Source organism: Heptranchias perlo, chromosome 20 (genome assembly GCF_035084215.1).
Source record: "Heptranchias perlo isolate sHepPer1 chromosome 20, sHepPer1.hap1, whole genome shotgun sequence".
NCBI classification, from domain to species: Eukaryota; Metazoa; Chordata; class Chondrichthyes; order Hexanchiformes; family Hexanchidae; genus Heptranchias; species Heptranchias perlo.
The window spans coordinates 17,924,549-18,057,550 of NC_090344.1; the positions used below are offsets into that span (position 1 = coordinate 17,924,549).

General features: G+C 44.4%; 12 non-coding genes across 12 annotated transcripts; 1 reads left to right on the forward strand and 11 right to left on the reverse strand.

Annotated features, from left to right (window-relative positions):
- Positions 1-14,420: 14,420 nt before the first annotated feature.
- Positions 14,421-14,505, reverse strand: trnak-uuu (transfer RNA lysine (anticodon UUU)). The gene is given in 2 exon segments: positions 14,421-14,456; positions 14,469-14,505. It is a non-coding gene; the product is annotated as a tRNA-Lys (tRNA).
- A 19,728-nt stretch (positions 14,506-34,233) lies between these two features.
- On the reverse strand, positions 34,234-34,304 carry trnas-gcu (transfer RNA serine (anticodon GCU)). The gene has a single exon. It is a non-coding gene; the product is annotated as a tRNA-Ser (tRNA).
- A 7,395-nt stretch (positions 34,305-41,699) lies between these two features.
- Positions 41,700-41,773, reverse strand: trnat-ugu (transfer RNA threonine (anticodon UGU)). The gene has a single exon. It is a non-coding gene; the product is annotated as a tRNA-Thr (tRNA).
- Positions 41,774-47,075: 5,302 nt separating this feature from the next.
- On the reverse strand, positions 47,076-47,146 carry trnag-ccc (transfer RNA glycine (anticodon CCC)). The gene has a single exon. It is a non-coding gene; the product is annotated as a tRNA-Gly (tRNA).
- A 6,781-nt stretch (positions 47,147-53,927) lies between these two features.
- Positions 53,928-54,001, reverse strand: trnat-ugu (transfer RNA threonine (anticodon UGU)). Its single transcript has one exon. It is a non-coding gene; the product is annotated as a tRNA-Thr (tRNA).
- A 5,327-nt stretch (positions 54,002-59,328) lies between these two features.
- trnag-ccc (transfer RNA glycine (anticodon CCC)) lies at positions 59,329-59,399 on the reverse strand. The gene has a single exon. It is a non-coding gene; the product is annotated as a tRNA-Gly (tRNA).
- A 9,523-nt stretch (positions 59,400-68,922) lies between these two features.
- On the reverse strand, positions 68,923-68,995 carry trnav-cac (transfer RNA valine (anticodon CAC)). The gene has a single exon. It is a non-coding gene; the product is annotated as a tRNA-Val (tRNA).
- A 969-nt stretch (positions 68,996-69,964) lies between these two features.
- trnag-acc (transfer RNA glycine (anticodon ACC)) lies at positions 69,965-70,037 on the reverse strand. The gene has a single exon. It is a non-coding gene; the product is annotated as a tRNA-Gly (tRNA).
- A 445-nt stretch (positions 70,038-70,482) lies between these two features.
- On the reverse strand, positions 70,483-70,555 carry trnag-acc (transfer RNA glycine (anticodon ACC)). The gene has a single exon. It is a non-coding gene; the product is annotated as a tRNA-Gly (tRNA).
- Positions 70,556-71,329: 774 nt separating this feature from the next.
- trnav-aac (transfer RNA valine (anticodon AAC)) lies at positions 71,330-71,402 on the reverse strand. The gene has a single exon. It is a non-coding gene; the product is annotated as a tRNA-Val (tRNA).
- A 1,484-nt stretch (positions 71,403-72,886) lies between these two features.
- Positions 72,887-72,959, reverse strand: trnav-aac (transfer RNA valine (anticodon AAC)). The gene has a single exon. It is a non-coding gene; the product is annotated as a tRNA-Val (tRNA).
- A 16,928-nt stretch (positions 72,960-89,887) lies between these two features.
- trnar-ucu (transfer RNA arginine (anticodon UCU)) lies at positions 89,888-89,979 on the forward strand. The gene is given in 2 exon segments: positions 89,888-89,924; positions 89,944-89,979. It is a non-coding gene; the product is annotated as a tRNA-Arg (tRNA).
- The last annotated feature ends 43,023 nt before the right edge of the window (positions 89,980-133,002 follow it).

Here is a 133,002-nt window from a genome sequence, read left to right on the forward strand (position 1 = left end):
TCGGCAAATTTCTGAGTGCAAAAACAAGAGGGCAATAATAGTCGGGGACTTCAACTATCCTAACATCAACTGGGATTCAAACAGCGTGAGGGGCACAGAGGGCGCAAAATTCTTGATCGGTGTCCAGGAGAACTTTTTTAGCCAGTACGTGACAAGCCCAACAAGAGGGGATGCAATTCTAGATTTAGTCTAGATGGGAAATGAAGATGGACAAGTGGGTGAAGTGACAGTGGGTGACTATATTGGGGATAGTGACCATAATTCAGGTAGTTTTAGCATTATTATGGAAAAGGACAAAGTTAAATCAGGAGTAAACGTTTTAAATTTGGGGAAGGCAAATTTTACAGCTCTAAGAGGTGATTTGGCAGAAGTGGACTGGACACAACTACTTGAGGAGAAATCAGTGGCAAGCCAGTGGGAGGCACTAAAAAGTGAAATTCTATGGGTGCAATGCAGACACGTCCCCTCAAAGAAAAGGGTGACACTGCCAAATTTAGAGCCCCCTGGTTGTCTAGAAGTATACAGGGCAAGATAAAGCAGAAAAAGAAAGCATATGACTGTCACAGAAAACAAAATACTACAGAAAGCCTAGGGGAGTATGGAAAGTACAGGGATGACGTAAAAAAGGAAATAAGGAAAGCAAAGGGAGGGCATGAAAAAATATTAGCTGGTAAGATTAAAGAAAACCCAAAGATGTTTTATCAGTACATTAAGAACAAGAGGATAGCGAAGGAAAAGGTGGGACCTATCAGGGATGATAAGGGTAACTTGTGTGTAGAAGCAGAGGATGTGGGTAGGGATTTAAATGAATATTTTGTCTCCGTATTCACAAAGGAACAGGATGATCTGGACGTAGTAGTTGAAGAGGAGAGTTGTGAAATATTGGATAAGGTAAACATAACGAGAGAGGAAGTACTAGAGGGACTGGAATCCTTGAAAGTTGATAAGTCACCAGGGCCGGATGGATTGTTTCCTCGGCTATTGAAGGAAGCCAGGGAGGAAATAGCGGATGCTCTGAGGATCATTTTCCAATCCTCACTAGATACAGGGGAGGTACCGGAGGACTGGAAGACTGCAAACGTAGTACCATGGTTTAAAAAGGATACGAGGGAAAGGCTGAACAATTATTGGCCGGTCAGTCTTACCTCGGTGGTGGGCAAACTATTCGAATCAATACTGAGAGATGGGATAAACTGTCACTTGGAAAGGCATGGTTTAATCAGGGATAGTCAGCATGGATTTGTTCAGGGAAGGTCATGCCTTACAAATCTGATTGAATTCTTTGAGGAAGTGACAAGGAGGATTGATGAGGGTAGTGCTGTTGGATGTTGTCGACATGGATTGTAGTAAGGCATTTGACAAGGTCCCACGTGGCAGACTGGTCAGAAAAGTAAAAGCCCATTGGATACAGGGAAATGTGGTGAATTAGATCCAAAATTGGCTCAGTAACAGGAAACAAAGCTTATAATTCGATGGATGTCTTTGCGAATGGAAGTCCATTTCCAGTGGTGTGCCGCAGGGCACAGTGTTGGGTCCCTTGCTGTTTGTGGTGCACATTAATGATTTGGACTTGAATGTAGGGGGCATGATTAGCAAATTGCAGACGACACACAAATTGACCGTGTAGCTGATAGTGAAGAGGATAGCTGCAGACTCCAAGAAGATATGAATGGGTTAGTGGAATGGGCGGAAAAGTGGCAAATGCAGTTCAACCCGGAGAAGTGTGAGATAATGCACTTAGGGAGGGCAAACAGTAAAAGGGAATACGCAGTAAACGGGAATATATTGAGAGGGGGAGAGGAAGTGAGATACCATGGAGTGCATGTGCACAGGTCCCTGAATGCGGCAGTACAGGTAGATAAGGTTGTGAAGAAGGCATATGGAATGCTCTCCGTTATCAGCCAAGGTATAGAATACATAAGCAGGGATGTAATGATGGAATTGTATAAAATGCTGGTAAGGCCACAGCTGGAATATTGTGAGACGTTCTGGTCACCACAGTACAGGAAGGATGTAATTGCTCTGGAGAGAGTGCAGGGAAGATTTAGAAGAATGTTGCCAGGGTTTGTAAATTGCAGCTATGAGGAGAGATTGGATAGGCTGGGGTTGTTTTTCTTGGAGCAAAGGAGGCTGAGGGGAGACTTGATTGAGTTTTACAAAATGATGAGGGGACTGGATTGAGTCGACAGGAAGTATCTGTTTCCCCTAGTGGAGAGGTCAAGAACTAGAGGACATAGATTTAAGATGATTGGCAGAAGGATTAGAGGGGACATGAGGAAAAACTTTTTTACCCAGAGGGTGGTGGGTGTTTGGAATTCCCTGCCTGAATTGGTGGTAGAGGCAGGGACCCTCAACTCTTTTAAAAAGTACCTGTACCTGCACCGAAAGTGCTGTAAGCTGCAGGGCTATGGACCAGGTGCTGGAAGGTGGGATTAGAATGGGCAACTGGTTGTTCTTCGAGCCGACGCGGACACGATGGGCCGAATGGCCCCCTTCTGTGCTGTATCTTTTCCATGGTTCTCTGGTTACCCTATATCCAGTAATACCAGGTTTTGGCTGTTGTCAGAAATAGTCCCTTCGTGGTCGTCAATTGTAGGATTTAAACCACTATTTTCAGGATTATAATCTAATCCAATCTAAGGACTGGTTCCTGACAACAGCAAGATCACCACTGGTACTGGTATTGTGAATGAAGGCAAAACAGATTTATTAAGCACATCACAATTAGTACAAAAAAGGTGATACTTAAAAAAGAGAAAAAGTCACAGTCTGTTCCTTGAAACCTCGGAAGTATCCCTCCAAGTGACTACGGTGCGGTCTCTCTCTCTCTCTCGCTGTGATCTGTTGACTGAAGAGTTCTCTTCTTCCTTGCCAGAATCTTGTGCGCCTTCCTCAGATTTTGAGGTCTCTTCTTATCCCCATTTTCAGTCAATGTGGCAGTTCACTATCACATCCACATCTCTCAGCCTCACCATTATTCATGTCTCTCAACCTTCAGAAGTTACATTCCAAGCATAACTCCCGGTACCATCCGTGTCTTGTTGTTACAGACTTAACAGTACCTTATCTTAGAGTTTACATTGCCAGCCTTCACAGAACCGTTTGTATAAACAGACTTCTATTCACTAGCTTGTGGAGGCTCGAGATAGAGAGGCCTAAGCCGGCGTGACTCCTTGATTTAATTAACCTTCAGTCCCTTTATCGACATGTCTTTTAGACATTATGCTATTCCAGCACATCCTCCCTTAGTGCCTCTGATTTACCCATCGTCTGTTCATTCCCACTTTAATGTTATCAGCATTCTATTAGTTTTAACTGCAAACTTGACTATAATAACCATCATGCATCCTTCTCTGCCCACCAGCACTTTCTTATTGAATACACGTTACATGGTTCATACTATATTAATACACAGTACAGTTTACATTAAAAGACACACAGATTCATGGTACATTTCATTCTACTTCTCCTATTGATTATAATTATACTAAATTATATCTGTTAATGGGTTCATCCTTACACATTGTTCTTGTTCTTCCTGACTCGAAACACCATTGTACAGGAGCCTTCTGTTCCGTTCCGAGGAGCCCTGAACCATAAAAGGGAGCGGCTGGGACACATTTCTTACACGCCTCAAGATTAACCCGCACGGCGACTTTGCTGTCAGGGAAGAGAGACGAGAAAGACCAAAGTGCCATTTGCCCCTCTCAGTGTGGCCCTGAAGGACTGTGTCCAGGCTGAAGTTCTGTTCCCACCGGACGATCCTCCCCCCAGATTGTCCTTTCTGAGCTCCAGTCAGGTGATGCTAAACACTCAGGTGGGAAAGACCAAAATCTACAAGGTATTTGAAACTAAGCTGATTTATTTAACATGTATCAAGAAAATTAAACTCCAGCCCAGTTATAGGGGTTATTAACATCAGCAGAAACAAACCCCAACTGTCAGAATGAACATGGTTCAGTCCTGGATGTGATGAACAGCAGAATCCAACCCCTGCAGTCATATGTGAACTCGCTGGTGTCTCAGCACGTGTGATGACTGAGTGAATCCCTTCCCACACACGGAGCAGGTGAACAGTCTCTCCCCAATGGGCATGTGTTGATGTGTCAGCAGTTCATTTCTGCTTTTAAAGCTCTTCTCACAGTCAGTGAATTAAAAGGTCACTCAATAGTGTGAATAAGTTGATGTCTCAGAAGATGAGATGAATTAGTGAATCCCTTCCCACACACAGAGCAGGTGAACAGTCTCTCCCCAGTGTGAGTGTTGGTGTTTCAGGAGATCATTTGTGCTTTTAAAGCCCTTCTCACAGTCAGAACATTTAAAAAGTCTCTCCCCAGGGTGAGTACGTTGGTGTGTCAGCAGATTCCTTTTGCTTTTAAACCTCATCTCACAGTCAGAACATTTAAAAGGTCTCTTATCAGTGTGAACTCGCTGGTGTCTCAGCAGGGTGTATGAACGATTAAATCTCTTCTTACACACAGAGCAGGAGAATGGCCTCTCCCCAGTGTGAGTGCGTTGGTGTGTCAGCAGATTAATTTTGCTTTTAAACCTCTTCTCACAGACGGAACATTTAAAAGGTGTCTCATCTGAGTGAAGTCGCTGGTGTATCAGCAGGTTGGATGACTGAGTGAATCTCTTCCCACACACGGAGCAGGAGAACGGCCTCTCCCCAGTGTGAACTCGCTGGTGTCTCAACAGGTGGGATGACCGAGTAAATCTCTTCTGACACACGGAGCAGGAGAACGGCCTCTCCCCAGTGTGAGTGCGTTTGTGCGTCAGCAGATTAATTTTGCTTTTAAATCTCTTCTCACAGTCAGAACATTTAAAAGGTCTCTCGTCGGAGTGAAGTCGCTGGTGTATCAGCAGGTTGGATGACTGAGTGAATCTCTTCCCACACACACAGCAAGAGAACGGCCTCTCCCCAGTGTGAACTCGTTGGTGTATCAGCAGGGTGGAGGACTGAGTGAATCTCTTCCCACACACAGAGCAGGAGAACGGCCTCTCCTCAGTGTGAACTCGCTGGTGTGCCATCAGGTGGGATGACCGAGTAAATCTCTTCTTACACAAGGAACAGGAGAACGGCCTCTCCCCAGTGTGAGCGCTTTGATGTCTCAGCAGATTAATTTTGCTTTTAAAGCTCCTCTCACAGTCAGAACATTTAAAAGGTCTCTCATCAGTGTGAACTCGCTGGTGTCTCAGCAGGTTGGATGACTGAGTGAATCTTTTCTTACACACGGAGCAGGTGAATGGCCTCTCCCCAGTGTGACTGTGTCGATGAGTTTCCAGCTCTGACGGGTAATTGAATCCCTTCCCACAGTCCCCACATTTCCACGGTTTCTCCGTGGTCCGGGTGTCCTTGTGTCTCTCCAGGTTGGACGATCAGTCGAAGCCTCGTCCACACACAGAGCACGTGTACGGTTTCTCCCCGCTGTGAATGGTGCGGTGATTTTTCAGGCTGTGTCACTGGTTAAAGCTCTTTCCACAGTCAGTGCACTGGAACACTCTCACTCGGTGCTTTTCCACTCACACTGATGCTTGAAATCTCCCACAGACAGAACAGAGGCCGTTGATATTCAGGTCCTGATGAATCGAGTGACTGTCAGATTTGACGTGATCTTTGGTTTGAGTTTCCCTCTGCAAATCCTCCCCTTCTCATACCCTGTAAAAGGTTATAAAAGTTATCACTGTAAGTAGAGGATACAAATTCAGAACAGACAATTCTAGTTTCTATGGAACATTCTTTCCTCTCTTTTTCCTACAAAGATGTAAATCCCCGTCCCACACACTGTGGTGAAATCCAAACCCATCGCATCACCTTTCAGTGTCCCAAAACCATGAGCAAAAGGGTGAGAGAGCGTGAGAGAGTGAATGTGACAGTGGGTGAATGTGGGAATGTGAGAGTGAGCGTGAGAGTGAATGTGACAGAGGGTGAATGTGAATGTGAGAGAGTGAATGTGAGAGAGTGAATGTGAGAGGGTGAATGTGAGAGGGTGAATGTGAGAGGGTGAATGTGAGAGGGTGAATGTGAGAGAGCGAATGTGAGAGAGTGAATGTGAGAGAGTGAATGTGAGAGAGTGAATGTGAGAGAGTGAATGTGAGAGAGTGAATGTGAGAGAGTGAATGTGAGAGAGCGAATGTGAGTACAGCAGTGGGCTCGGTGTGGAGAATGAAGTGGGGCAGGTGGAGCATATTTCAGTGGGGCAGCAGTGATCATAATCTCATTAGGGTTAGAATAGTTACGGAAAAGGACAAGGAACAAACAAATGGGAAAATACTTAACTGGAGGAGGGCTAATTCCAGTGAGTTAAAAAGGGATCTTGTCCAGGTGGATTGGAATCAAAAATTGGCAACAAAACAGTAATTGAACAATGGGAGGCCTTGAAGGAGGAGTTGCTTTGGGTACAGAGCAGACAGATCCCCACGAGGAGGAATGGAACGGCCTCCAAAGCTAGAGCTCCCTGGATGCAGAGATCACCATTTCTCCTTCATTTACAGACTCTCCCTGACCGATCACCATTTCTGCTTCATTTACAGACTCTCCCTGACCGATCACCATTTCTGCTTCATTTACAGACTCTCCCTGACCGTTCACCATTTCTCCTTCATTTAAAGACGCTCCCTGACCGATCACCATTTCTCCTTCATTTACAGACGCTCCCTGAGAATTCCCAGTTTACACCGCGCATGCGCGGGTCCGCGGCCTTTTGTTGAGAGTTGGTCCGGAGCGAAACGGGAGAAACCGGAAACCGGCGGGTAGTGAGGGGGGATAATGTTCACTGTTTTATATTCAGGTCTGGGGCCGCACTCGGGGTTTGTGAAGCCTGAGCCCGGACCCGGGCCCCGGGGTTTATTGATCCTCTTGCTCCGATCCTCTCACCTGCACCGAACGCGCTCCTCCCGCAGCCTCGACTGGCCGCGCATGCTCAGGACACGCTGCCCGATAATGATACATACTGCGCCTGCGCACTGTGCTCCACTGATTCAGATAGGGCACAATCTGTACCGCGCAGCATGCTGGGTGATGCAGCCGCCATTGATGGTCTTAATATCTGGCCGAAAAGGAAATCGATTGGAAGCAGGGAGAGCGCGTTTGGACCAAGGATTAGAAAATAAACTGAAACCCCAGCCCTTCGTGCCATTTTAACCGGCACAAACACACAGCGTTGACGCGCCCACCCTCCCCACACTTTGGTGAACTCCAGAAAATATTTTTTTCGGTAACTTTTATCAAATTTGTTTTATTAAATATTGCAACTGACGGGTTCAATTAAGGTTTATTTTCCAACTGCACCTCAGGACCGCCAGTCTCACCATTAACCCCGTCCTGGTGGTAAATTTATAGGAATTTCCAATAACTAGTGAGGTGCCGCAGGGATCAGTGCTGGGGCCTCAACTATTTCCAATATGTATCAATGACTTGGATGAAGGAACAAAGTGTCTTGTGGCCAAATTTGCTGACGATACAAAGATAGGTGGAAAAGCAAGTTGCGATGAGGATACAAAGTGTCTGCGAAGGGATGCTGACAGGTTAAGCGAATGGGCAAAAATTTGTCAGATGGAATATAATGTGGGAAAATGTGAATTCATCCACTTTGGGAGGAAAAAATAAAAAAGCAAAATATTATTTGAATGGAGAAATACTCCAAAATGTTTCGGTACAGAGGGATCTGGTGGTCCTCTTGCATGAAACACAAAAAGTCAACATATAGGTGCAACAGGTAATCCGGAAGGCAAACAGAATATTGGCGTTTATTTCGAGGGGGTTGGAGTATAAAAGCAGGGAAGTCATGCTACAACTGTACAGGGTGCTGCTGAGACCACATCTGGAGTACTGCGTACAGTTCTGGTGACCTTATTTAAGGAAGGGTATACTTGCATTGGAGGCAGTTCAGATAAGGTTCACTCGGTTGATTCCGGGTATGGAAGGGTTGTCTTATGAGGAAAGATTGAACAGGCTGGGTCTATACTCAGTGGAGTTTTGAAGAAGGAGAGGAGATCTTATTGAAACATACAAGATTCTGATGGGACTCGATAGGGTAGATACTGAGAGGATGTTACCCCTCATGAGGGAATCTAAAACTAGGGGACATAGTCTCAGAATAAGGTTTCGCCCGTTTTAGACAGAAATTTCTTCTCCCAGAGGGCCGTGAATCTTTGGAATTCTTTACCCAATGAACTGTGGAGGCTGAGTCATTGAATACATTCAAGGCTAAGTTAGACAAATTTTTGATCAGCAAGGGAGTTAAAGGATATGGGGAACGGGCGGGAAAGTGGAGTTGAGGTAAAAATCAGATCAACCATGATCTCATTGAAAGGCTGAGCAGGCTCGAGGGGCCGAATGACCTATTCCTGCTTCTATCTCTAAGGTCTTATGGTAAATTGACTGGAGGGATGAGCGGACAGTTGGTCCTCCAACCAATCGGAGTGTGTGAGGGGCGTGAGTTGCGGCACCGAATGGGCGGGTCTAAGCCCAGATGTCCGTCATTGTCTGAAGCATCATTTTTAAAAATTAATTTATCTTAAGCTCCAGGAGAAAACTTGACCTTTCTGTTGTGGCTTGAAACAGATGAAACCAGATGAGGTGGAGCAAACATTTCAACATTTGTTAGAAAAACACATTAATTAAGAACAGCCATCATGGATTATTTTAGCTAACTCAAGTCCATTGATAAAGGGAATGTTGTGTCGATGGATTGTGAAAAGGTGTTTGATAAGATGCCGGACAAGAGGCTTGTTGATAAAAATAAGACTCACGGTATTAAAATGAATGAAGCAGTGTGGGTAGGAAGTTGTGTGAAGGGCAGAAAACAGAGAGTAGTTGTTAATGGATGTTCTTCAGACAGGACAGATATAAACAGTGGTGTCCCCCAGGGTCAGTGTTGGGACCATTGCTCTTCTCAATACAGAGAATGATCTCAGCTTGTGTATGTGGGACACACAGTGAAAATCTCTAGATGACGCCAAAATTGGCAGTGTGGGGAACTGTGAAGAGGAGTCAGTGACTTCATTATGACGTCCACAGGTTCGGAAACAGGCAGGTGAAGTTTAATGGAGAGAAATGTGACGTGATACATTTTGAGAGGAAGAAAAATGAGATTAAATGTAAATTAAATGGTCACAGTTTTAAAGTAGAGGAGCAGAGAGTCTTAGGGATGGAAGGTTCTAACTAATGCATTGTCTTATTAATTAACAAGTCTGAGAGTCAGCAACTTTAATACCTTATTAAGAAATATATGAGCAAATTCTCTTCCATCTACCGTACCAGAGTAAACATGTAAGTCCCCCTGTACACGAGATGATCCCGCTGGATGGAACCTCAGGCACCCTGAGCTTGATCTCCAGTGTCTCCAGTCCCGACTGCCCCTTACATCAGTATCCCGTCACTTTTATACACTGTAGTGACCAATCCCTGTCACTGGAGCTGGAACTTCCATAGTCTGCAGTTTACAAGAACACATTGCTTGGTTCCCAGCAGTTATTTTTCTTCAGAAGCGTCCCCATGACCCCTGAACTACCCTGCTTACTGTTAATTAGAATCATGGAATCAAAGGAATTTACGGCACAGAAAGAGGCCATCGTGTCTGTGCCAGCCGAAAAAGAGCTATCCAGCTGAATCCCACTTTCCAGCTCTTGGTCTGTCGCCTTATAGTTTACAGCACTTCAAATACATACCCACGTACTCTTTAAATGCGATGAGGGTGTCCGCCTCTACCATCCTTTCAGGCAGTGAGTTGCAGACCCCACAACCCTTGGGCGAAAGAATTTCTCCTCAGCTCCCCACTAATCCTCCTACCAATCACTTTAAATCTATGCCCCTGGTTATTATCCTCTCTGTGAAGGGAAATGGGTCCTTCCAATCCACACTAGGCCCCTCATAATTTTGTACAACTCAATTAAATCTGCATTCAGCCTCTTCTGTTCCAAAGAAAACATCCCCAGCCTATCCATTCTTTCCGCTTGGCTAAAATTCTACAGTCCAGGCAACATCCTTGCAAATCTTTCTTGCCTTGTACAAAATGTCTGCTATTTGAAAGTCGTGACATTGATCAAAGTCCGCGTTCCTTTTTCTTGCCATTTCTGTCAAGATTTGGAAAAGATCTGCTACCTGACACTTTAAATGTTGCCGACTTTAACTGTAGCTCACAGTGTCTGAACAGTTACTGTTATCATTGGCGTTTTATGTATCTTCTTGTGCTCCGTCTCCTTAACAACACGAGCTGATCACAGCAATGTTTTCATCAAATGGAATCCCAGTGTGAAAAAATGCACAATTTCAGAGCGAAGCAACATATGCAAGATTGGTGGGAGATGCGACTGGAGATAATGGGCCTGGGGCAGTGAGAACATCTCTTGAGCATTAAGATATTCAGTATCCGAAGAAGCTGGGAGATTAGGTCGTTGTGTCTATTTATCCAGGTATCTGCAAAATCCATCGTCTCTCAATGCGCAGCATCATTCTTCCCCTCTCCTGCTTTCCAGTTAAGGTTTTATTCTCGTTGAGTCGTAGTATTTGCTTTGAACATCTATTTCACCGGCATCTGGAGGAGCAGAGGAAGCTGGAGATAAAGTAGTGACAGAAACAGAAGGAGATGGCAGGTGATGGCAGAATCTTGTGTGTGTCAGTTGCTTCAAGTGAGACATGACAGCCCTGCGTTGCCTTGCACCTTTCCCAGGAGCTGCACTGATTCGGTGCGTGCGTTTCGGAAATGGAAACAGTTCCACCAGCAGCTTGTGGTAATATTTCCCCTCACTGTCCATTTCATGTACCTGCCGACCCGCACTTGGTGCTGTCGTTGTCTGAACAAGTCTTTCATGTTCTAACAGTAAATTCCATTTTGTGCGAGCAACTTGTCTAGGGCGAAAGTGACGTGAGTTTCAAAGGGACAAGTCGGAAAGACAGCGTTGGTCTGCTTGCTTGAATGAAAATTGCAGCAGATTCGCTGGTGGTCTCGTGCTGAGGATTCGGAGCTCTCGCCGCCGCGGTACCATATTTGATTCCCGATCAGGGAACTTGACTTTCCTGGTGTTGTGCAGAATAGCACCAACCAAATTCCCCCGACTGAGCGCAAAGCTCGCTCCTGATCAACATTAGCAATTTCACCGCTCCTGCCTGAACAGCCAGCAGCCCATCATTCTTCAATTTTACAACCCATAAGAGCGATACACAATGCACCTTCTTGCCTTCTGTAAAATACCTCCTGTTCGAAAGTCGTGCTGTTGATCAAAGTCTACATGAAATGTTCTTGCCATTTCTGTCATGATTTGGAAAAGATCTGCTGCCTGACACTTTAAATGTTGAAGAACTTTTAACTGTAGATCACAGTGTCCGAACAGTCACTGTTATCATTAGCCTTTTGTGTATCTTCTTTTACTCCATTTCCTGAACAACACCAGCTGATCACAGCATCGTTTTCTTCAAATTGAATCCCAGTGTGAAAAAATGCATAATTTCAAAGCTAAGCAACGTGTGCAAGATTGGAAGGAGAGTGCCAGTGGAGATAATTGGCTTGGATCAGTGATCTCTTGAGCATTAAGACATTCATTATCTGAAAGAAGCACGGAGATGATATTTTTGTCTCGATTTATCAGTGTGGAAAATAAGCAGGGAGTTGAGATCCTTTTGTCCATTCATCCTGCTATCTACAAAATCCTTCGCCTCTCAATGCCCAGCATCTTTCTTTCCAACTCCTTGCTCTGCAGGGAAGTCTTGGTTTCATTAATTCTCCGTGTTTGCAGCAAACATCTAATTCACCTGGCAGATCTGGCCTTGTCTTCCAGTCATAATACTTGCCATCGTGCTGACATCATGTTAGCAACTCAAGATAAGCTGACTTATGTTCATGGAATGCATTCGAGCCTGTTTTCTAGATCAATATGTCGAGGAACTAACAATGGAACAGGCTATTTTAGATCTAGTATTGTGTAATGAGACAGGGTTAATCAGTAATCTTATCGTAAATGATCCCATGGGGAAGAATGATCATAATATGATAGAATTTCAGATTGAGTTTGAGAATGATGTCGTCAAGTCCGAAACTAGGGTCTTAAATTTAAACAACACCAATAACGGAGTTATGAGGGGTGAGTTGGCTGAGACGGTTTGTGAAATTAGATTAAAAATATGATGGTAGATAATCAATGGCGAACATTTAAAGAAATAATTCATAATTTCTCAACAAAATTACATTCGCTTGAGGATTAAAAACACCACCGGAAAAGTGGTGAAATTAATAATGGAATTCGGTTAAAAGAGGCTGATATTTTTCCCAAAAAGAGTCGTAAGCCTGAGGATTAGGAGGGTTTTGGAAATCAGCAAAGGATGACCAAGAAATTGCTAAAATGGGAGAATATAGAAAGAGGATAAACCAGCAGGAAATGTAAACATGAATTGTAAGAGCTTCTACAAGGGAATTAGGGGTTACGGGGAGCGGGCAGGAAATTGGACATGAATTTAGATTTGAGGTTAGGATCAGATAAGCCATGATCTTATTGAATGGCGGAGCAGGCTCGAGGGGCCGATTGGCCTACTCCTGCTCCTATTTCTTATATTATTATGTTCTTAAGAATGTTTAAAGGAAGAGATTAGCGTATGTAAACATGGGTCCTTGGAGACAGAGACAGGAGAATTTATATTGGAGAATAAGGAAATGGCAGAGACGTTAAACAAGTATTTTGTATCTGTCGTCATAGTAGAAGACACAAAAATCATACCAGCACTATTGGGGAACCAAAGTTCTAATGAGAGTGAGGAACGTAAAGCAAATAAGATTAGTAATGAAAAAGTACTGGAGGAATTAATGGGACTAAAAGCTGACAAATTCATTGGCCCTGGTGGCCTACATCCAGGGTTTTAAAAGAGGTGGCTGCAGAGATAGTGGATGCATTGGTTTTATCTTCCAGAGTTCCCATAATTCTAGAAAGGTCCCCATGGATTGGAAGGTACCAAAAGTAACCCCGCTATTCAAGAAAGGAGGGAGAGAGGAAACAGGGAACGACAAGCTATTTAGCCTGACAATAGTAGGAGGGAAAATGTTCGAATCTATTACTAGGGACTTGATAACAGGACACTTCGATAATCATAACATGATTAGGCACATGCAACACGGTTTTGTGAAAGGGAAATCGTGTTTGACAACTCTATTAGAGGTTTTGAGGGTGTAGATAGCAGGGTAGATAAGGGAGAACCGGTGGATCTAGAATATTTGGATTTTCAAAAGGTAATCGATAAGGTGCCACACAAAAGTTTGTTAGACAAGATTAGGGCTCATGGGATAGTGGGTAATATATTAACATGGATTGAGGATTTGTTGATGTACATAAAATAGAAAGTCGGAATAAACAGGTCATTTTCGGGTTGGCAGGTTGTAACTAGTGGGGTGCCGTGAATATCAGTGCTTGGGCCTCAGATATTTACAATCGATATTAATGACTTAGATGAGGGGACCGAGTGTAATGTATCCAAGTTTGCTGACGATACAAAACTAGGTGGGAAAGTAAGCTGTGAGGAGGACGCAAAGAGGATGCAAAGTGATACAGACAGGTTAAGTGAGTGGGCGAGAAGTTGGCAGATGAATTATAACGTGGGGAAATGTGAGGTTATTCACTTTGTTCGGAAGAGTAGAAAAGCAGAATATCTTTTCAAAGGTGAGAGGCTGTGAAATGTTGGTATTCAGAGGGATTTGTGTGTCCTTGTACACGGATCACAGAAAGTTAACATGCAGATGCAGCAAGCAATTCGGAAAGCAAATGGTCTGTTGCCCTTTATTGCGAGGTGGTTGGATTACAAAGATAAGGAAGCCTTGCTGTAATTATATAGGGTTTGGTGAGACCGCATCTGGAGTACTGTGTACAGTTTTGATCTCCTTACCTGCGGAACGATACACTTGCCTGAGAGTGGGTGCAACAAAACATCACTGGATTGATTCCTGGGATGAGAGGGTTGTCTTGTGAGGAGAGATTGAGTGGAATGGGCTATATTCTCTGCAGTTTTCAATAATAAGGTGATCTCATTGAAACATATAACATTCTTAGAGGGCTTGACAGGTTAAATGCTGGGACGCTGTTTCCCCTAGCTGGAGAGTCTAAAACTAAGGGTCATAATCTCAAGATAATTGGCCGGCCATTTAGTGCAGAGATGAGGAATATTTTCTTCACTGAGAAGGTTGTGAACCATTGCAATTCTCTACCCCAGAGGGCTGTGGATGCTGAGCCATTGAATAGATTCAAAACTGAGATGGATAGAATGTTGGACACGAAGGAACTCAAGGGATATGGGGATAGGTCGGGAAAGTGGAGTTGAGGTCGAAGATCAGCGATTACCTTATCAAATTGGCGAAGCAGGCTCGAGGGACTGTGTGGCCAACTCTTGCTCCTTTCGGTCCGCTGGAAAAGCAGAACTTGCCAGCTGTTTTAAAACTTTTAGCCTGAACAGGGACTTGAACCCTGGACCCTCAGATCACTACCGGTTTTAAAAGTCTGATGCTCTGCCGACTGAGCTATTCAGGCGCGCTGCTTAATTCGTTTCCATCATACAGATTCATGGTAGGACTCAGAATTATCCCTGTCGATGTCCAATTCGGGTGAGGATCCCTTTTCTCCAATTTTCAGCAACGTGTTGAGGAGAATCCTTGTTTCTGTTGAACATGATGTCAGAAACATGGACAGTGAACTCGTGATTTTGCAATTCTTCTTGTTTGTACAAAATGTATTGTCATTCGTTAGCAGCAATTAAAAAAAAACCCACCTTACCCAATGGCTCAAAAGCCAAACTTGTTCCACACGGGAGCTGGAAAATGCCTCTCGACATTTCAGCCGATCAACAATTGAAAGCTGAATAATTTCACCCGATACACCGTGACAACGGGCAGCAGATTTGCCTCCCGAATTTTCCCTACACGACACTTCAAACCGATGAATACCTGCTTCACGGAAAGAAGAATTGTGTTTTTGGTTCTTTAGATTTAAAGATGTTGTGCCGGCCGCTTCACCATTTCAGCTGTCGCCAATCGCCCCCTCTCGCCTCATAAACAAATAAACTCTCGCCTGCTGTTGCAAGACGGGAGGCCAGAGGAGCCTCAGTGCCCACATGGGGACATGAAGAAGTCGATGCGTTATGGAACCGGTTGTATCTTGAACTCTGGTCAAAATGTTTGGAAGGTTCAACTATTGACATGGCGCTGGAACTCACAATCTCGGCATTTCTCGAGGGTATAATTATTGTAGAAATATCGCGCGCTGACCGATTGCACCACTGGAGCCGCGCACGGTCTGTGTCACCAGCGCTCCCATCAAACAGCTTCATCCTCGGTCTCTCAATTATCGCTTCGAGATCTTTCCCACACAGAAGCCTCCAACCAAGAGGCGAATCGTTTAACATCCGCAGCGACATTTAAAAGCCGTGGAATCTGAAACAAAACCCCAGACGATAAGAACTTTTAATTATATTATTATTATTAACTTAAGGACAATTATTTTCATGCTACTTTGAGGATTTGGGGAAATTGGGATCTGAAACTAAGAAACTCTCTCTGGGCTGTCATTGATTGAAGAGATGGGCGTTATTTCATTTGAAAACCGAGGTTCGGAACTTTCTGATGGAGAAGTGTGTCAGAAGATTGTGGTTAGTGACAGTTGTCGGGGAGATCCAGAGGAGAGGGAGAAATGTCAAAGTCACAGCTGTGACAGCTCAAGTGCTCCGCTTATCTGTAATATTTAAAAAGTATTGTACAGTACAGGGCAAACCGATTTAGTGTCGGTTATCAAAAATACTAAAAGACACGGGGTCAAAGGCGGATTTGTGAAGAGGGAACGGATTTAACCGCCAGACCGAAATCATTCCCCATGAATCTGAAGCGTCTTGGGGAAAACGGCAGTGCGAACTGTTATGTTCGTGCCAAGACTTGAAAGACCCTCCAATTACCGACAGTATCTTTGAACGAGTTGTGCAGCCAAACCGCGATAGAAGCCGCTTTGCATCCGTCAAACGTGAAGGTGACGATATTGGGGGTGATCAGGGTCGATTTCAATTATTTGAAATCTCACCATGTGACCCGAAGATTGATGGCAGAATCGAGTTTTTCCTGTAAGTCCTGGATTGAAGGGAAAGGCGCAACAAGCAGGTCGGAGAAATGAAGAGCAGAAAATGTGAATGAAGCTTAAAAATCCCTGTATGTTGGAAGACTCAGTCCCCAGTGGTGGAGAGGATTGGGATTTCAAGCTGTTTCACAGCTCACACACACATCATTGGCTCATTGAATCACCTTCAACAACTCGATTACATCATCACTTAATCTTCTATACACAAGGAAATACAAACTTTGTCCACGCAACCTGTTCGCATAATTTAAATATTTTAGCCCAGGTATCATTCTGGTCAATTCTGGTGAATCTGCAATGCACCCCCGCCAAAGCCAATATCTCCTCCCTCAGGCGTGGTGTCCAGAACTGAATGCAGTACTCTAAATGTGGTCTCAGCAGAATTTATGTAACTGTAAAAAAAAATTTATTCGTTCATGGGATGTGGGCGTCGCTGGCAAGGCCAGCATTTATTGCCCATCCCTAATTGCCCTTGAGAAGGTGGTGGTGAGCCGCCTTCATGAATCGATGCAGTCCGTGTCGTGAAGGTTCTCCCACAGTGCTGTTAGGAAGGGAGTTCCAGGATTTTGACCCAACAACGATGAAGGAACGGCGATATATTTCCAAGTCGGGATGGTGTGTGACTTGGAGGGGGACGTGCAAGTGGTGTTGTTCCCATGTGCCTGCAGCCCTTGTCCTTTTAGGTGGTAGAGGTTGCGGGTTTGGGAGGTGCTGTCGAAGAAGCCTTGGCGAGTTGCTGCAGTGCATCCTGTGGATGGTACACACTGCAGTCACAGTGCGCCGGTGGTGAAGGGAGTGAATGTTTAGGGTGGTGGATGGGGAGCGACTCAAGCGGGCTGTTTTGTCCTGGATGGTGTCGAGCTTCTTGAGTGTTGTTGGAGCTGCACTCATCCAGGCAAGTGGAGAGTATTCCATCACACTCCTGACTTGTGCCTTGTAGATGGCTTTGGTGAGTGAGGAGGTCATTCACTCGCGGCAGAATGCCCAGCCTCTGACCTGCTCTTGTAGCCACAGCATTTATGTGGATGGTCCAGTTACGTTTCTGGTCAATGGTGACTCCCAGGATGTTGATGGTGGGGGATTCGGCGATGGTAATGCCATTGAATGTCAAGGGGAGGTCGTTAGGCTCTCTCTTGTTGGAGATGGTCATTGCCTGGCACTTATCTGGCGCGAATGTTACTTGCCATTATCAGCCCCAGCCTGCATGTTGTCCAGGTCTTGCTGCATGCAGGCATGGACTGCTTCATTATCTGTGGGGTTGCGAATGGAACTGAACACTGTGCAATCATCAGCGAACGTCCCCATTTCTGACCTTATGATTGAGGGAAGGTCATTGATGAAGCAGCTGAAGATGGTTGGGCCCAGGACACTGCCCTGAGGAACTCCTGCAGCAATATCCTTTGGCTGAGATTATTGGCCTCCAACAACCGCCACCATCTTCCTTTTTGCTAAGTATGACACCAGCCACTGGAGAGTTTTCCCCCTAATTCCCATTGATTTCAATTTTACTAGGGCTCCTTGATGCCACACTCGGTCAAATGCTAGCTTGATGTCAAAGACAGTCACTCTCACCTCACCTCTGGAATTCAGCTCTTTTGTCCATGTTTGCTCTTAGGTTGTAATGTGCTCTGGAGCCGAGTGGTCCTGGCAGAACCCAAACTGAGCATCGGTGAGCAGGTTATTGGTGAGTAAGTGCCGCTTGATAGCACTGTCGACAACACCTTCCATCACTTTGCTGATGATTGAGAGTGGACTGATGGGGCGGTAATTGGCCGGATTGGATTTGTCCAGCTTTTTGTGGACAGGACATACCTGGGCAATTTTCTAATTTGTCGGGTAGATGCCAGTGTTGTAGCTGTACTGGAACAGCTTGGCTAGAGGCGCGGCTAGTTCTGGAGCACAAGTCTTCAGCACTACAGCCGGGATGTTGTTCGGGCCCATAGCCTTTGCTGTATCCAGTGCACTCAGCCGTTTCTTGATATCACGTGGAGTGAATCGAATTGGCTGAAAGCTGGCTTCTGTGATGGTGGGGATATCGGGAGGAGGCCGAGATGGATCATCCACTCGGCGTTTCTGGCTGAAGATGGTTGCAAACGCTTCAGCCTTGTCTTTTGCACTCACGTGCTGGACTCTGCCATCATTGAGGATGGAATTGTTTACAGAGCCTCCTCCTCCCGTTAGTTGTTTAAATGTACACCACCATTCACGACTGGATGTGGCAGGACTGCACCGCTTGGATCTCTTCCATTGTTTGTGGAATCGCTTAGCTCTGTCTACATCATGTTGCTTCTGCTGTTCAGCATGCATATAACTTCCACACCTTTGTATTCCAGCTCCCTTGAGATAAAGGCCCACATTCCATTATCCTTTTTGATTACTTTTGTACCTGTCCACTGATTTTTAGTGATTGCTGTACTTGGACCCCTAAATATCTCTGCTTCCCCACAGTTGCTTGCTTCTCTCCATTTAGAAAATGCTGTTCATGATCTTGCTTAGGTCCAAAGTGAATGACCTCACACTTTCCCATATTGAAAGTTTGAACACGCTGGGTGTCTTATCTATAGAAACGAGAAGGCTGAGGGTGACCTGATATAGTACTTTAAGATTATGCAAGGGTTTGATAGGTCAGATGTAGATAAGGTGTTTGTACTTTGGTGGTAGGGACTCCAAAACCTGGGGCTAATAATATAAGATAGTGTTTAATAAATCCAAAATAACATTCAAGAGAACCATATTTACGCAGAGAGTCGTTAGAATGTGCAACTCGCTCGCACAAGGAGTAGTTAAGGCGAAAAGCATGGATGCATTTAAGGGGAAGCGAAATAATCACATGGAGGAGAAAGGAATATTCGGGTTTGCTCATAGGGCTAGATGAAGAGGGGTTGGAGGTGGCTCGTCTGCAGCATAAACACCGGTATGCTCTAGTTGTGCCGAATTGCCTGTTTCTGAGATGTACATTCGATGTAATTCTATGTAAGCTCCATCTGACACAGCTTTACCAACTCACTTAATCCATCAATTTCCTTTTGCAACTTTATGCTCCCATCTGCACTACTCACGGTGCCACCAAACTTGGTGTCGTCGACAAACTTGGATATACGGCTCTCTATTCCTTCATCTACCTCATTTATACACATAGTAAAAAGCTGATGCCCCGGTACAGATCCCTGGGGAACTCCACAAATCACATCCTGTCAATTTGAGCGCAGATCCATTATCCCTACTCTCTGTCTGCTACCTCCAAACCAACTCCCTACCCATGTCAATAGGTTGCTTTAATTTCCATGCGCTCTCATTGTTTTTAACACTCTCTTATGTGGTACCTTATCGAATGCCTCTTGAAGTCAATGTACATATAACACCCATAGACACTGCATTATCTACCACGTTATTTACATCTTCAAAATCTTCAGCTTGTTTCGTTAGACTTGACTTACCCTTTACAAATCCATGCTGGCTCTGTCTGATCCATTCATATTAATCCAAGTGCTCAGTCATTCTTTCCCTAATAACAGATACGGGTAACTTCCCCACAACAGGCATCAGACTAATAGGTTTATAATTTCCTACTTTATCTCTCCTCCCCTTCCTAAATAATGGAGTGACATTGGCATTTTTTCAATCCATGGAACAAATCCTGAATCATGACAGTATGAAAGATCATGACCAAAGCTTGTAAAATTTCCTCACTTACTCCTTTTAATCCCCTGGGGTGGTAACCATCAGATCCTAGAGATATGACTATCTTTAGTCTCATTATTTTCTTCATTACCATTATTTTACTTACACTGAATCGCCTTGATTTATTTTCAGTTTTCCTCGTGTCTATGGTATATTATCCTCATCCTTTTCTGCGATTATTTCGCTGGTCTGCCATTTCCTGATTTTCAATTACAATATCACCGCCATTTGTCTTTAAGGGGCCCACATTACTCTTAGTCACCCTTCTTTCTCTTAATACACGTGTAAAAACCTTGAGACTTGTCCTTAATTTCCCTCACAAGTTTTTCTCTTTTACCCTTTTTTCACCTCTTATGATTTTTTTAGTTTCAGCATCACAATAAACAACACTTCGCTGTCAAATTTGCTTAATTAGTTCTTCAGTGTCAGAGCGAGAATTGTCTGATCCTCTAGTTTATTTAATGTAACAAACAAACACAAGCACAAATATTCATCCGTGCACCAACGCACTGATGGACACACAAAGATAAACATAGCCAGAAACGCAACCAGTATCTGGATTCACAAGTAAACGGGCAAGCGAAATAGACAAAGATAAAACAGTCTGAACCACCAACAGAATGTGCCGTGTAGGTGAAAAGGATCTCAACTCCCTGCTTCTTTTCTGTACTGATAAATGTAGACAAAAATCTCATCTCGGTGCTTTTTTCAGATAATGAATGTCTTAATGCTGAAGAGATCGCTGATCCAAGCCAATTATCCCCAGTCGCAATCTCCTTCCAATCTTGCACGTGTTGCTCAGCTTTGAATTTGTGCATTTTTTCACACTGGGATTTAATTTGAAGGAAACGATGCTGTGATCTGCTAATGTTGTTAAGGAGATGGAGCACAAGAAGATAGATAAATGGCCAATGATAACAGTGACTGTTTAGACACTGTGAGCTTCAGTTAAAGGTCAGCAACATTTAAAGTGTCAGGTAGCAGATCTTTTCCAAATCTTGACAGAAATGGCAAGAAAACTTAACGCAGATTTTGATCAATATCACAACTTTCAAATAGCGGACATTTTATACAAGGCAAGAAAGATTTACAAGGATGTTGCCTGGACTGTAGAATTTTAGCTAAGAGGAAAGATTGGATAGGCTGGGGTTGTTTTCTTTGGAACTAAGGAGGCTAAAGGCAGATTTAATTAACGTGTACAAAATTATGAGGGGAATTGATAGTGTAGATTGGAAGGACCTATTTCCCTGAACAGAGAGGTTAATAACCAGGGGTATAGATTTAAAGTGATTGGTAGAAGGATTAGTGGGGAGCTGAGGAGAAATACTTTCACCCAAGGGTTGTGGTGTCTGGAACACACTGCCTGAAAGGGTGGTCGAGGCGGACACCCTCATCGCATTTAAAGAGTTTTTTTTTATTCGTTCACGGGATGTGGGCGTCGCTGGCGAGGCCGGCATTTATTGCCCATCCCTAATTGCCCTCGAGAAGGTGGTGGTGAGCCGCCTTCTTGAACCGCTGCAGTCCGTGTGGTGACGGTTCTCCCACAATGCTGTTAGGAAGGGAGTTCCAGGATTTTGACCCAGCCACAATGAAGGAACGGCGATATATTTCCAAGTCGGGATGGTGTGTGACTTGGAGGGGAACGTGCAGGTGGTGTTGTTCCCATGTGCCTGCTGCCCTTGTCCTTCTAGGTGGTAGAGGTCGTGGGTTTGGGAGGTGCTGTCGAAGAAGCCTTGGCGAGTTGCTGCAGTGCATCCTGTGGATGGTGCACACTGCAGCCACAGTGCGCCGGTGGTGAAGGGAGTGAATGTTTAGGGTGGTGGATGGGGTGCCAATCAAGCGGGCTGCTTTATCTTGGATGGTGTCGAGCTTCTTGAGTGTTGCTGGAGCTGCACTCATCCAGGCAAGTGGAGAGTATTCCATCACACTCCTGACTTGTGCCTTGTAGATGGTGGAAAGGCTTTGGGGAGTCAGGCGGTAAGTCACTCGCTGCAGAATACCCAGCCTCTGACCTGCTCTCGTAGCCACAGTATTTATATGGCTGGTCCAGTTACGTTTCTGGTCAATGGTGACCCCCAGGATGTTGATGGTGGGGGATTCGGCTATGGTAATGCCGTTGAATGTCAAGGGGAGGTGGTTAGACTCTCTCTTGTTGGAGATGGTCATTGCCTGGCACTTATCCGGCGCGAATGTTACTTGCCACTTATCAGCCCAAGCCTGGATGTTGTCCAGGTCTTGCTGCATGCAGGCTCGGACTGCTTCATTATCTGAGGGGTTGCGAATGGAACTGAACACTGTGCAGTCATCAGCGAACATCCCCATTTCTGACCTTATGATGGAGGGAAGGTCATTGATGAAGCAGCTGAAGATGGTTGGGCCGAGGACACTGCCCTGAGGAACTCCTGCAGCAATGTCCTGGGGCTGAGATGATTGGCCTCCAACAACCACGACCATCTTCCTTTGTGCTAGGTATAAATCCAGCCACTCGAGAGTTTTCCCCCTGATTCCCATTGACTTCAATTTTACTAGGGCTCCTTGGTGCCACACTCGGTCAAATGCTGCCTTGATGTCAAGGGCAGTCACTCTCACCTCACCTCTGGAATTCTGCTCTTTTGTCCATGTTTGGACCAACGCTGTAATGAGGTCTGGAGCCGAGTGGTCCTGGCGGAACCCAAACTGGGCATCAGTGAGCAGGTTATTGGTGAGTAAGTGCCGCTTGATAGCACTGTCGACGACACCTTCCATCACTTTGCTGATGATTGAGATTTGTCCTGCTTTTTGTGGACAGGACATACCTGGGCAATTTTCCACATTGTCGGGTGGATGCCAGTGTTGTAGCTGTACTGGAACAGCTTGGCGAGAGGCGCAGCTAGTTCTGGAACACAAGACTTCAGCACTACAGCTGGGATGTTGTCAGGGCCCATAGCCTTTGCTGTATCCAGTGCACTCAGCCGTTTCTTGATATCACGTGGAGTGAATCGAGTTGGCCGAAGACTGGCTTCCGTGATGGTGGGGATATCGGGAGGAGGCTGAGATGGATTATCCACTCGGCACTTCTGGCTGAAGATGGTTGCAAATGCTTCAGCCTTGTCTTTTGCACTCACGTGCTGGACTCTGCCATCATTGAGAATGAGGATGTTTGCAGAGCCTCCTCCTCCCGTTAGTTGTTTAATTGTCCACCACCATTCACGACTGGATGTGGCAGGACTGCAGAGCTTTGATCTGATCCGTTGGTTGTGGAATCGCTCAGCTCTGTCGATAGCATGTGGCTTCCGCTGTTTAGCATGCATGTCGTCCTGAGTTGTAGCTTCACCAGGTTGGCACCTCATTTTTAGGTACGCCTGGTGCTGCTCCTGGCATGCTTTTCTGCACTCCTCATTGAACCAGGGTTGATCGCCTGGCTTGTTGGTAATGGTAGAGTGAGGAATATGCCGGGCCATGAGGTGACAGATTGTGCTGGAATACAATTCTGCTGCTGCTGATGGCCCACAGCGCCTCATGGATGCCCAGTTTTGAGCTGCTGGATCTGTTCTGAATCTATCCCATTTTGCACGGTGGTAGTGCCACACAACACGTTGGATGGTGTCCTCAGTGCGAAGACGGGATTTCATCTCCACGAGGACTATGCGGTGGTCACTCCTACCAATACTGTCATGGACAGATGCATTTGCGACAGGTGGATTGGTGAGGACGAGGTCAAGTCAGTTTTTCCCTCATGTTGGTTCGCTCACCACCTGCCGCAGGCCCAGTCTTGCAGCTATGTCCTTCAGGACTCGGCCAGTCGTGGTGCTGCCGAGCTCACTCTTGGTGATGAACATTTTGTGCACTTGCCACCCTCAGTGCTTCCTCCAAGTGGTGTTCAACATGGAGGTGGACTGATTCATCAGCTGAGGGAGGACAGTCGGTGGTAATCAGCAGGAGGTTTCCTTGCCCATGTTTGACCTGATGCCATGAGATTTCATGGGGTCCAGAGTCAATGTTGAGGACTCCCAGGGCCACTCCCTCCCGACTGTATATCACTGTACCGCCACCTCTGGTGGGTCTGTCCTGCCGGTGGGACAGGACATCCCCAGGGATGGTGATGGAAGAGTCTGGGACGTTGGCTGAAAGATATGATTCTGTGAGTATGGCTGTGTCAGGCTGTTGCTTGACTCGTCTGTGGGACAGCTCTCCCAATTTTGGCACAAGTCCCCAGATGTTCGTGAGGAGGACCTTGCAGGGTCGACTGTGCTTGGTGTTTTGCCGTTGTCGTGTCCTGTGCCTCGTGGTCCGTCCGGTTTTATTCTTATTGTGACTTTTCGTAGCGAGATTTTACAACTGAGTGGCTTGCTAGGCCATTTCAGAGGGCAATTATGAATCAGCACATTGCTGTGGGTCTGGAGTCACATCTCGGCCAGACCGGGTAAGGGCAGCAGGCTTCCTTCCCTGAAGGACATTAGTGAACCAGATGGGTTTTTACGACAATCCAGTAGTTTCATGACCATCGTTACTGATACTAGTATTTTAATTCCAGATTTTTATTTAATTGAATTTAATTTAAATTTTTCTCCATTAAATAGCTGCGGGATTTGAACTCATGACTCTGGATTTTAGTCCAGGCCTCTGGATTACTAGCCCAGTAACATAACCACTATGCTACCGTACCCTTGGTACGTGGGTATATACTCAAAGTGCCATAACATACAAGGTTACAGACCAAGAGCTGGGAAGTGGGATGAAGCTGGATAGCTCTATTTCGGCAGGAACAGACACGACGGGCCGAATGGCCTCTTTCTGTGCCGTAAATTTATTTGATTCTCTGATTCTAATTAACAGTAAGCAGGCTAGTTTAGGGGTCATAAAAATGCTACTGAAGAAAAGTAACTGATGGGAACCAAGCAATGTGCCCTTGTAAACCACAGATTTGGGAAGTTCCAGCTCCAGTGACAGAGATGGATCACTACAGGGTATAAAAGTGAAAGGATACTGATGTAAGGGGCAGTCGGGAGTGGAGACATTGGAGATCAAGCTCAGGGCGCCTGAGGTTCCATCCAGCGGGTTCATCTCGTGTACACGGGGGACTTGCATGTTTACTCTGGTGCGGTAGAGGAAAGAGAATTTGCTCATATATTTCTAAATAAGGTATTAAAGTTGCTGACTCTCAGAATTGTTAATTAATAAGACAATGCATTAGTTAGAACCTTCCACCCCGAAGTCTCTCTGCTCCTCTACTTTTAAACTTTGACCATTTAATCTCATTTTTCTTCCTCTCAAAATGTATGACGTCACATTTCTCTCCATTAAACTTCACCTGCCTGTTTACGAACCTGTGGACGTCACAATGACGTCACTGACACTCCTCTTCACAGTTCCCCACGCTGCCAATTTTGGCGTCATCTAGAGATTTTCACCTTGTGTCCCACATACCCAAGCTCAGATCATTCTCTGTATTGAGAAGAGCAATGGTCCCAACACTGACCCTGGGGGACACCACCATTTACATCCCTCCAGTCTGAAGGACATCCATTAACCACTACTCTCTGTTTTCTGCCCTTTACACAACTTCATTTCCACACTGCCCCATTCATTTTAATACCGTGAGTATTAATTTTATCAACAAGCCTCCTGTCCGACATCTTATCAAACACCTTTTCACAATCCATCTACACAACACCCAATACATTCCCTTTAACGGTAGACTCGAGTTATCTCAAATAATCCATGTTGGCTATTCTTAATTAATGTGTTTATCCAACAAATGTTGAAATGTTTGCTCCACCTCATCTGGTTTCATCTGTTTCAAGCGACAACAGAAAGGTCGAGTTTGCTCCTGGAGCTTAAGATAAATTATTTTTTTTAAATGATGCTTCAGACAATGGGGTCATCTGGGCTCAGACCCGCCCATTCGGTGCCGCAACTCACGCCCCTCACACACTCCGATTGGTTGGAGGACCAACTGTTCTCTCATCCCTCCAGCCAATTTACCATAAGACCATAAGATCATAAGGGATAGGATCAGGAGTAGGCCATTCGGCCCCTCAAGCCTACTCCGCCATTTAATGAGATCACGGCTGATCTGATGTTTACCTCAACTCCACTTACCCGCCCTTTCCCCATATCCTTTGACTCTCTTGCGAATCAAAAATTTGTCGAACTCAGCCTTGAATGTATTCAATGACTCAGCCTCCACAGCTTTTTGGGGTAAAGAATTCCAAAGATTCACAACCCTCTGGGAGAAGAAATTCCTCCTCATTTCCGTCTTAAACGGGCGACCACTTATTCTGAGACTATGCCTCCTAGTTTTAGATTTCCCCATGAGGGGTAACAACCTCTCAGTATCTATCCTGTCGAGTCCCCTCAGAATCTTGTATGTTTCAATAAGATCTCCTCTCATTCTTCTAAATTCCAATGAGTACAGACCCAACCTGTTCAATCTTTCCTCATAAGACAGCCCTTCCATACCCGGAATCAACCGAGTGAACCTTCTCTGAACTGCCTCCAATGCAAGTATGCCCTTCCTTAAATAAGGTCACCAGAACTGTACGCAGTACTCCAGATGTGGTCTCACCAGCACCCTGTACAGTTGTAGCATGTCTTCCCTGCTTTAACACTCCAACCCCCTCGAAATAAAGGACAATATTCCATTTGCCTTCCGGATTACCTGCTGCACTTGCATGTTGACTTTTTATGTTTCATGTACGAGGACACCCAGATTCCTCTGTACCGCAGCACTTTGTAGTATTTCTCCATTCAAATAATATTTTGCTTTTTTTGGTTTTCCTCCCAAAGTGCATGACTTCATATTTTCCCACATTATATTCCATCTACCAAATTTTTGCTCATCCGCTTAACCTGTCAATATCTCTTTACAGTCACTTTGAGTCCTTATCGCAACTTGCTTTTCCACCTATCTTTGTATCATCAACAAATTTGGCCACAAGACACTCTGTTCCTTCATCGAAGCCATTATTATATACTGTAAAAAGTTGAGGCCCCAGCAATGATCGCTGCGGCACCCCACTCGTTAAAGGAAATTCCGATAAATTCCGGTTGCTCCTTTTGGTCCGGATATCTCGTTAATCACCATGGCGGGATTAATGGAGAAACTGACGGTTCTGAGGTGCAGTTGGAAAATAAACATTAATTGAACCCGTCAGTTGCAACAATGAATAAAACGAAATTAATACAAGTTACCGAATAAAATATTTTCTGGAGTTCACCAAAGTGTGTGTGGGGGGGGGGGGGGGGCTTCTATGCCGTGTGTTTGTGCCGGTTTAAATGGCACGAAGGGCTTGGCTTTCAGTTTATTTCATTATCCTTGACCCAAACGCGCTCTCCCTGCTTCAAATGTTTTTGCTTTTCGTACAGATATTAAGATAAGCAATGGCGGCTGTACCACCCAGCATGCAGCGCGGTACAGATTGTGCCCTATCTGAATCAGAGGAGCACAGTGCGCAGGCGCATTAGTAACTCATGATAAGGCAGTGTGTCCTGAGCATGCGCGGTCAGTCGAGGCTGCGGGAGGAGCGCGTTCGGTGCAGGTGAGAGGATCGGAGCAAGAGGATCAATAAACCCCGGGGCCCGGGTCCGGGCTCAGGCCCAGGCTCAGGCTTCACAAACCCCGAGTGCGGCCCCAGACCCGAATATAAAACAGTGAACATTATCCCCCCTCACTACCCGCCGGTTTCCGGTTTCTCCCGTTTCGCTCCGGACCAACTCTGAACTAAAGGCCGCGGCCCCGCGCATGCGCGGTGTAAACTGGGAATTCTCAGGGAGCGTCTGTAAATGAAGGAGAAATGGTGATCGGTCAGGGAGCGTCCGTAAATGAAGGAGAAATGGTGATCGGTCAGGGAGCGTCCGTAAATGAAGGAGAAATGGTGATCGGTCAGGGAGTGTCTAAATGAAGGAGAAATAGTGATCGGTCAGGGAGCGTCTGTAAATGAAGGAGAAATGCTGATCCGTCAGGGAGTGTCTATAAATGAAGGAGAAATGATGGTGGGTCAGGGAGCGTCCGTAAATGAAGGAGAAATGGTGATCGGTCAAGGAGCGTCTGTAAATGAAGGAGAAATTGTGATCGGTCAGGGAGCGTCTAAAAATGAAGGAGAAATAGTGATCGGTCAGGGAGTGTCTGTAAATGAAGGAGAAATGTTGATCGGTCAGGGAGCGTCTGTAAATGAGTGAATAATAATGATCTCTGCACCTTGAGTCATCCAAGGATCTCGAGCTTTGGAGGCCGTTCCTTTCCTCCTCGTTGGAATCTTTCTGCTCTGTACTCAAACCAACTCCTCCTTCAAGGCCTCCCATTGTTCAATTACTGTTTTGTTGTCAATTTTTGATTCCAATCCACCTGGACAAGATCCCTTTTTAACTCACTGGAATTAGCCCTCCTCCAGTTACGAATTTTCACATTTGACTGTCCCTTGTCCTTTTCCATAACTGTTCTAAACCCAATGAGATTATGATCACTGCTGCCCCACTGAAACTTGATCCACCTGCCCCACTTCATTCTCCACACCGAGCCCACTGCTGTACTCACGCTCACTCTCTCACGCTCACTCTCTCACGCTCACTCTCTCACGCTCACTCTCTCACCCTTTCACTCATGGTTTAGCACCACTGAAAGATGATGCGATGGGTTTGGATTTCAGCACAGGGAGGAGGGAGAGTGTGTGGGATGGGGATTTATAGCTTTGAGGAAAAAGAGAGGAAAGAATGTTCCATAGAAACTAGAATTGTCTGTTCTCAATTTGTTTCCTGTACTTACAGTGATAACTTTTGTAAATCCCTTTTACAGGGTATTTGAAGGGGTGGATTTGCAGACAGGAAACTCAAACCAAAGACCACGTCAAGATCTGACAGAGTCACTCGATTAATCAGGACCTGAATATCATTGGCCTTTGAATGTGGAAGGAGAAATGTTTGTCTTTTCTGTTTTTGGGAAAAGATTTGAAACATCATTGTGAGTGGAAAAGCACCGAGACACACACACCCGAGTGAGAGTGTTCCAGTGCACTGACTGTGGAAAGAGCTTTAACCAGTTCCAAAGCCTGAAAAAACATTGCACCATTCAAAGCAGGGAGACACCGTACACGTGTTCTGTGTGTGGACGAGGCTTCAACTGATCGTCCAACCTGGAGAGACACAAGGACACCCGGACCACGGAGAAACCGTGGAAATGTGGGGACTGTGGGAAGGGATTCAATTACCCGTCACAGCTGGAAATTCATCGACGCAGTCACACTGGGGAGAGGCCGTTCACCTGCTCCGTGTGTCAGAAGGGATTCACTGAGTCATCCCACCTGCTGACACACCAACGAGTTCACTCTGATGAGAGACCTTTTACATGCTCTGACTGTGGGAAGAGCTTTAAAAGCAGCAATATACTTCTGAGCCATCAGCACAGTGACACTGGGGAGAGGCCGTTCATCTGCTCTGTGTGTAAGAAGAGATTTACTCGTTCATCCACCCTGCTGAGACACCAGCGAATTCACACTGGGGAGAGGCCATTCTCCTGTTCCGTGTGTAAGAAGAGATTCACTCAGTCATCCAACCTGCTGAAACACCAGCGAGTTCACACTGGGGAGAGGCCATTCTCCTGTTCCGTGTGTAAGAAGAGATTCACTCAGTCATCCACCCTGCTGATACACCAGCGAGTTCACACTGGGGAGAGGCCGTTCTCCTGCTCTGTGTGTGGGAAGAGATTCACTCAGTCATCCAACCTGCTGACACACCAGCGAGTTCACACTGATGAGAAACCTTTTAAATGTTCTGACTGTGAGAAGAGATATAAAATCAAAAGGAATCTGCTGACACACCAACGTACTCACACTGGGGAGAGACTTTTTAAATGTTCTGACTGTGAGAAGGGCTTTAAAAGCACAAATGATCTGCTGAAACACCAACGCACTCACACTGGGGAGAGACTGTTCACCTGCTCTGTGTGTGGGAAGGGATTCACTCAGTCATCACACGTGCTGAGACACCAGCGAGTTCACATATGACTGCAGGGGTTGGATTCTGCTGTTAATCCCATCCAGGACTGAACCATGTTCATTCTGACAGTTGGGGTTTGTTTCTGCTGATGTCAATAACCCCTATAACTGGGCTGGAGTTTAATATTCTGGATATCTATTAAATAAATTAGCTTTGTTTTAAACACTTTATTGTTGATTTTGGTCTTTCCCACCTGAGTGTTTAGCATCACCTGGCTGGATCCCAGAAAGGACAATCTGGGGGGAGGATCGTCCGGTGAGAACAGAACTTCAGCCTGGACACAGTCCTTCAGGGCCACACTGAGAGGGGCAAACGGCACTTTGGTCTTTCTCATCTCTCTTCACTGACAGTAAAGTCGCCGTGCGGGTTTATCTTGCGTGTAAGAAATGTGTCCCAGCCGCTCTCTTTCATGGTTCCGATCTCCTAGGCACGGAACAGAAGGGTCCTTTCCAATGGAGTCAAGAAGGACAATGGTGAATGCTGGAAAAGTGCTGTCAAATCAGAGATTGGTGTAAAACTGTGATCGATTCGTGACTGGAAGTGAAACGGCAGGTTTAAGTCTCCAGTCTAAAAATAACTGGTATTTATTCTATGAAGATTTAAATTGTTTGTGTGACAGTCCTGAGTCCACCAATTAAGGCAGGCGAAAATAAACCCATTTAAAATCAGTGGGTTAAAGCGTGCAATAAAATAGCAGAAGAGTTAATTCATAGGAGCCTGTTAACTGCTGGTACAATTATACAACAGGCATTTGATCTGTCGGCAAAGAAGGACCTGCAGTGTGTTTCCAGAACTCCCTGTTTTATTGATGTCTTTGTGTTCGACACCAGGATAATGAAAGATACACGACCCTGACCATTCACGGGGTGGGGGCGATCCCGACAGTTACTCTGGGATCACCCCCGCTGCGGACCTCCACCACTGACCCTGCTGAAGGTTGCAGGCTCAGGGAGTGGGGCCTCCAGGAGTGGACTGTGAGAAAGCTCGATTTCGGTATCTTGACAAATATATGCCGAGGAACCAGAGGAATCCTTACTAAGGAACCGTCTGGGGTTTTACCTCTCAGTGTGGGTCTAGCGGTGAATGATTCCTGACTCCCCGAACTGTCTTACATTTAACCCAGGTTTGATCAGGATGAATTCAGTTTACAGGAGAATTGGGACAAATATCACCCACAATCAAGGGAGACAAAAGCAGCCATTAGAGAAGCTAAGAGATCTTTGAAAAGAATTTGGTGCACAATTGTAATAATAGTAAAAGCTTTTCCAGCTGCGGCAGGAGTCAGAAGACCATGAAAGATGGTTTAGGGCCACTGAAAGGCAGTTCAGGGCTGATTCCCAGGCTATGGCAGAGCTGTTAAATGACTATTTCTCATCAGCCTACACTCCTGTGGATGTTGCTCAGATTCCAGCTGTGGGATGTGCTGTCGACAATCGCATCATAAATTTTAAAATAGAAAGGGATGTGATCTTGGATAAAATATGAAATCTCAAAATGGTTTGTGCTCCAGGTTCAAATGATATTCACCCCCGGGTGTTTAAAGAGATGGGACGGGTGCTCTGTGAGCCCCTTGCCTGTATCATCAATAGCTCAATAGAGTCAGGGATTGTCCCCTGAGATTGGAAGGTAGCTCACGTAGTTCCCATTTTCATTAACGGGGACAAATCAGAGCCGGGGAATGACAGGCCCATCAGTGTGACCTCGATCCGACGGAAGATGCTTGAAGGGATCCTAAGAGATGCTGTTTATGATCACGGGGAAAAAGAAGGAGCCATTCGAGATACTCAACACGGCTTCCGGGAAAGAAGGTCGTGTCACACAAACTTGCTTGAGTTTTTTGAAGAAGTTACCGGATTAGTGGATGAGGGTAATCCGGTTCACATTGTCTATCTCAGGGGTGCGAAACTCATTTTCTATGGTGGGCCTGATCCGATATCCTGGCACTTGGCCTGGGCCACATTCAACAAAAGTTGTAAACTAGAACTAGATGAAGATGAACTATATTGGTGCTTACTTGCACTTAGATTTAATTTACTGCTACTGCTGCTCCAGATACCTGGCACCTCTTAGCTTGAACCATTGCATCAACATTTGGAGTAAATGACTGGGCTGAGGCCTGTCTTGGATAAAAACATGAGGACCACTTGTCATTACAGTACTTTGTGCCCCAAACACTAACCGTGGAAGTGAATTTCACAGTCTCACAACTCTCTACGTAAAGAAGTTGCTCTTGATCACTGCTCTATAACAGATAGCAGGGGTTAAGGGTCGCTACTCAGACTGTATAAGGTGGAATGAGGTGTTCCACAAGGGTCGGTTCTGGGACATTGTTCATAATTTACGTAAATAATTTGGACTCGGGAATCGGAAGTACAATTTTAAAATTTACGGATGACACCAGATTAGCGGGGCGGGGGGCTATGGGTGGGTGGGGTATAGATAATATTGATGAAGCTTGCGACCAATTACAAGAAAACATTAATAAACTTGCAAAATGGGTGTATAATTAGCAAATGAATCTAAATGCAGATGAGGGTTAAGTGGAGCATTTTGGTTGCAAGAACAAGGAGGCCGCATGATACTTGGACAATAAGAGTCTAAATGTCCTTGGTTCCAAAGAAAACAACCCCAGCCTATCCAATCTTTCATCATAGCTAAAATTCTCAACTCCTGGCAACGTCGTCGTAAATCTCCTCTGTACCCTCTCTGGAGCAATCACATCTTTCCTGTAATGTGGTGACCAGAACTGTATGCAGTACTCGAGCTGTGGCCTTACTAGTGTTTTATGTAGTTGTAACATAACCTCCCTGCTATTATATCTTATGCCTAGGCTAATAAAGGAAAGTATCCCGAATGTCTTCTTAACCACCTTATCTACCTGTCCTGCTACCTTCAGTGATCTGTGGACATGCACTCCAAGGTCCCGCTGTTCGTCTCCACCTCTCAGTATCCTCTCAAGCAATGTTGTTTCAGAGCAACTAATTCTGGAACGTCTCACTTGATAATACATGTCGTAAGTCAAAACCAATTTGGTAAAGGGAGACTAATATTGGTGACTGGAAATAGTTAGTGTACAACTTGATATTGCTGCACACCGGAATAGAAAACGAGATTGGATGGACAGAAGAGGTCTGACAGGATGGCCGAGCAGTTGTCGGAGGCAGTGAACGTTTACACTGGCTGCACAGTGAGAGCGGCTCGTTGGTCTCGGGATATGATTCTCGCTTCGGGGGTTTTATTGATTGATATGCGAGAGATCCTGGGTTCAAATCGCGGACGAGCCCTGCTGTCTCGCTGCTTTTAGTGAAAAGTCTCCAATTGGCTTCTGATATCTTTCCAGTGTTGCTGTTGGTAGAATTGAATTACATCCAGAGGATGTTTGAGCTCCAGAGGACAGAGTTCGGAAGTTTCCAAGGCGCAACACACGGGAAGTAAATAAAATGTTTCAAGATGATGAGGAGATTGAAGCTGACTGTGAATTTATCTCAATTCAGACGTTCTCACTGATATTGGATGACGGGATAGAGAGCCACATATCCAAGTTTGCTGATGACAACAAGATGGGCAGCATTGGAAGCAGAGTAGATTGAGGCATAAAATTACAGAGAGACAGTAATATAATAAATGAATGGGCAAAACTGTGGCAAATGGATTTGAATTGACGCAAGTGTGAGGTCATCCACTTTGGACCTAAAAAGGATCGATCAGAATACCTTCTAAATAGAGAAAAACTCGAAACTGTGGAGTTCCAAAAGGACATAGGGTCCATGTACATAGATCATTAAATATCATGGACAGGTACAGAAAATAATCGAAAAGGCTAATGGAATGCTGGCCTTTATATCTAGAGGACTAGACGACAAGGGGATAGACATTATGCTACAGCTATACAAACCTCTTGTTAGACCACACCTGGAGTACTGTGTTCAGTTCTAGCACCGCATCTTAGGAAGGATACATTGGCCGTGAATGGAGTGCAGCGTAGATTTACTAGAATGATACCTGGACTCCAAGGGTTAAATTACGAGGAGAGATTATACAAACTGGGGCTATATTCCCCGAAATTTAGTAGATTAAGGGCTGATTTGATCGAAGTTTTCAAGATATTAATGAGAACTGATGGGGTTGATGGAGAGAAACCATTTCCGCTGGTTGGGGAGTCCAGGATGGGGGGACACGGCCGAAACATGAGAGTCAGGACTTTCAGGATTGAAGTTAGGAAATACTTCTATCAGCAAAAGGAGGTGGAAGTTTGAAAATCTTTTTCGCAAGCGGCAGTTGATGCGAGCTCAATTGTTGATTTTAAAGCTGAGATTGAAATTATTTTGTTCACCAAAGGTATTAAGAGATATGCGGCTAAGGCCCATATATGGAGTCACGTCACAGATCAGCCATGATCTCATTGAATTGTGAAACAGGCTCGAGGTGCCCAAATGACCCACTCCTGTTCCTCAGTTCCGCATGGTCCAGAATGCAAAAACTTGCTGCATTGGCCGGGAATCGAACCCGGGTCTCCAGCGTAGCAGGCGAGAATTCTACCCCTGAACCACCAATGCTCATAAAGGATGCCTTGATTGTTTCCATTTGAAATGATCTCTGAACGAACATGCCGTTTGCTGTTGGGATGGCCGAGTGATTGAAGCGTTGGTCTCAAAATTCCAATGGTGTTTTTCTCCCTCGATTTGAATTCTGCTCGCAGCGTCACTGTTTAAAGATCTCTTCAATGCTGAAATAGAAAAATTGGAGTTAGTTGACCGCATTTATTTCTCGCTCAGCATGACAGATATTTCAGCGTGGCCGGTGCTTTTGATTGGGTGCCCAAACTTCTCTTGAAAGATTTCAAGACCCGAGAAGGAATCTCTCCCAATCTGTAACTTAAATTCTGCTAGTTTACAAGACCTGACATTTATACTCTTTATTTTCTTTTCGTGCATCTCTCTATCTCCCCCTGTCTCTGACTCTTGTCTCTCTGTGTTGTCCCCGATGTAATTCTGATCTAAACTGCAAAACCAGCAGAGAAGGGGAAAGAATAAAAAGATTGAGGCGGTTGGACAAGTAAAGGTGGAACTCAGCTGATAAATTCGGAGCTAATGTACCCACATTTATGTCTCTTCGCCCTCATAGTGAATGGAAGCATCAATTTGAGTGAAGTATACTTATGGTGGAGTGTAAACTGTGACGATGCCGAGACAGATGACAATGTCGTTTCGGAGCAATTCGTTCTGTAAATTGTTACTTGAAAATACAAGTCGTACATTCAAAACGAATTTGATAAAGAGAGGCTAATATTGTCGATGTGAAATAATTCGTGTACAACCTGATGTTGCTCTACATCGTACATCGTACAAGAAAGCGAGATTGGAGGGACAGAGCGTTCTGAAAGGATGGTGGATCGGCTTCAAGGCAGCGAAATTTTACAGTGGCTGCACGGCTCTGTTGCCAGTTGGTCTTTGGGTCTGATTCTCGCTCAGGGAGTTTCACTGGTTCAAGTGCCGGATCAGCCCCGTGGTGTCCCCATTTTTGGTCAAAAATCACCAATTGGCTTCTCACAGCTTTTCAGCGGTTTTGACTTATCTCCATCAGAGAATGTTTGAGCGGCAGAGGACAGAATGCAGAGGGATTGTCCACGCAACACACTGAGACGAAATGAAGACAAGTTTTCTAGAAGTTGTACTGACTGAAGCCGGCAAATTAATTTATCCCAACTCAGGCGATCTCACGGGTACAGAATACAAAAGGTAAAGGATGCTGAATTGGACTGGAACCAAATCCCTGATTTCCCACCGGCAGGCGAAGATACTAACACTGAAATACTAATGCACACACAACTGCAGGCTGCACGTGTAGCGTTGGGTACATGTCCAGAACATGCAGTCTGGCAGAGTTCCCGTGATAACCCTACGCAGTCTGCTCCACTGCCATGCAGTTCCTGTGGGTTACGTAAGGAGTGGGTCAAACATAGCCGTGTAATTCAATGGGGGCTTGAAACCACCTCACATCGCCACTGTGAAATGGTCAAATAAATAAGAGCTGTAGTTACCAGGCAGTGTTTACTCCCTCAGAGCATAAAGGATAATCCAGCCCATTGTTCACCTAAAAGATTTCACGACATGAGACTGAATTTATTTTAACCTGTACTTTAAATTCTGCTCAATCACAGAATTTGGAGATTTATACTATTTTTCTTTGCATGCATCTCTCTATCTCTGTCTGTGTTTCTTCTTTCTCTCTATTTCCCCTGATGGACTTATCAGGCTTCCTTGAACGGCCAGGTCTGGAAACCCAGGATGGGACAAGGCTGTCGGATCTTCAGTCCAGTTGCTTTATTTCGACGGGATGAGCTTTGCTATTTTTCGTCTCCGCTTTCGGAAAATATAAACCCAGATGGAAATTCCCCTCCTCGGGTCCCGTCACCTCCCGGTAAAGGAAATGAACCCGATCTATCACTCGTCTTAATATCTGTATTCTCATTGCTTAAGAATAAAATTACGGGGCGACAGCTAGTCTCAGGACAGATTTTAGAAATTAACACATAACAGACTTATTCGGAAACGTGGGATTAAATGGCAGGTGATAACCTGGGCACATAATTGGCTAAAGGGAAGGAGGCAGAGAGCAGTGGTGAACGGATGTTTTTCTGACTGGAGAGAAATATGCAGTGTGATCCCCCAGGGGTCGGTATTAGGACTATTGCTTTTCTTGTTTTTATAAATGACTTGGATGTGGGAATAGGGAGTACGATTTCGAAGTTTGCGGATGATACAAAACTTGGCAACGTAGCAAATAGTGAGGAAGATAGTAGCAGATTTCAGGAGGACATGGACAGACTAGTGAAACGGGAAGTCACGTGACAGATTTAACGCAGATCGGTTTGAAGTGATGCACTTTTGGAAGAAGAACAATTTATGGCTGGTTGCAAGAGCAGAGGGACCTGGGGTGCATATTCACAAAACAGGGCAAGTTGATAAGGCGGTTAAGCAAGCGAATGGGGTACTTCGCTTTGTAAATAGGACATTGAATATAGAAACAAGGAAGTCATACTAAACCATTACAAATCATTGGTTCGGCTCAGCTGGAATATATTGTACGGTTCTGGGCACCACACTTTAGAATGAAAAGGCATTGAAGAGGATTCAGAGCAGGTTGACCTGGATAATACCAGGGTTGAGGAACTTCAGTTATGTGGAGAGATTGGAGAAGCTGGAATTATTCCACTTACAGCAGAGAAGGTTAAGGAGTGAATCTAATGGATGTATTCAAAGTAACGAGGGGTTTTGAAAGATCAAGTAGGTAGGAATTGCTTCCTCTGGCAAGTGGGTCAGTAACCAGAGGTCATAGATTTAAAATAATTGGCAAAAGAACGAGAGTTGAGGGGAATTTTAACCGTGAAATTCAGCTTTTCTATTCCCTTATGAATATCGCAGATTATAATGTCCAGGCGGGGTGGGACTGAATGGGGGATAGAGTGCGGAGATTGGAATGGAAGCTCATCAGAATGAACTTGGTCTCATCAGTTTTTGTTATTTTTCCTACCAGTTGCCCGAAGCAGGCGGTGAACCTTCTTCTCGAGAGAGGATCGTCATTTCAGTTCAGAAGGAAAAAGGTATCAAGAAAATCGGGTGACACAGACACGGAATGATCCGAGACTGACAGCAATTCCCATTTCAACTGACACAGACACGGAATGATCCGGGACTGACAGCACATCCCTTTTAAACAGACACAGGCACGGAATGATCCGGACATAAATCATCATTATGGAACATAAGTTTTTCTTACGTTGACCATAAGATTTGCTCCTTTTACAATGACTCCGCTTTTCTCTTTGATACTTCGCGACCATTCTCATTTCAACACGTTCGTGGAAGGAACTTTTGCTGATTTCAGCAAACAACGCAAAAACCTCTGCCCGCCGTTTCGAGAAGGATGGGACTTTAACCAGACCTGCTGGACATACTGAATGAGGGAAAGAAGACTTAAAACACAATAACGACGAGTGTGGGATTCGAACCCACGCGTGCAGAGCCTTAACCTCTCGGCCACCTCGCCACATGAGGCAACCTGCGAAATCCCTTTTATTCAAAATGAAAATACTGGTTATGTTGCCAATCTGAAATAAAAACAGGAAATGTGGATGTCCTCAGCAGGTCAGGCAGAATCTTTAGATATAGAAACAGAGTTAAAGTTTCAGGTCGATGACCATCACATGAGTATTACATCACACTCCTGACTTGCGCCTTGCAGATCGTAGAACAGCTTTGGAGAGTCACGAGGTCAGTCACTCACCGCAGAACATCCAGCCTCTGACCTGCTCTTCCAGCCACAGTGTCGATGTGGCTGGCCCAGTTAAGTTTCTGGTCAATGGTGATCCTCAGGATGTTACTCGGGGGGATTCGGCGATGGTAATGGTAATCTCCCACAGAAGAAATTTACTGGAAAGATTCCAGGGATGAGGGTCTTTCGTTACATGGATAGATTGGAGAAGCTGAGGTTGTTCTCCTTCGAACAGAGAAGGTTGCGAGGAGATTTGATAGAAGTATTCAAAATCATGAAGAGTGTAGATAGAGAGAAACTGATCCCGTTGGCGGAAGGGTCAAGGACCAGAGCACATAGATCTCAGGTCTTTGGCAAAAGAACCAAAGTTGAAGGAAAAACTTTTTTTTACACAGCGAGTGGTTATGATGTGGAATGCACCGTCCGAGGGGTTGTTGGTGGCAGATTCAATCATGGCCTTCAAAAGGGAACTGGATAAGTATTTGAAAGGAAAAAAATACAGGGCTACAGTGAAAGGGCGGGGGAGTGGGTCTTGCTGAATTGCTCTTGCAGAGAGCCGGCACGGACTCAATGTGCCGAATGGCCTCTTTCCGTGCTGTAACATTTCTATGCTTCTATTCTATTTGTAGGAGGCGATGCAAAACGACCGGAGCGTGACGTCAATCGACCTGGTCATGTACATTCCCTGATAATAAGTCCTAGTGTGAGGGAAAGAAGAAATTCATAATTATTGTACTTATTTTTTATCTTATGCTGACCACTAGAGATACTCGGTTTACCAGGGGACCATTGTGCACTTTGATTGATAATTCACCGAGATCACACCTTACAGTCCCAACACCTCCGTGCAAGAAACAGTTTAGGTGCTAATTTGACTTTGCTGATTTGAGCAAACAGATGTTCGCCAGCAATGCGGAAAGGCACTTCTTAGAAAAGAAGGATTTTTGGTGAAGAGACCAAACTGAACAGCGCCAGCAAATTCTTACAGCGGTGGAATTCGAACCTTGTAATTCAGAGATCAAATCTAACATTTTCGAAAACTAAGCCACTGTCCCACATGGCAATCGATTCGTTGCGGCTGAAAGATGTCATAGAGCTGAAACGTTACCTCTGGCTCTTTCTCCACAGGTTCTGCCTGACCTGCTGAGTGTTTTCAGCATTTTCTGGTTTCATTTTTATGATTTCAGAATGGCTGTTTTCCTGAAAACACCCAATTTGACCCAAGGACAAAGCTCGCACTTCACTTTCCCCACGCGCTTTAAAGTCTGCCGTTTCTGAACAAAATCCCCTCCGCGCCGGACATTCAAAGGACCTTTCGCTCACGGCCAACCTCCTGTAATCGACACTTTTTCGCCACTGCCGCTCTATGCATTTCTCCTCATTCCTTTTCAATCGGACATTTCCACAGACCTGTTAAAATCAAGTGGAACATTTCCGATCTTCCTGCACCGCCCAGATTGCCAAAAGTGCACATTTCAGCCGTCATTCGCAGCGATGCAGCGCCGCCCGTCTCTCCCACACATCAACTGCTCGGGGAAAAGCTCCAACGACCATGGAAACAAAACCCAGTTCTTCAGTTAACATCCCTCGTGTCACAAGATACCCCATGGAAATTTCACGGAAAAGTATGCCGCTGTCCTTCCGATTGCCAGCCCTGCTTTCTTCGTGCTTGTCTCTGGAGCAGTGTCGCAGGTGGGAATGTTTCAAGGCACAAATGAACATTGGTGCGAACGGGACATGTGCCCCCGAGTAACAGCGGTCGATGTGGAGCAAACTTAAAGACATAAGAATGTGAAAGTGAATGTTAGAGTCGGTAAGGCCGCAGTAAAGTCTCAATGAAATGGACCATGATTGTGGAAGGAAAAAAATCTGGAAGAAGCGGCGGGTCTGAATTTTGGATCTTTCAGCAGAGACACATGAGAGAACAAAGACAGGATACAGACAAAGGTGCTGGAGGCAGAAAGAAAAAGAACGAATTAAGAGGAATGAAAAGAGAGTGAAAGAAAGGATGGGATAGAAGGCGATGAAAGAAAGAAAGAAAGAAAGAAAGACGGGAGAGAGAAAGACAACCGTGCAATACTCACCCGGCAAACGGGCGCTGCTCCCAATCGGCTGCACTTCGCCCCACTGACCCTCGTCCCATTCACAACATCCTACAATACACTGTCAATGCTGTGCAGTGAAACAGAGAATTTAAAGGTATAAAGACACTCACACCGTCCTACAATACACTTTCAATACCTGTGCAGTGAGACAGCGAGTTTAAAGGTATAGAGACACTCACACACCGTCCTACGATACACTTTCAATACCTGTGCAGTGAGACAGCGAGTTTAAAGGTATAGAGACACTCACACACCGTCCTACGATACACTTTCAATACATGTGCAGTGAGACAGCGAGTTTCAAGGTATAGAGACATTCACACACAGTCCTACGATACACTTTCAATACATGTGCAGTGAGACAGCGAGTTTAAAGGTATAGAGACACTCACACACCGTCCTACAATACACTTTCAATACCTGTGCAGTGAGACAGCGAGTTTCAAGGTATAGAGACACTCACACCGTCCTACAATACACTTTCAATACCTGTGCAGTGAGACAGCGAGTTTCAAGGTATAGAGACACTCACACACCGTCCTACAATACACTTTCAATACCTGTGCAGTGAGACAGCGAGTTTCAAGGTATAGAGACACTCACACCGTCCTACAATACACTTTCAATACCTGTGCAGTGAGACAGCGAGTTTCAAGGTATAGAGACACTCACACACCGTCCTACGATACACTTTCAATACATGTGCAGTGAGACAGCGAGTTTCAAGGTATAGAGACACTCACACACAGTCCTACGATACACTTTCAATACCTGTGCAGTGAGACAGCGAGTTTAAAGGTATAGAGACTTTCACACACCGTCCTACGATACACTTTCAATACATGTGCAGTGAGACAGCGAGTTTAAAGGTATAGAGACACTCACCTTTTTGTTCAAAAGTAGCACATCCCAGGAATATTAGAGACCGAGGGTCAGTTTCCCTCTCCTGATGTAGCTGAGGCTTGTCAGTCAAGAGTCCCCTCCTCCCAGTATTGGCTGTGGAGGAAGTACAGTGTAGATTTAATGGAATACCTTCAGCCTGACCGAGGTTAGGCTGACTGGCCAGTAATTACTCGATCTTTCCCTTTCTCCCTTTTTAAACAACGGTACATCTTTATCAGTCCTCCAATCCTCCGGCATCACACCTGTAACCAGGGAGGATTGGAAAATGATGGTCAGAGCATCCGTTATTTCCTTTCTTGCTTCTATTAACAGCCTGGGATATATTTCATCCGGGCCTGGGGATTCAGGTGGAATGATTTGGGGACTTTCTATTTTCTGTTTGCAAAAGTTTGCACCGCAGGTCAAGATCACAAGTCTCGGTCAAAATTAGGACCACTTCTGGGTTTAAACCTCAAATCGTGAATTATGCCACAACCCCAACGAGCCCAAAAACAAATAAATTAACGTGTTACGGACACATTCTATGAGAGGTCTGTCTGTACAATGAAAGGGCGTTTTTGATCAGTCATTCTGTTATCCGTTTCCTCCTGAAGCTTGAACAAATACAAATTCCACACTCTTATTTTGTCGTTTAATTCCACAAATTAGGTGCAAATAATAAATTACAGAAGGCACTGCTGGGAGTTGAACCCAGGATCTCCTATTTACAAGACAGATGCTTTAACCAACTAAGCCACAGCGCCACTTGATACCATTGTTCGCCCACCTCCTCTCACTAATATCTATCAGTGACACGTTACTGTCTGTTTGGGGTTCAGACCGTTTTATCTTTGTCTATTTCGCTTGTCCGTTCACCTGTGCATCCCAATTTCGCCTGCATTTCTCTCTGTGTTCAACTTTGTGTATCCCTCAGTGCGTTGATATACGGATGATTATGTGTGCTTGTATTTGTTACATTAAATAAATTAGGGGTTCAGACAATTCTCGCTCTGACATTGGACAACTATTGACCCAAACTTTACAGCGAAGTGTTGTTTATCATGGTGCCGAAACTAAAAAATCGTAAGAGGTCCAAAAAGGGAAAAGGAGATAAACCTGTGAGGGAAAATATTGACAACAATCAAGGTTTTTTCACGTATATTAAGAGAAAGAAGGGTGACTAAGAGTAATGTGGGCCCCTTAAAGACAGATGGAGGTGATATTGTAATTGAAAATCAGGAAATGCCAGAGTTGCTAAATATTTACTTTTCATCGGTCTTCACAGAAATGGATGAGGCTAACATACCAGAGACACGAGGAAAACTGAAAATAAATCAAGGGGATTCGAATAAGTAAAATAATGGTAATGGAGATAATAATGAGACGAAAGATAGACAAATCTCCAGGACCTGATGGTTACCATCCCAGGGGACTAAGAGGAATAGGCGAGGAAATGGTACATGTTTTAGTCATGATCGTTCAAAAGTCTCTTGATTCAGGAATTGCTCCTTTGATTGAAACATTGTCACTCTCACTCCATTATTTAGGATGGGTAGGAGAGATAAAGTTAGAAATTAAAGACCCATTAGTCTGAAGTCTGTTGTGGGGGAGTTACCAGTATCTGTTATTAGGGAAATAATGACTGAACACTTGGATAAATATGAAGTCATCAGCGAGAGCCAGCATGGATTTGTAAAGGGTAAGTCAAGTCTAACAAAACTAGTTGAACTTTTTAAAGGTGTATCTAACGTGGTAGATAATGGAGTTTCCTTGGGTGTTGTATAATATTCACTTCCAGATGCATTCGATAAGGTACCATATAAGAAGCTGTGAACAACAATGAGAGTGCGTAGAATTTAAGGCAACCTAATGAAATGGGTTCGGAGTTGGTTAGAAGGTGGGAGACAGAGAGCCAGAATAATAAGGTATGTACTCAAATTGGCAGGATGTGATCAGTGCTGGGGCATTAGCTTTTGACTATATGTATAAATAACGTAGGTGAAGGTTTCGGAAGCCGTATCGCCACGTTTGTCGCTAACATCAAATTAGATATCACAGTGAGTAGCGTTTCTGGGTGTATAAGGTTGTGGTGCAATCGGTCAGCCTGCGGTAATTCGAGGGTTCTAGAAATACCCAGGTTATGAATTCGAGTCGAACCTTCCAATCCGAGCATTTTGACCGGAGTTCAAGGTGCAACTGGCATGTTCCATAACGCATCTACTTCTTAGTGTTCCGATGTCGGCACTTGTGGGTACTTGAGTTCCTCTGGCCGACCGTCTTGCAATAGCAGGTGCGAGTTTACTTGTTTATAAGGGAAGAGGGGGCGATTAGCGACAGCTGATAAAGCAAAGCGGCCGACACGATGTCCTTAAATCTAAAGAGCCAAACATACAATTCTTCTTTTCGTTGAGTGGATATTCGTCGATTGGAAGTTTCGTGTGAGGAAAATTTGGAAGGGAAATCTGCTGCCTGGTGTCACTGTGTAACGGGTGAAACTATTCAGTTTACAGATGTTAATACGCTGAAAGGTCGAGAGGTTATTTCCAACTCCCGTGTGGGACAAGTTTAGCTTTTGAGCCACTGGGTAAAGTGTTATTTTAATTGGTGCTAACGATTGACAAGACATTTGGCACAAACAAACAGAATTGTAAACTCACGAGTTCGCTCTCCACGTTTCTTACATCATGTTCAACAGAAACAAGGAATCCCCTCAACACGTCACTGAGAATTTTCAAAAAGGGATCCTCATCATGGTTCGACGTCAACGAGGGGTAATTCCGAGCACAGGAATCTGCATAATGGAAACATTTCTAATCGCGAGTCCGGTAGCTCAATCGGAAGAACATCGGACTTTAAAAACGGATAATGATCTGAAGGTTCAAAGTCTGGTTCAGGCTGTAAATTTTGAAACAGCTGGCAAGTTCTGTCTTTGCAGCGGAGCAACAACTGCGGGACAGACGATGCCTGCGATGTGCTGTCAAAGCTTCGGTGGTATCCTGTTTCCCAGGGATGGACAGAAATGCGCTTTCTTCGGCGGCATTCGCTGCTTTCCGCCAGCAACGTGTGATTGGAGAGAGCGGGGCCGGACAGGCGGCCTGAATGTTGTTGCTGTGGTGGCTTCACTCAATCCGGGAGCTGGGGAACATCGAAATCGAAAAACTGATGGATGGAGTGCTGTTCAGAACTGCAGTTATTAACCGAGGCAGCGCTGCAGGATTCTTTAATGATCTCTCACAAATCAACTGAAAACAGTCGCAATGTGCAGCTTTGAGAGGGGCTTTCTGCACCGTTAGGGCAGGGAACGGGAGTGAGGAAGAGACACTTTCGGTATCTCTGTCATGCTTGAGTTTGTGTAGAACTGTACAGAGCTTCGATGAGGTGTTGCGTTTTTTTCATATTTAACCACAGAGTGAATTCTTGCTTCATTTATATTCACTAATTGTTGGTGGATAACGTTTTCAAAATGTTTCCGCTCGGTTTCGAACCGGAGTTATTGAGTGTGTTCGGCGTGCGTGATAATTACTGCACGACGAAAAGTTCACTGTGTAAATGCATATTGGCATAACTCAGATGATAGCTGCCGTCTACAAATGCTCTCAGTGCGAGAGCCGGGTCAGATTCCCGTTCAGGGAATTAAGTTTTACAAAATAGTTTATTGTATTAATTTCGCAAAACTCATTAAACTCTGTAAAAAAGACGAATACTCGTTCTAATCGCCATTAATCAACCAGCAACATTCTGTTTCAGACTGAAGGAAATCCTAACATTTTTTTAATCATTCATGTAATGTCAGCGTCGGTGGAAAGGCCAGCACTTATTGCCCAATCCGAATTGCCCTTGAGAAGATGGAGGTGATCCGTCTTCTTGAACCGCTGCAGTCCGTGTGGTGAACGTTCTCCCACGGTGCTGCAATGTCGGGAGTTCCAGGATTTTGACCCAGTGACGATGAAGGAACGGCGATATATTTCCAAGTAACGATGGTGTGTGACTTGGAGGGGGCAGTGCAGGTTGCGGTGTTCATATGTGCCTTCTGCCCTTATCCTTCCAGATGGTAGAGGTCGCGGGTTTGGGAGGTGCATCTTGTGGATGGTACACACTGCAGCCACGGTGCGCTGGTGGTGGAGGGAGTGAATGTTTAAGGTGGTGGATGATGTGCCAATCAATTGGGCTGATTTTTCCTGGGTTGTGTCGAGCCTCTTGAGTGTTGTTGGAGCTGCACTCATCCAGGCAAGTGGAGATTATTCCATCACACTCCTGACTTATGCCTTGTAGATGTTAGAAAGGCTTTGGGGAGTCACGAGTCTCCAGTGCAATCACATCTTTCCTGTAATGTGATGACCACAACTGCACGCAGTACTCATGTTGTGGCCTAACTAATGTTATGTACAGTTCAAGCATAATCTCACTGCTATTACAGTCTATGCCTCGGCTAATTAAGAAAGTATCCTGTATGCCTTTTAACCACCTTATCTACCTGTCCATCTACATTCAGGGATCTGTGGACATGCACTCCAAGGTCCCTGTGTTCATCTACACCTCTCAGAATCCTCCCGAGCAAGGTAGTTTCAGAGCAACTAGTTCTGAAACGTCTTATTTGATCATACAGGTCGCACAGTCAAAACCATTTGGTAAAGGGAGACTAATATTGGTGACTGGAAATAATTAGTATACAAGTTGATATTGCTGTACACCAGAATAGAAAAAGAGATGGGATGGACAGAAGTGGTCTGAACGATGGCTGATCGGCTGTGGGAGGCAGCGGACATTTATACTGGCTGCACGATGTCAGCACCAGTGGTTTGTTGTTCTCGGGGTATGATTCTCACTTTGGGGACTTAACTGATTAATGAGACGACTGGTCCCGGGTTCAAATCCACGACGACCCTGACAACCGCAAGGCTTTTTATGAAAAGTCACCAATTGGCTTCTGATAACTTTTCAGTGTTGCTGTCGAATTGAATTATATCTCGAGCATTTTTAAGATCCAGAGGAGAGAGTGCGGAACTTTCTAAGGCGAAACACATGTGAAGGAAATAAATGTCTCAAGCTGATGAGGAGATTGAAGCTCGATGTGAATTTACCTTCAGGCGGCCTCATTGATATTAGATGACAGGATAGAAAGCCACATATCCAAATTAGCCCATAACACCAAGATGGGCAACATTGTAGGCAGTGCAGATGGATGAACAATATTACAGAGAGACATTAATAGAATAAATGAATGGGCAAAACTGTGACAAATGGATTTCAATTTAGTCCAGTGTGAGGTCATCCACTTTGGACCTGAGGAGGATATTTCAGAAGACTTTCTAAATGATGAAATGCTCGAAACTGTGGAGGTCCAAAGGGACTCAGGGGTCCAGCTACATAGTCATTAGAATGTCAGGTACAGGTGCAGAAAATAATCAAAAAGGTTAATGTAATGCTGGCCTTTATATTTAGAGGAATAGAATACTAGAGAATAGACATTATGCTACAGCTATTCAAAGCTCTGGTTTGACCACACCTGGAGTGCAGTGTTCAGTTCTGGGCAACGCACCTGAGGGAGGATATATTGACTGTGGAGGGAGTGCAGTGTAGATTTACTACAATGATACCTGGACTCCAAGGGTTAAATTCTGACGAGAGATTGCACAAACTAGAGTTGTTTACCCTGGAATTTGGTAGGTTAAGGACTGATTTTATCGAAGTTTTCAAGATATTAAGGGAAAAAGAGAGAAACTATTTCTGCTCGTTGGGTGCCTGAGACGAGGGGACATAGCATAGACATTCGAGTCAGGACTTTCAGGAGTGAAGTTGGGAAACACTTCCACAAGCAAAGGGAGGTAGAAGTTTGGAACTCTCTTTCGCAAACAGCAGTTGATGCGAGCTTAATTGTTAATATTAAAACTGAGATTGATAGGTTTTTGTGAACCAAAGGAATTGAGGTATATGATGCTCAGGCGGTTTTATGGAGGGAGGTCACAGATCAGCCATAATCTCATTCAATTGCGGAACAGTCTCGAGGGGCAAAATGGCCGACTCTCGTTCCCAAGTTGCTCGTTGGTGCAGAATGCAAAACGATCCTGTATTGGCCGAGAATCGAACCCGAGTCCCTCGCGTGGGAAGCGAGAATTCTACCACTGAACCACCAATGCTGGTACATCTACTAACTGCAAATGTCCACTTCCGTCTCTTCGCTCTCATAGTGAATGAAAGCAGCAATTTGAGTAAAGTTGACTTGTGGCCGAGTGTGTATTGTGACGATACAGGGACAGACGACAATGTCGTTTCAGAGTAATTCATTCTGTAAAGTGTTACTTGATAATACAAGTCGTACATTCAAAACAAATTTGATAAAGAGAGACTAATATTGTTGATATGTAATAATTGGTGTAGAACCTGATATTGCTCTGCATCGTACATGGTACAAGAAGCGAGATTGGATGGACATAGCGCTCTGAAAGGATGGCGGATCGGGTATATGGGAGTGGAATTTTACCCTCGCTGAACGTCTCAGTTGCCTTTGGGTCTGATTTTTGCTCAGGGAGTTTCACTGGTTCAAACCGGATGAGCCCCGTTGTGTCCCCATTTTTAATCCAAAGTCACCAATTGGTTTCTCACAACTTTTCAGCGGTGCAGAAGGCAGGCTTGACTGAACTCCAGCAGAGCATGTTTGAGCACCAGAGGACAGAATGCAGAGTGTTTGTCCACGTAACACACGTAGACGAAATGAAGATAATCTTTCAAGAAGTTTTACAGATTGAAGCCGGCACGTGAATTTATCACAATTCAGGCGATCTCATGTGTGCAGAATGAAAAGGTAAAGGATGCTGCATTGGCCTGGAACCAAACCCCTGTTTTCCCACCGGCAGACGAGGGTTCCACCACTGAACCGCCAATGCACACACAGCTGCAGGTTGCACGTGTAGCGTTGGACATATGTCTTGAATATACAGTCTGCAAAGCTCCTGGGCAGCCTGTTTCACAGCCGCGGGGTACCTGTGGGTTAACGAGCGAATTATGCAAGGCGTGGACTTTGAAATTCACCTGGGCGTTCAAAACCAACTCACACTCATAGTGCGAAATGCTCAAATAAATATGACCTGTAATTTCCAGGCAGTACTTCTCTCAGAGATAAAGAGATAATCCAGCCAAATGTTTACCTATAAGATTTCACGATATGGGGTTTAATTTAAGCTGCACCTTAAATTCAGCTTAATCACCGAATGTGGAGACTTATGCTATTATTTTCTTTGCGTGCTTCTCTCTACCTCTGTCTGCATTTCTTCTCTCTCTCTCTGTTTTCCCCTGATGGACTTATCAGGCTTCCTTGAACGGCTAGGTCCGGATGGAACATGGCTGTCGGATCTTCAGTCAAATGTTGTATTTCGACGGGATGATCTTTGCGATGTTCCGTCTCCGTTTTCGGAAAACGGAGACGGAACATCTGAAGGCCCAGATGGGCCTTCCCCTCCTCAGGTCCCGTCACCTCCGGGTAATGGGAATGCACCTGATCTATCACTCGGCCTTAATATCTGTATTCTCATTGCTTAAGAATAAGATAACGGGGTTACAGCTATTCTCAGGTCACATTTTAGAAATTAATACGTAACAGATTTATTCGAAAACTAGAAGCACGTGGGGTTAAAGGACCAGTGGTAATGCGGGCACGTAATTGGCTAAGGGATAGGAGGCAGAGAGTAGTGGTGAACGGATGTTTTTCTGACTGGAGGGAAACATGCAGTGGGATCCCCCAGGGGTCGGTACCAGGACTATTGCTTTTCTTGTTATATATAAATGACTTGGATGTGGGAATAGGGAGTACAGTTTCGAAGTTTGCGGATATTGCAAAAGTTGAAAAAGTTGTAAATAGTGAGGAAGATAGTAACAGATTTCAGGAGGACATGGACAGAATGGTGAAACGGGCAGTCACGTGACAGATTTAATGCAGATCAGTGTGAAGTGATGCACTTTTGGAAGAAGAACATGGAGAGTTAGTATAATCTAAATGGAACAATTTATGCAAGAGCAGAGGAACCTGGAGGTGCATATTCACAAAACACGGCAAGTTGTTAAGGCAAACCGCCTTAACAACTTGCCGTGTTTTGTGAATATGCACCTCCAGGTTCCTCTGCTCTTGCATAAATTGTTCCATTTAGATTATACTAACTCTCCATGTTCTTCTTCCAAAAGTGCATCACTTCACACTGATCTGCATTAAAGCATAAGGGATACTTTGCTTTGTAAATAGGGGCATTGAATACAAAAAAAGGAAGTCATACTAATCCTTACAAATCAGTGGTTAGGCCTCAGCTGGACGATATGTACAGTTCTGGACACCACACTTAAGGATGAAAAGGCATTGAAGAGGATTCAGAGCAGGTTGACCTGGATGACACCAGTGATGAGGGACTTCAGTTATATGGAGAGATTGGAGAAGCTGGGATTGTTCTCCTTACAGCAGAGATGGTTAACGGGAGACCTAATAGAGATATTCAAAATAATGAGGGGTTTTGAAAGAGCAAATAGGGAGTAACTGTTTCCTCTGGGAAGTGCGTCGGTAACCAGAGGTCATAGATTTAAAATAATTGGGAAAAGAACTAGAGGGGAATTGAGGAGAATTGTTTCACACAGAGGGTTTGTTAAGATCAGGAACGCACTTCCTGAAAGGGTGGTGGAAGCCGATTCCATAGGATCATTCAAACGGCAATTGGACATATTGAAGAGGATTAATTTGCAGGGTTATGGGGAAAAATCTGGGGTGTGGGTCGAAATGGAAAGGTCTTCGAAAAAGCCAGCACAGGTACGACGGCCGAATGGCCTCCTTCTGTGCTGTAGGATTCCATGATTACCTTCTGAATCTTTACAATTGATGCTATTCAGTGTTGACGAAACAAGAAAATTATAATCGTGATATTCGGCTTCGCCATTCCCTTATGAATATCGCAGATTATAATATCTGGGGGAGGGGGGTGGGACTGAATGGGGGATAGAGTGCGGAGATTGGAATGGAAGCCCAGCAGAATGAACTTGGTCTCATCAGTTTTTGTTATTTTTCCTACCAGTTGCCCGATGCAGGCGGTGAACCTTCTCCTCGAGAGAGGATCGTCATTTCAGTTCGGAAGGAAAAAAAGGTATCAAGAAAATCGGGTGAAACGCACACGGAATGATCCGGGACTTACAGCACAGCTTTTTAAACAGACACAGAAAAGGAATAATCTGGGCCTTACGGCACATCCCTTTTCAACAGACAGAGACACGGAATAATCTGGGATTTACGGCAAATCAGTTTTAAACAGACACAGACACGGAATGATACAGGACTGACAGCACATCCCTTTTAAACAGACACAGACACGGAATGATACAGGACTTACAGCACATCCCTTTTAAACAGACACAGACACGGAATGATCCAGGACTTACCGCAAATCCTTTTAAACAGACACAGACACGGAATGATCCGGGACTTACAGCGCATCCCTTTTAAACAGACACAGACACGGAATGATCCGGGACTTACAGCACATCCCTTTTCAACAGACACAGACACGGAATGATCCGGGACTTGCAGCACATCCCTTTTGAACAGACACAGACACGGAATGATCCAGGATATAAATCACAATTATGGTCGATTAGTTTCTCTGACGTTGACCATAAGATCGACTCTTTTTACCAGGACACCGCTGTACGTTTGATACGTCGCGATCTCACAATCTCAACACCTTCGTGGAAGGAACTGTTGCTGATTGCAGCAAACAACGCAAAAACCTCCGTCTGCCGTTTCGAGAAGCTTGGGACGAACAGCCACACCTTCTGGATGGAGTGAATGAGAGGAACAAGACTTCAACACAATACCGACGAGGATGGGATTCGAACCCACGCGTGCAGAGCAAAATACATTAACAATCGATTGACTTAACCGCTCGGCCACCGCGTCACATAAGCAGAAACTGGAAAGCCCTTTTATTCAAAATGAAAATACTGGCTATGTTGCCAATCTGAAATAATAACAGTCGATGCTGGAAATCGTCAGCATTTCAGACAGAATCTTTAGATATAGAAGTAGAGTTAATGTTTCAGGTCGATGACCTTTCGTCTGAGCTGAGTCAGAATAAAAGCGCTTTTATTTTCTTTTTTTGAATGCAAAGTCCTGGATTCTGAGGACAAGAAAGTCTGACCATACAATATGACCTGCCCATGCACCCAAATCGAGAATGTTGAAAATATCCAGTCAGCAGAAAACTTCGGTGGAAGAACAGATTTTTTCACTGCATGCAGCATGCTGGAAGGACCAAAGACTAATGGTGAGCGTGGGGAATTGCCAGGATACCAAGCATTAGGATTCACTCGATATTTTGGCAGAGAGACCGTTGATGAATTTCAGATGGAACAGCAACATGTTGAAATCCAGTCGGTGTGTGAAAGAAAGCGAGTGCTGATGGAAGGGGCTGGGAGTTCAGCAGTGTGGAACCGTGTGCCCAAACACAGCAGTTAAATCCGATTCCCAATTAGTGAACCCATCCAAAAGGTCTGTTTCTTTGGTTGAGGGTATTTTTATTCGTTCATGGGATGTGGGCGTCGCTGGCGAGGCTGGCATTTATTGCCTATCACTAATTGCCCTTGAAAAGATGGTGGTGAGCCGCCTTCTCGAACAGATGCAGTCCGTGTGGTGAAGGTTCTCCCAAACTGCTGTTCGGTCGTGAGTTCCAGGATTTTGAACCAACGACTTGGAGGTGAACGTGCAGGTGGTATTGTTCCCATCTGCCTGCTGTCCTTGTCCTGCTAGCTGGTAGAGATCGTGGGTTTGGGAGGTGCTGTCGAAGAAGCCTTGGCGAGTTGCTGCAGTGCATCCTATGGATGGTACACACTGCAACCACTGTGCGCCGGTGGTGAAGGGAGTGAATGTTTAGGGTGGTGGATGGGGTGCCAATCAAGCGGGCTGCTTTGTTCTGGGTGTTGTCGAGCTTCTTGAGTGTTGTTGGAGCTGCACTCATCCAGGCAAGTAGAGAATATTCCATCACACTCCTCACTAGTGCCTTGTAGATGGTGGAAATGTTTTGGGGAGTCAGGAGAATATCCAGCGTCTGACCTGCTCTTGCAGCCACTGTATTTATGTGGCTGGTCCAGTTAAGTTTCTGGTCAATGTGACCCCAAGGATGTTGATGGTTGGGGATTCGGCGATGGTAATGCCGTTGAATGTCAAGTGGACATGGTGAGACTCTTTCTTGTTGGAGACAGCCATTGCCTGACACTTTTCTGGCGCGAATGTTACTTGGCACTCATCAGCCCAAGCCTGGATGTTGTCCAGGTCTTGCTGCATGCGGGCACGGACTGCTTCTTTATCTGAGTGGTTGCGAATGGAACTGAACACCGTGCAATCATCAGCGAACATCCCCATTTCTGACTTTATGATGGAGGGAAGGTCATTGATGAAGCAGCTGAAGATGGTTGGGCCTAGGACACTGCCCTGTACTGTACATTACTTTTTAATATTACAGCTAAGCAGAGCACTTGAGCAGTCGCAGCTGTGACTTTGACTTTTCTCCCTCTCCTCTAGATCTCCCCCGCAACTGCCACTAACCAACTGCAATCTTCTGTCTCACTTCTCCACGAGAAAGTTCCGTGCCTCAGTTTTCAAATGAAATAACGTCCATCTCTTCAGTCACGGACAACCCAGAGAGAGTTTCTGAGTCTCAGGTCCCACTTTGCCTCAATCCTCCATGAAGTACCATGCAAAAATGTCCTTCAGTTAATAATAATATAAATGAAAGTTCTTATCTTTTGGAGTTTTGTTCGGATTCCACGGCTTTTAAAGATCATTGCGGATATTTGACGAAGCGCCTCTTGATTGACGGCTTCTCTTTGATTAAGATTCCGAAGCGACCATTGAGAGGCCGAAAATCAAGCTGTTTGTCAGAAACACTGTTATTTCGGTACTGGTGAAAGCAGTATGGGCTCTGGAAGTGCTCAGGTTGTGAGTTTCAGTCTCACCTTCAACAATCCAACATTTCACTCCGGGCATTTTGACCGGAGTTCAAAGTACAACTGGTATGTTCCATGATGCATCTACTTCTTAGTGTTCCCATGTGGGCACTTGGGTTCCTCTGGCCTTCCGTCTTGCTTGAGCAGATGCGAGTTTCGTTGTTTTCGAGGGAGAGGGGGATCTTAGCGTCAGCTGTCATGGCAAAGGGGCCGGGATGAGATCTTTAAATCGAAGGAACCAAACATACGATTATTCTTTTCATTGAGCGGATATTCATCGGTTGGAAGTTTCGTGTGGGGAAAATTTGGAAGGGAAATCTGCTGCCTGGTGTCACTGTGAAACGGGTGAAATTATTCAGCTTACAGATGTTAATAGACTGAAAGGTCGAGAGGCCTTTTCCAACTCCCGTGTGGGACAAGTTCAGCTTTTGGGCCAATGGGTAAAGTGTTATTTTAATTGGAGCTAACGAATGACAAGACATTTGGCACAAACAAGAAGAATTTTAGCTCACGAGTTCGCTGTCCATGTTTCTTAGATCATGTTCAATAAAATCAAGGATACCCCTCAACACGTGACTGAGAATTTTACAACAGTGACCATCACCCCTGTTCGACGTCTTCGAGGGATAATTCAGAGTCCTCTTATGAATATTTAAGATGGGAACTAAACGATTAGCGAGCCTGGGGAGATCACTCGTTAAAGCATCAAACATTTAAAGCGGGTAGTGATATCAGGGTCCAGTGTTCAAGGTCTAAATTTTGAAACAGCTGGTAAATTCTGCTTTTGTTGCGGACACATTCTACGAGAGGTCTGTCTGTACAATGAAAGGGCGTTTTTGATCAGTCATTCTGATATCCGTTTCCTCCTGAAACTTGAACAAATACAAATTCCACACTCTTATTTTGTCGTTTAATTCCACAAATTAGGTGAAAAGAATGAATTACGGAAGGCACTGCTGGGAGTTGAACCCAGGATCTCCTATTTACAAGACAGATGCTTTAACCAACTAAGCCACAGCGCCACTTGATACCATTAATCCCCCACCTCCTCTCACTAATATCTATCAGCGACACGTTACTGTTTGTTTGGGGTTCAGACCGTTTTATCTTTGTCTATTTCGCTTGTCCGTTTACCTGTGCATCCCAATTTCGCTTGCATTTCTCTCTGTTCAACTTTGTGTATCCCTCAGTGCGTTGATACACGGATGATTATGTGTGCTTGTGTTTGTTACATTAAATAAATTAGGGGTTCAGACAATTCTCGCTCTGACATTGGACAACTATTGACCCAAACTTTACAGCGAAGTGTTGTTTATTATGGTGCCGAAACTAAAAAAATCGTAAGAGGTCCAAAAAGGGAAAAGGAGATAAACTTGTGAGGGAAAATATTGACAACAATCAAGGTTTTTACACGTATATTAAGAGAAAGAAGGGTGACTAAGAGTAATGTGGGCCCCTTAAAGACAGATGGAGTTGATATTGTAATTGAAAATCAGGAAATGCCAGAGTTGCTAAACATTTACTTTTCATCGGTCTTCACAGAAATGGATGGAGCTAACATACCAGAGACACGAGGAAAACTGAAAATAAATCAAGGGGATTCGTATAAGTAAAATAATGGTAATGGAGAAAATAATGAGACGAAAGATAGACAAATCTCCAGGACCTGATGGTTACCATCCCAGGGGACTAAGAGGAATAGGCGAGGAAATTGTACATGTTTTAGTCATGATCGTTCAAAAGAATCTTGATTCAGGAATTGTTCCTTTGATTGAAACATTGTCACTCTCACTCCATTATTTAGGATGGGTAGGAGAGATAAAGTTAGAAATTAACGACCCATTAGTCTGAAGTCTGTTGTGGGGGAGTTACCAGTATCTGTTATTAGGGAAATAATGACTGAACACTTGGATAAATATGAAGTCATCAGCGAGAGCCAGCATGGATTTGTAAAGGGTAAGTCAAGTCTAACAAAACTAGTTGAACTTTTTGAAGGTGTAACTAACGTGGTAGATAATGGAGTTTCCTTGGGTGTTATATAATATTCACTTCCAGATGCATTCGATAAGGTACCACATAAGAAGCTGTGAACAACAATGAGAGTGCGTAGAATTTAAGGCAACCAAATGAAATGGGTTCGGAGTTGGTTAGAAGGTGGGAGACAGAGAGCCAGAATAATAAGGTATGTACTCAAATTGGCAGGATGTGATCAGTGCTGGGGCATTAGCTTTTGACAGTATGTATAAATAACGTAGGTGAAGGTATAGGAAGCCGTATCGCCACGTTTGTCGCTAGCATCAAATTAGATATCACAGTGAGTAGCGTTTCCGGGTGTATAAGGTTGTGGTGCAATCGGTCAGCCTGCGGTAATTAGAGGACTCTAGAAATACCCAGGTTATGAATTCGAGTCGTACCTTGGATAGACAAACCTTCCAATCCGAGCATTTTGACCGGAGTTCAAGGTGCAACTGGCATGTTCCATAACGCATCTACTTCTTCGTGTTCCGATGTCGGCACTTGTGGGTACTTGAGTTCCTCTGGCCGACCGTCTTGCAATAGCAGGTGCGAGTTTACTTGTTTATAAGGGAAGAGGGGGCGATCAGCGACAGCTGATATGGCAAAGCGGCCGACACGAAGTCCTTAAATCGAAAGAACCAAACACACAAATCTTCTTTTCGTTGAGTGGATATTCGTCGATTGGAAGTTTCGTGTGAGGAAAATTTGGAAGGGAAATCTGCTGCCTGGTGTCACTGTGTAACGGGTGAAACTATTCAGTTTACAGATGTTAATACGCTGAAAGGTCGAGAGGTTATTTCCAACTCCCGTGTGGGACAAGTTTAGCTTTTGAGCCACTGGGTAAAGTGTTATTTTAATTGGTGCTAACGATTGACAAGACATTTGGCACAAACAAACAGAATTGTAAACTCACGAGTTCGCTCTCCACGTTTCTTACATCATGTTCAACAGAAACAAGGAATCCCCTCAACACGTCACTGAGAATTTTCAAAAAGGGATCCTCATCATGGTTCAACGTCAACGAGGGATAATTCCGAGCACAGGAATCTGCATAATGGAAACTTTTCTAATCGCGAGTCCGGGTAGCTCAATCGGGAGAACAGCGGACTTTAAAAACCGATAATGATCTGAAGGTTCAAAATCTGGTTCAGGCTGTAAATTTTGAAACAGCTGGCAAGTTCTGTCTTTGCAGCGGAGCAACAACTGCGGGACAGACGAGGCCTGCGATGTGCTGTCAAAGCTTCGGTGGTATCCTGTTTCCCAGGGATGGACAGAAATGCGCTTTCTTCGGCGGCATTCGCTTCTTTCCGCCAGCAACGTGTGATTGGAGAGAGCGGGGCCGGACAGGCGGCCTGAATGTTGTTGCTGTCGTGGCTTCATTCAATCCGGGAGCTGGGGAACATCGAACATCGAAAAACTGATGGATGCAGTGCTGTTTAGAACTGCAGTTATTAACCGACGCAGCGCTGCAGGATTCTTTAATGATCTCTCACAAATCAACTGAAAACAGTCGCAATGTGCAGCTTTGAGAGGGGCTTTCTGCACCGTTAGGGCAGGAAACGGGAGTGAGGGAGAGACACTGTCGGTAACTCTGTGATGCTTGAGTTTGTGCAGAACTGTGCAGCGGTTCTATGAGGTGTTGTGTTTTTTTCATATTTAACTACAGAGTGAATTCTTGCTTCATTTATATTCACTAATTGTTGGTGGATAACGTTTTCAAAATGTTTCCGCTCGGTTTCGAACCGGAGTTATTGAGTGTGTTCGGCGTGCGTGATAATTACTGCACGACGAAAAGTTCACTGTGTAAATGCATATTGGCATAACTCAGATGATAGCTGCCGTCTACAAATGCTCTCAGTGCGAGAGCCGGGTCAGATTCCCGTTCAGGGAATTAAGTTTTACAAAATAGTTTATTGTATTAATTTCGCAAAACTCATTAAACTCTGTAAAAAAGACGAATACTCGTTCTAATCGTCATTAATCAACCAGCAACATTCTGTTTCAGACTGAAGGAAATCCTAACATTGTTTTAATCATTCATGGGATGTCAGCGTCGGTGGAAAGGCCAGCACTTATTGCCCAATCCTAATTGCCCTTGAGAAGATGGAGGTGATCCGTCTTCTTGAACCGCTGCAGTCCGTGTGGTGAAGGTTCTCCCACGGTGCTGCAATGTAGGGATTTCCAGGATTTTGACCCAGTGACGATGAAGGAACGGCGATATATTTCCAAGTAACGATGGTGTGTGACTTGGAGGGGGCGTGCAGGTTGCGGTGTTCATATGTGCCTTCTGCCCTTGTCCTTCCAGGTGGTAGAGGTCGCGGGTTTGGGTTGTGCATCTTCTGGATGGAACACACTGCAGCCACGGTGCGCTGGTGGTGGAGGGAGTGAATGTTTAAGGTGGTGGATGATGTGCCAATCAAGTGGGCTGCTTTTTCCTGCGTTGTGTCGAGCCTCCTGAGTGTTGTTGGAGCTGCACACATCCAGGCAAGTGGAGAGCATTCCATCACACTCCTGACTTATGCCTTGTCGATGTTAGAAAGGTTTCGGGGAGTCAGGAGTCTCCAGTGCAATCACACCTTTCCTGTAATGTGATGACCACAACTGCACGCAGTACTCAAGTTGTGGCCTAACTAATGTTATATACAGTTCTAGCGAAACCTCACTGCTATTACAGTCTATGCCTCGGCTAATTAAGGAAAGTATCCGGTATGCCTTTTAACCACCTTATCGACCTGTCCATCTACCTTCAGCGATCTGTGGACATGCAATTCAAACGTCCCTGTGTTGATCTACACCTCTCAGTATCCTACCAAGCATGGTAGTTTAAGAGCAACTAATTCTGAAACGTCTTACTTGATAATACAGGTCGTACAGTCAAAACCATTTGGTAAAGGGAGTCTAATATTAGTGACTGAAAATAGTAAGTGCACAAGTTGATATTGCTGTACACCAGAATTGAAAACGAGATGGGATGGACAGAAACGGTCTGAAAGTTGGCTGCTCGGCTGTGGGAGGCAGCGGACATTTATCCTGGCTGTACTGCAGCCAGTGGTTTGTTTTTCTCGGGGTATGATTCTCACTTGGGGGATTATATTGATTAATGATACGAACGGTCCCGGGTTCGAATCCACGACGAACCTGACAACCACAAGGCTTTTTGTGAAAAGTCACCAATTGGCTTCTGATACCTTTTCAGTGTTGCTGTTGGTCGAATTGAATTATCTCGAGAGCATTTCTAAGATCCAGAGGAGAGAGTGCGGAACTTTCCAAGGCGAAACGCATGTGAAGTAAATAAATGTCTCAAGCTGATGAGGAGATTGAAGCTCGATGTGAATTTACCTTCAGGCGGCCTCATTGACATTAGATGACAGGATAGAACGCCACATATCCAAGTTAGCCGATAACACCAAGATGGGCAGCATTGTACGCAGTGCAGATGGAAGAACAATATTACAGAGACATTAATATAATAAATGAATGGGCAAAACTGACAAATGGATTTCAATTTAGTCCAGTGTGAGGTTATCCACTTTGGACCTGAGGAGGATATTTCTGAATACTTTCTAAATGATGAAATGCTCGAAACTGTGGATGTCCAAAGGGACTCAGGGGTCCAGCTACATAGTCATTAGAATGTCATGGACAGGTGCAGAAAATAATCAAAAAGGTTAATGTAATGCTGGCCTTTATATTTAGAGGCATAGAATACTAGAGAATAGACATTATGCTACAGCTAATCAAAGCTCTGGTTTGACAACACCTGGAGTACTGTGTTCAGTTCTGGGCACCGCACCTGAGGAAGGATATATTGACGGTGGAGGGAGTGCAGTGTTGATTTACTACAATGATACCTGGACTCCAAGGGTTAAATTCCAACGAGAGATTACACAAACTAGGGTTGTTTACCCTGGAATTTGGTAGGTTAAGGGCTGATTTTATCGAAGTTTTCAAGATATTAAGGGGAATTGTTGTGGTAGTTCGAAATAAACTATTTCTGCTCATTGGGTGCCTGGGACGAGGGGACATCGCTTCAACATTAGAGTCAGCAATTTCAGGAATGAAGTTGGGAAACACTTCCACAAGCAAAGGGAGGTAGAAGTTTGGAACTCTCTTTCGCAAACAGCAGTTGATGCGAGCTGAATTGTTAATTTTAAACCTGAGATTGATAGGTTTTTTTGAACCAAAGGTATTGAGGTATATGATGCTCAGGCGGTTTTATGGAGGGAGGTCACAGAACAGCCATAATCTCATTGAATTGCGGAACAGTCTCGAGGTGCAAAATGGCCGACTCCAGTTCCCAAGTTGCTCATTGGTGCAGAATGCAAAACGACCCTGCATTGACCGGGAATCGAACCCGAGTCCCTCGCATGGGAGGCGAGAATTCTACCACTGAACCACCAATGCTGGTACATCTACTATCTGCAAATGTCCACTTAGGTCTCTTCGCTCTCATAGTGAACGAAAGCAGCAATTTGAGGAAAGTTGACTGATGGTCGAGTGTGCGTTGTGACGATATCGAGACAGTCGACAATATTCAGCGCAGTTGATTCTGCAAATTGTTGCTTGATATTGCAAGTCGTACATTCAAAACGATTTTGATAAAGACACTCTAATATTGTTGATTTGAAATAATTGGTGTAGAACCTGATATTGCTCGACATCGTATTTGGTACAAGAAAGAGAGATTGGATGGACACAGCGTTCTGAAAGGATGGCGGATCGGGTATATGGGAGCGGAATTTTACCCTGGCTGAACATCTCCGTTGCCTTTGGGTCTGATTTTTGCTCAGGGAGTTTCACTGGTTCAAACCGGATGAGCCCCGTTGTGTCCCCATTTTTAATCCAAAGTCACCAATTGGTTTCTCACAACTTTTCAGCGGTGCAGAAGGCAGGCTTGACTGAACTCCAGCAGAGCATGTTTGAGCACCAGAGGACAGAATGCAGAGTGTTTGTCCACGTAACACACGTAGACGAAATGAATATAATCTTTTAAGAAGTTTTACAGATTGAAGCCGGCACGTGAATTTATCCCAATTCAGTCGATCTCATGTGCGCAGAATGAAAAGGTAAAGAATGCTGCATTGGCCTGGAACCAAACCCCTGGTTTCCCAACGGCAGACGAGGGTTCCACCACTGAACCGCTAATGTACACACAGCTGCAGGTTGCACGTGTAGCGTGTGATATATGTCTTGAATATGCAGTCTGCAAAGCTCCTGTGCAGCCTGCTTTAGCAGCCGCGCGGTACCTGTGGGTTAACGAGCGAATAAGTTAAGGCATAGACTTTGAAATTCACTGTGCTTTCGAAACCAACTGACAATCATGGTGCAAAATGCTCAAATAAATAAGAGCTGTAATTACCAGGCAGTGCTTCTCTCAGAGATAAAGAGATAATCCAGCCAAATGTTTACCTATAAGATTTCACGATATGGGATTGAATTTAAGTTGCACCTTAAATTCAGTTTGATCACCGAATGTGGAGATTTATACTATATTTTCTTTGCGTGCTTCTCTCTATCTCTGTCTGCATTTCTTCTCTCTCTGTGTTTTCCCCTAATGGACTTATCAGGCTTCCTTGAACGGCCAGGTCTGGATAGGATATGGCTGTCGGATCTTCAGTCAAATGTTGTATTTCGACGGGATGATCTTTGCGATTTTCCGTCTCTGTTTTCGGAAAATATAAACCCAGATGGGATTCCCCCTCCTCAGGTCCCGTCACCTGCGGGTAATGAGAATGAGCCTGATCTATCACTCGGTCTTAATATCTGTATTCTCATTGCTTAAGAATAAGATAACGGGGTTACAGTTATTTTCAGGTCACATTTTAGAAATTAACACATGACAGATTTATTCGAAAACTAGAAGCACGTGGGGTTAAAGGACCAGTGATAATGCGGGCACGTAATTGGCTGAGGGATAGGAGACAGAGAGTAGTGGTGAACGGATGTTTTTCTGACTGGAGGGAAACATGCAGTGGGATCCCCCGGGGTTCGGTATTAGGACTATTGCTTTTCTAGTTACGTATAAATGACTGGGATGTGGGAATAGGGAGTACAATTTCGAAGTTTGCGGATGTTACAAAACTTGACAAAGTAGTAAATAGTGAGGAAGATAGTAGCAGACTTCAGGAGGACATGGACAGAATGGTGAAATGGGCAGTCACGTGACAGATTTAATGCAGATCAGTGTGAAGTGATGCACTTTTGGAAGACGAACATGGAGAGGCAGTATAATCTAAATGGAACAATTTATGGGGGTGGGTGTGTGGGGTGGCGTGGGGTGGGATGCAATAGTAAAGGGACCTGGGCGTGCATGTTTTGAAATCAGGGCAAGTTGATAAGGCGGTTTACAAATCATAAAGGATACTTTGCTTTGCAAATAGGGGCATTGAATACAAAAAAAAGGAAGTCATACTAATCCTTACAAATTTGTGTTTAGGCCTCAGCTGGAGTATATTGTAGGGTTCTGGGCACCACACTTTAGGATGAAAAGGCATTGAAGAGGATCCAGAGCAGGTTGGCCTGGATGATACCAGGGATGAGGGACTTCAGTTATTTGGAGAGATTGGAGAAGCTGGGATTATTCTCCTTACAGCAGAGATGGTTAACCGGAGACCTAATAGAGATATTCAAAATAATGAGGGGTTTTGAAAGTACAAGTAGGGAGAAACTGTTTCCTCCGGCAAGTGGGTCGGTAAACAGAGATCATAGATTTAAAATAATTGGGAAAAGAACGAGAGCGGAATTGAGGAGAATTTTTTTCACACGGAGGGTTTGTTAAGATCAGGAACTCACTCCCTGAAAGGGTGGTGGAAGCAGATTCCACAGGATCATTCAAAAGGCAATTGGACATGTACATGAAGAGAACTAATTTGCAGGGAAAAATCTGGGGTGTGGGTCTAATTGGACAGTTCTTCGAAAGATCCAGCACAGGTACCACGGCGGAATGGCCTCCTTCTGTGCTGTAAGCTTCTGTGATTCTATGATTACCTCCTGAATCATTACAATTGATGCTATTCAGTGTTGAGGAACCAAGAAAATTATTAACGTGATATTCGTCATCTCCATTCCCTTACCAATATCGCAGATTATAATGTACAGGCGGGGGTGGGACTGAATGGGGGATAGACTGCGGAGATTGGAATGGAAGCCCAGCAGAATGAACTTGGTCTCATCAGTTTTGTTAATTTTCCTACCAGTTGCCCGACGCAGGCGGTGAATCTTCTTCTCGAGAGAGGCTCGTCATTTCAGTTCAGAAGGAAAAAGGTATCAAGAAAATCGGGTGACACAGGCACGGAATGATCCGGGAATTGGAGCACATCCCTTTTAAATAGACACAAACACGGAATAATCCGGGACTTACGGCACATCCCTTTTAAACAGACACAGACACGGAATGATCCGGGATATAAATCACAATTGTGGTCGATTAGTTTCTCTTCCGCTGATCACAAGATCAACTATTTTCACCAGGACACCGCTGTCCGTTTGATGCGTCGCGATCTCCCAATCTCTGCACCTTCGTGGAAGGAACTGTTGCTGATTGCAGCAAACAACCCAAAAAGCTCGGTCTGCCGTTTCGGGAAGCACGGGACTCACATCCACACCTTCTGGATGGAGTGAATGAGAAAAACAAGACTTGAACACAATCACGACGAGTATGGATTCGAACCCACGCGTGCGAAACACAATAGATTAATAATCCGTTGCCTTAACATCTCCGCCATCGCATCACAAGAGTAACACTCCGAAAGTCCTTTTATTCAAAATGAAAATACTGGCTAAGTTGCCAATCTGAAATAATAACAGTCGATGCTGGAAATCGTCAGCAGGTCAGACAGAATCTTTCGATACAGAAACAGAGTTAATGTTTCAGTTCGATGATCTTTCGTCTGAGCTGAGTCAGAATAAAAGCGCTTTCATTTTCTTTTTTTGAATGCAAAGCCCTGGACTCTGAGGACAAGAAAGTCGGACCATACAATGTGACCTGCCCATGCACCCAAATCGAGAATGTTGAAAATACCCAGTCAGCAGAAAACTTCGGTGGAAGAACAGATTTTGTCACTGCATGCAGCGTGGGGAATTGCCAGGATGCCAAGCATTAGGATTCACTCGATATTTTGTCACAGAGGCCGTTGATGAATTTCAGATGGAACAGCAACATGTTGAAATCCAGTCGGTGTGTGAAAGAAAGCGAGTGCTGATGGAAGGGGCTGTGAGTTCAGCAGTGTGGGGCCGTGTGCCCAAACACAGCAATTAAATCCGATTCTTAATTAGTGAACCCATCCAAAAGATCTGTTTGTTTGGTTGAGGTTTTTTCTTATTCGTTCATGGGATGTGACCGTCGGTGGCGAGGCCGGCATTTATTGCCTATCGCAAATTGCCCTTGAGAAGGTGGTGGTGAGCCGTCTTGTTGAACCGCTGCAGTCCGTGTGGTGAAGGTTCTCCCACAGTGCTGTTCGGTAGTGAGTTCCAGGAATTTGACCCATCGACGATGAAGGAACGGCGATATAATGTCGATGAAAACATAAATTACAAAGGGAGATTGATAGATTAGGTGAATGGGCAAAATTGTGGCAAATGGAATTCAATGCAGACAAATGTGAGGTCATCCACTTTGGATCAAAAAAGGATAGAACAGGGTACTTTCAAAATGGGAAAATGTTAAAAACAGTGGATGTCCAAAGGGACTTAGGGGTTCAGTTACATAGTTCATTGAAGTGTCATGAACAGGTGCAGAAAATAGTCAATAAGGCTAATGGAATGCTCGCCTTTATATCGAGAGGACTAGAGTACAAGGGGGCAGAAGCTATGCTGCAGCTATACAAAACTCTGGTTAGACCGCACCTGGAGTACAGTGAGCAGTTCTGGGCACCGCACCTTCGGAAGGACATATTGGCTTTGGAGGGAGTGCAGCGTAGGTTTACTAGAATGATACCCGGACTTCAAGGGTTAAGTTACGAGGAGAGATCACACAAATTGGGGTTGCATTCTCTTGAGTTTCGAAGGTTAAGGGGTGATCTGATCGAAGTTTATAAGATATTAAGGGGAACGGATAGGGTGGAGAGAGAGAAATTATATCCGCTGGTTGGGGATTCTAGGAGTAGGGGGCGCAGTCTAAAAATTAGAGCCAGACCTTTCATGAGCGAGATTCGAAAACATTTCTACACACAAAGGGCGGTAGAAATTTGGAACTCTCTTCCGCAAACGGCAATTGATACGAGCTCAATTGCTAAATTTAAAGGAGCGATCGATAGCTTTTTAGCAACTGAAGGTATTAAGGGATATGGTCCAAAGTCAGATATATGGAGCGAGATAACAGATCAGCCATGGTCTTATCAAATGGCGGAGCAGACACGAGGGGCTGAATGGCCTACTCCTGTTCCTTTGTCCTATGTTCCTATATTTCCAAGTCGGGATGGTGTGTGACTTGGAGGGGAATGTGCCGGTGGTATTGTTCCCATGTGCCTGCTGCCCTTGTCCTGCGAGCTGGTAGAGTTCGTGGGTTTGGGAGGTGCTGTCGAAGAAACCTTGGCGAGTTGCTGCAGTGCATCCTGTGGATGGTACACACTGCAGCCACAGTGCGCCGGTGGTGGAGGGAGTGAATGTTTAGGGTGGTGGATGGGGTGCCAATCAAGCGGGCTGCTTTGTTCTGGATGGTGTCGAGCACTCATCCAGGCAAGTGGAGAGTATTCCATCACACTTCTCACTAGCGCCTTTTCGATGGTGGAAAGGCTTAGGGGAGTCAGGAGGTGAGTCACTCGCTGCAGAATACCCAGCGTCTGACCTGCTCTTGTAGCCACAGTATTTATGTGGCTGGTCCAGTTAAGTTTCTGGTCAATTGTGACCCCAAGGATGTTGATGGTTGGGGATTCGGCGATGGTAATGCCGTTGAATGTCAAGGGGACATGGTTAGATTCTCTCTTGTTGGAGACAGCCATTGCCTGGCATTTGTCTGGCGCGAATGTTACTTGCCACTTATCAGCCCAAGCCTGGATGTTGTCCAGGTCTTGCTGCATGCGGGCACGGACTGCTTCTTTATCTGAGGGGTTGTGAATGGAACTGAACACTGTGTAATCATCAGCGAACATCCCCATTTATGTCCTTAGGATGGAGGGAAGGTCATTGATGAAGCAGCTGAAGACCATTGGGCCTAGGACACTGCCCTGTACTGTACACTACTTTTTAAAATATTACAGATAAGCAGAGCACTTGAGCAGTCACAGCTGTGACTTTGACTTTTCTCCCTCTCCTCCAGATCTCCCCCGCAACTGCCACTAACCAACCGCAATCTTCTGTCACACTTCTCCACGAGAAATTTCCGTGCCTCAGTTTTCAGATGAAATAACGTCCATCGCTTCAGTCACGGACAGCCCAGAGAGAGTTTCTGAGTTTCAGGACCCACTTTGCCTCAATCCTCCTTGAGGTACCATGAAAAAATGTCCTTCAGTTAATAATAATACAAATAAAAGTTCTTATCTTTTGGGGTTTTGTTTCGATTCCACGGCTTTTAAAGGTCATTGCGGATATTTGACGAACCGCCTCTTGATTGGCGGCTTCTCTTTGACAAAGATCCCGAAGCGATCATTGAGAGGCTGAAAATCAAGCTGTTTGAGAAAAGCACTGATACTTCGGTATTTATGTAAGCAGTATGGGTTCTGGAAGTGCTCAGGTTGTGAGTTCAAGTTTCACCTTCAACAATCAAACCTTTCAATCCGGGCATTTTGACTGGAGTTCAAAGTACAACTGGTAAGTTCCATGACGCATCGACTTCTTAATGTTCCCATGTGGGCACTTGGGTTCCTCTGGCCTTCCGTCTTGCTTGAGCAGATGCGAGTTTCGTTGTTTTCGAGGTAGAGGGGGATATCAGCGTCAGCTGTCATGGCAAAGGGGCCGGGATGAGATCTTTAAATCGAAGGAACCAAACATACGATTATTCTTTTCGTTAAGCGGATATCCATCCGTTGCAAATTTCGTGTGGGGAAAATTTGGAAGGGAAATATGCTGCCTGGTTTCACTGTGTAACGGGTGAAATTATTCAGCTCACAGATGTTAATACGCTGAAAGGTCGAGAGGCCTTTTCCAGCTCCCGTGTGGGACAAGTTCAGCTTTTGGGCCACTGGGTAAAGTGTTATTTTAATTCGTGCCAACGAATGACAAGACATTTGGCACAAACAAGAAGGATTTTAAACTCACGAGTTCACTGTCCATGTTTCTTAGATCATGTTCAATAAAATCAAGGATACCCCTCAACACGTGACTGAGAATTTTATAACAGGGACCCTCACCCCCGTTCGACGTCTTAGAGGGATGATTCAGAGTCCTCTTATGAATATTTAAGATGGGAACTTAACGACGAGCGAGCCTGGGTAGCTCAGTCGTTAAAGCATTAAACTTTTAAAGCGGGTAGTGATATCAGGGTCCAGTGTTCAAGCTATAAATTTTGAAACAGCTGGTAAGTTCTGCCTTTGTTGCGGAGCAACAGCTCCGGGACAGACGATGCCTGCGATGTGTTGTCAAAGCTTCGGTGGTGTCTTCTTTCCCAGGGATGGGCAGTAATGCGCTGTCTGTAGCGGGAATTGCAGCTTCCCGCCAGCAACTTGTGATCGGAGAGAGCGGGGCCGAAAGAGGGGCTTAATGTTGTTTCTGTCGTGGCCTCAATCAATCCGGGAGCTGGGGAACATCAAACATCGAAAAACTGATGTTTGTTGCCGCGACCGCAATGCTGTCAAGAACTGTGGTTATTAACCGAAGCTGCACTTCAGGAGCCTTTAATGATCTCTCACAAATCAGCTGAAATTATTCGCAATGCGCAGCTTTGAGAGGGACTTTCTGCACCGTCAGTGCTGGAAACGTGAGTGAGTGTGAAACATTGTCTGTATATGTGTAGTGTTTGAGTTTGTGTTGAACGAAACAGAGAATGGAAAATATATCGGTTCTGTGAAGTGTGTTATTTTATTCACATTCAACCACAGACTGAATTCTTGCTTTTTTTCAGACTTATTGATTTTTGGAGGGTAACGTTTCCAAAACGTAATTGCCTCATTTCGAAGCGCGGACCTTTTGCGTGTTAAACAAATGTGATAACCACTACACTACAGAAACTCTACTGCTCACATTGTTATAGGAAACCCTCAGAAGATCGCTGCCGTCTGCAAATGCTCTCAGTGTGGGAGACGGGTCCCTTTCCCGTTCAGGGGATTAACTTCTACAAAATAGTTTACTGCATTAATTTCGCAATACGCATTAAACTCTGAAAAAATACGAATAGTTGTTCAAATCACCATTAATCAACGAATAACTTTCTGTTGCAGGCGGACGGAAATCCTAACTTTTTTTTCAATCATTCATTCACCAGGCAGAATATGGAAAGTTCAGAGGGGAATTGAAAGGGGAAATCAGAGGGGCAAAGCGAGGGTATGAGAATAGACTGGCGGCCAACATAAAAGGCAATCCCAAAGTCTTCCACAGGCATGTAAACATTAAACGGGGAGGAAGAACCCGACTCTGATTCGGGGCCAAAAAGGAGATCGACTCATGGAGCCAGCCCAAAAATGCTCCTGCGCGGTTTCGAACCGGGGACTTTTCGCGTGTGAGGCAAACGTGATAACCACTAAACTATAGAAACTCTGCTGCAGCTGTGTTTTGAGGAAAGCCTCAGAAGATCGCTGCCGTCTGCAAATGCTCTCAGTGTGGGAGACGGGTCCCTTTCCCGTTCAGGGAATTAACTTCTGCAAAATCCTTTTGCTGTATTAATTTCGCAATACTCATTAAACTCTGAAAAAGACGAATAGTTGTTCAAATCGCCATTAACCAACTAATAACTTTCTGTTGTCGGCTGACGGAAATGCTAACTTTTTTTTTATTCATTCATTCACCAGGCATAATATAGAAAGTTCAGAGGGGAATTTAGGGGTGTCTATAACGAGGGGGCATAGATTTAAGGTGAGAGGGGAGAGATACAAATGGTCCAGAGGGGCAATTTTTTCACTCAAAGTGTGGTGAGTGTATGGAACTAACTGCCAGAGGCAGCAGTAGAGGCGGGTACAATTTTTTCTTTTAAAAAGCATTTGGACAGTTACATGGGTAAGATGGGTACAGTGGGATATGGGCCAAGTGCAGGCAACTGGGACTAGCTCAGTAGTATAAACTGGGCGACATGGACATGTTGGGCCGAAGGGCTTCTTTCCATGTCGGAAACTTCTATGATTCTAAACTTCTATGAATTGAAAGGGGAAATCAGAGGGCCAAAGAGAGGGTATGAGAATAGACTGGCGGCCAACATAAAAGGCAATCCCAAAGTCTTCCACAGGCATGTAAACATTAAACGGGTCGTGAGAACCCGACTCTAATTTGGACCAGAAAAGAAGGCAGAAATGGAGGCAGCCTAAAACTGTTTCTGCCCGGTTTTAAACGAGGGACCTTTCGCGAACGTTATAACTTGAAGCGAATGTGATAACCACGACACTGCAGAAACTCTGCTGCACACGTTGTTACAAGAAACCCTCAGAAGATAGCTGCCGCCTGCAAATGCTCTCAGTTTGGGAGATGGGTCCCTTTCCCGTTTCGGGAATTAACTTCGACAAAATCGTTTACTGTATTAATTTCGCAAAACGCATTAAACTCTGAAAAAGACGAATAGTTGTTCAAATCGCCATTAATCAACGAATAACTTTCTGTTTCAGGCTGACGGAAATCCTAACTTTTTTTAATTCATTCACCAGGCAGAATATAGAAAGTTTAGAGTGGAACTGAAAGGGGAAATAAGAGGGGCAAATAGAGAGTATGAGATTAGACGAACGGCCAACATAAAAGGGAAACCAAAAGTCTTCCACAGGCATGCAAACATTAACCGGGTCGGAAGAACCCGACTCTGATTCGGGACCAGAAAGGAGATCGACTCATGGAGGCGGAGGGGTTGGCCCAAAAATGGTTCTGCCCGGTTTCGAACCGGGGACCTTTCGCGTGTGAGGCGAACGTGATAACCACTACACTACAGAAACTCTGCTGTACAGTTCATTATAGGAAACCCTCAGAAGATCGCTGCCGTCTGCAAATGCTCTCAGTGTGGGAGACCGGTTCCTTTCCCGTTCAGGGAATTAACTTCGACCAAAAAGTTTGCTGTATTAATTTCGCAATACTCATTAAACTCTGTAAAAAAAGACGAATAGTTGTTCAAATCGCCATTAATCAACTAATAACTTTCTGTTTCAGGCTGACGGAAATCCTAACTTTTGTTTATTCATTCACCAGGCAGAATATAGAAAGGACAGAGGAGAACTGAAAGCGGAAATGAGAGGGCCAAAGAGAGAGGATGAGAATCGACTGGCGGCCAACATAAAAGGGAATCCAAATCTCTTCCACAGGCATGTAAACATTAAACGGGTAGTAAGAACCGGACTCTGATTCGGGACCATAAACGAGATCGACTCATGGAGGCAGCCCAAAAATGTTTCTGCCCGTTTTCGAACCAGAGAACTTTCGCGTGTTAGATGCACGTGATAAACACTGCACGACAGAAACTCTGAAGCCCACGTTGCTATCGGAAATCCTCAGAAGATAGCTGCCGTCTGTAAATGCTCTCAGTGTGGGAGACGGGTCCCTTTCCCGGTCAGGGGATTAACTTCTACAAAATAGTTTACTGTATTAATTTCGCAATACTCATTAAACTCTTAAAAAAGACGAATAGTTGTTCAATCGCCATTAATCAACTAATAACTTTCTGTTGCAGGCGGACGGAAATCCTAACTTTTTGTTCAATCATTCATTCACCAGGCAGAATATAGAAAGTTCAGAGGAGAATTGAAAGGGGAAATCAGAGGGGCAAAGCGAGGGTATGAGAATAGACTGGCGGCCAACATAAAAGGCAATCCCAAAGACTTCCACAGGCATGTAAAGATTAAACGGGTCGTAAGAACCCGACTTGGATTCGGGACCAAAAAGGAGATCGACTCATGCAGCCAGCCCAAAAATGCTCCTGCCCGGTTTTGAACCGAGGACCTCTCGCGTGGTAAGCAAACGTGATAACCACTACACTACAGAAACTCTACCGCACATGTGCTTCCAGGAAATCCTCAGAAGATAGCTGCCGTCTGCAAATGCTCTCAGTGTGGGAGACCGGTCCCTTTCCCGTTTCGGGAAATAACTTTAACAAAATTGCTAACTGTATTAATTTCGCAATACTCATTAAACTCTGAAAAAAGACGAATAGTTGTTCAAATCGCCATTAATCAACTAATAACTTTCTGTTTCAGGCTGACGGAAATCCTAACTTTTGTTTATTCATTCACCAGGCAGAATATAGAAAGGACAGAGGAGAACTGAAAGCGGAAATGAGAGGGCCAAAGAGAGAGGATGAGAATCGACTGGCGGCCAACATAAAAGGGAATCCAAATCTCTTCCACAGGCATGTAAACATTAAACGGGTAGGAAGAACCTGACTCTGATTCGGGACCAAAAAGGAGATCGACTCATGGAGCCAGCCCAAAAATGCTCCTGCCCGGTTTTGAACCGAGGACCTCTCGCGTGGTAAGCAAACGTGATAACCACTGCACTACAGAAACTCTACCGCACATGTGCTTCGAGGAAAGCCTCAGAAGATCGCTGCCGTCTGCAAATGCTCTCAGTATGGGAGACGGGTCACTTTCCCGTTTGGGGAACCAACTTCAACAAAATCGTTTCCTGTATTAATTTCGCAATACTCATTAAACTCTGAAAAAAGACGAATAGTTGTTCAAATCGCCATTAATCATTCATAATTTTCAGTTGCAGGCTGACAGAAATGCTAACTTTTTTTTATTCATTCATTCACCATGCCGAATATGGAAAGTTCAGAGGGGAATTTAGGGGAGTCTGTAACGAGGGGGCATAGATTTAAGGTGAGAGGGGAGAGATACAAATGTCCAGAGGGGCAATTTTTTCACTCAAAATGTGGTGAGTGTCTGGAACGAGCTGCCAGAGGCAGTAGTAGAGGCGGGTACAATTTTGTCTTTTAAAAAGCATTTGGACAGTGACATGGGTAAGATGGGTATAGAGGGATATGGGTCAAGTGCAGGTAACTGGGAATAGCTCAGCAGTATAAACTGGGCGACATGGACATGTTGGGCCGAAGGGCTTGTTTCCATGTCATAAACTTCTATGATTCTAAACTTCTATGAATTGAAAGGGGAAATCAGAGGGCCAAAGAGAGGGTATGAGAATAGACTGGCGGCCAACATAAAAGGCAATCCCAAAGTCTTCCACAGGCATGTAAACATTAAACGGGTCGTGAGAACCCGACTCGAATTCGGGACCAGAAAGGAGATCGACTCAGGGAGGCAAAGGGGGTGGCCCAAAAATGTTTCTGCCCGGTTTCAAACCGGGGACCTTTTGCATGTTAAGCAAACGTGATAACCGCTACACTATAGAAATCCTTTTGCAGTTATCGTTCCAGGAAACCCTCAGAAGATCGCTGCCGTCTGCAAACGCTCCCAGTGTGGGAGACGGGTCCCTTTCCCGTTCAGGGGATTAACTTCTACAAAATAGTTCACTGTATTAATTTCGCAATGCTCATTAAACTATGAAAAAAGACGAATAGTTTTTCAAATCGCCATTAATGAACGAATAACTTTCTGTTTCAGGCTGACGGGAATCCTAACTTGTTTTTTGATTGATTCACCAGGCAGAATATAGAAAGCTGAGAGGGGAATTGAAAGGGGAAATCAGAGGGGCAAATCGAGGGTATGAGATACCCTCATAAAAGGCAATCCCAAAGTCTTCTACAGGCATGTGAACATTAAACGGGTTGGAAGAACCCGACTCTGATTCGGGGCCAAAAAGGCGATCGACTCATGGAGCCAGCCCAAAAATGCTCCTGCTCGGTTTCGAACCAGGGACAGCTCGCGTATTTTGCGAACGTGATAACCACGATACTACAGAAACTCTGCGGCACACGGTGAACCAGGAAACCTTCAGAAGATCGCTGCCGTCTGCAAATGCTCTCAGTGTGGGAGACGGGTCCCTTTCCCGTTCAGGGGATTAAGTTCCACAAAATAGTTTACTGTATTAATTTCGCAATACTCATTGAACTCTGAAAAAAGACGAATAGTTGTTCAAATCGCCATTGATCAACTGCTAACTTTCTGTTTCAGGCTGACCGAAATCCTAACTTTTTTATTTATTCATTCACCAGGCAGAATATTGAAAGTTGAGAGGGGAACTTGAAGGGGAAATATGAGGGGCAAAGAGAGGTTATGAGAATAGACTGGCGGCCAACATAAAAGGGAATCCAAAATACTTCCACAGACATGTAAAAATTAAACGGGTCGTGAGAACCCGACTCTGATTCGGGACCAAAAAGGAGATCGACTCATGGAGGCAGCCCAAAAATGTTTTAACCCGGTTTCGAACTGAAGGCCTTACGCAGATTAAGCAAACGTGATAACCACTACACTACAAAACTCTGTAACACGGATTGCTGTAGGAAACTCTCAGAAGATAGCTGCCGTCTGCAAATGCTCTCAGTGTGGGAGATGGGTCCCTTTCCCGTTCAGGGAATTAACTTCTCCAAAATAGTTTGCTGTATTAATTTCGCAATACTGATTAAACTCTGAAAAAAGACGAATAATTGTTCAAAGCGCCATAGTTCAACTAATAACTTTCTGTTGCAGGCTGACGGAAATCTTAACTTGTTTTTAATTCATTCACCAGGCAGAATATGGAAAGTTGAGAGGGGAACTGAAAGGGGAAATAAGAGGGGCATCGAGTGGGTATGAGAAGAGACTGGCGGCCAACATAAAAGGCAATCCAAAAGTCTTCTACAGGCATGTAAACATTAAACGGTTCGTGAGAACCCGACTCGAATTCGGGACCAGAAAGGAGATCGACTCATGGAGGCAGAAGGGGTGGCCCAAAAATGCTTCTGCTCGGTTTCGAACCGAGGACCTTTCGCGTGTTAGGCGACCGTGATAACCACTACACTACAGAAACTCTGCCGCACACGTTGTTGTCGGAAACCCTCAGAAGATCGCTGCCGTCTGCAAATGCTCTCAGTGTGGGAGACGCGTCCTTTTCCCGAACAGGGAATTAACTTCTCCAAAATAGTTCACTGTATTAATTTCGCAATGCTCATTAAATTATAAAAAAAGACGAATTGTTGTTCAAATCGCCATTAATGAACGAATAACTTTCTGTTTCAGGCTGACGGGAATCCTGACTTGTTTTTTGATTCATTCACCAGGCAGAATATAGAAAGTTCAGAGGGGAACTGAAAGGGGAATTAAGTGGGGCAAAGAGAATACTTTGCATATGTCTTTACCAAGAGTGAAGTTGCTGCCAGAGTCTCAGCATAGGAAGATATAGTTGAGATACTGAATGGGTTAAAGATTGATAAAGAACGGGTACTTGAAAGGCCAGCTGCACTTGAAGTCGATAAGTCACCCGATCCGGATGGGATGCATCCTCGGTTGCTGAGGGAAGTAAGAGGGGAAATTGTGGAGGTACTGGCCATAATCTTCCAAACATCCAAAGATACGGGGGTGGTGCAGAGGACTGGAGAATTGCAAATGTTACACCCTTCTTCAAAAAAGTGTGCAAGGGTGAACCCAGCAACAAGAGGCCAGTCAGGTAATCTCAGTGGTGGGGAAACGTTTCGAAACGATAATCTGGGACAGAATTAACAGTCACTTGGACGAATGTGGATTGATTAGGAAAAGCCAGCACGGATTTGTTAAAGGCCAATCGTGTTTAACTGACCTGATGGAATATTTTGATGCGTTAACATCGAGGGTAGATGAAAGCAATGCAGTTGATGCAGTGTATATGGACTTTCAAAAGGCGTTTGATAAAGTGCCGCATTTTAGGCTTATCAGTAAGTTTGTGGCCCATGGATTAAAGGGGGCAGTAGAAACATGGATACAGAATTAGTTAAGGGACAGGAAAGAGAGTGTCGTGGAGAACGGCTGTTTTGTGGAATGGAGGGAGTTGTACAGTGGTGTTCCCCAGGGGTCAATGCTGGGACCACTGCTTTTCTTGATATTTTTTAATGATTTGGACTTGGGTGTACAGGGCACAACTTCAAAATTTGCAGATGACACAAAATTTGGAAGAGTAGTAAACAGTGTGCAGGAGAGTAATAATCTGCAAGAGGTTATAGACAGGCTGGTGGCATAGCGGACAAGTGGCAGATTAAATTTAACGCAGAAAATTGCGTACTGATCCATTTCGGTCGGAAGAACGAGTAGAGGCAATATAAACTAAAGGGCACAACTCTAAAAGAGGTACAGGAACAGATAGATATGGGGGTTTATGTGCACAACTCGTTGAAGGTGGCAGAGCAGGTTGAGAAAGCCATTAAAAAGCATACGGGATCCTGGGCTTTTCAATAGAGGCATAGAGTACAAAAGTATGGAAGACATTATGAAACTTAATAAAACACTGGTTCGGCCACAACCGGAATATTGCGTCCAGTTCTGGGCACCGCAATTTAGTGAAGATGTGAAGGCCTTAGAGAGGGTGTAGAAGAGATTTACTAAAATTATTGAAGGGATGACCAACTTTAGTTACGTAGATAGACTGGAGAAGCTGGGATTGTTCTCCTTGGAACAGAGACGGTTGTGAGGAGAATTTATAGAGGTATTCAAGATCATGATGGGTCTGGACAGAATAGATGGGGAGAAACTTTTCCCATTGGCTGAAGTGTCAAGAACCAGAGGATATCGATTTCAGGTGATTGGCAAAAGAGCCAAAGGTGACATGAGGAAAAACTTTTTCAAACAGCGAATGGTTCGAACCTGGAATGCACTGCCCGAGGGGGTGGTGGAGGCAGGTTCAATCTCGGGCTTCAAAAGGGAACTGGATAATTTCTTCAAAGGAAAAGAATTGCCGGGCGACGGCGATAGGGTGGGGAAGTGGGACCAGCTGGATTGTTGTTGCATTGAGCCGAAGGGTCTCCTTCCGTGCTGCAACCTTTCTCCGAAATCTATGATTTCATGGGATGTAGGTGTGGCTGACAATGCCAGCATTTATTGCCCATCCTTAATTGCCTTTGAGAAGGTGGTGGTGAGCCGCCTTCCTGAACCGCTGAAGTCCGTGTGCTGAAGGTTCTCCAACAGTGCTGTTTGATAGGGAGTTCCAGGATTGCGACCAAGTGATGATGAAGGAACGGCGATATATTTCCAAGTGAGGATGATGTGTGACTTGGAGGGGAATGTTCAGGTTGTGTTGTTCCCATGTGCCTGCTGCTCTTGTCCTTCTACGTGGTAGAGGTCGCGGGTTTGGGTGGTGCTGTCGAAGAAACCTTATCGAATAGCACTGCTACATTGCATCTTATAGATGGTACACACTGCAGCCACGGTGCGCTGGTCGTGGAGGGAGTGAATGTTTAAGGTAGTGAATGGAGTGCCATTCAAGCGGGCTGCTTTGTCCTGGATGGTGTCGAGCTTCTTGAGTGTTGTTGGAGCTATACTCATCCAGGCAAGTGGACAGTATTCCATCACACTCCTGACTTGCGCCTTGGAGATGGTGGAAAGGCTTTGGTGAGTCACTCGCCGCAGAATTCACAGCCTCTGACCTGCTCTTGTTGCCACAATATTTATGCGGCTGGTGCAGTTAAGTTTCTGTTCAATGGTGACCCCCAGGATTTTGATGGTGGGGGATTCAGCCATGGTAATGCCGTTGAATGTCAAGGGGAGGTGATTAGACTCTCTCTTGTTGGAGATGGTCATTGTCTCGAACTTGCCTGGTGGGAATGCTGCTTGCTACTTATCAGCCCAAGCCTCGATATTGTCCAGGTCTGGCTGCATGCGGGCTCCGGCTGCCTCATTATTTGAGGGTTGCGAATGGAACTGAACACTGTGCAATCATCAGCGAACATCCCCATTTCTGACCTTATGATGGAAGGAAGGTCATTGATGAAGCAGCTGAAGTTGGTTGAACCGAGGACACCGCCTTGAGGAACTCCTGCAGCAATGCCCTGCGGCTGAGATGATTGGCCTTCAACAACCACTACCATCTTCCTTTTTGCTCGGTATGACTCTAGCCAGTGGATAGATTTCCCCTGATTCCCATTGACTTCAATTTAGTCGGGCTCCTTGGTGCCACACTCGGTGAAATGCTGCCTTGATATTAAAGGCAGTCACTCTCACCTCACCTCTGGAATTCAGCTCTTTTGTCCATGTTTGAACCAAGGCTGAAATGAGGTCTGAAGCCGAGTTGTCCTGGCGGAACCCAAACTGAGCATCGGTGAGCAGGTTATTGGCAAGTAAGTGCCTCTTGATAGCACTGTCGTCGACACCTTCCATCGCTTTGCTGGTGATTGAGAGTCGACTGATGGAGCGTATTTGGCCTGATTGGATTTGTCCTGCTTATTGTGGACAGGACATACCTGGGCAATTTTCCACATTGTTGGATAGATGCCAGTGTTGTAGCTGCACTGGAACAGCTTGGCCAGAGGCGCGGCTAGTTCTGGAGCACAAATCTTCAGCACGACAGCCGAGATGTTGTCGGCGCCCAGAGCCTTTGCTGTATCCAGTGCATTCAGCCGTTTCTTCAGATCACGTGGAGTGAATCGAATTGGCTGAAGTCCTGCTTCCGTGATGGTGGGGATATTGGGAGGAGGCCGAGATGAATCATCCACTCAGCACTTCTGGCTGAAGATGTTTGCAAAAGCTTCAGGCTTGTCTTTTGCACTCACGTGCTGGACTCCGCCATCATTGAGGATGGGGATGTTTGCAGTGCCTCCTCCTCCCGTTAGTTGTTTAATTGTCCACCACCATTCACGACTGGATGTGGCAGGACTGCAGAGCTTTGATCTGATCCGTTGGTTGTGGAATCGCTTAGCTCTGTCGATAGCATGTTGCTTCTGCTGTTTAGCATGCATGTAGTCCTGTGTTGTAGCTTCACCAGGATGGCACCTCATTTTTAGGTACGCCTGGTGCTGTTCCTGGCATGCTCTTCTACACTCCTCATTGAACCAGGGTTGATCCCCTGGCTTGTTGGTAATGTTAGAGTGGGGAATATGCCGGGCCATGAGGTTACAGATTGTGCTGGAATACAATTCTGCTGCTGCTGATGACCCACCGCACCTCATGGATGCCTAGTTTTGAGCTGCCAGATCTGTTCTGAACCTTTCCCATTTAGCACGGTGGTAGTGCCACAAAACACGTTGGATGGTGTCGTCATTGTGAAGACGGATATTCGTGTCCACGAGGGCTGTGCGGTGGTCACTCCTACCAATGCTGTCATCGACAGATACATCTGCGACAAGAAGATTGGTGAGAGACGAGGTCAAGCAGGTTTTTCCCACCTCTTGGTTCACTCACCACCTACCGCATGCCGAGTCTGACAGCTAAGGCCTTCAGGACTCAGCCAGCTCGTTCAGTAGTGGTGCTACCGAGCCTCTCTTGTTGATAGACATTGAAGTCCCCCACCATAGTACATTCTGTGCCCTTTCCACCCTCAGTGCTTCCCAACATGGAAGAGGACTGATTCATCAGCTAAGGGAGGACGTTAGGTGGTAATCAGCAGGAGGTTTCCCTGCCCATGTTTTACCTGATGTCATGAGATTTCATGCGGTTCGGCGTCAATGTTGAGGGCTCCCTCCTAACTGTTGATCACTGTACCGCCACCTCCGGTCGATCTGCCCTGCCGATGGGACAGAGCATACCCAGAGATGTATGATGGAAGAGTTTGGGACCTTGGCTGAAAGGTCCGATTCTGTGAGTATGTCTATGTCAGGCTGTTGCTTGACTCGTCTGTGGGACAGCTCTCCCAATTTTTGTGCATGTCCCCAGATGTCAGTGAGGAGGCCTTTGGAGGATGAACAAGGGCTTGGTTTGCCTTTGTCGTCTCCGGTGCGGAGTGTTCCTTCCGGTTTTATTCTTATTATGATTTTTTTTTTGGTGAGATTGTGCAACTGAGTGGCTTTCTGGGCCATTTTAGAGGGCAATTGAGAATCAAGCACATTGCTGTGGGTCTGGAGTCACATATCGGCCAAACCGGGTAAGGACGGCAGGTTTCCTTCCCAAAAGGGCATTACTGAACCAGATGGGTTTTTGCGACAATCCAGAAGTTTCATGGTCGTCTTTACTGATTACAGTTTTTTAAATTCCCGATTTTATTGAATTGAATTTAAATTTCCCACTTGCCGTAGCGAGATTTGAACGCATATTTTTGGATAAATTAGTGCAGGCTGCTTGTATTATTAATTTAGTAACATAACCACTATGTTACCGTGCAAAGCTAGTTAAGTCTATGGTCAATCGTGCCCCCCAGGATGTTGATGATGGGGAATTCGGCGATGGTGTTGCCGTTAAATATTAAGGGGAGGTGGTTCGACTCTATCTTTTTGGATATGATCATTGCCTGGCTGTTGAATGTTACTTGCCACTTATGAGCCCAAGTCTGAATGTTGCCCAGGTCTTGCTGCATGCAGGCACGGACTGCTTCATTATCTGAGGGGTTGCGAATGGAACTGAAAACTGTGTAATCATCAGTAAACGTCCTCACTCCTGACCTTAGGATGGAGAGAAGGTCATTGATGAAGCAGCTGAAGATGGTTGAGACTAGGACAGTGTCCTGAGGATCTCTTGCAGCAATGTCCTGGGACTGAGATGATTGGCCTCCAACAACCATACCATCTTCCTTTGTGCTGGGTATGACTCCAGTCACTGGAGAGTTTCCCCCTGATTCCCATTGACTTCTACTTTCCTAAGGCTCCATGATGCTACACTCGGTCAATGCTGTCTTGATGTCCAGGGCAGTCACTCTCACCTCACCTCTGGAATTCAGCTCTTTTGTCCATGTTTGGACCAAGGCTGTAATGAGGTCTGGAGCCCAGTGGTCCTGGCGGAACCCAAACTGAGCTTCGGTGAGCAGGTTCTTGGTGAGTACGTGTTGCTTGATAGCACTGCCGACGACTCCTTGCATCACTTTGCTGATGATTGAGAGGAGACTGATGGAGCGGTAATTGACTGGATTGGATTTTTCCTGCTTTTTCTGTAGAGGACATACCTGAGCAATTATCAACGTTGTCGGTTTTCCACCTTGGTGACCAAGTGACAGTATAAACTTTAATAAGTTTTTTTGTGTTTTGCCTGAGTTGAATTGTCATCCGTTCCCATTTTACAGTCGTGACTTTCGGACTTGGTTAAAAATGTTCCATGTTTATGATTCAAGGAATCTGGTGCAGTTAAATTCCTCACCTCAATTACACAGAAGGGCGACGAATGCTCCACTTTATCGTACAACCCCAACTCGTGCCGCCTCAATTAAAGTACATGAAATATTGCCCCCCACTATTGCACAACCACAAATGTGTACATACAAAGTGTGTGTGCGTTTGCTTGACTGTGATATTATGCAACAGCAGCCGCCAATCACTCCGTGTCAATGGAACGTTTGTGAGCGACGAAAATCGAAACCCACCCGGACAATCCTGGAATATCAATGTCCGGGCTCAATCCACTCGTCCATGCTCTATGCCTCCGTGCAGTGTTGTCCAGGAGAAATTGCTGACGAGCCGCAGGCGTGGCTATGGTGACATCGTTTTAGGCGCATGAACGAATTTTAGTAGAAAACATCTTACACACAAACAATATACAATACTTGACGTGTGTACATTTCATAGCAAACATCTCCCACCATTCAGTAACCGAGGAAGTAAAGCACTCACAACGAGCAATAACACCCGCACACTCTGCTTTTCACCATTTTATCAAAAACACACAAAACGTTTAAAGTCCACATGCATACGTCATGCGAATATGAGTATTGAGATCACAGGCCCAAAGACTGTGTCCATTACTCATTCTTATTTAATAATGCAATTGCAATTAGCCACATTTGGATTCCCATTTCGCCAGATGAGGCGAGTGACTAAGGTATTGGAACAACTGATCAATGCCACAATGGATTGATTCCACGGGCCGTGTTCTGCTGACCCCAAACACTACACATTCTTACAACCAATAAAAACAAACCTGCCGTGGACGGATGTCGGATTGGTTTTCTGGAAGCAGCAAATCAACTGCGCGGAAAAATCACCTCCAGCAGAAGGATCAAAAAAAAAATCCGACATGTAAAGGACTGAATGTGAGAATTCGAAACCACACCACGAGGGGAAATTGCGATCTGAATACAGCGCCTCAGACCGCTGGCTCATCCTGACTCCAGCAGCTGTAATTTACTGACCCTGATTTTCTCAATGAGGCCTAATGACAGTTTCACTCACTTTGGTTCTGGGTAAATCCTGCTGGAAGGCCAAGTGATCAGGATATAAACTTCCCGGAGTTTCCTCTACCTGTGCTCGGTGTCTGTGAAGGCTTGGTCGGGCCGTGGTATCCAGTTTCCCAGGGAAGGGCAATAATGCTCGGTCTGAGACTGTATTCGCTGCTTTCAGTTGGCAGCCGGTGATTGGAGAGAGCAGGGCCGGACAGGCGGCCTGAATGGCGCTGCTGTCACGGTCTCACGCACTCCGGGAGCTGGGAACAGCGAACAACTGATGGGATAGTTGCTGCGTCTGAAATGCGGGTTAGAACTGCTGTTGTTAACGGAGGCAGCGCTGCTGGATCCTTGAATGATCCCTCACAAATCAACTGAAACCTGTCGGATTGTGAGTCCAATTTGACTTTTCCAAAGTAAGGGGAGTGACAATCATTGCGGAAAAATGGGAAACAGTCTGCGTCTTGCTCACTGCAGAAATATCCACGTCACAGCGAGATAGCTCTCCGTCAAACAGTGAGTCTTCTCTTCGGACCTGGTCTGTCAAGAAGATTTCTGATTTCTTTGAAGCCAATCTCGGTTTTTTATTTATTGTTCGTGTGCCTGCTCTCCGATCGCCGGCCAATTGGTGGAATATCAGCCGTGCTCAGCTGATAGCAGCAAATCAGAGGCACATTAGAAACCTGGCAATGCGAGACAATGAATGTTAAGGTAACAGTTACCCCCCATTAATTTTCGGAGCGAAAGCTTCAGCTTGCAGCGATAAATATAACTGCTGTCTTATCATCAGTTTACTTTTCAAAAATAAAGGCTGTGCAGCTTGCACGATTGAAAATCGGTGCTGTCATATTTCTGAACTTCAAACTCCCCTTGCCCCGAAATGCCTCTATGTTGGAAGACTCAGTCACCCAGTGATAGACAGCATTGATCTTTCGAGCTGTGATTCACCATCCTCCATTTCAGTAATTTTCAGGTTTGCTGAAAATAAGATGAGTTGAAATGAGCAAGTCCAACGAACCGGCCTATAACGCTACACAGCATCTATAAAGTTGTCTCTTGCACTCACAGTGAAGCGGACCGTAGTTTTCACTTTTAAACCAGTGGTTGTAATGTTAAGAAAAAAATGTGTCCGAGAAAGACTGGATTTCAGAGGGTGACTGCGGGCCAGAGTAAAGTTCAGTTAAAATTTATGATTGCCGAGCAGCTGAACAGTGGATATGGAACTCCTGTGAGAATGCACTGCGCGCTGTCCAGATCTGATTGGATCGATATTCCTTCAACTCATCACGAACAGGGACAGTTCGACTCCAAGTTCCTTTTCCCTGGCGCTTGTGATATTTCAAAAATTGGATAAGACCCGTGCCTGGTCCAAGCTCGTCATTTACACGCTGACAGATACAAAGCGGCGACAGTGAGCTTCGGTGAGATGAAAGCCGAGGACGATTTCACGGTCGAATGTAATAGCCAACAAAACCCATTCAAAGCAAGTGCAGGTCACTGAGGTACCTTTAAAGTTCTGATTGTTTGCACTGAACTTCTTCCCAAAGCGTTTGAGATTCACGTGGGGCGATTTGGGGACTTCTTTTCATTTTATGCAAAAGTTTCAACTGAAGTTCAAGGTCAAAAGCCCTGGGACCACTGTTGTTCTCAATTTATCGGTGCTGAGACCGTTTTAGTTCACAGTTTATCGGTGCTGGGACCACTGTTGTTCTCAATTTATCGGTGCTGGGACCATTGTTGTTCACAGTTTTTCTGTGCTGGGACCGTTGTTGTTCACAGTTTATTGGTGCTGGGACAGTTGTTGTTCACAGTTTATCGGTGCAGGGACCACTGTTGTTCACAATTTATCGGTGCTGGGACGATTGTTGTTCACAATTTATCGGTGCTGGCGCCACTGTTGTTCACAATTTGCATTAATGATTTGGACACGGAAATCGGAAGTACAATTTCAAAATTTGCGGACGACACCTAATTGGGTGCTGTAGTTAATACAAAAGAAAAATGCGAAAAATACAGGAAGACATTAGTAAACTTGCAGAATGGGCGTGTAAATGGCATATTAATTTCAATATAGTTAAGTGTGAGGGGGTGCATTTTGGTAGAAAGAATAAGTAGGCCACATACTGCTGGATAATAAGAGTCTAAATGGAGGAGAGGAGCAAAGGGATCTATGGGTACATAGACAAATCATTAAAAGTGACGACGCAGGTTAATAAGGCTATAAGAAAACAAACCAAGCACCGGGGTTCATTTCTAGAGGGATAGAATTGAAAAGCAGAGAAGTTATATTAAACTTTCAGTGAGCCTAGGTTAGACAACATTTGGAGTGCTGGCTACAGTTCAGGTCTCCATATAATAAGAAGGATATAGGGGTAATGGGGAAGGTGCAATAAGATTCACAAGGATGCTACCAGGGGTGAGAGGATATACTTATCAGGAAAGGCTGAACAGGCTAAGGCTCTTTTCTCCAGAAAAGAGAAGGCCGAGATGTGACCTGATAGAAGTAATGAAGATAATGAAATGGTTTGATACGGTAGATATGGAGAAAATCTTTCCACTTGCCTTGTGGAGGTGTCCAAAACTAGTGATCATAAGTATAAGATAGTCACTGATAAATCCAATAGTCAATTCAGGATAAACTTCTTTACCCAGGCTGTGGTCGAAATGTGGAGCACGCTAGCACAAAGAGTAGTTGAGACAAACAGCACAGATATATTTAAAGGAAAACTAGTTAAGCGCACAAAGGAGAAAGGAATAGAAGGATCTGCTGATCGGGTTAGATGTGGAAGGGTGAGAGGAGACTCGTGTGGTGCATCAACGCCAGCATTGACAAGTTGGGCCGAATGGCCTGTTTCGGTGCTGTAGACTCTATGTAAAAGTCGAGGGCAGAAAGAGACACCTCCCTGAAACTGGGGAACTCGGGAGACAGACTTTAGAGTAAGGTTCTGTATAATTAGAATGAGCAAATAAAACATTCATTCTGGAACATCCAGAATCCGATCAACTCTAAAAACAACTGTTCGCCCCGCGTGATTTGAACACGCAGCCTTCCTGTGACACAATAAGTAATGTAGATGGAAGCAGGAAGTTGAAAAGTGACGTTGACAGATTAAGAGAGTGGGCAAAACTGCGGCAAATAGAGTTCAATGTGGGAAAGTGCGAGGTCATCCACTTTTGTCCGAAGAAAGATAGATCAGAGTATTTTCTAAATGACGAGAAGCTAGGAATTGTGGAGGAGTAGACAGATTTAGGGGTCTAATTACAGAAACCACTGCCAACGAGCGTACAGGTACAAAACATAATTCAGATCAATAACGGACTATTTGAATGGTTCGTTAGCTCACGTGATTAGTCAAAATCGCGGGTTTGATCCCTGTGCGGGCCATCAGAAGCTCACTGTATTTGTTCCGGTTTCTTGCAACTCTTAAAATCCAACCTTTACAAGCAAATCCACACTCCGAGTCAAGGGAAATTTTCTGGTAAACATCGATTGCATCTTTGCCCCTGGGGCGGAAAAAACAGATCTTTCTTTTTATTTGTCTTCCTCTGGTTTGCAGATAAACGTTTAACTCGCGGCCTGTTCCCATTAATGGCCAGAAGCAGTAACAGACAGGCAGAGCGGGTCTGACCGCCCCGAGATCTGGAAAAGACATCAGTTTAGGACAAATGCATCAAATAAAATGGTCACCTGGAACCGGGGGAGACAAAACCAAGAGAAAAAGGCAGAGGGGAATAGAGAAATAAAAGCTAAAGGAATACGATCGAAATTTTCCCAAACTTCATTCCTTTCTATTCCATCCTCAATCCTTCAGTGGCGGATATAAAATATCACTGTAAATAAATGCAAGAATCGACCCAAATCTGATTCTGGGGAATGAGATGGGCCAAGTGGAGCAAATGTCAGTGGGGGAACGTTTAGGGAACAGCGATCATTTCATCATAAGATTTAGAATCCATAATGTTTATGGAAAAGGACAAGGAGCAATCTACAGTAAAATTAATTAATTGCAGGAGGGCTAATTTCAGTGGGTTGGGTACGGGTCTCCCAGGGTAAATTGGAATCAAAGATTGGCAGGCAAAACTGTAATTGAACAATGGGCGGCCTTAAAAGAAGTGATGGTTCAGGTACAGTCTAGGTACATTCCCACGAGGGGGAAAAGTAGGGCAAATAAAGCCAGAGCTCCCTGGATGACGAAAGAGACAGAGAGTAAGGTGAAACAGAAAAAAAGAGGCGTCGGACAGATGTCAGGTTGATAATACAAGTGAGAACCGGGCTGAATGTAGAGAGTTCAGAGGGGAACTGAAAAGTGAAAAAGGGGCATAGAGTATGAGTATAGACTGGTGGCTAACATAAAAGGGAATCCAAAAGTCTTCTTTTGGCACATGAACAGTAAAGGGGTAGGAAGAGGAGTGGTGGGACCGATTAGGGGCCAAAAAGGAGAGCTACGCATGGAGGCAAAGGGCATGGCTGTGGTACTCAATGAGTACGTTGCATTTGTCTTTACCAAGGAATAAGATGCTGCCAAGTTATAGTAAAAGAAGGAGTTGAGATACGAGGCGGGCTATAAATTGTTAAAGAAGAGGTATTAGAAAGGCCAGCTGTACTTAAAGTAGATCAGTCACCTGGTCCGGATGGGATGTATCCAAGGTTGCTGAGGGAATGAAGGGTGGAAATTGTGGCGGTGCTGGCCATACTCTTCCAATCATCCTGAGATATGGGGGTGGTGCCAGAGGACTGGAGAATTGCTAATATTACACCCTTGTTCAAAAAGGCGTGTATGGAAAAACCCAGGAACTACAGGCCAGTCACTTTAACCTCGGTGAAGGGGAAACTTTTAGAAACGATAATCCGAGACAAAGTTAATCGTCACTTGGACAAGTGTGGATTAATTAAGGAAAGCAGCACGGATTTGTTGAAGGCAAATCGTGTTTAACTAACTTGATTGAGTTTTTTGTTGAAGTAAGAGAGAGAGTCTATGAGGGTGATGTGGTTTATCATGATATGTATGGACTACCAATAGGCGTTTGATAAAGTGTTGTATAATAGGCTTGTCATCAAAGTTGAAGCCCATGGAATAAAAGGGGCTGTGACCGTATGAAATTGGCTAAGTGACAGTAAACAGAGAGCAGTGGTGAACGGTTGTTTATCAGACTGGAGGGAGGTCTACAGTCGTGTTCCCCACGGGCCGGTACTCGGACGACTGCTTTTCTTGATATATATTAATGACTTGGACTTTGGTGTACAGGGCACAAATTCAACATTAGCATATGACACAAAGCTTGGAAGTGTAGTGAACAGCGAGGGGGATAGTGATAGGACAAAGACAGGCTGGTGGAATGGGCGGACACATGGCAGATCAAATTTAATGCAGATAAGTGGGAAGCGATACATTTTGTGAGGAAGAACGAGGAGAGGCGGAATAAACTAAAGAGCACAATTCGAAAGGAGTTGCAAGAACCGAGAAATCTGAACAAATATTTAAAGGTGGCAGGGCAAATTGAGAAAGCGGTTAAAAATGCACACGGGATCGTGGGCTTTACAAATAGAGGCATAGAGTGTAAAAACAAGGAAGTTACAATGAGCCTTTATAAAACACTGCTTCGGCCACAACTGCAGTATTGTGTCCAGTTCTGGGCACCGCACTTTAGGAAGGCTGTGAAGGCCTTAGAGAGGGTGCATAAGAGATTTAATAGAATGGTTGTAGGGATGAAGGACTTCAGTTCCACGGGTGGACTGGAGAAGCTGGGGTTGTTCTCCTTAGAGCAGAGAATGTTGAGAGGAGATTTGGTCGATTTATTTAAAATCATGAAGGGTCCAGACAGAGTAGATAGAGAGAAACTGCTCCCATGGTCGGAAGAGTCAAGAACCAGAGGACAAAGATTTATGGTGATTGCAAAAGAATCAAAGTCGACATGAGGTAAAACGATTTTACACAGCGAGCAGTTAAGATCTGGAATTCACTGCCTGAGTGAGTGCTGGAGGCAAATTCAATCGTGGCTTTCAAAATGGAACTGGATAAGTACTTGAAGGGAAAAGGTGCTGGGCTACGGGTAAACTGCGGGGGAGTGTGACGAGCTGGAATGCTCTTGCAGAGGGCAAGCACGGACCCGACGCGCCGAATGGTCTCCTTCCGTGCTGAAACCATTCTATGATTCTAGGATTCAAAGAAGCAGAAACTAAATAACTCAAACTGCCGAAACACGAGATCAGAAGACCTTTAGTCTAACGCCCTCCCAACTGAGCTATTTCCGCCCCACTGTTAATTGAACGTTGTGTCCTTATGTTGGAAGAACGTATAACCCCGGGAGGAATTGCCCCTCCCGGTCATTCCGCACTTCATGTATAAACATCGCACTCATATATACAGACCCATAGTTCATATATAAACATCGTACTCATATCTACACTCCCACAGATCATATATAAACATCGCACTCATGTCTACACTCCCACAGTTCATACATAAACATCGCACTCATATCTACACTCCCACTGTTTATAAAGGAACAGCACACTGCTACACCACACCCAGTTTATATGTACCCAAAGTCTTGTTTATGGTTCTCATCAAATTCTGAACACTGAAAGTTCAACTGTTTTCCAGATACTGTCCGTCCTGCTTTGTGTTTTTCGGCATCGGATTTCCTGCAGACCGGCAAAGGGAGCGGAATAGCGGTCCTGCCGGTGAATGCTGCTTTTAACGAAAGTCTCGGCGTCCAGGAGCAAGCGGGGATTGGAAAGCTCTTGTGTCACACGAAGTGTCTGAACGGCCCGGATACACCTGAAGGTCATCAGCGCGGTGCCTCCACCTCGTGCTGCAATGTCAATGTGTCTGACATCAACTTCAAAGGCGGCTTGTTGGAAAAAGTTGTGGTCACAGTTTCTTTTTGTAATTGAACCTAAATCTTTCAAGATGGAATGTTTTCTTTGCTGCTTTACCATAAACAATATCTTATTACGAAATTTGATTCTTATGTCCCCAGTGTCAGAGATAAAATTGCATGAACCCGAGCCAGGTAGGAGTCGAACCTACAATCTTCTGATCCGTATCCATTGCGCCACTGGCCCATGTGATGTCAGTGACTATATTTTATTTCATTTTTCATTCAGAATCAACCGACAGGTTGACACACATGAACACAGCGATATCGACAAGAGAAACAGAAATGAACCAAACGGCTTCAATCTCCAACACACAGTAGCGAGTATCTGACAGGTATCAGTGAGGGGAGATGGTGATTTTGCAGCTTGATTTGGCTCCGTGGCTTCGCTGCTCAAAGTGCCTGTTTCGTCCGGTCCTTTATTGACTTTAGCCTCCGATGTGATATTTACCCAATTTGTGAGTTCAGCAACAAAATGATCTTTCACAAAATAATATTTGTATTAGTTTCAGAGTCAACAAGGAAAGGATTCCAGAACTGCAGTGCGGAAGTGCTCCTTCATTGTACAGACGGACCTCTCATACAATGTCTCCGAAACAAGTTTCGAGGATACTGTTCCAGAGGGCTGATTTTACAAACTACTTTAGTTACAACCAGCAACCAATCTCCATTAAAAGTTGCGAAGCGATACTCGTTTCAGAGCAGTTTTCGCTTTTCAGCTTTTGTAAAATTAGCAGAAACTCATTTTGAACACATCTTAGTATTAATGAGACTTTCAGGCACATGACAATTGGGATGAAACCGTTTCTTGTAATAAGTACAAAGTATAATCGATTATAAGTGAAAAAGCCAATCCAATCTATCAGTCTCTCTCTGTCACTTTCTCGGTGAGTGAACCTAAACCAGCAGAAGAAGCTAAAACAAAGAACCGAACAGTTATGTTTCTTTCCTTTGGGCGAGTACAGTTGAAGAGAATGATTTCTGTTTCCTGCTGGACAAATAACTGGAATGAGCAGTGTATCAGGTTCCCATGGTACACAATGAAACATCCACGTTTATATCTCCCATTTACACTGACACCTTCCTTCCTCACTAATCATAGGAAACTTTTGGTCAGGTTCAATCAGACTTCAGAAGTCCAGAAGCGCAAAGGAAGGTGGACACCTCATTGGTGACGTCACCTACAGGCGAGAGAGGTTTGCAGGTTTTCCTGGAGCTGTAAATGTATAAACTCCTTCCAATGTACAAACTCCCCTAACCAACAGCAATTCAATTCTAACTGATCTGAGACTTTGGTCATTTATGGTGATTATACTTTGTGGAGTTAAAGCAGCAGTAAAATCCGTTGTGTGTTATACACACAGCCGTTCAGTCAATATAAAACATTGTCATCCGACCGACCATGTGCAATGCCACACGGGGTATGTTAGGAGACAGTTCTGCCTCCAGCAGTTGTTCTCTCGGTCACACATCCGGCATCACCTCTCGGTCTCACACTTCAGAGTCACGCCTGAATATAAACACATTTCTGTTTCAGATTTTTACCTGAAGGTCGACAAATCACAAGTCAAGAGGAAGGGAAGAAACAAATCAAATATTTAAGAACGTTAACGGATGGAAAATTCACCATAAATGACTGGAAAAAATGAAGCAAACGGATCAAGATGAACAATTAGCAAAAGGTAACAATTAAAGAAAGGAGAAGTGGAACTGATCAAATCGCTCCAAATAGTTTTTGAAAAACCCTTTTGGTTTTCGTCTTAGTTTCTCCGTTAAGTTGGGGACGGACATCTAGAAATATTTTTCGCACCATCATAAAGACAATTAGAATACAAATTTCACAAAGTCAGCCTTAATCTTACTTATACGATCGCATGTTATGTGTTTGTAAAACGTTCAATTGTTTTACCATTCTTTAAGTTTAGAGAGATGCTCTGAATATATGTTCTACATTGAAACGTAAGTGGATTCATAAAATAAAATGAGGAAATTTGTTGAAGAACATGAAGAGCTGCTGTTCCATGTTGGATATCGCGATATATTTATTTACACAGCTGTCATTTGTGAAATGATGGAATGTATTTATTTCTATATCTGTACGGGTAAGGAAATCCCCACTGGATCATTTCCAGGAATCAGACAAGTAAAAAATTAGTTTGTCAAACCCAAAACACCCGTTGGGATTTGCTGATTGAAAATTTCAATGGAAATAGAGATCATCACAAAGCATTGGAACAAATATACCCGCTGAGGTTTCGGGGTTGTAACTGATTTATTTATATCACTGAGTAACCTATTTTAAACAGGGTGAAGGTACAAATCTAATGATAAGGGTCTGGGTTAGAGAAGGAACAGATGAAAGTCTCAAATTTAATTACACTGATTCCACAAACACTGCACACCACATCCCTTAAACATTGTTAACTGTTTCTACATAAAACTGGAGAGGGTGTAAATCGAAAGAAACAGAAAAAAAGCTCATTGATGTATCAAATTTAATTTTGATATTGTTGCACAAACACTGAACATCCCATCACTAAAACACTGTCCAGATCTAAAATCTATCGACAGGATCCTGAGCCATGGTGAAAATGCTGTGATTTCAACCTGGTTCAAAACACGCAGCCTTCTGATTTGGAGTCAGACGCGACTGTTCTTGCACCAGGCCCACAACAAGCGGCAAGAACCAGATCCATTGGAGGGTGATCGGTGCAGACTGCCGCCGCGGCTCTCGGAATGTGAAAGGCGGAAGCAGGAGCAGTATGGTCGCCTCAACCACAGCACAAGATCCCCGCTTTCGATCGCACTGTCTAACGGACTCTGTGGCGCAATGGATAGCGTGTTGGACTTCTACTTAATGATTGGAAGAAATATTCAAAGGTTGTGGGTTCGAGTCCCACCAGAGTTGAATTTTAGTTTCGGGAGCTGGGAAGTGAAATTTTGCAGCAAAACCGCAACAGGATCATTAATGTCCGTCAAGGACGGGAAACTGCCCCCGACACTTCATCTTACACAAGTGGCTCCAGTCAAACCAGAATTTATGATTCTAAATCCATTCTGAGCTGGATTGGAGAAACACTCTCAAGGAGGAGACTCAACATCATCTCAGACCGAAAGTCAATCTGCTGGACTTCCGGTTCTGTCAGACTGCATGTTCCTTCAGACAGGTTTTAACTGGACACATGCATCCTGCTGCCGTGCGAGCATTGGTGCTTGAGGGGTAGAATTCTTGCTTGTAGTAATTCTGTTCCTGTAAAACTAGCTCCAGAAGTTTCGGATGGAAAGTATCCTGGCTGAGCGGTCTAAGGCGCTGATTTAAAGCTCTAGTTAAATCCCACGAGTTGTCGATGAATCAAAATCGTAGTTTGCGTCTGCAAAACCGCAGCCTCCCTCCGACAAACAAGTAATACTGAACATCTCATCTGCTATTGCAACAGCGTAGTCCGGAGGAACCACGTGGCAATACAAATGAATAGATGCATTTTGGAACACACCAATTGTACCTTTAACTCCGATCGAAATGTTCACAAGCAAAATGATTGCTTGATCTCGGTGAGACTCGAATTAACAACCTCGGTATTTCCTGATCCTGTACTGTCATGTCAGGACCGCGCACTGACCGATTGCGCCGCGAGAGCCCGGTCACTCTGATCACCTGTCCCCTTCTGCTGGAAAGAATCTTAAGGTAAGAGGCCTTTCCCTGTGGAAACGTGTCCAGTCACTGTATTGAAACTAATATCTGCACTTCCACTTTCAGCTTCTTTCACATCCTCTGCTCCATCGCACTGCAATCGGGTTTTCTGCGAACAGGTCAAAATGAACATTGCCAGAAATTCTATCAGTGGTAGGATTTGAACCCAGCGCCCACGCAGCGATTGGATTTATTATCTTCAAGCAGTAAGCTCCGTTCGCACAACGCCTTGCCAGTTTGTCGCGTTTTGTTTAATGCCCAAATAAATAAATTGGAGCTAATTGACCGCATTTACGCTGTGCCGTGGTTATTCTCCGTAGAGCAGAGAATGTTCAGAGGAGATTTGATAGAAGTGTTCAAAGTCATGAAGGGTTTAGATAAAGTTAATAAAGAGAAGCTGTTCCCATTGGCGGAAGTGTCGAGAACCAGAGGACACAGATTTGAGATGACTGCAAAAGAACCAAAGGCGACATGAGGAAAATCTTATTTACGCAGTGAATAGCTATGATCTGGAATGCGCTGCCTGAAAAGGTGGTGGAAGCAGATTCAATCGTGGCTTTCAAAATGGAATTTGATAAATACTTGAAGGGGAAAATGCAGAGCCACGGGGAAAGGGACGGGGAATGGGACCAATGGGATTGTTCTTACAAAAGGCAGGTAAGGAATTGGTGGGTCGAATGGCCTCCTTCTGTGGTGTGTTCATTCGATGATAAATATTATTTTGCACACAGTGAATGGACCATCCCTGAAAGACTGCCCCGCGATAAAACAGAGTGACACTGAAGCGTGGTGAAAATGCAACAACCCCAACGTAATTCGAACACACATCTTTTGGATTTGGAATCAGACGCGCTACCGTTGCGCCACGAGGTTCACAACGAACGGTTGGAGCCGGATCCATAAGAGGGAAATCAGTACCGGCCGCCGCAGGGACTCACAGAGGCGGAAGCAGTCGCAGCAACAGCGCAGGAGCCCCGCTCTCTCATCCAGCCGCTGCCCGGTCCCGGCCTGAGCCCTGTCTGCGATCCGCCTGTCGGTCTCTTTTATTGAACGGGACCGATCCAGTTTCAGCTCACAAACAGGCTCAGGAATCCAACTCCTGAAAGATTCACTTATTTAAACCTTGTTTAGATTCAGTGAATTGGGATTTAATTCAATCCTCATCTTCCCTCCCCTCTGTCAGTTCAGGACTTTATTTAAACCGATACTTGGAGCTCTGTTTTACAGGGTGCAGGCGGTTTAAGCATTTCTCAGTCCCACTACTCCCATTAGTAACACTTTTTGCTGCTCAACCCTCAAATCCACAAAGTTATTCTCACTGCTGCTGCACAGGATTAAAGGAAGAGACGGACCCAGAAGCTGTTTACATTTATTACTGACAAATCAGGATAAAAGGCAAAGGATACGGTCTGCTTCTCTGCCTGTCTGTCTGTCTATCTGCCTGTCTACCTGTATATCCGTCTGAATGCGTCTCTGCCTTATTGTCAGGCTTTTTGATTGTTGGCTGCAGGCATCCTTACCCGACTGAATGACCAAGTACCGGATCATATTTCAGAATGAATGACTTTGACTAACTGTCTGCCTTTTTATGGACCTGAATGGCCACATTTCTGAGTTCATGTATTCGCTCTGTGTCACAATCCTGTCTCTGTCTCTCAGGAAGACAATACACACACGACATTCACACACCGACTTTGACTGAACGCAACTTTAATCTGCTGCAGTGTGTACCATCCACAAGATGCACTGCACCAACTCGCCAAGGCTTCTTCGACAGCACCTCCCAAGCCTGCGACCTCCAACACCGAGAAAGACAACGGCTGCAGACACATGGGAAGAGCACGTTCACCTCCAAGTCACACACCATCCCGACTTGGAATGGTGTCATTCGTCATTCATTCATCGTCGCTGGATCAAAATCCTGAAACTCCCAATCTAACAGCATTGTGGGAGAACCTTCATCGCACTGACTGCAGCGGTTCAAGAAGGCGGCTCACCACCACATTCTCAAGGGCAATTATGGATGGGCAATAAATGCTGGCCTTGCCAGCGACGCCTAAATCCCATGAATTAACATCTTAGTTCCTTCTGGAGTTGAATGATTTTGAAATTTTGAAGATTTTTTCCTGTGTAACTTGTGAGGTTTTGATCATTGAGATGCTTGTGAGGGAAAGCGGAAGAGGATTGGCGGCGTTTAGTGTGGGACAGAAGTGATGTTGTCTAACGGAGAAGCGACACAGTGCTATGAACTGAGCAAAGTTTTCTCTCGTTTAGCGGTCGTCAGGTTCGCCTCACATCCGGTTAGGATCCCAGGCGGAAAAGTTATTTGGGAAGTTACTCCTGATGACCCTCCAGGGCTGAGCTTCACCTGTGAAAAGGCGCCGCTAATTGTTTGTTCCTGTTAAATTTAACAACGGCTCTATCACAGTCCTGGTGTCATAAACACTGAACATTTTTGAACAGACTCTTAAATTATAGTCTGGGAAATGAGAACGGATGAAAGTTCGTAACATGCAAAGCACAAAGTTTCGCTGTCACTCGTTAACTACGTCAGAATTTCCACCGGTCTGCAGCAGAAAGTTATTGGTTCATTAATGACGATTACAATTATTCATCTTTCGCAGAGAATCATCGGCTTCGAGCATTAAATTCGTAATGTTCACAATTGGTTTGTTAAAATAATTTCCTTGACCGAGAATCGAACCCGCAGCACAAAGGTGAAACCATTCTCTCGTAAACACCAGCTGCCAGCCAGAAGATCAGTAAAAAATCAGTTTCCGCAAAGATTTCTGGAGATGGACCCCTGAATTTCTCCGCTCCTCGACAGTTCCGAACTTCACTCCATTTAGAAAATACTGTGATCTATTTTCGTTTCTCAGTGGGTTATATCACACTTCCCCACATTGAACTCCATCTGTCACAGTTTTGTTCTCTAATTTAATCATCAATGGTCCTTTGCTACTTTCTGCTCCAATCTGCACTATTTACCGTGTCACCTATCTTGCTGGTTTAGTGTTGAAAACTGCCCTCCGCTTCACGGTAAGTGTAAAGAGGCAAGTTTGTAGATGCCGTGTAGTGTCACAGAACGGCAGGTTGGACCTGCTCGTTTCATCTCATCTCATTTTCTGGTAACGGAAATATTACTGAAATGGAGCCTGGTCAAATAACAGCTCAAAAAACCAATCGTCCACCACTGGAGACTGAGCCAACAAACATACAGGCATTTATGGGGCAAGTTGAGTCTGATGCTCAGATATAATACCGCGCAGATCTTCACTCGTGCAAGCTGCACACCCTTTATTTTATAAAAGTAAACCGATTGGAGACAGCTGCTGTATTGGTCACTGCAACCACAAGCTTTCGCGCGGTGAATTAATGGTTTAGTATAAAGCACGTGGTGTCTCTGTGGTGTAATCGGTCAGCGCGTTCGGCTGTTAATTGAAAGGTTGGTGGTTTAAGCCCGACCAGGATAACTTTTACCTCAGGATTCATTGCCTCACAGCGCCAGATTTCCAATGTGTGTTTTGTCTGCAAGAAAATGCACGGTAAAAATTGCCAGTGGAGTACGGCTGATATTCCACCACTGACCCGGCGGTCCGATAGCAGGCACATGAAAAATATTTAAAAATCCGAGATTGGCTGCACGGAACTCAGAATTCTTCTTCACAGACAAGGTCCGAAGAGAGGACTCAATGGTTGCCGGAGAGATGGTTCACTCAGATATGGATATTTGTGCAATGAGCGAGACCAGACTGCTACCGAGTTTCCACAATGAATGTCACTCCTTTATTTTGGAAAAGCAACATAGTTTGCACATTCCGACCGGGTTCAGCTGATTTGTGAAAGATCATTAAAGGCTCCTGCAGCGCTGTCTCGGCGAATAACAACAGTTCTAAGCCGCATTTCAGATGCGACAACAAAGCCATCAGTTTTCCGCTGTTCCCCAGCTCCCGGGGTGAGTGAGGCTGCGAGTGCAGGATTTATGGAGGACCGGAGAGAGTGAAACTTTATTTGGGCTTTCGTGGGAAATCCAGTGAATGGGAATAAGAGCTCCTGGATTTGAACCAGTGAAACTGCCTGAGCGGGAATCAGATCCAAAGGCAACAGATCCGTGCAGCCACTGTAAACTTTCGCTGCCACGCAGCCGATCGGTCATCCTTTCGGAACACTGTGCCCATCCAAACTTGCTTTCTTGTACAATGCACGATATACAGCGATATCGGATTCAACACTAATTATTTCACGTGAACAATATTATCCTCTGTTCACCAATTCGTTTTGAATGCACGACTTGAATTATCATAATCAGTTTGCAGAATAGATTGCTCTGAAGCTCCATAAATGTGGAGACATTGGTTACGAACTCATCAGCTGGGCTGTAACTTTACATGTTCTACCGTCTCAGCCTGCTGGTGTTGCCGGTTAGATCAGCTTTCACCATTCAAGGAAGCCTGAGAATTCTATCAGGGGACAAAACAGAGAGACAAGAGACAGAGTCAGGGACAAATACAGAGATGCAAGAAAATAAACAAAGGACATAAATGCCAGGTTCTGCACACTAGCAGAATTTAAGATGCTGATTGGGAGATATTCCTTCTCATGTCTTGAAATCTTGAAAGAGAATATTGGTCGCCCGCCACGGTGGAATGTCTCTATTGCTTTGAAAAAGGGAGACCCGGTCAATTAGAGCTAGTTTATTCATTTGTACATTGAACAGATCGTTAAACAGTAACTCACCGAGTAAAATTCAAACCGGTGCAAGAAAACCCCAGTGGGGTATGAGTCTCACGCTTCAAACACTGGGCCATCGCAGCTGCACACAGCAGTTCTTGCACAGCTGTAGGTCATACTGCTTAGGGTTATCACAGTGCCTCCGCCAGACTGCATGTGCTTTCAAACAAGATTCCAAATGGACACATGCAGCAAATGGCCATGCGAGGACTGGTGCTATTGGCGTTGAATTCTCGCCTGTTTATCATGCGACCCGGATTTGATACCTGGCCAATGCAGGATCGTTTTACATTCTGCACCAATGAGGAACACGGGAACAGGAGTCGGCCATTTCGCCCATCGAGCCTGTTCCGCTATTCAGTCCACAAAAAGCAGGACAATTCGAATCCGGCCAATCGCCGCGCCATTAGTCTGCTCTCAATCATCAGCAAAGTGATGGAAGATGTCGTCGACAGTGCTATCAAGCAGCACGAACTCGCCGATAACCTATTAATCGATGCTCATTTTGGGTTCCATCAGGACAAATAGGCTCCAGATCTCATGACAGCCTTGGTCCAAACATGGACAAAAGAGCTGAATTCCAGAGGTGAGGTGAGAGTGACTGCCCTTGACATCAAGACAGCATTTGACCGTGTGACATCAAGAAGCCCGAGTAAATTTGAAGTCAATGGGAATCAGGGAGAAAACTCTACAGTGGTTGGAGTCATACCGAGCACAAAGGAAGATGGTAGTGGTTGTTGGAGGCCAATCATCTCAGCCCCTGGACATTGCTGGAGGAGTTCCTCAGGGCAGTGTCCTCGGCCCAACTATCTTCAGCTGCTTCATCAATGACCTTCCCTCCATCATAAGGTCAGAAATGGGGATGTTCGCTGATGATCGCACAGTGTTCAGTTCCATTCGCAACCCCTCAGATAATGAAGCAGTCCGTGCCCGCATACAGCAAGACCTGGACAACATCCAGGCTTGGCTGATAAGGGGCAAGTAACATTGGAGCCAGACAAGTGCCAGTCTGGATACTTTCTAACCACCTCCCCTTGACATTCAACGGCATTACCATTCACTTAATCTAGTAATATCTCTCTGTAATCTTATTCTTCCATCTACACTGCTTACAATTCTGTCTATCTTTATGTCATCGACAAACTTGGATATGTGGTTCTCGATCCCGTCATCGAATATCAATGAGCCCGCCTAAATTGGGGTAAATTCACATTCAGCTTCAATCTCCACATCATCTTGAGCCATTTTATTTACATCGCTTGTGTTGCGCCGAGGAAAATACTGCACTCTGTCGTCTGGAGCTCAAATATAATTCAATTCTCACAACTGCAAAGATATCAGAATCCAATTGATGACTTTTCACTAAAAAGCAGTGAAATAACAGGGCTCGTCTGGGATTTGAACCCGGGACCTCTCGCATATTTAATTAGTGAAACGCCCAAAGCGAGAATCATACCCCTAGACCAACGAGCCGCTGGGTAAAAGGTCGTGCAGCCAGTCTAAAATTTCACCACCGTCTTCAGGCGATCGGCGATCCTTTCAAACCGCTTCTGTCCATCCAATCTCGTTTTCTGTTCCTATGTACAGAAATTTCTGGACAAACTATTTCCAGTCGCCAATATTAGCCTGTCTTTACCAAATTCGTTTCCAATGTACGGCTTGTTTTTTTAAAGAAGAATTTTCAGAATTAGTTAATCTGAAGCTACATTGGCATCTGTCTCGGCATCGTCAGAGTATACAAGCTACCATAAGTATACTTTACTCACATTGCTGTTTTCTTTCACTGTGAGGGCGAAGAGACATAAATGTGGAGACATTAGCTACGAATTTATCAGCTGGGTTGCACCTTTACTTTTCCTATCGTCTCAGTCTTTTTTTTCTTTACCTTTCCCTGCTGGTGTTGCAGGTTAGATCAGCCTTTACCATTCCAGGAAGACTGAGAAGTTCATCAGGGGACAAAACATAGAGACAAGAGACAGGGAGAGATAGAGAGATGCATGTAAATAAAGTCGAGTATAAATGGGTGGTTCTGCAAAGTAGCAGAATTTCAGTTGCAGATTGGGCAAGATTTTTTCTTGTGTATTTGAATTTTGCAAGTGTACATTGGGCAACCAATTGAAAGCGCCGGCCACGCTCGATTATCTCTCATGCTCTGAGAGAGATAAATGAAGTGAATTAGATCCAGTTCATTCATTTGAACATTGAACGGATCTTTAAACAATAATTCAGCGGGCAGAATTCAAACTTGCGAAGGAAAACTCCATTTGATCTTGAATTTAACGCTTCAACCACTCGGTGATCGCAGCGGCACATGGCAGTACTTGCATGGCTGTCGATCAGACTGAGTTGGGTTATCACAGGAGTTCTGTCCGACTGCATATTCTTTCAGATAAGATTCCATAAGGACACATGCATTTACTGATCATGTAAGTATTGGTGGTTCAGGGGTCGAATTCTCGCTCACCACCTGAAAGGTTTGATTTCTGACCAATGTGGGATCTTTTTGCCTTCGAACAGCATCCACCGAAAATCGGACGACGTGAAACTTTCTTGGCGCCTCATTGGGCAAATCAGGGTTAGTAAATCACAGTTTCGGAGTTTGGATAGCCTGGCGGGTCTGAGGCGTTGCTTTTCGGTCTCCACCTCTCCTGGAGGCGTGGGTTCGATTCTGAATTCCGGCATTTAATCCTTAACAAATACGGAGATATTTTTTGTTCCTTTGGCGGGGGGTGATTTTTCTGAGCTGTTGATTTGATCCTTCCATAAAATCAACCCGATATCCGTCCCCGGCAGGTTTATTTTTAAGTAAACCAGCAAGAAATATAAGAACGGATTGTCCTTCACAGCAGCTGCTTCGCACTCGCCTCCAAGCAGCTCCACGACCAGCAGATAAATTTTGCTTTGGGTCGGCCCGCTCCCTGAATACATTAATTACTTTGCTTCAATCCGCGGTATCGAGCATCAGCAAGTGAACAACAGCAGAACGGAAAACCACAGTAATCATGAATGATGCTGAGAAGAGCCCGAGCCTGTGGAAGGCAGACGAGGTCACCGGAAAGGACCAGCCGCCCGGAGCTTGAGGGAGCAGGGAGAGTCTGTCTGTCTGACTGACTGGTGGAAGTTTTTTTGCCTGAAAGTGAGTGCAGTTTGAAGTGTTGCAGCTCGAAGGCACTCCCTGCTGGTGAGGAGAGGCAAATGCTCCAGCAAAACAGTCGTGTTCGATCAGACACAGAAAGCCTTCACGTTTGAAAAAGGAAAAGAGGCGTCCTGTGCCATCGCGCTAAAATGTTAAAATGCAAACTTGCAAGAGTGGCCTTGAGCGAATCGCTGTTTGTTCGATCCTTTGAGATAGAATTGAACCAAGGATCTAAAGATTTATTCTTTTGAAGTGCTCTGCTCGACCAGCAGAGCTATCGTCTGCCGGAGAAATATGCACCTATCGTTGGTAATTGTTTAGTGAGCGCCTTTTGATGTTCCCAGACTCGTGGATTCCCGTGGTCGTGACCCAGGCTAACTCGGCACATGTTCATACTGCAGCGCTGTGGGAGTGTGAGCTGCTATTTGCTCTCCTCAATCTGAGCCTGTGGGTCAAAATATTCTAGATTGGATTCCTACCTGGTTTGAAGGCTTCTGAAGTTTTTGTAACAGTTTATGGCTTTCGATAGTTTGTAAAGCGATAAAATTTCATCACATGCAAAGCACAAAAATCTTATTAACGTTTTGACTGTCTTTTGATGACCATGTCAATATCTCCTTCAGTCTGAAATCGAAAGTTATCAGTTGATTAAAGCATTGATTGAACTACAAACTGCGATTAATTAGTTTCATACAGTTAATTCAATAGGTTCTCCCTTTTAGTTGACGTTAATTCCCTGACCGCGAATTGAACCAAGCGGTAGTGAAAGCGGCGAATCTTCACGACTAGTCCACCGGGGAGCTCCCAAGATTGTGCACGGGACGAAGTGGAACTGATGACATTTATTTATCTTTTACACTTCCGTGATTCATTCAGCTCTGTGTTTATTCTCAGGCCTCTTATCTCGCCCTTCCTTTCAGCTTCTGACTGCGGATATTCCGATCGTTAAATGTGAATAAGATACTATATCTCACAGCCCCGGTATATTTGCTGTTTCTCTCTGCAGTTCTGTACAAAATCAAACTGTACGCAGATACCGACAGTGTCTCTCCCTCAATCCCCACAGAAACAGCAGGCGATATCACTTTAAACTGCCAGTTGCTTCACACGACGCCCGATAGACCTGCACTGCCTTGCAGCTTTCCCAGGAGCTGCATTGATTCGGTGCGTGAATTTTGGAAATGGAAACATGTCCATCAGCAGCTTGTGGTAGTATTTTACCTCACTTTCTATTTCATGTACATGTCTACTTGCACTTGTTGCTGTCATTGCCTCAGCAACATCTTCTGTCGAACAGAAAATGCCATTTTGTGCGAGCAGCTTGTATGGCCCGAAAATGATCTAAATGATCAAGGGCCATGTAGGAAAGGCCGCGTGGATCTGCTTGTTCGCAGCAAATAATTTTCAGCGTTACCTTGTGGTCTCGTGGTTCGCATTCGGCACTTTTATCACCAAGGCAATGGTTCGATTGTTGTCTGCCTGAACATCTGCCTATTATACACTCTGCTATAAGTGTACTGTAATCAAATTGCTGATTTTTTCACTGTGAGGGTGAAGAGACATAAATGTGTAGACATTAGTTACGAATTCATCTGTTGGGTTGCACCTTTGCTTATCCTACCGTCTCAGTCTTTCAGTCTTTACACTTCTCTGCTGGTGTTGCAGGTTCGGTCATCCATGGGCGTTCAAGAAAGCCTGAGAAGTCCATCAGGACAAAACACAGAGAGTCAGAGGCAGAGACAGGGATAGATTAAAGTACAGAAACAAATAATATAAATGTCAAGTTCTGCGAACGAGCTTGAGAGAGATTCATTGAAGTGTCTTGTAAGAGATCACTGGGCTCCGAATTAGCCTCGTCTGCCGCGCTGAAATATCTCTTTGAAGGAGAGAAACACGATTGGTGAACTCCAGTTCATATTTATTTGAGCATTGAACAACACTAAAAGAAACGGCGCTGCGAGCAGGATTCGAACCTGCGTATAAAACCCCCCAACGCCTGAACACTCGGCCATCACAGCTGCAAGCAATTGCGATGCACGGCTGTAAATCAGAATACGTCGGATTATCACAAGCGATCTGTGCACAATGTACTTTCAGGCAGGTTTGCAACTATACCCTTGCAGCCCCTCACCATGCAGATTTTGCTGTTCGAGTGATAGAATTCTCGACTGCCAAGAGGGAGGCTGGGGTTCGATTTTCGTCCAATTCAGGACAATTGTCATTCTGCATTCATGAGATCGCGTGACATGGGATACGTTCGCAAACAGCTTCAATCTGCACAACATTTTGAGACATTCTCCTTCCTCCACGTGTATTGCGTCGAAAAATTACATTGCAAGTCCAACGCCTTAATCATTGCGTCATCGCAGCTGCATGCAACAAATCCGACACGGCCGCAGATCAGAATGCGAAGGGTTATCACAGGAGACCTATGAGACCGTATGTTTGTTCGGACAGGTTTCCAGCTGCACTCATGCAGCCGGCTGCCGTGCGGACATTGCTGTTTCAGGAATATAAATCTTGCTGGCTGCGCGGGAGGCCCCAGTTCGGTTACCGGTTAATATCGGAGTATTTTTATTCTGCTTTCATGTGAATTGGGATACATTTATGTTCATATTCAGCTTCAATCTACACACCATCTTGAGACAGCTTCTTTTCTCCAGGTGTGTTGCGTCGACAGAACCTCTACACTCTATACTCTCGGGATCCAAAATGCTCATTCCTGCCTTTGACACACTATCAAGACGTGTGAAGCCAATTAGTGAATGTACACTTAAAATGATAACGCAGGGCTCGTCCGGAATTTGTCGCTAAGATCTGTCGCATATTAATCAACAAATCCCCAAAACGAGAATCATACGGTAGACCAACCAGTCATTGGTAACAAAACACTGCAGCCACTGCACCCATCGTCGATCGGCCATCCTTTCAGGCCTCTTCTATCCATCCAATCACGTTTTCTATTCCGATGGACAGCAATGTCAAGTTGTACACTAACTATTTCATATCAACAATATTAGCCTCTCGTTACCACATTCGCTTTGAATGTGCGACTTGTATTTTCAAGTGAGACTCTGCGGAGTTAATTGCTCTAAAGCTACATTGTTATCCATCTTGGCATCCGCAGATTATCCACTCTACCACAAGTATAACAGTGACTACACTTCAAAAATACTTCATTGGTTGTAAAGCGTTTTGGGACGTCTTGAGGTCGTGAAAAGCGCTTTATAAATACAAGACTTTCTTTAATTTTATACTGGGCTAAAATTACAGACTTTTTCACTGTGAGGACAATGAGACATGATTGAATTACGCAGAATTTAGCATCAGTAAGTGTTATTAATGGGAGTAGTCGGACTGAGAAATGCTTAAACAGCCGTCAGGCACAACTCCCCTATGACTGGAATATTATGGACAGCAATTCCGCAATTTCCACCTTTCCTTCCCTCAGCAACCGAGGGTGCATCCAAACTGGACCGGGTGACTTTCCTACTTTAATTACAGCCAGCCTTTCTAGTACCTGCTCTTTATCAATTTTTATCCCATCCAATATCTCAAATACCCCCTGTTTTCCTGACTTTGGCAGCATTTTCCTCTTTGGTGAAGACAGATGTAAAGTGCTCATTTCGTATCTCAGCCATGCCCGCTCCCTCCGTGCAAACATCTCCTTTTTGGTCCTTAATCTCACTTTCTATTCCGATGTGCGCTAATCTCAAGTTGTACACTAACTATTTCAAGTTAACAATATTCACCTCTCTTCATCAAATTCATTTATGGTGCATTTTCTTGCAGTGAAAACACACATTGAAATCCTGGATATTGAGTCGTCCCTGAGTGGTCTCCAACCACCAACTTTTCGGTTAAGGCGCTCAATGATTGCGCCAGAGAGAGGCAACATATCTCATTTTAAACAAAAGTACTATGTCACCGAGCTAAAGCTTGAGGTTGTAGTGAGCAACGAACGTTATTAAATTAATTAATTAAACTAATGAAAGTCTGTGAAAGAAGAATAATTGTTGTAATCGCCATTGGTCAACCGATAACTTTCTGCTGCAGAATCACGGAAATATTAACATGGATAGTGAAACTTTAAATAAGTGTTTGTGTTTTGTATGTGATGAACTTTCACCGATTTTCGTTTTCCAGACCGTATTGTAAAAGTCTGGTTAAAAATGTTAAGGACACAAGGAATTTGGTGCAACCGTTCTTAAATTTAACATGAGCGACTAGTGACCACTCCTTTTTGGAGAGCAAGTTTATCGCGGAAGTTTCGTCTGGAGCAAGTTCCCAAACAACACTTGAGGCCGGAATCGAACCGGAGACTTTGCGGCTGTAAAACAAAGGGGATGATCACGACACGACGGGAACCTGAGCTGATCAAACGCACCTCATTGGATGTGTTTCGCTGGAACATAAACCACTGAGTCCATTTTTTTATTCGTTCACGGGATGTGGGCGTCGTTGGCAAAGCCAGCGTTTATTTCCCATCACTAATTGCCCTTGAGAACGTGGTGGTGAGCCGCCTTCTTGAACCGCTGCAGTCCGTGTGGTGACGGTTCTCCCACAGTGCAGTTAGGTAGGGAGTTCCTGGAATTTGACCAGGCGAGGATGAAGGAACGGCGATGTATTTCCAAGTCGGGATGGTGTGTGATTTGGAGGGGAACGTGCAGGTGGTGTTATTCCCATGTGCCTGCTGCTCTTGTTTCTCTCTGCATTGATTGTGATCGGGTTGCTTCTCCGTTAAACAACATCACACCTGTCCCTCATGAAAGGCTCGCAATCCTTTCCCTCCGTTCTCTTTCGCAAATATTTAACTGAACAAAATTTCACAAGGCACCCAGGGAAAATAATTCATTTCAAAATTATTAGCTTCGGAAGGAGCTGCGAGGACAGACTGACCAAACCTGCGTTCAGTCGTAAAGCTTGTGTGTGTGTTGTCATCCTAAGTCACAGAGACAGGCCTGCGACACAGAGCGAAGGCAGGAACTCAGAAATGTGGCCATTCAGGGCCATAAATGGGCAGACAGTCAGTCACAGTCATTGATTCCGACACACGGCCCGGTAGTTGGTCAGTCAGTCGGGGAGCGAGGCCTGCAGCCAGCAAACAAAAAGCCTGAGCATAAGGCAGAGACGTAATCAGACACATATACAGATAGACAGAGAGACACAGACAGACATCTGACACCACGTCAAAACCCAGCGTGATCGAATCACGTTGGGGTGATATCATTTTCACAGTAGCTCAGGGTCCTGCCCACAGGTTTTATAGCGGGGCAGTTCATTGTTAGCAAAATAATATTGATCAGAATTGAATTTGTTGCGATAACGTGTTCTTTATCTGTTAATTTTGATTTACATCCTCGACTGTTCTTTGCAGAAACAAGTAACAATGTTTAAGAAATGTGGTTTGTTCAATATTTGTGCAAAAACTCTATTACACAGTGTAATAAAAACTGCCCAACACGTGACTAAGCCCATGAAGTGGCTATTAATGTATGGCCGGTTCGGTCAGTTGTTCAGAACTTGGTGTTAATAACGCCAAGAGCGCGGGTTCAATCCCCGTCACGCGCCATAAGGGTCCCATTACAATGTTTTGGAAACTTCTAAAAGTTTGGTAGACTTTAGAAACAAGCAAATCCACACAAAATATCATAAGGTTATTTTTTGTAATAACATCCATTAATATGTTTGACATTTCTTTGCCCTTGGGCCGAGGCACACATCTGTCTCCTTATTTTTCCTTTCTTCTTCTTTTCCCCTGTGTCACTCAGTATCCGGGTATGCTTACTGACACACATTACAACCTGTGTCACTCAGTATCCGGGTATGTTTACTGACACAAATTACAACCTGTGTCACTCAGTATCCGGGTATGTTTACGGACACACATTACAACCTGTGTCACTCAGTATCCGGGTATGTTTACGGACACACATTACAATCTATGTCACTCAGTATCCGGGTATGTTCACTGACACACATTACAACCTGTGTCACTCAGTATCCGGGTATGTTGACTGACACACATTACAATCTGTGTCACTCAGTATCCTGGTATGTTTACTGACACACATTACAATCTGTGTCACTCAGTATCCGGTTATGTTTACTGACACACATTACAATCTGTGTCACTCAGTATCCGGGTATGTTTACTGACACACATTACAATCTGTGTCACTCAGTATCCGGGTATGTTTACTGACACACATTACAATCTGTGTCACTCAGTATCCGGGTATGTTTACTGACACACATTACAATCTGTGTCACTCAGTATCCGGGTATGTTTACTGACACACATTACAATCTGTGCCACTCAGTATCCGGGTATGTTTACTGACACACATTACAACCTGTGTCACTCAGTATCCGGGTATGTTTAATGACACACATTACAACCTGAGTCACTGAGTATCTAACAATGTGATTCAACGAGTTTTATTCCCGCTGTGTTATCTCTCTGTCGGTTTGCTGATAAAGGTTTAACTCGGGGTCTGTTCCCGTTAATGGCCACAAGCAGTAACAATCACGGCGTGTCTGGCCGCCCCGAGATGTGGAAATGCATCCGTTTAGAAATCAAATGCTTCAAATCAAATGTTCGCCCGGCACTGAGAGAAGCAAAACATGGAGAAACATTCAGAATGAAATATAGAAATAAAGCTAAATAAAGATGCTATTAATATTTTTCATCCTTGATGCCTCTCTGTTCCTTCCCCAAGCCTCCAGAGCCGGTTAAAATTTCACTGTAAATAAATGCGAGTTTCGACCCAAAGAACGAGAGCAAAACAACCAAATGTTGCTAAAATTCGGAATTGAAGCAGAGACCTTTACATTTTCGCACTCCCCACTGAGCTATTTCGTCTCCAAAGCAAGTTGGACTTTGTGGCGTCGCCTTGGAAGAAAATATAAACCGAGTGGAATTGCCTTTCCCGCTCATTCCTTACTTCGGGGGAATGGGACCCGACCAGATCTCGGAGCTCAGGTTATGTTAATGTTCTTAATATTATCTTGTGTTTGGCCACTTTTAAGCAGGTTCGTGGATATATTCTCCAATCAACCCGTCTCCCACATCGCGCCTCTCTCTCATTCATTCTTTCCTCCATTCAATCCATCAGGGAGCGAGAATCAGAGCTCACCCTCAAACCCCCTACACATAAACCCCCAGTCAATAATTTACACTCTTTGTAAACACAAAATGCAAATGCACCAGGGGAGACCTCACAGTGTTGAACACGGAACGAAATACACCGTAGTGTTTATAAACACAGAAAGCGGAAACACCAGGGGAGAGCTCACAATTTTGAACGCGGAGTGAAAAATACTGAAGTGTTTAAGAAAAGTTACAGAATTCATTCTGTGTGTAAAATCCCCGCTTGTTTTCTCGGCACTGATGGGCTGTGAAGGGAACTTGGTGTCTAACGCGCACACATCAATAAAACAGGGAATTCTGGAAACACACTGCAGGTCCTTCTTTATCTGGAGATGAAATGACTGTTGTTTAATTGAACCAGCAATTCACAGGCTCCTGTGAACTCCTCCCTTTGCAACTTTAATGCAGACTTTAAGCCATTTATTGAAAACAGTTTTATTTTAAATGAGTTAACGCCTGCCTTAAATGGTAGACTCAGGACGGTCACACAAACAGATTAATTCTTCATAGAATAATTACCACAGTCATTTTTAGACTGGACGCCGCACGGCGACTTTGCTGTCAGTGAAGAGAGATGAGAAAGACCAAAGTGCCGTTTGCCCCTCTCAGTGTGGCCCTGAAGGACTGTGTCCAGGCTGAAGTTCTGTTCCCACCGGACGATCCTCCCCCCAGATTGTCCTTTCTGAGCTCCAGTCAGGTGATGCTAAACACTCAGGTGGGAAAGACCAAAATTTACAACAAGGTGTTTACAACAAAGCTGATTTATTTAACAGATATCCAGGATATTAAACTCCAGCTCAGTTATAGGGGTTATTAACATCAGAAGAAACAAACCCCAACTGTCAGAATGAACATGGTTCAGTCCTGGATGGGATTAACAGCAGAATCCAACCCTTGCAGTCATCTGTGAACCTGCTGGTGTCTCAGACTGAGTGAATCCTTTCCTGCACACGGAATCATAGAATAATAGAAAGTTACAGCACAGAAGGAAGCCATTCGGCCCATCGTGCCCTTGCCGGCCGGAAAAGAGCTATCCAGCTTAATCACACTTTCCAGCACTTGGTCGGTAGCCTTGTAGGTTACAGCACTTCAAGTGCTCACCCAAGTACTTTTTAAATGAGTTGAGGGTTTCTGCCTCTACCACGCTTTCAGGCAGTCAGTTCCAGAGCCCCACCACCCTCTGGGTGAAAACAATTCTCCATTTCTATGTGTCCTACTACTTTATCACTGCAATCCGGAGTTCCATAAACAACTCCCACCAAAGTCTTGCATCCTGTTCTGTTACTCAATTCTACTCAAAGCATTTCTACTGCTAACCTTTACTGATATCGCCTCTTTCTAATGTTGTAACGTTGTCCCTCATCAATATCGCTACTCTCCCGCCTTTTCCAATGTCCCTTTCCTTTCTAAGGAGCTTATAACCTGAAATATTTATCTCCCAGTCATGCCCAGTTTGTAGCCAGGTCTCAGTGATGAAAAATACGCCATGCACTATGAGCTGAATTTGCGCTTCGAATTCGCTTTTTTATTTCTTATGCTACATGCATTAGTGTATATAACATCTAATTGTGCAATAGAACTTGTCCTGCCTTTATGCCCTGATGTGTTTAACACACTTGGTAAATAAGGTTGGTAAGCTGCAGGCACAAGTAGCAACTTGGGATTATGATATAGTGAAAATAATGGAGACCTGGCTCGAACAAGCGGAGCAATGGTCACAATATATTCAGGAAAGAGAGGAAAAGGGAAAAAGGAGAGGGCGGAGATGGGAGCAGGCACTATTGATCAAAAATACAGTTACAGTGGTAGAAAGGGACGCCGTTCTTAAGGTTTCAAATACAGAATCTATTTGTTTGAAATTAAGGAACAATTGAGGAGCTATTACGCTGCTGTGTGCATACCATAGGCGACCAAATAGTGGGAAGGAGGTAGAGGAGCAAATTGGCATGCAAATTGCAGAAAGATGCAGGAATTTTAGAGCAGTGATAATGGGGGAGTTCATTTAACCTAATATAGACTGGGAAGTAGCAGTTTAAAAGGCAAAGATGGGGAGCAATTCCTGAAATTTGTACAAGATAACTTTATTGATCCATATGTTTTCAGCCAAAACAGGAGGAAGCAGTGATGGATTTATTTCGGGGAAAGAAGTGGGGCAAGTGGAGCATGATTCAGTGGCGGAGCATTTGGAGCAGGTTTAGTGTAGTTATGGAAAATGCAAGGAAAAATCAAGTTTGAAAATACACAACTGGAGGAGAGCGAATTTCAGCGAATTGGAAAGGGATCGGGTCCAGGTGGATTGGAATCAAAGATTGGCAGGTTAAACAATAGATGAACAATGGGAGGCTTTGAATGAGGACATACTGGTCACATTCTTACGAGGGGAAAGATGGGGCATGGAAAGCTGGAGCTCCCTGGAAGAGAAAGAGTATTTGAGACTGCATTTTGTACGTTCCGAATACCAATGTCCCGCCACGTCTGCCCGCGGTAATCAATCCCAGCCTCGTCACCTCCACGCTGACAGACACAAAGCGGCCACATTCCGCTTCAGTGAAATCAAATCCGAGAGCGGTTTGAAGGTCGATTGCAATTGCGAGCAGAATGCAGTCAGAGGACGTGAGGTCATTGAGATGCCTCTGTAAATCCTGCCAGTTTCAACAGCAGCTCAAGATCAAAAGCCGTGGGGAAAATGAGGGCTTGTTCTGGATTAGAACCCGGGCTTTCTCATGTATATTTAATCAGCTAACAGCAAAGCGAGAATTATACCCCTAGACCAATGAACCGGTTAATTCGATTGCACCAAGTAGTCACACGAGGAAGAGTTTCTGAGTATCAGCGCCCACTTTCCCCAAATCTCCCTTGAAGTACTGTAAATAAAAATGTGACCTTATATTACTGAAAATTATAAATTCAATTTCTTCTCTGTTGGGTCTTGTTTAGGGTTTCCGATGCTGTTAAATGTGACTGGGGACAGTTAATTAGTTTTCGGGTGTAAGGGTGCAGATACTCCTGTGTCAGGGTGCAGATACTCGGATGCAGGGGTGCAGATACTCGTATGTAAGGGTGCAGATACTCGGATGCAAGGGTGCAGATACTCGAATGTAAGGGCGCTGATACTCGGCTCTTTAAAGTGGCAGTGCAGGAAGGATACACCAACTAATATGACATGCATTCACTCAATTCATCCCACTGCAGCCTGTGAGCTGTTTGCAATTTGGGTCCAACAAAAGAAGCATCGACAAGAATTTGATTCGAATCCGCTCGTGCAAAACACAATCGCGTTAATTACTCGGTCACCTCGCCATCGGTCAGTGAAATCCAAATGATAAAATTCCAATGGCAAAATAATTCTCAATGACCGTTTCCCACACAGAAGTCGTCAACTAAGATGCGATAGGTTTTATGTACAAGCGGAGGCTTGGAACTTTCTCATCAATATTTTGGAAATAGAAGCAAATAGAATAATATAAAAAACCATGGTCAGCGATAGGATTCAAACTTCGCTGAGCAGAAAACCACAATTCCAATCGGTCCGCCTGGGTGTCCTTTTAAAAGTTACAAAGAATCCAAGTGTCAAAAAATGTCTCCGTCCATGTTGTGATAAACAGAGAAGGGTTCGTTTAGGGGAATGATTCTCACTTCGGAGTTGATGATTAAAATATGCGGAAGATCCCGGGTTCACATCTTCAAAGAGTCTTCATTTTGCCCTCGACTTTTGATCTTGAACTGCTGTTCAAACTATTAGGAATTTTAAAGGTGCTTCAATGATCTACACGCCCACAGAATGCATTCTACTTGCAATTGCAATCGAACTTGAAACCGCTCTCGGATTTCATCTCAATAAAGCAGAATGTGGCCGCTTTGTATCTGTCAGCGTGGAGGTGACGAGGTTGTTCTTGATAACCGCGGACACACGTGACGGGACACTGGTATTTGGAAATGTACAACATGCTGCCTGAAATGCTCTTTTTTCATCCAGGCAGCTTTAGTTTTGGATGCCCTTCCATTCCCCTCGTGGGAATGTGTCTCGTCTATCTCGTGTACCCGAAATATCTCCTCATTCAAAGTCTCCAACTGATTATTTACTATTTACCTGCCAGTCACTGATTCCAATCCAGCTGGAGCAAAACCCTTATCAACTTGCGGAAATAAGCTCTCCTCCAGTTGAGTATTTTCATCTATGATTGTTCCTTGTATTTTCCATAACTACTCTAAACGTAATGATATTGTGATGACTGTTTCCCAAATTCTTCCCCACTGAATCATGGTCCACTTGCCCCACTTCAATCTCCAGGATTAGATCCAGCACTGCTTCCTTCCTCGTTGGGCTAAAAACGTATTAATCAAAAAGTTCTCCTCTGCACATTTCAGGAATTGCTCCCCCTCTTTGCCCTTTACGCTACTATTTTCCCAGTTTATATTAGGATAAATAAAGTCCACCATTATCACTACACTAAAATTAGTGCATCGTTCTGAAATTTGCATACCAATTTGCTGCTCTATCTCCTTCCCACTATTTGGTCGGATATAGTATGCACCCAGCAGCGTGATAGCTCCTCAATTGTTCCTTAATTCTAACCAAATAGATTCTGTCTTTGAACCTACAAGTACATCATCCCTTTCTAGTGCTGGAACAGTATGTGTGATCAATAATGCCAACCTCCAAACATTCCCCCCACCTCCTTTTTTCCCTTGCCTATCTTTCCTGAATACTTTGTAGCCAGGAATATTAAGAGCCCATTCCTCCCCTTGTTTGTGCCACGCCTCATTTATTGCCACTATATCATAATCCCATGTTCCTACTTCTGTCTGCAGCTCAGCAACCTTATATTTCCACACTCCGTGATTTACGCACAAGCATTCCAAACCTATCTGAATCTGCCTCGCATTTATGCCTGTCTGATCCCTCCCATTTCTAATTAGTGAAAACCGACAAAGCGAAAATAATCGCCCCTAGACCAACGAGCCGCTGACAGCAGAGCCATGCGGTCACAGTAAGATTTCATGACAACCCACAGCCGATCAATTATCATTTCAGGCTGCTTCTGTCCATCTAATCTCGTTTTCTTATATCTGAGCAGATCACAAGCCACCTTCTTGAGAATGGGTCGCCAATCCAGCTCAGAGGGGATTTAGCATCATGGATGTCGGGTGAGACTGGTTCCACTTGTATAACAGGAAGGGGAGGGGGCAGTTTTCCTGCCTTCAAGGACATTAATGATCCAGGAGCGGTTTTGCTGCAAAATGTCACTTTTCTGTACCGTAAAATTCCACTGTGGTGAGAATCGAACCCACATCTTCAGAAAATGTGTTTTAAGATCTGAAAAGAAGTTTTAGGGATAATTCCATTGCGCAAGAGAGCTGCTCTGCAGCCAATGCGAGAAATTGCAATCTAGACAGATGTCAATCCCGCCTTCTGCAGTGCGGAAAATGATGCGAGAAGCTAATTGGTCATGTTTGACTAACAACAGGGGCAGAGTGGAGGGATGGTGCACCACAATCACAGAGGATGTCATTTCTGACATTGATAAAGGTCGTTTCAGTGTTGTGGTAAAGGCGGAATCCTGCTTGGAGTGGTTCAAACCAGAGGCGATCAAGACACTGCTGGATGGGCGCAGTTCCCTAGATTAAGATATTGGAACATTTACTCTGATGTTATCTGTGAAATAAAGAGATCAGAACCATGTAAAGGCTTCTCCTTACTGCAGAAAAATCGAGGATCTGGAAAACAAAATCCAAAGGTTTCACGGAAATCAGCACTCTATTTGACAGACGAAGCCCAAAAGGACGGAAGGGAGGCCGCACTGGTTTCAGGAGAGCTGATTTGCTATCACAGGCATATTTCTGCAGTGAGTGAGATCAGACTGATTCCATGTTTCCACAATGAATATCACACCCTTTCTTTTGGAAATGTAAAATGGGAGGGGGTTGGTGTTATTTTGTCTTTACCACCCGAAGCTGTACCCAGATGGGTTGAGAGTTTTGTCCCATATGTTCCACTCTCTTCAATTATCAGTATCGGTGGTGCAATCGTGTGTTTCGCTAATTTCCGTAAAGTTGGTGGTTTAAGCCGACTCAGGGACAGAAATGGCATTTTTTCATAGCCTGACAGCTCCACGTTTTCAATCTGTGTTTTGGCTGCAACATCCCGCCGGCCGCAGGGTGCACATTTAAAGTTGATCTGTGCAATTTGATGACTGTTTTTGGAACAGATTATACAGCTCGTGTAATGAGATTGTAAATAGTGGATCGGCAAAATAAGGAGTCGTGATCGGAATAAACTTTTAAAAATCTCGGTATGAAATCTATTCAATAAATCAACAATAAAAAGGATCATTTTTTTCAAAATGTGTAGAAGAATCGGAAGTTGAACTCTCAGTATCATTGAATCATGGAAAGGTTCGTTAATCACCACAGGCTGTACAGCGACACCGCACAGGCTCCTGCGCCTCTTTCAATGTTGTATCTTTTAACAGGCGGTTATTAATAGATCAATTTAGCCTTTCTCTGCAGTACAGTCATTTTATTCCTGTAAAAATAGCTCTTGAAGTGTAGGATGCAAAGTATCGTGACTGACCGGTCAAAGGCGCTGGTTTACGGCTCCAGTTGGACCCTATAATTTGTAGATGGAACAAATCCATGGCAAGTGGCTACAAAACCATAGGCCTTAAGTCGACGTCGGGCGGCTACGTAATTGTTCCAGCTAAAGCAGAGCAAACAATCCTATCAGTCGCGATGGGAGTGGGAAGAACAGATTTTTCCCAGCGAACAGTGATATTTTGGCCGCTCCCACAATACAGCTCAATATTCGGCCTCCGAATTATTCCTTAGAGATTCCGAACACATGTGAGGGTCCCTTTATCAAAATACTGAGCGATGTGTTGAGGAGAATCCTTGTTTGTGTTGAACATGATGTAGGAAACATGGACCGGTAACCCACGGGTTTGAACATCTTCTGGTTTGTGCCAAATGTCTTGTCATTGGTTATCACCAAGTTAAGAAAAATGGAACACTTTTCCCAGTGGATTAGAAGCTGAACTTATCACACGTGGGAACTTCGCCTACTTTAACATTCCCTTTCACATTCTTACGCCTTTGAGCCTGCTCTGCTTCCACCGCTTTTCCCAGTGGGCGCATGTCCCATTCGCACCAATGTAAACTTGTGCCTTGAAACCAATCCATACTCTTAGATCTGTGTGACTGCTCGCTCGCCAAGCACTGCGGAAACAGGGCTGCTATTCGGAAGGACCGAGGCCGGATATTTCTCGGGGAATCTTGTGATACACGGGATGCTAACTGAAGAACTGGGTTTTGTTTTCTTGGTAGTTGGCTCTCTTCTCTGAGCAGTTGATGTGCGTGAGCGACGGGCAGCACTACTTTGCTGCGAATGACGGTTGAACGGTGCAATTTTGCATTGCTGGGACGGTGCAGTAATATCGTATTAGTGTCGCTGCTTATTTTGGCCTAATCACCAACAACCCATCTTTTCTAAGGAGTGTCGTGCGCTGGATTGCTGTGGTCAAAACAGGATGAGAGAGGCGCGTTGTGTTCACAGCAGCTGCAGTTCAAATCCAAGTCTCGATATAGTTTAGATTATTTATTTTACCCTCTGCGACACAAGCGAATAGAACGCAGCAAGAAAACAACCTTTGCTACACGAAAAACATTGTTAAATGCAAAAGCCTATTGATTCCTTCGACATCCGAGCACTCTCACATGCCTGTGCTTGATGCTCCAAAATTCAAACCCACCTCTCCTCCCCGCGTTTTCTTTCTTCCACAATTAATAGGCCTCCTTTAATTTCGTGCTGGAATTTCATTGACACTGTACTGCGGCCTTGCCTACTCTAATATTCACTTTCACCTCCTTGCGCCTTTATGTTTTCTCTGCTTCGATCACTGTTCCTCGGCGGCGCAAATCCCATTCGCACCGATATGTATTTGTGACGTGAAACCAGTCGATTCATTTTGATCTGCGTGCCTGCTCGACAGACATGCACTAGGAAAGCAGGGCTGGCCTTCGGAAGGACGGAGGCCGGGTATTACACCAAATTTTCCTGTGGAATGTTGTGATACAGGAGATGCTAAATAAAGAACTGGGTTTTGTTTTCATGTTAGTCGTCTCTTTATTCTATACGGTGAGCGATGAGCAGCGCTACATAGCTGCGAATAACTACTGAAAGGTGCACTTCAGGCAACCGGCGGCGGTGCAGTAAGATAGGAACAGAAGTCGGCCAATCAGACCCTCGTGCCTGTTTCGCAATTCAATGAGATCATGGTTGATCTGTGTCTTAAATCCAAATACCCGTCTTGGTTTGTGCCTCAGCTGGAGCATTGTCTCCAATTCTGGGTACCACATTTTAGGAAGGATGTCAAGGTCTTGAAAAGGGTACAGAGGAGAATTATTAGAATGGTACCAGGGATGAGGGACTTCAGTTGTGTGGAGAGATTGGAGAAGCCGGAATTGTTTTCAGTAGAGCAGAAAAGTTTAAGTGGAGATTTAATTGAGCTGTTCAAAATTATGAGGGATTTCAATAGAGTAAATAGGAAGAAACTATTTCCACTGGCAGGAGGGTCGGTAACCAGAGGACACACGGTTATGATAATTAGTAAAAAAAAAACAGAGGGGAGATGAGCAGACATTTTTAGGCAGCGATTTGTTATGATCTGGAATGAACTGGCTGAAAGGGAGGTGGAAACAAGTTCAATAATAACTTTTAAAAAGGAATTGGACAAAGACTTGAAGGGGAAAAATTTGCAGGGCTTTGGGGAAAAAGCAGGAAGAGTGAGTCTAATTGGATCGCTTTGTCAAAGAGCCGGGGCAGCACGATGGGCCGAGTGATCTCCTTCTGTACTGTAAGATTCTATGATTCTATGTATGTGATTACTGTGTTAAATGGTGGGAAGTCAAGAACGGTCATTTCCATAAGGCAAGTGAGAAGTATTGGCCTGGGAAATTTAGAGCGAGAATTATAGAAGGTGAATTCTAGATAGGGGGAATATAACAGTGATTATACTTTGAAGCATTATGCACTGCCTGCAGCTCTCTATTTCCCTTTTTGTTTCCGTCTCCACCCCTCTGATTTATTCTCTCTCTCTTTCTCATACTCTGCTTTCCTCTCTCGGTTAACCTCTTACTTTCTCTCCGACCTCGCTCACTATCTGTTTATCACTTTTTCTCTCTTTCTCATTCTGGATCTCTTTTCATCTGGTTTTCTCTCTTTGTTTTACTGTCTTTTTCTATCTATATTTCGTTCCCTTTCGCTCTATATGTGTGTGCCTGTTTCTCTCTGTCTCTGTCTCTGTCTGTCTCTTTCTTTCCCTCTGTTACTCCGTCTTTCCCTATGTATGCCTGTCTTTCTCGATCTCCCTCTGTCTGTCTGTCTCTCTCTGCCTCTTTTTTCCTCTCTCTCTATCTCCCTCTGTCTGTCTGTCTGTCTGCCTGCCTCTCTCTCCCTCTGTCTGTTTGACAATTTCGCTCAGTTAGCCCGTCTGTCTGTGTCTCCCCCTGTCTGTCTCTGTCTCTCCCTCTCCCTCTCTCTGTCTCGCTCCTTCTAACCCGCTCTCTCTCCATCAGTCTGTCTGTCTCTCCCTTTGTCTGTGTCTCTCTCTGTTTCTCTCCCGATGTCTTTCTCACTCTATCTCTCGCTCTATCTCTCTCCCCTGCCTCTCTCCCTCTGTCTCTCTCCCCCTGTCTCTCTCTGTCTCTCTCTGTGTCCATCTGTCTATATCCGTTTCCCTCTACCTGTTTGTCTCTCTTTCTCTCTGTCTCTCTGCCTCTCCATTTATGTGGAGTGCACCCATTCTGATCAGGCCCATAGCAGCTATTTTGATTAGCAGGTTTGTCCATTTTGCAGGGCGGTCATTTAGTTGAAGTCCAGCCTAGCTCTTTAGTGCCACCATAAGACCATAAGACAATAAGAGATAGGAGCAGGAGTGGACCATTCGGCCCCTCCAGCCTGCTCCACCATTTAATGAGATCATGGCTGATTTGATTTTTACCTCAACTCCACTTTCCCGCCCTTCCTATTTTGAGCAACAATTCATTTTATGTCTGGAAACTAAATCCTGCCTCAATAGCTCAGATTATAAATAAAATATAACATCAGAATCGGATTTAAGATCATTTCAGTGCTCTGTGCTGCTAATATATAATGTACTTTCCGTCCCCTGGGAAGTGTAGGACATGGAGTCTGAAATATGATTTTGTTCCAGTGCTTGAAACCCTTCTGCTCTTTCTATGATTTTACTAATTTAACAATTAGACTGAGTGGGTATTTCACCGCGTTCTTCAGCTCCTCTCTGAATTTAGTCTGGGTCAGGACATAAATACACGTGTTTGTGCAGGAACTGAGGAGCTGCAGCATCTTTGCCGTCTGTTGTGTAATAAAAAAAGGGCTTGAGGAGGACTTATAATACCGAGTGTCTGTAATTCGCGCATAAATGTTAAATACAACATGTGTCACCCACAAAAGTATAAAAGCGCCCGATATGCTGAAGAGTAAAATGATGGATTTTTTTCTGTTCTCCATTTCTGGATCCTTGTGATTCTCTCCATTGCTGTGGCTTCGGAGTCCCCTGCGGACTCGACTGGACACTAAAATACGTCTGACTGTCAGAACATTCAGCAGCAAAATCAGACAGAACGGGATACAAGGGGTTAAAATGAGGTGAAAGAGGTCAAATGCAACCCAGGCCGGGAAAGTACGGAAGCTCAGTTTAGTCGCACAATACCAGGGAACATTATCAATTTTAAATCGAGGTTGATATGTAAAGTACCAGGGGACACTCTCTAAACAGCCCAGCACACTCACTGTTCCCAAAACCACGGTCGCCGTTTTCTCGGTGCAATATTTAGTTTTCAGCTTCTCACAACAAATGGCCACAAATCGATCAAAGGTGAAACCGACCGTAAGCCAGACAGAAACTACCGTGGTTGCAAAACCCAAGGCGATAATGAGACTACACACGGGAGTAATGAAAAGGAATGAAATTGGGAAATAAAATGCATTAACCCAGCTCAATATCACATCAATGATAACGACCAGTAGATCGGTCACTGCCATTCCCACTAGGTAGCGACTGATACATTTGGAGAGACCGCACTTTCCTCGGGATAGGATCACAATCGCCACCAAGTTAACTGTAAGAGAGAAAAGGAAGCAGAGAAATTACTGATCAGGTCTGAGCCAAAGCAGCAGCGTTAGAGGATCTGGGATGAAATTTCCAACTTTGCAGCTGCATCGAACGGTGGAAACAGATCCATTGAACTGGGCAGCGCTTTCGGGCAGAGAGATGTTTTTAAATACAATGATCAATAAAGAATTGGGAGATCGATACAGAAAGTGAATCAAGTGAGCATCGGATCCACCGGAAGGGCTGAGTGAGGGCGTAGTACCGGTGGAGAAGGGAGAAGGAGCTTTACCGAGTGTGAATCCAGCAGATTAAATGTGAGTTTGGGCCGGGAATGTGAGGGAACAGGGGGAGAAGCAGCTGGTTTGTTTCTCTGGGTTAAGAGAACCTTCAGGGGCTGGCACTAAACAGGAAAGGCAACTGGAGACAGAGGTGGTGAGTGAGATTGGGACGGAGACAATGAAAATGACATGCATGAGCTGGAGGGGAGTCAGGAACAAATGGTTTGGGAAAGCGGATAAACTGAAGCAATGGATGAGGAGACAGGGGTTTCAATGCAGTGGGAGGAGAGGCTGGGATTCACAGGGAGATACAGCAGCAGAGTGTTAGAGGAAATCTAATCTATATGTCCCACTAACACTATCCAACTAATATATTCAACAATTCAGTTCAGTGGTTATTGGTGTCATGGAACTTGTGTTGGGTATAAAATGTATTCAATAAAATAAATGAGAAGCATTAATTAATTCAACCTCGTTGTTTACTGAATTTAGCCGGTCTTAAAACATATGTATCTTAATAACTCATTATGATCCAGGACTCACTGACTCCAATCCTTACGTAGCTTTTATCTATGTTTAGTGTTAAGTTGGAAAACAAGGAACTTTCACAAAAACAGCCTGAGGACCTGACAGAGATATAAACATGAGGAGCGAGTCCCACAATAAAAACTTCCCCAATCTGACCACATCATAATAACAACTTCAAGTCGCAATTTCTATGTTTAATTGTACTGGAACTTTCAGCAGTTCATCCTGATGAATTATTCACACCACATCCTCTCGCCTTCCCTCTCAGTCGCCCCTCTCACTCATTTTACTCTATTTCACAAGGCCATTATCATATCCGATTAAATCCTATCATCCTGCGCCTGCATTCTGTTCACCAGCCCCGTGGTCCACCAATCCTATTCTCAGTGTCAGTGGGTTAAATAGTGAAGTCTCTGTGGAATGTTTTAATGTTTCTACAGATCATCCAAGTGTCCACCTGTTCATCTATACTGTTCACTTCACCTGCAAATCATGGAATAAAGAGAATCCAATGCCTCTTCCAGACAGATCTCATAATAGTTGAGATTCCTTCTCCTATAATTATAAACTAAAGCGATAGATAGCGGAATCGTTCAATTAATAAAACGCCAACATCATACTTATAATTTACAGATAAATAGAAGGGCTCCTGATTCCAACAGATACAGTGCAAACTGATACAACATAACATCAAAATATTTCATTTTACAAAATGAAGTCTAGTGACAGTCAGTGAATTTATTCAGAATGAATCAGAAATGGAGATGTGAAAGAGTCAGCAGCAAACTCAGTTCAGTAACCAGAGAGTTGAAGTGGCGTCAGATACACACATAAAGAAATAATATTTCATATCAGTGATAACGAATAAATATATGGAAATCCCAATTAAACTTAGGCATGTTATTGGGGAGAGAGGACATTATGCTGCCTCCTTGTAAAACTCAGATCGACAACTGTCACATTGTCAATCACTGAAAACACACTGATGAAAAAATATTCCAGAACAGGTTATTTCCACAACATGAAACTGTTAACAATTCCTGATGGTCTGATACCAGCTCTTGTACCAGACACCTGATTCCAATACATTCAGCACGGAGAATTATCCAGTAACAATGCCAGGTTTAGTTATTCAAAGTTCACTACAGATCGAATGTAACATCTACAAGACCGGTCGGTTAGAAGCTAAAGAGACACCAGTGTTTAACAAAACATTCAGTACGGAGAATAATACAGTAACAAAGTCAGAGTTGGATATAAAAAGTTCATTACGGATAGAGTCCAATTGCCACTAGACCGTTTAGAATTTAAAGAGGTAACATTATTTAATTATACATTCAGTGCATTGAACAATCCAGTAACAATGCCAGGTTTGGATACTCAAAGAGAACATTACAGATATAATGCAGCTGCTACAAGACCAAAAGAGCAGAGACTTAAAACATGCCATCATTCAACTGAAAGAACAGAACAGGCGACTGTGTAAAACAAGCAGGGAGAAAAAAATAACATCGATTTACACCATCAACAGCTGAGATAACGGCTTACCAAGAACTCCAACGACTGCAAGAACAGGATAGTAAATGCGTTGTATCTGAACCGTTAATGAATAATGCATTTCTGTGAGAAACAGTGACTTCTGTGGACTTAGAAACCACAGCTCCGGCAGGCACTCTGAGTTGATCCATTCCAACAAGCCCTGATTTATACGAGGGAGAAGTCTCCACTGACACAATTATACCCCTGATCATTGCTATTAGTTACAGACACTTGAACAAACAGATTACATCAGCACTTTGACTCCGGTGTAAATAATGTGGTGGATATAACAAACATCTCAAAGTCCAAGACATTACTTAAATCAGACCTCTCTCAGGAATAAATTTAAAAGCTGTACTCATTCAGGACTGATCCTATAATAATGAGAGGCTTCATTTACAGTTTCCATATTATTGTATTGACCATGTTCACACCTGCCGAATCATTCATCAATGTTACCGATTTCTCCGCAGTGCATCCAGGAACACGAGCAGACCCGTTTCACTCTGTTCCTGCAGTTTCCCAGTTAAAATATGATTTTTGAGTATCTGACACGGGGACAGTTAAAGGGCAGATTGAGGATTGCAGCCTAGAAATGACTGTGGGTGATATTAGGGGACGGATACTGAACGTGCCCCGTTGACATTCCTCTCTTCACTATTTTACTGCAGATGTTTACCCGTTTATTCTACATTGGTTAACGGCTCCAGTAAAATTGGCCCCATGCAGCACCGAGCTGAGCTCATGACCCGATTTGACCTCCATCACACACCTCCATTCCTTCCTCAGCCCATTGCCATTGAAACCCTCATCAATGCTTCTGTCCCCTCCAGACTCCATCCCTCCAATGCACGACTGGCCGGCCACCTAAACCCCTCCTTCCACAAACGTGAGCTAGTCCTAAATTATGTTGTCCGTGTTCAACCAGCAGCAGGTTCTGCTCGGCTCACTGAACCTCAATGGTTCCCAGATCCCCATCTCCTAACTTTTAAAATTCTCATCCTTGGGTTCAATCCGGAATGGCCCACCTCTCCTCGTTTCCACACCTACAGGAAAACCACCATTGAGCTCATTCATTGGACAATGGCCTCTTTGGGTGGGACTATCCTCGCTAGATTCAACTCACCTATCTGATCATAGCCAGGAGAAGCTTCTCTTCCCTATCACCATTATCTCTAATGTTTCGAAAGGTTCAATCCTTAGCTCCCTCCTCTTCCTCATCTACATGCTGGCCTTTGGTGACATAGCCCGCAGAGATGGACCAGCTTTAGGATGGACGCTGATAAAAATGACTGCCTTTCTTAACCCTTCCAATGTCTTTGTGCTATCAGAATGACATTCTGTTTGAGATGAGCCACAATTTCCTCTAGTTAAAAATTGGGAAGCCATGAACTTTGGCCCCACAATCTCCATATCCTTGCCACGGATTCAATCCCCACCCCTGGTTTTTTGATTTGTGAGTCCCTCGCCAATCACCAAACCCCTTATTACCATGCATTGAATTACAGTCTCCTTAGCCTGCAGTTTATTATTATTCTTTCTTACACTTAAATCCATCAGGACCTCACCCCTCCCTATCTCTGTAACCTTGTCTAGTCCGACAGCCCCTGCCAAACACTCTGCTTCCCCATCTCTGGCCGCTTGTGAATCCATAGTCCATTTGCCCTACTTTTGGCAGCCGTACGTTCAGCCATATCCACTCTCCAGAATGCCCTCCCTAAGCCCCTCCATCTCCCTCTCTCCCTTTCAAGTGGCAGTTGTGGCTCAGTGGTAGCAGTGTCGCTTATATGTTAGAAGGTTCTGAGTTCATAGTCCCACTCCAGAGACTTGAACACATAATCCAGACTGACAGCGCAGTGCAGTACTGAGGGGGTGCAGTACCCTCGGAGGTGCCGAGTTTTGTAGGACACGTTAAACCGAGGGCCCATTTGTCCTCTCAGGTAGATGTAAAAGATCCCCGACAATGTTCGAGAAAGTGCAGAAGAGTTATTGCCGGTGTCCTGGCCAATATTTACCCCTTAACCAACATAACTAAAACCGAGTTTCTGGTCATTTATCGCACTCCAGTGTGTGGGAGCTTGCTATGTGCAAATTGTCCGCATTTCGTACATTACCACAGTGATTACACTTCAAAATGTACTTCATTCACTGTTTTGGGATGTCCTGAGGCCTTGAAAGGCGCTATATAAATGCAAATTCTCTCCTTCTTTCAGAACTTCCATGAAAACTATCTCTTGCTTCAAGCTTTTGTCATCCCTTCTAAAAAGTGCTTCTTTGGTCGGAGTTCCACTTTTGTCCTGCAGACATCTAAATACTACTCTTGAAAAACAATCTTATCCCCTCCGACTCTCCAATTATTTCTCCTCCTTTTACACCCTCCTAAAACCCACTCTTTGACCAAAGTTTTCGCCAGTCCTCCCGATAACTTCTTATTCCTTTTGTGCCTGTTTATCCTCACTCCTCCGTGAAGCCCTTGGGAATGTTTATTACATTAAAGGCGGTCTGTGAATGCAAGTTGTTGCGGACTTTCATTGGAATGTGTTCATTCGTTGTCCAAGGTTTGAGCAAAAGTAATTTCTGGGATCACATTCTTGTACCAGAAAGAGATTTATATCATAGGCGAACTTGTTTAGATAAATTAACATTGGGAACTATAGTTGGACACCGTCTTGTTAGAACAGCATAATATGAGACCAGCTACTGTGACTAGGATGAAGCTTTATTAGTTATTTGTCTTTTTATTCTTTGGTTATAACCCGTTTTACTGCTCTCTGCAGCTGATGAGTAGGATGAGGCTTTATTAGTTATTCCCTTTGGTTGAAGCCAGTAGTTCCAGAGTATTGTGTATAGTTTTGGTGCCCCATTATAGAAACAACATTAAAGCCATAGAGAGAGCACGGTGTAGATTAACTGGAATGAGGCCAGGGATGGGAACCTTATTAGGAAAGATTTGAAATTCCGGGATTATTTCCACGGAAATAGAGAAGTGGAAACATAAATTCTAAATTATGAAGGTGTTTGATAGACCAATGGAGAATGACTGTACCCTCTGATTGTGAGGATCAGTGACAAGGTGTATCAATTTCATCTCATCATGAAAGAGTTCGAATGTAAATTATTCACGCAGAGGTTTTGTGGAGCATGAAATGTTTCACCACAGGGAATTGAAAAAACATAAATGGGATAATTGCATCTTTTACAGTCGCATCGTTAAAATTGAATACATGTTTGAAATTGATGAAGATAAAAGGCATTTGGAAGAAAGTTTGCCCTGGCCTATGTTTCAATTGTTTTAACCACAAACTTGCACTGACACGATGGGCCAAATGGCCTCCCCTGCTCTTTCTACCTCTATGTTTCATGTGTCTCTCCATTGAGATCTGCAATGTGCTTGAATGACCCTGGAAGCCTGGGTGCGGCATTGCCCCATATGTAACAATATGACAGTGTGACCCAGGGATGGAACAATAGTTCACCCTTATAATTTGAACTGGATATCCATTTTCCTACACTGCCCAATATCTAACAATACGATAGTGTGATCCAGAGATGTAACAATAGTTTCCCTTATAATCTGAACTGGATATTTGTGTTTCTGCATTGATCCCTATCTAACAATTTGACAGTGCAAATCAGGGTTGTAACAATAAATAGATTTTACATAGATTCTACATTCAATTTACAGCATAGAAACAGGCCATTCGGCCCAATTGGACTACACTGGTATTTATGTTCCACACAAGATTTCTCCCACCCCATCACATCTCACCCTATCAGCATATATTCCTTCAAGTTATTCCTTCCCCCCTCATGTTCTTATCTAGCTTCTCCTGAAATGCATCTATGCTGTTCGCCTCAACCATTCTATGTAGTAGTGAGTTCCACATTCTATCCATTCTCTGGGTAAAGACGTTACTCCTGAATTCCTCATTGTATTTGTTAGCGACTATTATATATTGATGATCCGGAGATTTTGACTCCCTGCAAATGAAAACATCTTCTCTATCTCCAACCTATCAAACCCCTTCATACTTGTAAATACCTCAACCAGTTGATCACTCAGCCTTCTCTCTTCTCGAGAAAAATGCCACAACTGTTCAGTAATTCCTCATAGATATATCCTCGCAGATCTGGTACCTTTCGTGTGAATATTCTTTGCACCTTCTTCAGTGCCTCTATATCCTTTTTTTTAGAATATTGAGGCCAGAACTGTGCACGACCTAAAACGTTAACTCTGTTTCTCTCGCCATAGATGCGGCCTAACCTGCTGAGTGTTTGCAGCACTTTCTGTTTTTATTACAGTATTCCAAGTCCGGTCTAACCAAGGTCCTATACAAGTTAAACATAACTTCCTTGCTTTTCAATTCTTTCCCCCTGGAAATGAGCCCCAGTGCTTTGTTTGCATTTTTATGGCATTATTAACCTGCGTTGCTATTTATAATGATTTGTTTACGTGTACCCCCAGATCCCTTTGCTCCTCGATCCCATTCACACTCTTATTTTCCAGAGTATGTGGCCTCCTTATTCCGAATACCAAAATGAGCCGCATTTCAATTAACTGCATGGAAATTCAGTTGTCATTTACATGACCATTCTGCAAGTTTATTAACATTTTCTTGCATTTTGTTGCATTCTTCCTCAGTATTGTCTACACCCCTCAATTTGGTGTCATCTGAAATTTTTGAAATTGTACTTCCGATTCCTGAGTACAATATCTGAACTGGAAATTCGTGTTCCTACACTGTCCAATATCTAACAATACGACCGTGTAACCCTGGTCTGCAGCAATAGTTGCCATTATAATCTGAACTGGAAATTCGTCTTTCTGCACTGTCCAATATATAACAATACGATAGTGTAACCCAGGGATGCAGCAATAGTTCCATTTTCTAATCTGAACTGGATACTCTTCTTTGTGCACTGTCCAATATCTAACAATAAGATAATTTAACCCAGGGATGTAACAATAATGCCCCCTTATAATCTGAACTAGATATTCGCATTTATGCAATACCCCATATCTAAAAATATGATAGCGTAACCCAGGGAAGGAAAAATAGTTCCTACTGATAATCTGAACATGTTTCTACACTGTCCAATTTCTAACAATACGACCCTTATTTTCTAAGGAGTAAGTGGCCTCCTTATTCTCACTACCAAAATGTACCACGTCACTCGTATCTATAATAGAAAATCATTTGCCAATTACACATCAATTCCGCCAGTTCATTAATGTCTTCCTGTATTTTGACACATTCTTCTTTTGTATTAACTCTATTCTACAATTTGCTGACGTCGCAAATTTTGAAGTTGTACTTCCGATTCTCAAGTCCAAATCGTTTATATAAATTGTGAACAACTGTGGTCCCAGTATTGATCATTGTGAAACATCATTTCCCACCTTTTGCCAGTCTGAGTAACTACATGTAACTCCTATTCTCAGCTTCATGGTTAGTAGTCAGCTTTCTATCCATTCTGCTACTTGTCCCCTGACTCTGACCTTAGTCATGAGTCTGCAATGCGGTGCATTACAAGAAGCCTTATGAAAATCCAAATATATTACATCTACTGCATTTCCCTTATCTACCCTTTCTGTTACTTCTTCAAAGAATTCAATAAGACTGCTCAAGCATGACCTTCCGTTTGAAATCCGTGCTGAATATTCTTTATTATTTTTTCGATTTCTAGATGTTTTTCTAATACAACTTTGAGTAAAGATTCCATTATTTTTCCTGCCACCGACCTTAAATTAATTGCTCTATAGTTCCCTGGATTTTTTCTATCTCCCTTTTTAAATATAGGATAAACATTAACTGTCAACCAGTCCTCTGGCACTATTCCCTCTTCCAATGAATTTTCATATATATGTAATAGTGCCTCTGCTATCTCTTCCCTAACTTCTTTTAATATACGTGGATAAAATCCATCCGGACCAGGGGTGTTATCCTCTCTAATTTGATGAGTTTATCAATTATCTCCCCCTTTCTATCTTAAATGTCTTCAAATCTTTTTTGAATTCTTCTTCTAATGTCATGCTCACCTTGTTAGTCTCCCTGATCAATAATGAGACAAATATTTGTTGACCAATAATTGTTTAATATTTCTGTCATTTTGCCGTCATTACTTGTGAGTCAATCATGTGTATCACTTCGTGGCCCTACCCCATCGTGTTTTTTCTTTTGTTATTTATGTTATATACTTTACTTTTTTATATTCCTTGATAATTTAATTTCGTAGTTTCTCTTTGGTGTCCTAATTGTTTTGTTTTACTTCTTTCTTCACCTTTTCGTATTCCCTTTTGTCGTTCTTTGTGTATCCCTTTTTCATTACTTTCAATCATGCCCTTCTTTCTTTATTCATCCAGGGTGTGCCATTACTGGCTCTGTTACTCTGTCTGTTTCTCTGACACTCTGTCTCTGCTTCTCTCTCTATCCATCTCTCTCTGTCTCTTTCTCTGTCTGTCTATCTCTCTCTGTCCCTCTCTCGTTGTACCCCCTCCCTATCTCTCTCTTTGTCTCTGCTTCCCTCCCTGTCTCTCTCTAACCCTCTCTCTGTCTCTGTCTGTATGTCGATCTCCCTCTCCCTGACAACCTCTCTCACTGCCTCTTTTTCTATCTCTCTACCTACCTGTTCCTCGCTTTTTGCCCCCTTTATGTCTCTCTGTCTCTGCTTCTCTCTCCATTCCCCTCTCTCAACCTTTTCCTCTTCTCTCACAATAGGGCAATGACAGTAGGGGATACCAACTACCCTAATATTAACTAGGATAGATTCAGTGTAAAAGGTAAAGAGGGCGCAGAATTCATAAAATGCATTCAGAAGAACTTTTTCAGCCAGTACGTAGCAAGCCCAACAAGAGCGGGTGGGCGGAGGAGGGGGGGGGGGGGGTGGGGGGGGGGAGGTGGGGTGTTCTGGACTTAGTTTTGGGAATGAAGCTGGGCAGGTGGAAGGAGTATCAGTGGGAGAGCTTTTTCGTGGAAGTGATCAAAATTCAGTTAGATTCAGCGTAGTTATGGAAGAGGACAAATATAGAACAGCAGTTGAAGGTCCCAAGTGGACTGGAGACGATTACTTGAGGGGAAATCCGTGTCAGACCATTGGGAGGCATTCAAGGAGGAGGTAGAGAGGGTTCGGAGCAAATATGTTCCCACAAAGAAGAAGTGTGGGTCTCCTAAATCTAGCGCCCCCTGGAAGTAAAGGCGCATACAGGGTAGGACAAGGCAAAAAAGGGAAGCTTATATCAGATACCGAGAGCATAATACTGCAGAAAGCCTAGAGGAGTATAAAAAGTGCAGGTGTGAAATTAAAAAGGGAATTAGGAAAGCAAAGACAGGGCATGAAAAAATATTGGAACGTAAAATCAAGGAAAACCCAAAGATGTTTGATAAATGCATAAAGCGCAAGAGGATAACTAAGGAAAGAGTAGAGCCTATTCGAGACGAAAAAGGTAACCGGTGTGTGGAGATGGAAGACGTGGGTATGGGTCTTAATGAATCCTTTGCGATTGTCTTCACAAAAAGGGGGAAGATGAAGACATTGTAGTTAAGGAGGAGTGTGAAATTTTGGATGGGATAAACATAGTGAAGGAGGAAGTATTAAGGGGATTAGCATCTTTGAAAGTAGATAAATCGCCAGGCCTGGATGAAATGTCACCAAGGCTGTTAAGAGAACCAAGGGAGGAAATAGCGGAGGCAATAACCATCATTTTCCAATCCTCTCTGGCTAAAGGTATGGTGCGCGAGGACTGGAGGACTGCTAAAGTTGTACCAATGTTTTAAAAAGGAGACAGGGATAGACCGAGTAATTACAGGGCAGTCTGCCCAAACTCGGTGGTGGGCAAATTATTGGAATCAATTCTGAAGGACAGTATTAATCGTCATTTAGAAAGGCATGGATTAATCAAGGACAGTCAGCATGGATTTGTTAAGGGAAGGTCGTGACTGACTAACTTGATTGAATTTTTTGAGGAGGTAACAGCGAGGGACGATGAGGGTAGCGCGATTGATGATCCGACATGGAATTTAACAAGGTTTTTGACAAGGTCCCAGACAAGGTTGCAGACTGGTCAGAAAAGTAAAAGCCCATGGGATCCAAGAGAAAGTGGTAAGATGGATCCAAAATTGGCTCAGTGGCAGGAAGCAAAGGTTAATGGTTGACGGGTGTTCTGTGACTTGAAGGCTGTTACCAGTGGGGTCCCTCAGGGCTCAGTGCTAGGTCCCTTGCTTTTTGTGGTATATATCAATGATATAGAATTAAATGTAGGGGGCATGAATTCGAAATTTGCAGATGAAACAATAATTGGCGGTATGATTGATAGTGACGAGGAAAACTGTAAACTGCAGGAAGATATCAATGGACGGGTCAGGTGGTCAGAAAAGTGGCAAATGGAATTAAACCCAGAGAAGTGTGAGGTGGTGCACTTGGGGAGGGCAAACAAGGCAAGGGCAAACAAGGCAAGGGAAAATACAGCAAATTGGAGGATACCAAGAGCTGTAGAGGAATAGAGAGACCTTGGAGTGCATATCCACTGATCTCTGAAGGCAGCAGGACAGATAGATAAGGCGGTTAAAAAGGCATCCGGGATACTTTCCTTTATTAGGCGAGGCATAGAATACAAGAGCAGTGAGGTTATGATGGAACAGTATAAAACACTAGTTAGACTACAGCTTGAGTAATGCGTAGAGTTCTGGTTACCACATTACAGGAACGATGTGATTGCACTGGAGAAGATGCAGAGGAGATCTACAAGGATGTTGCCAGGACTGGAGAATTTTAGCTGTACGGAAAGATTGGATAGGCTGGTGGTCTTCTCTTGGAACAGAGGAGGCTGAAGGGAGATGTAATTGAGGTGTATAAAGTTTTGAGAGGCCTAGATAGAGTGGATAGGAAGGACATATTTCCCTTAGCAAAGAGGTCAATAACCAAAGGGCATAGATTGAAAATAATTGATAGAAGGATTTGAGGAGAGCTGAAGATAAGACCATAAGAACATAAGAGACAGGAGTAGGAGCAGGATATTTAGCGCTTCGAGCCTGCTCCGCCATTCACTGATTCTGGCCTCAACTCCACTTTCCCGCCTGTTCCCCACATCCTTTGACTCCCTTCCTGATCAAAAATGTGTCTAACTGAGCCTTCAATATATTCAATGACTCAGCCTCCACTGCTCTTTGGGTCCAAGAATTCCAAAGGTTCACAACCCACTGAGAGAAGAAATTTCTCCTCATCTCCGTCTAAAATGGGCGACCCCTTATTCGGAGACTACGCCTCCTAGTTCTAGATTCCCTTTTGCCGGGAAACATCCTCTCAGCATTTACACCATCAAGCCCCCTCGGCATCTTATATATTTCAATAAGATCTCTCATTCTTTAAACTCCAGTGAGTATAGGCCCAAGCTGCTCAATCTTTCCTCATAAGAAAACTCTTCCATACCCGGAATCAACCTATTTAACATTCTCTGAACTGCCTCCAATGCAACTATATCCTTCTCTTTGTCTTTCTGTCTGTCACTGTCTGTCTCTCTCTCTCTCTCCGTCTCCCTCTCTCTGTCTCTCTCTCTCTCTGTCTCTCTATCCCTGTGTGTGTCTCTCTCTATCCCTTTGCCTTTGTCTCTCTCTCGCTGATACTCCCTGTCTCTCTCGCTCTCACTCTCTATTTCTCAGTCCAATTCTCTGTCTTTTTCTCTGTGTCTCTCTTTCTCTGTCCCTCTCACTCTGTCTCCCTCTTCATCTCTCTCTCTGTCTCGGCCTCTCTCCATCTCTCTATATGTCCCTCCCTCTGTCTATTTCAATGTCACTCTCTCTCTCTGTTCCTCTCGCCTCTCTGTTTCTCTGTCTGTTTTTTTTTCTCTGTCTCTCTACCTCTCTCTCTCTCTCTGTCTCTCTCTCCCTCTCTCTCTGTGACCCTCTCTCCCGCTCTCTCTCTTTTTGTCGGTCTCTGGCTGTCTCTCCCCCCCTCTTTCTCTCTATGTCTTTATGTCTCGCTCTCTCTCTGTCTCTGGCTCCCTCTTTCTGTGTCTCCGTTTCTCCCTCTCTCTCTGTCTCCCTCTCTCTCTCTTCCTCGCTCCCTCTCCCTCTGTCTCTCTCTCTCCCTCTCCTTCTCTCTTATTCTTCCTGTCTCTGTCTCTCTCTTTCAGTTTCTCTTTCTGCCCATCTCTTTAAATTAATTCTTGCTGAATAACTAGAGAAGGTGGGGTTGTTCTCCTTAGCGCAGGGAAGGTTAAGGGGAGAAAAAATAGAAGTGTTTGCAATCATGAGGGGTTTTGATACAGTAAATAAACTGAAACCGCTTCCAGTTGCTGAAGGGTCCGTAAGCAGAGGACACAGATTTCAGGTAATTGGAAAAAGAACCAGAGATGATGTGAGAAGAATTTTTTGATGCAATGTGTTGTCATGATCTGAAATGAACTGCCTGAAAGGGCGATGGAAGCAGATTCAATAATAACCTTCAAAAGGGAATTGGTTAAATACTTGAAGGGAAGGAAATTAGAAAAAAATACAGGGCTTTTGGGAAGGAGCAGGGGAGTGGGACTAATTGGATAGTTCTTTCAAAGAGCCGGTACAGGCACGATGGGCTGAATAGCCCCCTCCTGTGCTGTGTGATCCCATGATTCTATGACTCCCAAATCTCTGCTTATTACTTTCACACGACTTAGAAAATACTCCGATTTATATTTCTGGGGTTGAAAGTGGATCATCTCATATTTCCCGCCAGTCAGAGCACATTCCCTTTCTCCCTACTCTCTATCTCCTCACTTCGCCCTGGTCCTTTTGCCAATTATCTTAAACCGTCAACCAATTGCCAAATATATTGTTTAAATTCCAGTACTCAAGTCATTAAAAGCTACTAAACAGGTACAACACGGAATCAAGATGGCGAATGCAATTATGGCCTTTATCCAGAGGGGGCTGGAATACAGAGGGGAGGAAGTGAAGCTTCAGTTGTACAGAGTGTTCGTCAGACCCCATCTGGAGTGTTATGTTCGGTTTTATGCACCCCAACTTAGGAAAGATACATTGGCCTTGAAGGGAGTGCAACGCAGATGCACCAGAATGATACCGGGGCTAAAAGGGTTCAATTATGAGGACAGGTTACATAAACTTCGCTTGCATTCCTTTGATCATAGATGATTGATGGATGATCTGATCTAGTTGTTTGAATTTTAAAGATTTGTGGTGGGAATCTCCGAATTTAGGGCCTAGGCAGCTGAGGGCACGGCTGCCAATGGTGGGGTGATGGAAATTGGGGATGAGCAAAATTGGAGGAGTGCAGAAATCTTGGAGGGTTGTAGGGCTGGATGGGGTTACAGAGATAGGGAGGGGTGAGGCCTTGGTGGGATTTGAAAACAAGGATGAGAATTTTAATTTCGAGGCGTTGCTGGACCGGTAGCCAATGTAAGTCAGCGAGCACAGAGGTGTGGGAGAACGGGACTGGGTGAGAGTTAGGATACAGGCAGCAGAATTGTGGATGAGCTGAAATTTACGGAATTTGGAAGGCTGGAGGGAGGCCAGGAGAGCATTGGAATAGTCAAGTCCATAGGTAATAAAGGCAAGGATATGTGTTTGAACAGCCAATGGGCTGAGTTATGGGCGGAGACGAGTAATATTACAGAGGTGGAAGTAGGCGGCCTTGGTGTTCGGGAGGACATGGAGTCAGAAGTTCAGCTCAGTTCAATTAGGACACCAAGGTCGCGAACAGCCTGATTCAGCCTCGGACACTCGCCACACTGAGGGATGGAGTTGGTGGCCAGGGAACGGAGTTTGTGTTAGGGACCTAAGACAATTACTGCTGGTAAATTGGAGCACGAAGTTACAAAGGTGCAAAGAGAGGTTGAGTGCGTGGTTTTAACTGTAGCAGATGGTGTTCAATGTGGGGAAGTGTGAAGTAGCGCACTATGGATCTGATAAAGTCAATTCGGAATAATCCTTACATGGTGAGAGACTAGAAACTGGAGGAGCAAAGGGATTTGGGTATTCAGGTAGACAAAACACGAAAGCCTAGTGCAAAGGTGCAAAAAGCAATTTTAAAAAGGCTAATGGAATGTTGGCCTTTAAGTCGAATGGGCTGAAATACAAAGGGGAGGAAGTGATGCTTCAGTTGTTTCGAGCCTTGATCAGGCCCCTTCTGGAGAACGGTGTTCAGTTTTGGAACCAAATCTCAGGAAGAATATATTGGCTTTCGGAGGGGTTCAGTGAAAAGTGACCAAAATGATACCGCGGCTGAAAGGGTTAAATTATTTGGACAGGTTGCCAAACATCAGTTGTATTCCCTTGAGTTTTGAAAGTGGAGGGGTGATCTGATTGAGGTGTTTAAACTGATAATAGGATTCGATCGAGTAGAAATGGAAAAAGGTATTTCCTTTGGTCGGGGATTCCCTAACGATAGGGCACAAACATAAAATTAGAACTAGGACATTCAGGAGTGAAATCAGGAAGCATGTTTTCACCAAAATCTAGCACTCTCTCCCAAAAAGGCAGTAGAAGTTGGGTTAACTGATATTTTCAAAACTGATATCGATAATTTTTTATGCGGTAAGGGTCTCAAAAATTATGGATCAAACGGATCCAAATCGAGTTGAGTTACAGATCAGCCATGATCCAATTAAATTGCCGAACAGACACGAAGGGCTGAAAGCCCTCCTCCTGTTTCCATGTTCCCTCTGCTGTTGAATACTGGACAGTGCAGCATTTATCCTGAAAGGGTAATGGACGCCCTCTGCTGGTGGTTAACTGCAGTATTTAACTTTGAGAATGAAATTCAAAAACATTGACTCTGAAATTCTAATCAGATTTTTCTGATTTCTCGCCATATTCCGGAACCCCCATATATAGTGTAGGGCAGCGAAACAACATTGTGGTGTGTCTGGCAACCAGTTGTTTTTCAGACTGTAGGGGAGTATACAGTGGTGTTCCCCAGGGGTCAGTATGAGGACCGGACCACTGTTATTTTAATATATATTAATGACCTGCATTTGGGTATAGAGGGCATGATTTCAAAATTTGCAGATGACTCGAAACTCGAAAATGTAGTAAACAATGTGCAGGATAATAACAGACATCAGGAGGACATGGACAGACTGGTGAAATGAGCAGACACATGGCAGATGAAATTTAACGCAGAGAAATCTGAACTGATACATTTTTGTCGGAACAACGAGGAGAAGCAATATAAATTAAATGGTACAATTTTAAAGGGAGTACAGGAACAGAGAGACCCGGGGGTGTATGAGCACAAATCTTTGAAGGTGACAGTAAAGTGGAAAAGGCTGTTAAAAACGCATAGGATCCTTGGCATTATTAATAGAGGCATAGAGTACAAAATCAAGGAAGTTATGCTAAACCTTTATAAAACCTTAATAACTTGGTTAGGCCTCAGCTGGAGTATTCTGATAAATTTTGGGCACCTCACTTTAGGACGAATGTCAAGGCCTCAGAAGGGGTTAGAGTTAGGGTTAGGGAAGAGATTTACAAGAATGCTCACAGGGATCAGAGATTTCAGTTATTTGGAGAGACTGGAGAAGCTGGGGTTGTTCTCCTTGGAACAGAGAAGGTTAAGTGGAGATTTGATAGTGGTGTTCAAAATCATGAACGGTATTGACAGAGTAATTAAGGAGAAACTGTTTCCAGTAACAGAAGGGGCGGTGACCAGAGCGCACAGATTTAAGGTGATTGGCAAAAGAACCAGAGGCGACATGAGGAATTACTTTTTTACGCAGGGAGTAATGAATGCAGTGCCTGAATGGGTGTAGAA